We start from the raw sequence: 144179 nt of genomic DNA, 5'->3' as shown, positions 1-144179 counted from the left end.
ATAAAAATTTGTGAAATTAATGAATAAATGAAAATTCATTATCTAACTTCAAACTTATCTGTTACAATCATTGTACAGTAACAAATATGACTATGTTTATCTGAGATTCCAGAATGATTATAGTCTATTACTGAAAACATAATATTTAATAATTTGTATAAAATTAGCCTGCTGAATCAGAAGCCTTGGGCGATATATTTTATTACAGTTTCCAAATATGTAGTAAATATATATAAATATATATCTATGTGTGTGTGTATATATACATATATATATATATAGAGAGAGAGAGAGATATTTTAATGTGTCATTTAGGTCAGTTGACTTTTCAGGATTCTGATGTTAGTGAGAAAAGCCAATAATATACATTCTATAAAGAACATACGCCCAAGGTATTGGGAAATCTAGAACATCATGAGAGCAACATAAGTACTCTCTCTCATGCAGATCATTTTAGTTCTTTCATAAGTGCAAGTGTGTACCTGCACACACATGAACCAACTTTGGGGCTGCAATGTTACTATGCAGTTACCAGAGGCAATGAGTTGGAATAGCTAATAATAAGAGCTGAAAATGATGCAAAGAATAGGAAAGTCAAGAAAAAACTTCTGGTATGAATTATAATGGGTCTCCTATAATCTTCACCAAAAGGGAGGGTTAAAATCATCTGAATTTCTCTCTGCCCAAACATTTTCAGTTTAGTCTAAGTTCATTGGAGCATTTGTTTTCTCATTTATACCTATGTCCACTTTCAAGTTAACATCAAAACAGAATTGTTTTAAAGCTAATGTTGCCAGACTACATGCTTTATGTAAATAAGTAAGGACCTGCATTACATCTTTTCCACATGAAGCTGGCCACACTGTAAAATTGATGAATAGACACTCATCTGTACATGCAAAGTGATAGAGAGACAAAAGTATTCTCTGGATAATTCATGCCAAAACACTTATTTGCCACTGGAATCTGGCTTTTCAAGGTTAATATATTGAAAGGATTGAAATGCTTACAGATAAAAGTCACTTTAATCTTCTTCATTTCATTTTACACTTATAGGACAATCTTAATTATCTTACCTCAGAAGACTGAAAGCTTTAAATTTATAGACATCATCTTTCCAAAGCAATTCAAACCATTTTCAGTAAGTGTTTGAGATATTCTAAGCTCCAGAGGTGATTGGATTATGATGAATTGCTAGAGTGTGGGCAGAAAGGGAAAGGATGAATGAAACCAACAGCAGAGTTCAAAATACAGTTTTTAATTGCTTTGAAAAACACTGTAGTGTTTTACCTAATCATAAATAAAAGGAAAAATACCTTTTAACAGAAGTTTTATTTGGTGATTTAGGAAACCCTAGTATCTCTGGAGAAATACATTTCATTCTCTATTTATTTATGCAAATTTCACCTATGGGTATGTTTGCCTTTGTTATGCCAAATGGCATGGCATGTTTTTAGTGTCTTCTCTCTCTCTCCCTCTCTCTCTCTCTCTTTCTATTTTTAGTTAAGAATTACAAGTAAAAAACAGTCTATTATTCCGTGGCAAAAGATATACCTAAACAAAGATATACCTAAGCAAAGCAGGAAGTAGCATTTAGGCACTGTTGCTGTGGATGAAAACTTGAGGCCAGTAATATTGTCTATTTAGAAGTTTTCTCTGAGTTATACTTTTCAAGTCCACTTATTAAATACTGTTATTAAATACTAACATTAAATACTAAGCTGTGACTGGTTTTTCAAATATTGCTCTTGATAATGGCTGTTAGACAAAAATTTTGAACCTGAAATATTATATGAAACAGGATAGTAGAAGGAAACAAATAAATCTCTGCTGGGCATCTCTACCTGTTCACAGGCGACTCAAAATAAGCATAGTCTATATAGAATTCCATCATTCATACTACCAACATGCTTTTTGTGTTCCCTGTTCTGATTAATTGCTCCAAATTTTTTGCAGGTCCCAAATTATAAATTTTAAATCATTGGTTCTCCACCCATGGCAGGACACGAAAATAATTCAGACAATTTGTTTTTAATTAATAGACTTTATAAAGAGTAGTTTAGATTTATAGAAAAATTGATAGGAAAGTCCAGAATTTTTATATATCTTCACTCCTTCTGCACACAGTTTCTCTCATTATTTACATATTATTACACTAATTGCATAGTGTAATTACATAATTACATAATTAGCATAATTAATAAAGAGTATTCATATACCTATTAGAGTATAATGTATTAATATTACATATTAATACATTAGAGTATGTATTTGAGTTTACATACATATTAAAGTGGTACGTTTGTTATAATTGATAAACCAATATTGATATGTTATTATTGACTAAAGTCTATAGTCTACATTAGGACTCACCCTTTTGGTTTTACACTCTATAGATTTGGACAAATGTCAAAAACATATAATGACATGTATCCATCATTACTGTATCATACAGAATAGTTGCAGTGACCTAAAAATTCCCTGGCTTTACCCACTTATCCCTCTTTCCCCACAACCCCTGGCAACCACTGATCTTTTCACTATTTTCACAAGTTTGCCTTGTCCACATTTCATATAATTGAAATCATAAAGTATGTTTCTTTTTCAAGTTGGCATCTTTCATTTAACAATATGCTTTTAAGTTTCCTCCATGACTTTCTATTGCTTGATAGCTCATTTAATTATTTCTCTGAATAATGACCCATTGTATAGATGTACCACAGTTTATTGATTCAACTATTGAAGGACATTTTGATTGCTTCCACATTTCAGTTTGACAGTTATGAAAAAGCTCTTATAAACTTCTGCATGCAAGCTTTCGTGTAGACGTATGTTTTTTTTTTTTTTTTTTGAGACGGAGTCTCGCTCTGTCACCCAGGCTGGAGTGCAGTGGCCGGATCTCAGCTCACTGCAAGCTCCGCCTCCCGGGTTCCCGCCATTCTCCTGCCTCAGCCTCCCGAGTAGCTGGGACTACAGGCGCCCACAACCGCACCCGGCTAATTTTTTGTATTTTTAGTAGAGACGAGGTTTCACCGTGGTCTCGATCTCCTGACCTTGTGATCCGCCCGCCTCGGCCTCCCAAAGTGCTGGGATTACAGGCGTGAGCCACCGCGCCCGGCCGTAGACGTATGTTTTTAACTAACCAAGGAGGGAAGTTGCTGAACTGTATGGTAAGAGTACGTTTAGTTTGGTTAGAAACTGCCAAACTGTCTTCTTAAGTGGCTATAATATTTTGCATTCCCATCAGCAATGAATGAGAGTCTCTCCTGCTCCGTATCTACAACAGCATGTATTGTGGATGTTTTGAGGCTTAAATATTCTAATAGGTGTGTAGTGATATCTCATTGTCATTTTAATTTGCAATTTCTTAACGACATATGATATTAATTTTTTCACATGATTATTTGCCATCTACACTTCTTCTTTGGTGAAGTGTTTGTAAAGATCTTTTACGCATTTTAATTTGTTTATTTTCTTACTCTTGAAGTTTTACAAGCTTTTTGCATATTTTGGATACTAATTTTAATCAGATATTTGTTTTACAAATATTTTATCCCAGTTTGTGCTTGTCTATTTATTTTCATAAGTGTGCCCTTCACAGAATAGAAGTTTTTAATGTTCATGAAGTCTCACTTAGCAATTTTTTCTTTCATAGATCGTACTTTTGGTATTATATCTAAAAGCTTACCACTCTACTCAACGACCAGGTTTATTTTTAATGAGGATGCCCAGGTACCACATGAGATGAAATAAATCAGAATCTCTAGATGTGGTACATAGGCTATTTCAATGTTTTCTGTCTAAACAGGTTAATTTTTAATTTATTATTTATTATTAATTTTTGTGGGTATATAGTAAGTATATATATTTGTGGGACACGAGATATTTTGATGCAGGCATATAATGTGTAATAATTACATCAGAGTAAATGGGATATCTAGCACCTCAAGCATTTATCCTTTCTTTGTATTACAAATAATCCAACTATACTGCTTTACTTATTTTAAAATGTAAAATAAAATAATTTATTGCTGACTGTAGTCATCCTGTTGTGCTATCAAGTACTAGATCTTATTCATTCTATCTAACTATATATTTGTACCCATTAACCATCCCACTTACCTTTTTCCATGCCACTATGATTTTGAGCCTCTGGTAACCATCATTACACTCTCTATTAGTTCAATTGTTGTGATGTTTACCTCCCATAAATAAATGAGAAAATGTAAAATTTGTCTTTCTATGCCTGGCTTATTTCACTGAACATAATGTCCTCCAGGTCCATAATATTGTTGCAAATGACAGGATCTCATTCTCCTTTATGGCTGAATAGTGTTTCATTGTGTATATATACCACATTTTCTTTATCCATTCGTCTGTTCATGGATACTTAGGTTGCTTCCAAATCTTGGCTATTATGAATAGTGCTATAATAAACATGGAAGTGTGAATATCTCTTTGATATATTGATTTTCTTTCTTTTGGGTATATACCTAGAAGTAGGATTACTGGATCATAAGATAGTTCTATTTATAGTTTTTTGAATAATGTCCAAACTGTTCTCCATAGTAGTTGTATCAACTTACATTCCCATCAACAATATAGGAGGATTCTGTTTTCCCCACATCCTCACCAGGACTTGTTATTGATTTTCTTTTGCATAGAAACCATTTTAACTGTAGCAATATAACATATCATTGTACTTTTGATTTGCATTACTCTATTCACCAGTGATGCTGAGCACCTATCCATGTACATGTTGTCATTTGAATGTCACCTTTAGAGAAATGTCTATTCAAATCTTTTGCCCATTTTAAAATCATATTTGAGATTTTCCCATTGAGTTTTTTGAGCTCCATAAATATTCTGATTATTAACACCATGCCAGATAGATAGTTTGCAAATATGTTTCCCCATTCTGTGGGTTTTACATCACTTTGTTGATTACTTCATTTGCTGTGCAGAAGCTTTTCATTTTGAAGTGATCTCATTGGATCATTTTTACTTTGGTTGCCTGTATTTGGAGGCTATTACTCAAGAAATCTTTGCCCAGCCCAGTGTCCTGGAGAATTTCCTCACTCTTTTGTTTTAGCAGTTTTATTGTTTGAAGTCCTAGATTTAAGTCTTTAATCCATTTTGACTTCAGTTTTTTTATATGGCAAAATGTAGGGGTGTAGTTTCATTCTTCTGTATATGGATATTCAGTTTTCCCAGACAATTTATAATAGATTGTTCTTTCCCCAATCTATGTTTTTGGTACCTTTGTTGAAACTGAGTTCACTGTATGTGTGTGGATTTGTTTCTGGGTTCTCTATTCTGTCCCATTGGTGTATGAAGCTGTTTTTATGCCAGTATCATGCTGTTTTGTTTACTACAGCTCTGTAGTATAATTTTAAGTCAGGTAATTCCAGTTTTGTTTATTTTGCTTATGATAGCTTTGGCTATTTGGGGGTCTTTTGTGATTTCATATTAACTTCAGAATTTTTTGTCTACTTTTGTGAAGAATGTCATTGCTATTTTGATAGGGATCATATTGAATCTGTAGATTACTTTGAGTAGTATGGACATGTTAACAATATTGATTCTTTTAATACATGAACATTTAATATCTTTGAGTTTTTTTGGTGTCCTTCTCAAATTCTTACATCAATCTTTCACTTCTTTGATTGTTTATTCTTCAATTTTAATTTGATTTGTAGCTATTGTAAATGGAATTACTTATTGCCATTTTTTTCAGATTTTTCACCATTGGCATATATGAAGACTACTGCTTTCCTACACAAATTTTGTATTCTGCCAATTTACTGAATTTGTTATCACTTGTAACAGTTTTTTTTATTATTAGATTATTTTAAATATGATATGCCATTTGCAAAGAAGGATAACTTGATTTCTTCCTATCCAGTTTGGATGCCTTTTATTTCTTTCTGTTGTTTGATTGCTCTAGCTAGCACTTCCAGTATTATGTTGAATAGCAGTAGTAAAACTGGGCATCCTTGTCTTGTTTTAGACCTTAGAGAAAAGGTTTTCACTTTTATCCTGTTCAGTATAATACTAGCTGTGGATCTGTCACATATGGCTTTCATTATGTTGAGGTATGTTCCTTCTATACTCAGTTTTTTTAGGATTTTTCTAATGAAGGAATGTTCAATTTTTATTAAATGCATTTATTTTAGCATCAATTGAAATGATTGTATGGTTTTTGTCCTTCATTTTGTTGGTATAATTAATTTCCATATGTTGAACCATCCATGAATTCCTGGGATACATCCCATTTGGTCAAATTGAATGATAATTTTCATTTGTGGTTGAATTCAGTTTGCTAGTGTCTTGTTGAGGATGTTTGCTCCAAGGTTCATCAGGGATATTGGTCTCTAGTTTTTTATGTGTCTTTGTCCAGTTTTGATATCAGAGTAATACTGGTCTTGTAGAGTGAATTTGGAGGTATTATCTCCTCCTCTATTTTTCAGAATAGTTTCAGTAAGATTGGTATTAGTTCTTTAAATATTTGACAAAATTCAACAAGAAGCCATTGCTTCCTGGGCTTTTCTTTACTGGGAGATTTTATTACAGCTTTGTACTTGCCTCTTCAGGTTTTAAATTTATTCATGGTTCAATCTTGGTAGTTTTTATGTGTCTAGGATTTTATCCATTTTTTTAGCTTTTTTTTTTTGGCATAGCCTCTGATCATCCTTTGAATTTCTGCAGTATTGGTTTTAATGTCCCTTTTTCTTGGCTGATTTTATTTACTTGGGTCTTATCCTTTTTTTTCTTAGTCTGGCTAAAGGTTTGTTGATTTTATCTTTTCAAATGCTCAACTTTGTTGTGTTGATGTTTTGTGTTGTGTTTTTGCATTTCAATTTAATTTACTTCTTCTGACCTTTATGTGTTTTTCTCCCACTGATTTTGTGTTTTGCTTGCTGCTGCTTTTCTATTTCTTTAAAGATGTATCATTAGGTTGTTTATTTGAAATTATTCTATTCTTTTGATGTAGGTGCTTATTGCTATAAACTTTCCTCTTGATACTGCTTTCATTGTATCCCATATACTTTGGTATGTAGTGTTTTCATTATTATTTGTTTTAAGAAATTTTCAATTTTCTTTTTAACTTACTAATGGACCAACTGATAATTAAAGTACATGTAGTTCATTTCTATGTATTTGCAGATTTTGCAAAATTCCTCTTGTTATTGATTGCTAGATTGATTCCATTGTGGTCAAAGGAGTTTATATAATTTAAATTTTTAAGACTCATTTTGTGACCTAACCTATGAGCAATCCTTGAGAATTATCCATTTCTTGAGGGGAAATACGTATAATCTGTAGTCATTGGATGAAATATTCAGCAAATATCTATTAGATGCATTTGGTCTATAGCGCCGATTAAGTTCTATGTTTCTTTGTTAATTTTCTCACTGGATTATCTGTCCAATGCTGAAAATGTGGTGTTGAAGCCCCAGCTATTATTGCATTAGGGTGTAACTCTGTCTTTAGCTCTAATAATGTTTGCTTTATATATCTAGGTGCTCTAGTGTTGGGTGCATACATATTAACAACTGTTATATCCTCTTGCTGCATTGAACATTTTATCATTATATAATGACATTGTTTGTATCTTATAATTTTCATCTTGAAATCTATTTTGTCTCATACAAGTAGAGCTACCCTTATTCTTTTTTTTTGTTTGTTTCCTCTATTTGCACGGAGTATCTTTTTCTATCCCTTTATCTTTAGTCTATGTGTCTCCTTATGGGTGAATAGTGTTTTTAATAGGCAACAGATTGTTGGGTCAGTGCCATTCAGTCACTCTGTGTCTTTTTAATTGGACAGTTTAGTCCATTTACATTCAATGTTATTATTGATAAGTAATGACTTACTCTTGTCATTTTATTTGTTTTATTGTTGTTTTGTGGTCTTCTTTCTTCTTTCCTTCCTATCTTCCTTTTAGTAAAGGTGATTCTGGTGATATAACTTGGTTTCTTTCTTTTTATTTTTTTATGAATCCATTGTATGTTTTTTAGTTCAAAGTTACTATGAAGTTTGCAAAAAATATTTAATAATACCCATTTTTTAAATGACGACTTAAAACTGATTGTATAAAGAAGCAAATAAACTAATAAATAAGCAAAGACAAAACTATTAATATTTTATACTACAACTTCATCCCCTCGATTTTTAATGTATTATTGTTTCTATTAATATCTTATTATCCTGCTTATGTCTTGAAAAGTTTTATAGTAATTATTTTATAGTTTCATTTTTTCATTTTTCAACTGAAGATATGAGTAGTTTATACACCACAATACAGTGTTATACTATTCTATTATTCTATGTACTTACTATTACCAGTGAATTTTTGTATCTTCAAATGATTTCTTTTTATTGCTCATTAATATCCTTTTATTTCACATTGAAGAACTCTCTTTAGCATTTCTTACAGGACAGGTCTGGTGTTGATGAAATTCCCCAGCTTTTGTTTATCTGAGAAAGTCATTATTTCTCCTTTATGTTTGAAAGATATTTTTGCTGGATAAATTGTTCCAACAAATTGTTATAACAAAAATCCTTCAGCACTTTAAATATGTCATGCCGCTCTCTCCTGGCCAGTAAAGTTTCTACTGAGAAGCCTGCTGCAAGATGTGTTGGCACTCTTTGGATGCTATTGATTTCTTTTCCCTTGCTGCCTTTAGGATTCTTTCTTTCTCCTTGACCTTTGGGAATTTGACTACTAAATGCCTTGAGGTGATCTTTGGGTTAAATCTGCTTAGTCTTCTATAACCTTCTTGTACTTGAATATCAATGTCTTTTATTAGATTTGGGAAGCTTTCCCTCATTATCCCTTTGAACAAACTTTCTATACTGATCTCTGTCTACCTCCTCTTTAAGGCCAATACCTCTTAGATTTGCCCTTTTGAGGCTATTTTCTAGATATTGTAGGTGTGCTTTATTCTTTTTTCATTTTTCTTCTGTGACTGTATTTTAAAATAGCCTGTCTTCAAGCTCATTAATTCTTTCTTCTGCTTTATTATTTTTGCTGTTAGGAGACTCTGATGTATTATTTGGCATGTCAGTTTAATTTTTTAGCTCCAGAATTTCTGCTCGACTCTTTTTAATTATTTCAATGTCTTTGTTAGATCTATCTGATAGGATTCTGAATGTCTTCGTGTTATCTAGAATTTTGTTGAGCTCCCTTAAAACAGCTATTTTGATTTCTCCATCTTAAAAGTCACATATCTCTTTCTCTCTGGGATTATTACCCTGGTACTTTATTTAGTTCATTTGGTTAAGTCATGTTTTCCTGGATGGTCTTGATGCTTGTTGACATTAGTCAGTGTCTGGGTATTGAAGAGTTAAGTATTTATTTTAGTCTTCACAGTCTGGGCTTATTTGTATCCAACCTTCTTGGAAAGGCTTTCCAAATATTCAAATGGACTTGGGTGTCGTGATTTAAGTCTTTGATCACTACTGCTGTATCTGTGTTAGGTGGCACCCCAAGCCCAGTAATGCTGTGTCTCTTGCAGATGCATAGAGGGACCACCTAGGTGGTCTTGGGTAAGATCCAAAAGAATTACCTGGATTACTAGGTGGAGACTCTTGTTCTCTTCCCTTATTTCCTCGTGAACAAATGGAGTCTGTGTGTGCTGAGCTGCCTGGAACTATAGGAGGGGTGACACAAGAAGCCCTGTGGCCACCACCACTAGGACTGTACTGGCTCAGACCTGAAGCCAGCACAACACTGGGTCTTGCCCAAGAATTGTGGTGAGCTGCCTGGCTACTGCCTATTCCAAGACCCAAGGGCTCTACAATTAGCAGGTGGCAACTCTAGCCAGGCTTGTATCCTTCTCTTCAGGGCTGCATATTTCCTCAGTCCTGGCCTGGTCTATAGATGTTGTCTGGGGGGCAGGGCCTGAAGTCAGGAACCTTAGGAATCTACCTGGTGCTCTATTCTGCAGCGGCTAAGCTGGTACCCAAGTTGCAAGGCAAAGTCTTTCCTACTGTTCCCTTGTTTTTCCTTAAGCAAAGGAGTCTCTCTCCATGGGTACCACCACACCAAGCCCATGGTGAGTACCGCCTGTCTACTGCCAATATTTTCTCAAAGCCCAAGGGCTCTTCAGTCAGCTTGTGGTGAATGCTCTCAGGCCTGAGTCTCTCCCTTCCAGGTTGTAGTCTCCCCTGAGGCCCAAGGCAGTTCCAAAAATGCCATCCAGGAGCCAAGGCCAATAACTGGGGACTCTCGGAGCCTGCCAGGTGCTCTACTGTACTGTGACCAAGCTGGTATACAAGCTGCAAGACAAATTCCCTTCTACTCTTTTCTCTATCCCTCAAGTAGAAGGAGTTTCTCCCTGTAGCCACTACAGCTGAGAATATGCTGGGCCACACCTGAGTCCAGTTTGACTGACTCTCACCCAAGGCCCATGTCAAGTAGTGCCTAGATACCACTGTTGCTTATTCAGGGCCCAAGTGCTCTTTAGTCAGCAGGCAATGAATCCTGCCTGTACTGAGTCCTTTTCTTCAAGGCTCCAGGTTTCATTCTGGCCTACCATGTGTTTAAAAATGTCATCTAGGAGCTGGGGCCTGGCATGGGGTCCTCAGGACTCTGCTTTTTGCCCTATTCTCTTTATTCTTCCCTCTCTTCTCCTCAAGAAGGAGGAAGGAACTTCTCCTGGAGCTGCGATCTTCACTGCCTGGGGTTGAGGGTGGGGTAATGCAAGCACTCACTTGGCTATCCCAGATGGTGTCTCATTAGGTCACATGCACCCCTAGTCCACTTGCTCTGACCCCAGAACAGCACAAGGACTTGCCCAGAAACTGTGGTTCTCATGATCTAGGCTGTCTTTTAAGTTTCTTTAGGACGCCAGAGAAGTTTAGCTAATGGTGGTAGGGCTTGCTGGAACTCAGGCTCTGACAGCTGGGTACAGAATTTGCCTCTGACTAGGGCAAGTCTAAATGCTTCCTCCGTGGGTGCCAGCTAAATTCTGCCCCTTGTTGCTTAACACTGTGACAGGGCAGCACTGAGTTCCAATGCAAATCCCCACAATCACTACACTCTCTCTTCCCCAAGCACTCAATGCCATGCAACCCCTGCCAAGGGATCAGGTAGGGGTGGTATAGGCCATACAATTCTGTCTTTCATGACATTTTCAGTGCCTCTTTCCTTAATATGATGTTAAAACCAGATACTGTGATTGCTTACCTGATATTTTTGTTCTTATGAAGGTGCTTTTTTGTGTGGATAGTTGTTCAATTTGTTGTTCCTGCAGGAAGCTTCTGTTTGGTTCTCTAGCTCCTTTAAAGCCTGTCCCTGCCCATGTGATTCTCATGCACAGCTAGAGGGGGACACTACTACTAAGGCAGTAGCCTTAAAGTAATTTTAAGTTATTACGACCCTTAAAGCCCAAGAACTCCAGGTTATAGACATTTCTGAAACTGTCAGTGAAAACTGCCCGTTGTTCCTTTGTTCCAAAGTACTAAGTATGCCCAAGATACATACATAAATGACTCATAAAGTCTTTGATGAGACCTCAATGCAAGTATTTTTAATAGAACAAAGAACTATTTCAATGTAATAATTGTGTTGTCAAACTCTACATCTAAATTGTCCCCATAGCCATATGAAGGATATCATTATTAAAAGGGATTACACATTGACTTACTCCACTGAAATATTTAGGGTCATTGATACTTGTTTTCAAAAGCATTTCTATAGTTCCCTATTTGGTTTATTAAAAGCACCCTCTCATCACCATAGCTTATTACCACTATGCTCTATTTATTCTACCTTTCAATGATTTTCATATGTTTTTCTGTATCTTTAATGCTTTTACCATCACTGCCATGATTCAGACCCTCATAACTTGCACAAAATGTATTACCTACCTTCCTGAGACACTTTAGTTGGAGTCCCACTGCATGTTGAATAAAAGCCAATGTACTTCGCAAAACACGTGAAGCCTCTGTGAGTAGGTCACATCTTTATTAGTCTAGAAATAAACCAAGTATGTCTTAAAAGACTATTTATTCCACAGAATTTATGAGGTTTGTGAAATTTAAATTTACCATATCTTAGATCATTGTCCTATTTCTTTTATTCTCCATTCCTTTCTAAACTAAGAGACAACCTGCTTCAACAACCATCTTGGCTCATCTTTCAGTACTCTTCAACTTCAGTAATCTCTTCACTCCCTGAAATTGAATTGTACTAACAGCCATTTTACCATAAAGTTTACTATATTGGTTTAAGATAATTTCAAAAATATCAATTTATTCTCCTGAGCAGAACTTTATAGTACTTTAGAGCAGGAATCTTCTCATTTATTACTTGGCATCCATAAGATCACTTAGCATTAGTCTGGGTATAGAGCATGTACTCATAAATTTTACTAATTTGTTTATTAAATTAATACATTCCCATGTACCTACACAAATTAAAAATAAAATAATAATAATAATAATAATAATAAATTCCAGATCTCTAGTACTCATCAGTCCATCAATATAGGTCTTTTACCTATATGGTTGCATTAATATTTACACTTAAGTAAACACACATCGATTGTCCATGTGCCAGCAATTCTGTTATGTACCAAAGATCCAAGGGTTAGTAAGACAAGGTCCTCGCCATTATGTAAGACAGGATCTTACACTCTTGGTGAAATCATGCATGCAAACAAATTACATCACAGGTTGCTAAGTGCTCTCTTAGAAAGAAGTGCAGGCTTCTATGGCCACATAGAAAAAGATCAATTGTCCTCATTTGATTTGGGGACATATAAGCCTTCGTAGAGAAAATGATATCTAAATTGGATTGAGTCAAAAAAATAGGATTCACTCTTAGGTATTTACCGAACAGAAATTGGTGCACATATACATTATGAGACATATATAAGAGTGTTTTTAACAGCTTAATTTTTAATGACATCAAACTAGAAACTAGAAACTACCAAAATACCCATAAATAGTAAAAATTCATACAATATAATACTAAATAGTGATAATAATTTATGAACTACTGCTACAAGCAAACACATAGATAAATCTCACAAACATAATGTAGAGTCAATGAAACAACATATAAAACAATACATATATTCAAATAAAGTTCAACAATAGTAAAAATATCTTTAGTCATGTTGGTTAAGTGTGGGGAGAAGGAGATAGTTACTTTGAAGAATCATGTAGGATATTTTCCTGTCTCTGGAACTACATAAGCGCTTGTCTCCAATTCTCTCTGTGAGGCTGCTTTAGTATTCTCTCTCTCTCTCTAAAAACCCATTTTCTCATGTTATCTGTGCATGGTTGATCCAAAATGACAATCTCAGTTCCTAAATCTAGATCTTCTCAGTGTCCGTTACTGAGTGTTAGACACAAAAGAAATTAACTAGAATTGCAATGCCCCAGTTCCAAATTCCTAGCATGGAGAATATGAGTGGTTCTCTCTGCAACAGATGTATGCTCCTGGTTCAATCAACTGTGGCCAGAGGAGAAAGTCATCTAACCCACAGCTCCTTCAGTAGACTGTGTTAGTAGGCTCTATAGGAATTGAATATATGTCCTGTATTATATGACTATAGCAATGTAAGAGATTTCAGTCTTCTAAAGTACTACAAGCACACTATTCCAATCAGTAATCTTTGCCCTCACAGATTTTGGGTATTTTTATCAGCATATGTCTACTTGTTTGTGTCATTCTTTCATCTTTTTCATATACTTATCATCATATGTCTAATTCTTTGTTTAATTTGTTCCTCTTATTCATTTTCTGTCTTGTTTAGTTCTTTCTTCCTCTACTCTCACCACTCCTCTCTCTCCCTCCTATTGTGTTTTCAGAATCCAGTAATGCATTAATCCTTACAAAGTACAACTCTAACTATTATCAGGAATACTAATTTTATGGAATATGATGGTGAGAACAGATTGATATTGCCAAGGTTAATGGCCAAATCATCTATAACAAGATGCATTTAAAGTCAAATTGGCTGTGTTATTCATGCTGTTTGAAAATGTGAATAGCATCAAGTCCATTTGTCTGAAGTATTTCACTGTTTCATTTTGGATAGATAATTCCCACAATATAAAAGTTGGATGGGTGGCCCTTTGGAAATCTCAAGGTTTTTTAAAAATTAAATTTAATTTAATTTAAGTTCTGGGATACATGTGCAGGACATGCAGGTTTGTTACATAGGTAAATGTGTGCCATGGTGGTTTGCTGCACCTATCCACCCATCACCTAGGTATTAAGCCCCATATGCATTAGGAAATCTCAGTTTTTAAATTCATTCCAAGATTGCTTCTCCTCTGAATAGTGAAAGCAGCAGGGGAAAATGTCATATAAAGAAAGAAAGAGAATGAACAATTGTAATGCATGAATAATGATAAGTATCCTGGGATTTTCATCCATAAAAACTGGGTGAGGTCACACAAAAGGCAAAACCATTGGCAGTCCAGTAATACATTACCCCACTCATTGGGAAGGCATTCAGAGGCCATTAGACTACTTTGAAAATGCTAACTACAATGATTTCTTTTGAAAGACTGCTACCCACAGTGATGTACTTTGCCAACAGAATTTTGCAAAAGCCTGCACTTTGAATATTTCAGAACTTTCAGAACAGTCTTAACCCCAGTACCTTGTTACCTTTGTGAAACATCAGTTATTCAGTAATTCCTTATGGTAATAATCATCTGAAAGGATTTACTGTTGACACAATTGAGCAAAACAATAACTATTATTTGATGAGTTCACTCAAATAAGTAAAACAAAAGAGACAAATAAAATCTGAGTAAACCTGTAAACAAAACATAAAACTATTACATTTCATCTTATTATAGAAAATATACATTCCCCAATCAAACAATTTCTGATATATTTTCCTCCATATAAAACAAAGGCCAATTTGCTCAAAGCAATGAAATTCTTTACTATGAAAAATTTTCTGGGTTCAGTTTATCTAAGCAAATATGTATACAGTTCTACTCCACACAGGTGTAGAGGTAGGCACAACGGGGGAAAATATATGGTATGGCCCATACGATCTTAGAACTTAAAATCTCTCAGGAAAGAACATAAATGTGGATAAGCATATATTGGAGCTAGTTAGATGTCATAGCGTGTGTACAACCAAGGAAACAAGAGCAAAGAGAAAACAGCCTTCTACTAGGGTTTACTGAGGAGATGCATTTGAGTGGGTCCTTGAGGGAAGTTTAAAATATTTTTTAAAAAGCATATATATGGCCATTGCTGGGAATCGAATAGTTGAGAAAAAATGAGAACCAGTACTGGAATGATATAATTGGAACACGAAAGAGGAAATGGATAAAATATTGTTAAGGGAAAAATAGGCTGGACTTTGTGAATGATTGATCGTTTGAGGAAAGGAGAAAAGACGAAAAAATAATAATAAGGAGGGCTAAATTTGTAATGTGTGCTGACTGGGCAGATGGTGAAATCATAACAGAGAATAAGAGCATAAGAATACAGGTTTGGAGAAGCGGAGAGGGAAGTAATGATGTGTTTGATTTTATACATAGAATTTGAACTCTACAGATTTATTCATAAAAGTTGCAAAAATAAAATAAATATGAAGAAATGTTCAGAAATAAATAAAAGGGTAATATATAGAACTATATAGATATATAACTAAACCTTTAAGTAAATAAGAAATAAAACTATTAAATTTCAGTCATTGGAGTAGATATACATGAGAGTTATGAATTGAGGAGTGAGGAACACAAATGTTATGAAATATATGAAAAGTTGTCCTCAAAGAATATAAAAAGGAAAAATCAGAGCATTAAGAGAAGAATGTGTAGAATAATATACCAAACCAATATAAACGAGCTCTTAAAAGAAGAGAGTGGTTAACTGTCATCCCTATTTTCTCATAATTATTGGTAATAAAATACTTTCAAAATCCTGAACTTACATGCCATGAAAAGTTTGTTATCTGGCAGAGGATATATCAATCAATTAATCAACCTGATAATTTTACATCAGGCAGACAAATTAATTTCCCCTTTCACAATGGTTGTTACAATCTCATAATACTATTGTGTACATGGCAACTGAGTAGATGAGGAATATATCTATATATAAATATATTATAAAGTATATACTATATAAAGTAGTTCTGTCTACATTAATCTAGGAGTAAATTACTATAAGCATATATCCACTCAACCTCATTGTAGCTTTCTTACCTCTCAGGGTTAACATTGACTCTGCCTAATACCTGAGTATAATTATTTCCAACTGAGGTCCAGTCCTTCCTCTCTCTGTAAAATTCAGTGGCTAACAGCTTCACCAGAGGCAAAACAGCAACCTCCACATACTATTCTTATATCTTAGATTCTGTCTCACTACTTAATTTACCTTGGAAGGACAGATACACTATTGCCAGTTTTTAAACGTTCATATTGGATAGTTTTAGCACAATCATTTAAACCACTCTAAATGGTTCATTATAGGGCAGTCTGTGAATGGATTTTTCATTGAGGCACTTGGCAAGACACTTCATAGTAGATCCTGGAAAAGCTCCTTTCTTGAAAAGGTTTCTGTTCAAAAAATAGCTTGGAAAGAAATCCCAACCTAGATATATTTCAGAATGCCGTCATAGTTTATTTAAAGTATCACTAAAACATTGAAGACCTCCTTACCAGAAACTTTTTGAATGGCATGAAAAATGGATAACTATTACTGTCACAGCTTCTGTGTGGCATAGAAATCACAGCAGGAAAAAACAATTAGACAATGTTAAGTACCTTCTGCTTACCCCTTGAAATACACATATTTATTATCTAATCATTTAGCTTGCAGGTTGTTCCTTTTTAAAAAAGATATTAGGGCCTTTAAAACAATAAAAACATATTTGAATCAGACGAGCAGGTTTAAATTTCAAAACCACATTCAGAGTTAACCCCAAGGAGCTAAGCTAGCTGTTTTCATAGAAAAGTCTTCCGATTAGGTTCAAAGGGTGATTTAAATTAATGTTGCTTTTGAAATTGAATTGTATATGAGAAATATTTGGACTTTCTACATGTTATTCCTTACTTCCAAAAATGATACCACATCCACCTTTAACAAATATAATTAGAAAGACATATGAGATAAACTAAGTACATTTCATAACAAAGTTGATATAAAAACAAGGTTTATCTAAATCCACTTTTGAAACATATATGTACCTGGTTAAAGGGACTCTTGCTGCCAAAGACATTTGAAAAGTTGGGTTTTTTCCTCCTAATATCACAAACTATAGCTCTTTTTCACTATATTCTAACTCAGCATTTCTATAGCCCTTATCACAAAGCAATGAAATTATAGCCAAGATTTTAAAATATGCGAAGACCTTTATCTGCAACAAGGCTAAGAGGAATAGTTTGGAAGAATGGTTGAGGGCATATATCCATGGAATGGTTTCAAACATTTATGTATTCACAGTACAACAACCCTTGTTTGAGTCCCGTGGTTGAAAGTAAGCAGTAAAATGACACCAATGTATTTTAGACTTTTGTCTTTCCTTGGCATAATCATTAGCAGACTAGTCTAGCTTTTGACTCAAAAAAGTTTTTGACTTTTTATTCACTTATTAGAATGAAGTAAAAAAATCAAAATATTAAGAACTTGTAAAATTTATGAGAAACTATACTGAAAATACATTCATGTATCTGAAAGGTTATTTCTACTTTGAGTAGGTTAAGGCAACTGAATTGCTTTTTGAATAGAAATAACACTCTGGTGGAACTTCAAAACAGTTTTATTTATGGAACATACCTCTTAAGGCTGTAAGAGTTGTAACTTGTATGTCAACCAAGTTGGTACCTTCTCAAGTTAGGCTTACCCCACTCATATCATTCCTTTGCTTTTTGTGTACACACACTTAGTTTTAATGCTATATTCATTTGCATTTACTTGATAGGTAGGGACTATGCCTTCTGTTTATTCACAGACATTCCACTTATTCTATAATACCTGGATAAATATTCCCTGTAGCTTACAGTGTAATCTGCACAGAGGAGACATTCAAATGTTTCTGCTTAATAACATAATCAACGTAAAGTGAGTATTCAATAAATACTGTTGACTGACTGGTGGTGTTATTCCAAACACTTTTCTAATATCATTTAGGAGAGTTATTTTCCAAATCAAAGTCATTTATTTAGTGTCATTCATCATGTTTAAGTAATGGAAAGAAAAATGGCATAATAATTTACTTTTGAAATAAGCTTCCCAGTTTATCACATTCAAGCATCTCTCCCAAATGATTGTTGCTGATATTAATATCAGCTGGCAAAATTTTTAGTGAAATCCTCCTTGTCTAAATTTCCTGAATACTCTCCTTTCAAACTTTATCATCTTGTAAGTTTTCCTATGAGTCGAATCCATTTAACTTCACCTGTGTATGGACAATAGATGAAAAGGAATTGTGCACAAAAGTATTTCATGTCCTGCATGACACAAGTTTAATATGATAAATGAGTTTCTGTGGAGAAGATTAAATTTCTATGTGATAAAGGCCAATTTTAATTTAAAGGGAATATATTTTTAAATTAGTTAAGTCAAGGAGTGTTGCCTGAGATAAATAATTTGCTATTGCTACATACAGCTATCAGTAGTTGACTGTAATATTTTGAGTGAATAACTTAATGGAAAGTGTAACTGAAATGAATAAGTCATGCCTAATAGTATACATTTTACAAAATTTTAATAAAATACCATCTACTTACTTCTGAGATAGTCTCTTCTTAGAAATTGGTATCATCAATTTCTGACACCAACCTCAGCTATCACTATCCCATCAGAATATGGAATAGCTAAGTGTTTGTTGTGCACACAAACACCAAAGTAGTTCTCGCGGTTGATGCCGCTTTGATTTATTTTAATGTATACTCTCTCTAAATTAAGGTTAGCCTATCTTACCCAGGAATATTCTATTTCTCACAGAAACTCTCATTTCTCTTACAAAGCCACTGTCAATCTTTTAATTGTTTCCACAGCCTCCCTTAGATTGCCCCCTGTAGCTCACAAAATGGGTAAGCATGATAAAATGTTAAGACCATCCAAGGATTTTACTCATATTTTTCTTATCCTCATTTAAAAACAGCATAAAATAATGTATTCCAAAAACACATTAAAAATTCATAAGATATTGAACAAATGTGGGTTCTGGAAACCATCCTTTATCACCAAGGTATTTATAGAATATAAATCCCAAGATCTTCAAAAGCCTCCTTTAAAACTAGATTTACATTCTGAGGTAACTATGCTTCCAGTAAGCCTCATTCCAAGACAGAATTCAGATGGCATGTAATCTATCAATCGTAGGTCCACTAAAAAGCACCTGGTAATCAGTCTGCTCTAGGATAAGGTTCAGCAACCATACATGAATCTTTCCTTAGGCATTTAAATTGCACTTCTAAAAATGTCATCCTTTTGTGCCTCCAAATTTCCCTAATTATTTTAATTGCCTGAGCAATTATCAATTGTCAGTTCAGAAATTAAAAGAAAACAATGATAAATATCAGACTTCGGGTATTTATTCTTGGCACTAATAACTTTTTGCTTATTACTCCAATTTTCATAGCAATATTACACTTTGAGTAAGAGTTATTTTTAATTCAACAAGTTGCTGAAGATCTTTCATGCTTTTCCTAAAATGATGCCTCTGAGGTGAGGTGACCTACATGTGGAAAATACCACATTGAAAGTTTTATTTTCATAGAAAAGCAGAAAGTCATAGAAGTACATTTCTTTTCAGAGTTTAAATTGTGGTGGGTGGGAGTGGAGGAAAAATACGTGAAGTAAAAAACAAAATATTTAATGGTAGACTTATACTTTTAGTTGATTTAGAAAATCACAAGAGAATAACTTCTTCACCCTGAATATGAGAACAAGTTGTATAAGCTACAATAAGAATATTTTGACATATTAGGGAGACGATGATACAAGGAACCTGAAATGATCTGAATTATATAAAGCTATGAGCCCTTCTTAGGAAAAATAAAACACACATACCTGCTTTCTCTCTTGAGCAAGGTAGGAAGAACAGCAAACTTGTCATAGACTGGTGAAAGGATAATCCAGACCAATATGTAAACTAACTTTTATTCACCACATGTGGACTAGAATGTTGGAGTACAGTCCAACAAAGCCCTAGTCACACAGCAAGTCTGCACTGTCTTGCTGATCCTTTCCCATGGAACTTTCCCTAAGTACAAAGTGACAGTATACCAAAAGGTTGGTGACAGGATAGGAGAGCTAAGAGACACTTCAAAGGTGAACAAGGCCCTTGCTGACTACATGATATCAAAGTTTGGGAAATTAAACCAAATATGAGATCCTGAAATATACCAGGCTTCACTAAGGTATATGGCTCACCAAAAAATCTTGGGGCACAGTAGCAGAGTGGAGATACATAAACCTTGGCTTAGAAAACCAGAGGTAAAGCTATTGAGCAGTGATAATTCCCCAGTGATCTAAGATGTTGGTTTCTGAAACATACAACAGAAAGCTTCTTCGATTAATAAATCTGACAGGTAAATTCTAAGGCATACAGAGATCACCAGATTTTCAAATGTGCACTAGAAATAAACTCTGAATATCAAAATATTTGATACTAGTGATGAACTAATGAACTGCTACTAACTAAATCTGTAAAATGTCCAGGTCTATAAAGTCTTGCCTGAGATGAGGACAATGAGATCCAAATTCAGGGAGACCGAGACATCCAAAAATTCGGGGGAGAATATCAGCTTGGAAGTAGAGCCCAGTAGAAACACTCTAGAAATCTGCATTGGAGTTCTCTTGCATCACTGGGCAAATGCTGAGTTTCAGGTTCATAGGACGAGACTTCACTAGACCATGCAAAGAGCAAATACCAGGTAAGGACAACAGCCAGAGGAAAACAGTCAGCTGAACAACTACCAGAGCTCACACAAGATTGAGGATGTTTGATTTAGCAGCAACTAGAGTTGAGAGACATCAATGAACGCTCAAGGAATACAATATGAACACCATGAAGGTCACAACACAGAAGAGAAACTAGAAGAGAAACTAAAAGAAAAACTAAATTGACACTAGTAAAGACAAATCTAGACCTACACTAAGAAAGCTTTAAATAGAGATTTAAAGGATACAAGTGATTCCGAATATCTTCACTCTTTATAGAGAGCAATGTATAGCCAGGCACACAACAAAGTAACATTCATAATGTCCAGGACAGAATAAAACTGAATAGGCATATAAAGGAGCAAGAAATTCTGTTTCATAAAAAAGAAAAATCAGTAAATAGAAACATATTTAAAAAATGACAGAGATAATGCAATAATGGCCAAAAACTTCAAATTTGCAAAAAATATTCATCACCACATTGAAGAAGTTCAATTAATGAAAGTAGAATCAATGCAAAGAGATACACAGCCAGACGCAATATAGTCAAAATGGTGAAAGACAAAGAGAAAATACTGAAAGTAGAAGAAAAATGATTAATCACAAGTGAAATCCAATTAGATTTAACAGCTGATCTCTAATAAAAAACAATTGAGGTAAGAAGGCAGAAAAATGACATATTCAAACTCCTGATAGAAAACCAACACCATCAACCAGGAACCTTCTATTAATCAAACTACCTTTAAAAAATGAAGGCAAAATAAATAATTTTCCATTGTTTTCATCATAAATCTACTTTATTGAGAAATAGACACTGTGTCTATCTCTAATTTTAGGATAGTCCATCAAATGTAGGAATAAGGATACCAATTTTTCTGTGTACATATCCCTAAGTTTTTAAAAGAATTTTTACATGAACTTCATACTTTTTTTTTTTTTTTACTTTTAAGTTTGGGGTATTTGTGCAGGTTTGTTACATAGGTAAACTCGTGTCACAGGGGTTTGGTGTGCAGATTATTTCATCACCCAGATATTAACCTAGTAACCAATAGTTACTTTTTTTCTTCTCCTCTCCCTTCTCCCACTCTCCACTCTCAAGTAGACCCCAGTGTCTGCTGTTTCTTCTTTGTGTTCATAAGTTCACATAATTCAGCTCACACCTATAAGTGAGAACATGTGGTATTTTGTTTTCTGCTTCTGCAATAATTTGCTAAGGATAATAGCCTCCAGTTCCATCCATGTTCCTGCCAAAGACATGCTCTTATGCTTTTTTTTTTTTTTTTTTTTTTTTGAGACGGAGTCTTGTTCTTTCACCCAGGCTGGAGTGCAGTGGCACGATCTCAGCTCACTGCAAGCTCCGCCTCCCAGGTTCACGCCATTCTCCTGCCTCAGCCTCCTGAGTAGCTGGGACTACAGGCGCTCGCCACCGCGCCCGGCTATTTTTTTTGTATTTTTAGTAGAGACGGGGTTTCACTGTGGTCTCGATTTCCTGACCTCGTGATCCGCCCACCTCGGCCTCCCAAAGTGCTGGGATTACAAGCTCTTATTTGTTTTTATAGCTGCATAGTATTACATGGTGTATATGTACCACATATATTTTATCCAATTTGTCATTAATGGGCATTTAGGTTGATTCCATGTCTTTGCTATTGCGAATAGTGCAGCAATGAACATTCACACGTGTGTGTCTTTATAGAGGAATGCTTTATATTCCACTGGGTATATAGACAATAATGAGATTGCTGGGCCAAATAGTAGTTCTGTTTTTAGCTCTTTGAGGAATCGCCATACTGCTTTCCACAATGGTTGAACTAATTTACACTCCCACCATCAGTCTATAAGTGTTCCCTTTTCTCCACAACCTCGCTAGCATCTGTTATTTTTTGGCTTTTTAAAAATAGCCATTCTGATTGGTGTGAGATATATCAATGTGGTTTTTATTTGCATTTCTCTAATGCTCCATGATATTGAGCTTTTTTTCATATGCTTGTATGCTGCATTTATGTCTTCTTTTGAAAAGTGACTGTTCACGTCCTTTGGCCACTTTTTAATGAAATTTTTTTTTTCTCTTGTAAATTTAAGTTCCTTAGAGATGCTGGATATTAGATCTTTGTTGAATGCGTAGTTTGCAAATATTTTCTCCCATTCTATCGATTGTCAGTTTACTCTGCTGATGGTTTCTTTTGTTGTGCTCTTGTTTAATTAGATCCCATTTGTCAATTTTTGCTTTTTGTGTCTTTCTCATGAAATTTTTGCCCATTCCCACCTCCAGGATGGTATTGCCTAGGTTGTCTTCTAGGTTTTTATCATTTTGGGTTTTACATTTAAGTCTTTAATCCATCTCGAGTTGATTTTTGTATATGGTGTAAGGAAGGAGTCCAGCTTCAATTGTCTGCATATGCCTAGCCAGTTGTCTCACCACTGTTTATTGAATAGGGAGTCTTTTCCCCATTGCTTGTTTTCGTCAGCTTTGTCAACGATCAGATGCTCATAGGTGTGTGGCCTTATTTCTGGACTCTCTATTCTGTTTCGTTTGTCTATATACCTGTTTCTGTACCAGTTCCATGCTGTTTGGTTACTGTAGCCCTGTAGTATAGTTTGAAGTTCGGTAGCATGATGTCGGGTAACATGATGCCTCCAGCTTTGTTCTTTTTGCTTAGGACTGCTTTGGCTATTCAGGGTCACTTTGGTTCCATTTGAATTAAAAAGAAATCTAGTTCTGTGAAGATTGTCATTGGTAGTTTGATAAGAATAACATTGAATCTGTAAATTCTTTTGGGCAGTATGGTCATTTTAATGACATTGATTCTTCCTATCAACGAGCATGGGATTTGTTTTCCATTTGTTTGGGTCTTCTCTGATTTCTATGAGCAGTGTTTTGTAATTCTCATTGTAGAGATCGTTCACCTCCCTGGTTAGCTGTATTCCTAGGTATTTAATTCTTTTTGTGGCAGTTGTGAATAGTATTGCCTTCTCGATTTGGCTCTTGGCTTGGCTGTTGGTATATAGAAATGCTAATCATTTTTGTACATTGATTTTATATCCTAAAACTTTGCTGAAGTTACAAACTGAAGGAACTTTTGGGTCAAGACTATTGGGCTTTCTAGATATAGAATCATGTTGTCTGTAAACAGGGATAGTTTGATTTCCTTTCTTCCTCTTTGGATGCTATTTATTTCTTTCTCTTGCCTGATTGCTCTGCCTAGGACTTCCAATACTATCTTGAATGGGAGTGTTGTGAGACAGCATACTTGTCTTGTGCTACTTTTAAAGGGAAATTCTTCCAGCTTTTGCCCATTCAGTATAATGTTGGCTGTGGGTTTGTCATAGATGAGGCATGTATATTCTCCAAAATTTCTCTTGTAATTAATTTCTAGATTTATTCCATTGTGCTCAGAGAAGATGCTTCACATTATTTCAGTTTATTGGATGTTTTAAGACTTGTTTTGTAAAATCTAATATACAGTCTATCCTTGACAATGATCAATGCACTGAGAAAAAGAACGTGAATTCTACAGCCATTGGAGGAAATATTCCATAAATATCTGTTAGGTTCACTTCGTCTATAGTGCAGACTAAGTGCAATGTTTCTTTGTTAATTTTATTTCTAAAAGATCTGCTCAATGCTGAAAGTGGAGTATTGAAGTCTCCAGCGATTATTATTCTATCAGGGCCTATCTCTCCCTTGAGGTTTAAGCTTTATATGTCAGGGTGCTTCAAAGTTGGGTGCATATATATTTGTAATAATTATATCCTCTTGCTGAACTGACCCATTTATCATTATATACTGACCCATTTATCATTATGTACTAAATTTCTTCTCATGTATAACACAAATCCCCCCTTTGCAGCCCACAATAGTAATTTTCTCACATCTCTATTACCCTTCAGTGAGTTTCCTTACCACTCTTCCAGTTACTCAGTTCAAAAACAATGACATATATTTTAAGTTTTTGTTGCAGACACACCCCACTTCTAGATGCCAATTCTGTTTCAGTTATCTATTACTCTCTAACAGACATTACAAAAGCTGGTAACTTAAAATAACAATGATTTATTTCATACAGTTCTACAGACTGACTCAGCAGGTGTTCTGCACCAAATGGCATCAGTTGGAATTATTCATATAATTTTACTGAACTGAGAGTTCAGTTGGGTCACCTTAGTTCTCCCTGTAGTATATTTTTTACCAGAAGGCTTCTCATCCCCTGGGGTTTTTCTACATGTTCTCCCTAGTAGAAGAATGAGACAGATTCTCTTACAAAACAGCAGGTGGTTTCCAAGAGCAAAAGAGGAACTACACAGGTTTTGATGATTCCCGGAAGTGGCAGCAGCACTACTTCCACTGTATAATATTGATTAAAAACTCACAAAGATGGGGGGTGGAGCAAGATGGCCGAATAGGAACAGCTCCAGTCTCCAACTCCCCAGCCAGCCACACAGAAGACCGGGTGATTTCTGCATTTTCAACTGAGGTACTGGGTTCATCTCACTAGGAGTGCCGGAAAATCAGTGCTGGTCAGCTGCTGCAGCCCTCACTCAGCAAGAGCGGAAGGCTATAAGTGAGGCATCGCCTCACCTGGGAAGCGCAAGGGGGAAGGGAATCCTTTTCCCAGCCAGGTTCACACACAACACCTGAAAAATCAGGTAAATTCCCCACCCCAATACCGGGCGCTTTGGCAATGGGCACACCAGGAGCATTGTATCCCACACCTGGCTGGGAGGGTCCCACGCCCATGGAGCCTCCTCATTAAGCAGCAAGGCACAGCAGTCTGAAACATCTACTGGCAAGGCAGCAGCGCAGGTTGGGAGGGGCAACGCCATTGCTGGGAGGCTTAAGTAGGTAAACAAAGCTGCTGGGAAGTTCGAACCGGGTGGAGCCTACAGCAGCTCAAGGAAACCTGCCTGTCTCTGTAGACTCCACCTCTGGGGACAGGCACAACTAAACAACAACAAAGCAGCAGAAACCTCTGGAGGATGCAAAATGACTCTGTCTGACAGCTGAAGAGAGAGCAGGATCTCCCAACGGGAGGCTGGAGGATCTGAGAAGGGACAGACAGCCTGTTCAAGTGGGGTCCCCTGACCCGAGTAGCCTAACTGGGGAGACATTCCCACTAGGGGCAGTTCGATTCTTACACCTCACAGGGGTGGAGTACACCCCTGAGAGGAAGCTTCCAAAGCAAGAATCAGACAGGTGGTACACTCGCTGTTCAGCAATATTCTATCTTCTGCAGCCTCTGCTGCTGACACCCAGGCAAACAGGGTCTGGAGGACCTCAAGCAATCCTTCCAACAGACTCCACAGCTGAGGGTCCTGGACTGTTAGAAGGAAAACTATCAAACAGGGAAGGACACTCTACACCAAAACCCCATCAGTACATCACCATCATCAAAGACCAGAGGCAGATAAAACCACAAAGATGGGAAAAGCATAGGGCAGAAAAAGCTGGAAATTCAAAAAATAAGAGCCAAAGATCTCCCCCGCAAAGGAGTGCCCACGCCAGCAACGGATCAAAGTTGGACGGAGAATGACTTTGACGATGAGAGAAGAAGGCTTCAGTCCATCAAATTCTCTCAGACCTAAAGGAGGGAATTCATGACACCCGAAAGAAAGAAACTACTAAAAATCTTGGAAAAAAAAAAGTGGAAGAATTGATAGGCCAGGAGTAATTAATGCAGAGATGGTCATAAATGAAAAATGAAAGAGATAAAACCATGACAAGAAATACGTGGACAAATGCACAAGCTTCAGTAACTGACCCGACCAACTGAAAGAAAGAGCATCAGCTACTGAGGATCAAAATGAATGAAACAGCCGCAGAAGAGAAAACCAAAGAAAAAGAAGAAAAAGAAATGAACAAAAGCCTGCAAGAAGTATGGATTATGTAAAAAGGCCAAATCTACGTCTTGACGGTGTCTGAAAGTGGGAGAGGGGGAAAAATGGAACCAAGCTGGAAAACACTCTTCAGGATATCATCCAGGAGAACTTCCCCGTCCTAGTAGGGCAGGCCAACATTCAAATCCAGGAAAAACAGAGAATGCCACAAAGATACTCCTCGAGAAGAGCAACCCAAGACACATAATTGCCAGGATTCACCAAAGTTGAAATGAAGGAAAACCTTAAGGGCAGTCAGGAGAGAAAGGTCGAGTTACTCACAAAGGGAAGCCCATCAGACTAACAGCAGATCTCGCAGAAACTCTACAAGCCAGAAGAGAGTGGGGCCAATATTCAACATTCTCAAGAAAAAAGAATTTTTAAAACCCAGAATTTTATATCCAGCCAAACTAAGTTTCATAAGTGAAGAGAGAAATAAAACCTTTACAGATGAGCAAATGCTTAGAGATTTTGTCACCACCAGGCCTGCCTTTTACAAAGAGACCCTGAAGGAAGCACTAAACATGGAAAAGGAACAACCAGTACCAGCCATGGCAAAACATGCCAAAAATGTGTAAAGACCATCGAGGCTAGGGAAGAAACTGCATCAATTACTGAGTTAAAATAACCAGTTAATATCATAATGGCAGGATCAAGTTCACACATAACAATATTAACCTTTAAATGCAAATGGACTAAAATGCCCAATTAAAAGACACAGAGACTGGCAAACTGATAAAGAGTCAAGACTCCATCAGTCTGCTGTATTCAGGAGACCCATCTCACACGCAGAGACATATATAGGCTCAAAATAAAGGGATCGGTGAAGATTTACTACAAAATGGAGAACAAAAAAGCTGGTTGCAATACTGCCCCTGATAAAATAGGACTTTAAACCATCAAAGATCAAAAGAGACAAAGAAGGCCATTACATAATGGTAAAGGGATCAATTCAACAGGAAGAGCTAACTATCCTAAATATATATGCACCCAACAAGTTAGGAGCAATCTAGATTCATAAAGCAGTCCTTAGAGACTTACAAAGACACTTAGACTCCCCATACAATAATAATGGGGAGACTTCAACACTCCACCGTCAACATTAGATCAACGAGACAGAAAGTTAACAAGGATATCCAGGAATTGAACTCATCTCTGCAGCAAGCAGACCTAATAGACATCTATAGAACTCTGACCCCAAATCAACAGAATATACATTCTTCAGCACTACGGCACGACTTACTCCAAAATTGACCAGATAATTGGAAGTAAAGCACTCCCTCAAATGTGCCAAGAACAGAAATTATAACAAACTGGGTTCTCTCTGCTAGACCACAGTGCAATCAAACTAGAACTCAGGACTAAGAAACTCAATCAAACCGCACAACCACATGGAAACTGAACAACTCTGCTCCTGAATGACTACCGGGTACATCACGAATGAAGGTAGAAATAAAGATGTTCTTTGGAAACCAATGAGAACAAAGATACAACATACCAGAATCTCTGGGACACATTTAAAGCAGTGTGTAGAGGGAAATTATAGCACTAAATGCCCACAAGAGAAAGCAGGAAAGATCTTAAAATTGACACTCTAACATCGCAATTAAAAAGAACTAGGAGAAGGAGGGGGGAGGGATTGCATTGAGTTATACCCGATAAATGATGAGTTGATGGCAGACTAACATATAATAAGTATACATATGTAATAAACTGCATGTTATGCACATGTACCCTACAAATCCTTAAAGTATACAATAATAAATAAATTAAAAAAAAAAAAAAAAAAAAAAAGAACTAGAGAAGCAAGAGCAAACATTACTTGGAAAGCTTGAAGTAGAAGGCAAGAAATAACTAAGATCAGAGCAGAATCGGAAGGAGATAGAAACACAAAAAACCTCCAAAAATCAATGAATCCAGGAGTTATTTTGAAAAGATCAACAAAATTGACAGACCGGCCAGCAAGACTAATAAAGAAGAAAGAGAGAAGAATCAAATTGATGCAATAAAAATGATAAAGGGAATATCACGACCGACCCCACAGAAATACAAACCACCATAGGAGAATACTATAAACACCTCTATGCAAATAAAACTAGGAAAATCTAGGAAGAAATGGATAATTTCCTCGGACACTTACACTTTCCAAGACTAAACCAGGAAGAAGCTGGAATCCTGAATAGACCAATAGCAGGCTCTGAAATTGAGGCACACCAACAGCCTACCAACCAAAAAGTCCAGGACCAGATGGATTCACAGCCGATTCTACCAGAAGTACAAGGAGGAGCTGGTACCATTCCTTCTGGAAACTATTCCAATCAATAGAAAAAAGAGGGAATCCTCCCTAACCCATTTTATGAGGCCAACATCATCCTGGATAAATACCAAAGCCCGGCAGAGACATTAATAAACAAAAAGAGAATTTTAGACCAATATCCTGATGAACATCGATGCAAAAATCCTCACAAAATACTGGCAAACCGGATTCATAAACACATCAAAAAGCTTATAAACCATGATCATGGGCTTCATCCCCTGGGGATGCAAGTTGGTTCAACATTTGCAAATCAATAAACATAATCCAGCATATACACAGAACCAAAGACAAGAACCACATGATTATCTCAATAGATGCAGAAAAGGCTTTTGACAAAATTCAACAGTTTCCTTTCATAAAACGCCAATAAATTCGTATTGACGGAACGTGACTCCTCAAAAATAATAAGGAGCCATTTATGACAAACCCACAGCCAATATCATACTGAATGGGCAAACTGGAAAAATTCCCTTTGAAAACTGACACAAGATAGGATGCCCCTCTCTCACCACTCCTATTCAACATAGTGTTAGCGCTGCCTAGGCAATCAGGAAGAGAGAAATCAAGGGTATTCAGTTAGGAAAAGAAGAGGTCAAATTGTCCTTCCTTTGCAGATGACATGATTGTATATTTAGGCAACCCATTGTTCCAGCCCAAAATCTCCTAAGCTGATAAGCAACTCTGTGCAAAGTCTCAGGATACAAAATCAATGTGCAAAATCACAAGCATTCTTATACACCATAACAGACAAACAGAGAGCCAAATCAGGAATGAACTTCCATTCACAATTGCTTCAAAGAGAATAAAATACCTAGGAATCCAACTTAAGGGATGTAAAGGACCTCTTCAAGGAGAACTACAAAACCACCAACAGTGAAATGAAAGAGGACACAAACAAATGGAAGAACATACCATGCCTCATGGATAGGAAGAATCAATATCGTGAAAATGGCCATACTGCCCAAGGTAATTTATAGATTCACGCCATCCCCATCAAGCTACCAATGAGTTTTCACAGAATTAAAAACTGCTTTAAAGTTCATATATGGAACCTAAAAAGAGCCCACAAGATCTCCAAGACAATCCTAGTCAAAGAACAAAGCTGGAGGCATCACGCTACCTGACTTCAAACTATACTACAAGGCTACAGTAACCAAAAACAAAGCATGGTACTGGTACCAAACAGAGATATAGACCAATGGAACAGAACAGAGTCCTCAGAAATAATACCACACATCTACAGCCATCTGATCTTTGACAAACCTGAGAGAAACAAGAAATGGGGAAAGGATTCCCATTTAATAAATGGCGCTGGGAAAACTGGCTAGCCATAGAAAGCTGAAACTGGATCCTCTCATCTTCATAATGAAAATCAATTCAAGACAGATTAGAGACTTAAATGTTAGACCTAATACCATAAAACCCTAGAGGAAAAACCTTGTGGGTAGTACCATTCAGGACATAGGGCATGGGCAAAGACTTGTTTAAAACACCAAAAGCAACAGCAGCAAAAAGCCAAAAATTGACAAATGGGATCTCATTAAATCCAAGGAGCTTCTGCACAGCAAAAAGAAACTACCATCAGAGTGAACAGGCAACCTACAGAATGGGAGAGAATTTTTTGCAATCTACTCTCATCTGACAAAGGGCTAATATCCAGAACCTACAAAGAACTCAAAACACCATAAGAAAACAAACAACCCCATCAAAAGTGGGCAAAGGATATGAACAGACATTTCTCAAAAAGAGACATTCATACAGCCAACAGACACATGAAAAAAATGCCATCATCACTGGCCATCAGAGAAATGCAAATCAAAACCACAATGAGATACCATCTCACACCAGTTAGAATGGCGACTGCGAAGCTCACTGTAATCCCAGCACTTTGAGGCTGAGACGGGCGGATCACGAGGTCAGGAGATCGAGACTATCCTGGCTAACCCGTGAAACCCCGCCTCACCAAAAATACAAAACTAGCCGGGCGAGGTGGCGGCTTCAGTCCCAGCTACTGGGAGGCTGAGTAGCAGGAGAATGGCAGGAACCCGAGGCGGAGCTTGCAGTGAGCTGGAGATCCGCCACTGCACTCCAGCCTGGCGACAGAGCTTGTGACCCGCCTCAAAAAAAAAAAAAAAAAAAAAAAAAGAATGGCAAGAATGGCGATCATTAAAAAGTCAGGAAACAACAGGTGCTGGAGAGGATGGAGAAATAGGAACACTTTTACACTGTTGGTGGGATTGTAAACTAGTTCAACCATTATGAAAACAGTATGGCACTCCTCAAAGATCTAGAACTAGATGTTCAAATGACCCAGCTTCATCCCAATACTGGGTATATACCCAAAGGATTATAAATCATGCTGCTATAAAGCATACACAGCACACGGTGTTTATTAAGGCACTATTCACAATAGCAAAGATCTGGAATCAACCCAAATGTCCATCAAAGTGACAGACTGGATTAAGAAAACAGCACATATACAATTCATGGAATACTATGCAGCCATAAAAAGGATGAGTTTGTGTCCTTGTAGGACATGGATGCAGCTGGAACCATCATTCTTGAAAACTTTCACAGAACAGAAAACCAAACACCGCATGTCTCACCATAGGTGGGAACTGAACAATGAGATCAGTTGACTCAGGAAGGGGAACATCACACACCGGGCCTATAATGGGGAGGGCGAAGGGAGGAGGGATTGCATTGGGAGTTATACCTGATGTAAATGACGAGTTGATGGGTGCTGACAAGTTGATGGGTGCAGCACAGCAACATGGCAGAAGTATACATATGTAACAAACCTGCACGTTATGCACATGTACCCTAGAACTTAAAGTATAAGAATAATAATAAATAAATAAATAAAGAAATAAAAATAGAAAAAAAAAACTCAGAAAGACCATTAAGATTCAAAGAAGGTGATAATAGACTCTTACCTGTTTATGAGAAGAGTACCATACCATGTTGGGATGGGGAGGGAAATTTTTGACAACCAATATTTCGAACATAGCAACCTACAGAAACAAGGACCTCAACAACCCCTGATTAAGATCCATACAAGAAAACCCCAGCTGAGTTCTTATAGTCAAATGGCTGCTAACTAATGAAAATGATAATCTTAAACGCTTCCAGAGAAAAACTAAATGCTACATAGATGGAAACAACAATAAGAATGGCAGCTGAATTATTATAAAAAGTAAGTTGGTGTAGAAGACCATGGAATTACATATATAAAGTGCTGAAAAAACATATTAAATTATAATTCTATACACTGAAAATATATTTTCCATCAGATAGAGTAAATGAGGTCATTTGCAGACACACAAGTCAAAGAAGTTGTTTCCAATAGGAGTATACCTCAGGAAATGCAAAAGAATGTTCTTCAGGAAAAAAAGTAATCATACTAGATAGAATTGTAAATTGTCAGGAACAAAATGAAGAGCAGCAGAAAGGGTAAGTACATGGTTAAATATTTTAAAATATATTAATAAAAATCAAAGATTACATATATGTTTACAACAATAAATTGTGGGTTTCATAATGTATGTGTTAGTAAACTATATTACACCAGATTATATATATTGGAAGGGAGATATGGAATTATACAAATGTAAGGTTCTTATATTGTATATAAACTCATGAGATATGTGAAATTAGACTGTAATTAGTTCAGGATTTATACTATCATATTTTAGAAAAAGCACTGAAAATAACACAAAATATAGTTGAAATTCAATAAGGCAATAACATTAAATGCCAAAATAACCTTAATTAACACAAAAGAGAGAAGAAAAGAAGAAATGGAAAAACAAAGAGACTACACAAATACAAAACAAATAGCAAGATGGTAAACTAAACCAAACCATAGGAAAAATTATACCAAATATAAATGGGCAAAACACAACCATTGAAAAACAGATTATTAGATAAAAAAATAAAGCAAAGCCCAACTCTGTGTTTTGCAAGAAATACACTGTTAATATAGGAACATAAATGAAATTGAAAGAATGGAGAAAGACATACCATGGCAGTACTAATATTAATATCAGAAAATGCAGACTGTATGGAAAAGGGTAATGCCAGAGAGAGTGACAGAGTCTTTTCATATTAACAAAATGGTTACTTTATCAAGAAGACAAAATGTGTATTCACCTAAGAAGAAAGCTTCAGAATATCAAAATAAAAAACTGGAAAAAATTTAAAAAGAAATATATAAAGGCACAATCATAAACATATAGTTTAATTCTTCTCATTAAGATATGACAAATAGATAAGCCAGTAAAATATAGATTTGAACGATATTACTCATCTTGATCTAATGTACATAAGCAACTTCAGAAAAACACAATCTATTCAAATTTACATAGAATATTCACCAACGCAGAACAAATTCTGAGCTATAAAACAAGCTTCAGTAAATTTCAAAGGACTGAAATCATATAGAGTATGCTCAGTGGTTACATGGAATTACATTACAAATCAATAATAATCAATTATCTATAATATCCAGAAATACTTGATAGTTGATGTATCTATGATTCAAAGAAATTACATGAAAAATTAGAAACTACTTTGAACTAAATTATAAAGAATGCAGAGCACATCAAAAGTTGTGGGATGCCTGGGCAACAGGAAGAAACCCCATCTCTATGAAAAACACAAAAATTAGCTGGTTATGGTGGCACATGCCTGTAGTCCCAGTTATTTGGGAGGCTGAGGTTGGGGAATTGCTTAAACCCAGGAGGTGGAGGTTGCAATGAGCCATGATCACAACACTGCACTTCAGCCTGGGTGACAGAGCAAGCCTTGTCTCAAAAAAAAAAAAAAAAAAAAAAAAAAAAATTGTGAATGTAGCTAACATAGTGCTAAAAAGTAAACATATAGCTTGAAATGTTTAAATGAAAAAAAAAGTTTTTTTGAATTTCATACATAAGTGAGAATATACAGTATTTGTCTTTCTCTCTCTGGCTTACTTCATTTAGTGGAATGCTTTCCAGTTTCATCAATGTTGTTGCAAATGGCAAGATTTTCTTCTTCTTATGACTTGACAATATTCCAATTATTATTATTACATAATACACAAAGAGAGACACACAATTTTTTTATCCATCCATTCATTGATAAATACTTGGATTGTTTTCATGTCTTGGCTATTGTGACTAATGATATGATGAGGAGATGTTGGTCAAAGGGTACTAACTTTCAATAATAAGATGAATAAGTTTGGAGATTTTAATATATATAGCATGGTTACTACAGTTAACAGTACTGTATTTTATATACAAAGAGAGTAGATCTTAAATGTTCTTGCCACACACACACACACACACACACAAACACACAAACAATAACTATATATTGCGATAAATAGGTTCATTAGCTCGTTTGTGATAACTATTTTACAATGTATACATATATCAAAATGTGATGTTGTACACAGTAAATAGCTTCAATGTTTATTTATCATTTATACCCTGGTAAATCTGGAAATAAGAAGAAACGTTTAAAACTAGTGACCTCAGCTTTAATCTTAAGAACCCAGAAAAGGAAGAGCAAATTCAGCTCAAAATAAGTAGAAAAGATAAATTTAATGCTAACTAAAGTCACAACACTGCACTTTAGCCTGGGTGACAGAGTCAATGAAATAGGAATTGAATAAATGACACACAAAGTCAACACAGCCAAACATTTTCATTTAAAATTGAATAAAAATAATAAATTACTAGTAATACTGATAGAGAAAAGGAATAACATTATGATATGGTTTGCCTGAGTTCCCACTGAAATCTCATCTTGAATTCCCATGTGTTGTGGGAGGGACCTGATGGAATACTGTGGTGGAACACACAGGGAATACTGTGACATTCTCATGATAGTGGATAAGTCTCATGAGATCTGATGGTTTTATAAGGGGGCATTTCCCTACACAAGTGCTCTCTTTTTGCCTGCTGACATCCATGGAAGACGTGACTTTCTCCTCCTCACCTTCTGCTATGACTGTGAAGCCTCCCTAGCCATGTGGAACTGTAAGTCCATTAAACCCTTTTTCCTGTGTAAATTTCCCAATCTTGGGTATGTATTTATCAGCAGTGTAAAAACGGACTAATACAGTAAGTTGGTACTAGTAGAGTGGGGCACTGTTGAAAAGATACCCAAAAATGTGGAAGCGACTTTGGAACTGGGTAACAGGCAGGGATTGAAACAGTTTGGAGGGCTCAGAAAGACAGGAAAATGTGGGAAAGTGTGGAATTCCCTAGATACCTGTTGAATGGCTTTGACCAAAATTCAGATAATGATTTGGACAGTGATATCCAGGCGGTCTCCGATGGAGATGAGGAACTTGTCAGGAACTTAAGCAAAGATGACTCTTGTGATGACTTAGCAAAGAGACTGGCAGCATTTTACCCCTCCCCTAGAGTTCTGTGGAACTTTGAACTTGAGAGAGATGATGTAGGGTCTCTGCAGAAGAAATTTCTAAGCAGCAAGGCATTCAAGATGTGACTTGTGAGCTGTTAAAGGCACTCAGTTTTAAAAGGGAAACAGCATAAAAGTTTGGAAAACTTGCAGCCTGACAATGTGATAGAAAAGAAAATCCCATTTTCTGAGGAGAAATTGAAGCTAGCTGCAGAGATTTGCATAAGTAACAGGAAGCCCAATGTTAATTGCCAAGATGATGGACAAAATGTCTCCAGGGCATGTCAGGGGTCTTCACAGCAGCCCCTCCTATAACAGGTCTGAAGGTCTAAAATGAAAAAATAGATTCCTGGGCCAGGCCCAGTGCCCCCCTGCTGTGTGCAGCCTAGGGACTTGGCACCCTGTGTCTCAGCTGCTCCAACCATGGCTAAAAGGGGCCAGGATACAGCTCGGGCCATGGTTTCAGAAGGTGGAAGCCCCAAGCCTTGGCAGCTTCCACGTGGTGTTGAGTCTGCGGGTGCACAGAAGTCAACAATTGATGTTTTGGAACCTCCGCCTAGATTTCAGAGGATGTATGGAAATGCCTGGACGTCCAGGAAGAAGGGTGATGCAGAGGCAGAGCACTCATGGAGAAGCTCTGCTAGGGCAGTACAGAAGAAAAGATAGGGTTGAAGCCCCACACAGGACCCCAATGGGGCACTGCCTGGTGGAGCTGTGAGAAGAGGGCCATCATCCTCCAAACCACAGAATGGTAGATTCACCTACAGTCTGCACCAATGTGTGCCTGGAAACCCACAGACACTCAACACCAGGCCATGAAAGCAGCTGGGAGGGAGGCTGTACCCTGCAAAGCCACAGGGGCAGAGATGCCCAAGACCATGGGAACCCACGTGTTGCATCAGCCTGACCTGGATGTGAGACATAAAGTCAAAGGAGATTATTTGGGAGCTTTAAGATTTGACTGTCCCATTGGATTTTAGACTTGCGTGGGGCCTTTAGATCCTTTGTTTTGGCCACTTTCCCCCATTTGGAATCAGTGTATTTACCCAATGCCTGTATACCCATTGTATCTAGGAAGTAATTAACTTGCTTTCGATTTTATAGGCTCATAGGTAGAAGGGACTTGCTTTGTCTCAGATGAGAAGTTGGACTGTGGACTTTTGAGTTAATGCTGAAATGAGTTAAAATTTGGGGGACTATTGAGAAGGCATGATTGGTTTCACAATGTGTCAACATGAGATGTGGGAGGGGCTAGGGCAAAATGATATGGTTTGGCTGTGTCCCCACCAAAATCTCATCTTGAATTCCCATATCTTGTGTGAGGGACCCAGTGGGAGGCAATTGAATAGTGGGGGCAGGTCTTTCCCATGCAGTTCTCATGATAGTGAATAAGTCTCATGAGATCTGATGGTTTTATAAGGGGGAGTTTCCCTGTACAAGCTTTCTGTTTTGGCCTGCTGCCATCCATTTAAGATGTTACTTGCTCCTCCTTGCCTTACACCGTGATTGTGAGGCCTCCCCAGCCACGTGGAACTGTAAGTCCATTAAACCCTTTTTCCTGTGTGAATTACCCAGTCTCAGGTATGTCTTTCTCAGCAGTATGAAAATAGACTGATACACAGTGCAAATTACTTGCATGAAAAATGAGTGAGAGGATATCATTATAGTTTCTGCAGACATTAAAAATATAAAATCGTGGGGAGAGGCCAAGATGGCCAGTTGAAAGCAGCTGTGGTCTGTTGTCCTTACACAGAGAGATAAAAGGAGTGAGTGAATTCAGCACCTTTAACAGATACCCAGTTCTCACATTGAAACTGACTAGGCAAACAGCTCGACCCACAGAGAGTGAAGAGAAGCAGAGTGGGGTGACAGCCCATCTGGGAGCATCAGGGAGCCTAAGGAACTCCCACCCCCAGCCAGGAGAAGAGGTGAGTGATTGTGTCACCCCACCTGGGAAATCATACTCCTCCCACAGATCTTTGCAACCCACAGATCACAAGATCCCCTTGTGAGCACACACTCCAGGGCCTTGAATGCAATACATGGAGCTGTGTTGAATGTTGGCAGAGCAGCCACTCGGCACACACGAAGACACAGAAGTTTTGCATACTCCCACCCTGGGACCTGCAGCAAGGTGGGAAATCCATCTGTGCATGTCACTAGGAAGGGGGCTGAGTTCAGGGAGCCAAGTGGCATCATTCACTGGGACCATTTCCATGATGCCTCTTGGGTTGAGACCCACTGGCTTGGAATTCAAGCCATCCAGCAGCAGCAGGCTGGAGTCTGTCTGAGTCATGACTGAGTTCCCAAGAGGAGGGGCTGCTGCCATCTCTGAGATTTGGTAGACTCGGTTGTTTCAGCATGTGAGCTTTGAAGAATACTGGTGATCTAGACAAGGAGGAGTCCTCCATAGCACAGCACAGCTGCCTTTCCAGATAGTGCCCAGACTGCTTCTTTAAGCAAAACTCCAAACCATTCCTCCTCCCTGGGTGACAACTCTCTGCATGGGCTTCAGCCACTCAAGCAAGGGTTCTACAGACAGAGCTCTTTTCTCTCCCTGGGATGAAGTTCCCAGTGGGAGTGGGGGCTGTCATCTCTGAAATTTGGTAGACTCAGCTATTCCAGCCTGCTGCTTTTGGAGAATACAAACAGTCTGGATGAGGAAGGGTGCCCCCAATGCGGTGCACCTGCTCTACTAAAGGGCAGCCAGGCTGCTTCTTTGGGTGGGTTCCTGATCATGTTTATCTTGACTGGGTGAGCCCTCCCTGCAGGGGTCTCCAGGCACCTCCTACAGGCATGTTCAGGATGGCAACAGGTCAGTGTCCCCTGGGACAGAGCTTCCAGAGGAAGGAGCAGGCTGCCATCTTTTCAGTTTTGTAGGCTTCACTGGTTATACTTTCAGGTACAGGAAAAACAGAGGCAACTAGGGTCTGGAGCCAGCTCCCAGCAAACTGCAGCAGCCCTATGGAAGAATGGCCTGACTGTTAAAAGAAAAACAAACAAACAGAAAACATTAGCAACAACATCACCAAAAAAACACTCCACAAAAAAACCTCATTTAAAGGTCAGTAGCTTCAAATACTGAAGGTAGATAATCCCATAAAGATGAGAAAGAATCAACACAAAAATGCTGAAAACTAAAAAAACTAGAATACCTTTTCTCCTCCAACTGACTGCAAGACCTCTCCATCAAGGGCACAGAACTGGGCTGAGGCTCAGATGACTGAATTGACAGAAGTAGGTTTCAGAAGGTGTGTAATAACCAACTTTGCTGAGCTAAAGGAGCATGTTGTAACCCATGCAAATAAACCAAGAATCCTGATAAAACAGTACAGGAGCTGATAGCCAGAATAGCCAGTTTGGAGAGGAACATAACTGACCAGATAGAGCTGAAAAACACAACACGAGAACTTCACAGTGCAATCACAAGTATCAATAGAAGAATAGAGCAAGTGGAGGAAAGAATCTCAGAGCTTGAAGACTATCTTTCTGAAATTAAGCAGTCAGAGATGAATATAAAACAAACAATGAACAGTAACAAACAAAAACTCCACAAACCTAGCAAGAGAGGCAAACAGTTAAATTCAGAAAATGCAGAAAATTCGAGTAAGAAACTCCACAAAAAGATCAACCCCAAGACACATAATCATCATATTCTCCAAGGTCAAATGAAATAAAAAATGTAAAGGGCAGCCATAGAAAAAGGCCAGAACACCTACCAACGGAAGCCCATCAAACTAACAGTGGACCTCTCAGTGGAAACCCTACAAGCCACAAGAGATTGAGGGCCAACATTCAACATTCTTAAAGAAAAGAATTTCCAACCCAGAATTTGATATCTGGCTCAACTAAGCTTCATAAGTGAAGGAGAAATATGATCCTTTTTAGACAAGCAAATGCTAAGGAAATTTGTCACCATGAGGCTTGCCTTGCAAGAGCTCCTGAAGGAGACACTAAACATGGAAAGTAAAAACCATTACCAGCCACTACAAAAACACACTGAAGTACACAGACCAGTGAAACAATGCAACAAACACATAAACAAGTCTACAAAATAACCTGCTAGCATCATGATGCCAGGATCAAATTCACACACAACAATACTAACCATAAATGTAAATGGGCTAAATTCCCCAATTAAAAGGCACAGAATGGCAAGCTGGATAAAAAGCCAAGATCCACTAGTATGCTATCGTCAAGAGACCCATCTCATATGCAAAGACACATAGGCTCAAAATAAAGGGATGGAGGAAAATTTGCCAAACAAATGGAAAACAGAAAAAGGCAGAGATTGCAATCCTAGTTTCTGACAAAACAGACTAAATCAACAAAGATCATCAAAGACAAAGAAGGGCATTACATAATAGTAGAGGGTTCAATTCATCAAGAAGAACTATCATAAAAATATATCACCCAATACAGGGCCATCCATATTCATAAAGCAAGTTATTAGACACATACAAATAGACTTAGACTCCCACACAATAATACTGGGAGACTTCAACATCCCACTGTCAATATTAGACAGATCATCAAGACAGAAAATTAACAAAGATATTCAGTATCTGAACTCAGCTCTGGATCAAGGGGACCTGATAGATATCTATAGTACTCTCCACCCCAAAACAACAGAACATACATTCTTCTCATTGCCACATGGCACTAATTCTAAAATTGGTCACATAATTGGAAGTAAAACACCCCTCAGCAAATGCAAAAGAACTGAAATTATAACAAACAGTCTCTCAAACCACAGCACATCAAATTAGAACTAAAGATTAAGACATTCACTCAAAACCACAAAACTACATGGAAATTGAACAACCTGCTCCTGAATGACTCTTGGGTAAATAATGAAATTAAGGCAGAAATCAAGAAGTTCTTTGAAACTAATGAGAACAAAGAGACAATGTACCAAAATCTCTGGGATGCAGCTAAAGCAGTGTTAAGAGGAAAATTTATAGCACTAAATATCCATATCAAAAAGCTAGAAAGGTCTCAAGTTAACAACCTAACATCTCAATGAAAAGAACTAGAGAAATGAGAGCAAATACACTCCAAACCTAGCAGAAGACAAGAAAAAAACAAGATCAGAGCTTAACTAAAGGAGCTAAAGACACAAAATACCCTTCAAAAACATCAGATTCCAACCTCTTCAAGGAGAACTACAAACCACCGCTCAACGAAATAAAAGAGGACACAAACAAATGGAAGAACATTCCATGCTCATGGAAAGGAAGAATCAATATCATTAAAATGGACACACTGCCCAATGTAATTTATAGATTCAATGCCATCCCCATTAAGCTACCAATGACTTTCTTCACAGAATTGGAAAAAGCTACTTTAAAGTTCATATGGAACAAAAAAGAGCCCGCATTGCCAAGACAATCCTAAGCCAAAAGAACAAAACTGAAGGCATCACGTTACCTGACTTCAAATTATACTACAAGGCTACAGTAACCAAAACAGCATGGTGCTGGTAGCAAAACAGAGATATAGACCAATGGAACAGAACAGAGGCCTCAGAAATAGCACCACACATCTACAACCATCTGATCTTTGACAAACCTGACAAAAACAAGAAATGGGGAAAGGATTCCCTATTTAATAAATGGTGCTGAGAAAACTGGCTAGCCATATGTAGAAAGTTGAAACTGGATCCCTTCCTTACACCTTATACAAAAATTAATTCAAGATGGATTAAAGACTTAAATGTTACAACTGAAACCATATAAACCCTAGAAGAAAACCTAGGCAATACCATTCAGGGCATAGGCATGAGCAAGGACTTCATGACTAAAACACCAAAAGCAATGGCAACAAAAGCCACAAAAGACAAATGGGATCTAATTAAACTAAGGAGCTTCTGCACAGCAAAAGAAACTACCACTAGAGTGAACAGGCAACCTACAGAATGGGAGAAAATTTTTGCAATCTACTCATCTGACAAAGGGCTAATGTCCAGAATCCACAAAGAACTTAAACAAATTTACAAGAAAAAAACCAAAACAACCCCATCAAAAAATGAGCAAAGGATATGAACAGACACTTCTCAAAAGAAGGTATTTATGCAGCCAACAGACACATGAAAAAATGCTCATCATCACTGGTCATCAGAGAAATGCAAATCAAAACCACAATAAGATACCATCTCACACTAGTTAGAATGGCAATCATTAAAAAGTCAGGAAACAACAGGTTTTGGAGAGGATGTGGAGAAATAGGAATTCTTTTACACTGTTGGTGGGAGTGTAAATTAGTTCAACCGTTGTGGAAGACAGTGTGGCGATTCCTCAAGGATCTAGAACTAGAAATACCATTTGACCCAGCCATCCCATTACTGGGGAAATACCCAAAGGATTATAAATCATGCTGCTATAAAGACACATGCACACATATGTTTATTGTGGCACTATTCACAATAGCAAAGACTTGGAACCAATCCAAATGTCCATCAATGATAGACTGGATTAAGAAAATGTGGCACATATACACCATGGAATACTATGCAGCCACAAAAAAAGGATGAGTTCATGTCCTTTGCAAGGACATGGATGAAGCTTGAAACCATCATTCTGAGCAAACTATCACAAGGACAGAAAACCAAATACTGCATGTTCTCACTCATAGGTGGGAATTGAACAATGAGAACACTTGGACACAGGGAGGGGAACATCACACACTGGGGCCTATCATGGGGTGTGGGGATGGGGGAGGGATAGCATTAGGAGAAATTCCCAATGTAAATGATGAGTTAATGAGTGCAGCAAACCAACATGGAACATGTATACCTATGTAACAAACCTGTACATTGTGCACATGTACCCTTAAAAAAAAATAAAAGAACTTAAAGTATAACAATAATAAAAAAATCAATGATACCAAGAGCTGGTTTTTGAAAGAATTATTAAAATAAATAGACTGCTGCCTAGACTAATAATGAACAAAAGAGAGAAGAATCAAATCAACACAATTAGAAATGATAAGGGGGTTATCACCACTGACCCCCAGAAATACAAACAACCATCAGAAAAAACTATAAACATTTATATGCACATAAACTAGAAAAGCTAAAAGAAATGGATAAATTCTTGGATGCATACGTCCTCCAAACACTGAATCAGGAAGAAATGTAATTCCTGAATAGATAAATAATGAGTTCTGAAATTGAGACAGTAATAAATAGCCTACCAACCCCCACCTCCCAAAAAAAAAGAAAAAAAAAACCTCAGGACCAGATAGATTTACAACAGAGTTCTACCAGAGGGACAAAGAAGAGCTGGTACCATTCCTACTGAAACTATTCCAAAAAACTGAAAAGGAGAGACTCCTCCCCAAGTCATTCTACGAGGGAAGCATCATCCTGATACCAAAACCTGGCAGAGATACAACAAAAAAGAAAACTTCAGACCAGTATCATTGATAAATATCCATGTAAAAATCCTCAATGTAACACTGGCAGATCAAATCCAGCAGCACATCGAAAAGATTATCCGCCACAATCAAGTAGGATTTATCCCCAGGATATAAGGTTTGTTCAACATTCACAAATCGATAAATGTGATTTATCACACAAATAGAACTAAAGATAGAAGCCACATGATTATCTCAATAGATGCAGAAAAGACCTTTGATAAAATTTAACATCGATTCATATTAACAATTTTCAATAAACTATGTACTGAAGGAACATACTTCAAAATAAGAGCCATGTATGACAAACCCACAGCCAATATCACAGTAAATGGCCAAGAGTCAGAAATATTCCCCTTGAAAAGTGGTACAAGACAAGGATTCCCTCTCTCACCACTCCTATTCAACATAGTATTGGAAGTGCTGGCCAGTGCAATCAGGCAAGAGAAGGAAATAAAAGGTATTCAAATAGGAAGAAAGGAAGTCTAATTATCTTTTTTTGAAGATGACATGATCCTATGTCTAGAAAACCCCATTGTCTCAGCTCAAAAGCTTCCTAAGCTATTAAGCAACTTCAGCAAAGTCTCAGAATACCAAATCAATGTGCAAAAATCGATAGCCTTTCTATACAATAACAACAGGCAAGCAGAGAGCCAAATCGTCAATGAAGTCACATTCAAAATTGCTACAAAAAGAATAAAATACCTAGGAATATAGCTAACAAGGTAAGTGAAGGACCTCTTCAAGGAGAACTACAAACCACTGCTCAAAGAAATCAGAGAGGACACATACCAATGGAAAAAACCATTCCAAGCTCATGGATAGGAAGAATCAACATTATGAAAATCGCAATGCTGCTAAAAGTAATTTATAGATTCATTCCTATTTCCATTAAATTACCACTGACATTCTTCACAGAATTAGAAAAATCTATTTTAAAATTCATATGGAACCAAAAAGGAGTCCAAATAGCCAAGACAATCTTAAGCAAAAGAATAAAGCTGCAGGCATCACATTACCTCACTTCAAACTATATTACAAGGCTACAGTAACCAAAACAGCATGGCACTGGTACAAAAACAGACACATAGACCAATAGAACAGAGTAGAGAACTCAGAAATAAGACCACACACCTGAAATCATCTGATCTTTGACAAACCTGACAAGAAACAAGCAAATGGGGAAAGGATTCCCTATTTAATAAATTGTGCGAGGGTAACAGGCTAGCCATATGCAGAAACTAGAAACTGTATCCCTTCCTTACACCATAAAAAAAAAATTAACTCAAGATGGATTAAAGATTTAAATGTAAAACCCAAAACTATAAAAACTCTAGAAGAAAATCTAGGCAATACCATTTAGCACATAAGCACGGGCAAAGATTTCATGATGAAAACATTGAAAGCAATTGCAACAAAAAGAAAAGTGGCAAATGGGATATAAATAAACTAAAGAGCTTCTGTGCTTCTGAGCTTTCTGTGCAGTAAAAGAAACTGGTATCTGAGTGCACAGATAACCTACAGAATGGGAGAACATTTTTGCAATCTATCCATCTGGATATTAGACAAAGGTCTAATATCCAGAATCTACAAGGAACTTAAACAAATTTACAAGGAAAAAAAGCAAATGATCTCATTAAAAGATGAGCAAAGAACATGAACAGACACATTTAGAAAAAAAAAACAGACACATTTCAAAAAAAAGCATGCATGCAGCCAACAATCATATGAAGAAAAGCTCAACATCACTAAGCATTAGAGAAAAGCAAATCAAAACCACAAAGAGATACCATCTCACATGAGTGAGAATGGCTATTATTAAAAAGACAGAAAACAACAGATGCTGGCAAGATTGCAGAGAAAAAGGAATGCTCTCACACTGTTGGTGGGAGTGTAAATTAATTCAACCATTGTAGAAGACAATGTGGCAATTCCTCAAAGACCTAGTAGCAGAAATGCCATTTGACCCAGCAATCTTATCCCTAGTTATATACACAGAGGCAAATAAGTCATTTTATTATAAAAATGCATGCATGTGTATGTTTATTGCAGCACTATTTATAATAGCAAATACATGGAATTAACCTAAATGCCCATCAGTGATAGACTGGGTAAAGAAAATGTGGTAAATATACACCATGGAATACTATGCAGCCATAAAAAGAAATAAGATCGTACCCTTTGCAGGGATATGGATGGAGTTCAAAGCCCTTATTCTCAGAAAACTGAGGAACAGAAAAACTAAACACCACACGTTATCACTTATAAGTGGGTACTGAATGATGACTCATGGAGGGGAACAACACACACTGGGGCCTGTTGGAAGGGTTGTTGGAGGAGGTAGAGTATCAGGAAGAATATCTAGTGGATGCTGGGTTTAATAAGTAGGTGATGGGATGATCTTTGCAGCAAAACATGATGGCACACATTTATCTATTTAACAAACCTGCACATCTGGCACATGTATCACTGAACTTAAAAGTTTAAGGAAAAAAATAAATTAAATAAAGAACAAAAAACTGAAGTGGAAATGTTATGAACAGCTGCATGCTGAAAGATGCGACAACTCGGAGGTAATGATAAGTACTTGGAAGACAAAAATTAACAAAATTTATCCAAGAAAAAATATAAAATGTAAATATCCTTCTATCTATTGAAGAAAATAAATCCAAAATCAAAATCCTTCACACAAATAAATATCTAGGATCATATGGTTTCCCCAGCGAATTATATTAAACATTTAAGGAAGAAATACCATCAATACTACACAAACTCTTTCAAAAATTAGAAGAAGAGAGAACACTTCCCATCTCATTTTGTGGGGCTAGCATAACACTATCACCAAAATCTGACACAAAATTACAAGGAAAGAAAATTAGGGATGGATATTACTCATGAACATAGAAGCAAAATTTCTTAATACAGCAGTAGCAAAGAAATACCACCAATGTATTAAAATGGTATTGCATCATTACCAGGTAGAGTCTATTCCAGCAATACAAGTTTGATTTATCACTATGAACTAAATTTATGAAATTCACCATAATAACAGTCAAACTAAAACCATATGATTATCTTGATAAATGCAGAACAAATATTTAATGTACTTCAACAGTGACTTAATTAATATTAAAACTTTCAGCATATTAAGAATAGAAGAAAACTTACTGAACCTGATAAAGGGTGTCTATGAAAAATTTACCATCTTGATTAGTCTAGATTTTTCAGGTAGAGATGTTTGGCTGGACCTGACTGGAACTGAAAGTAAAGTCAAAAAGAAAAAATAAAAACAAAAACAAAATAGTTATATAGCACAAACTAATTTCCCACTTGGATTTAAGCCCTAGTCAGAACCTTATACAAGAAGTGTGTACACATAAACACACACACACAACACACACACATACACACACAACAGATATATGTTTACAGATATTAAATAAAGATAGTTACTGGAAATTTTTAATTCTGCTTTTCAAAATGTTGTAACTCTGATGCTGATGGAGACAGCAAGTCAAGTGTGCCATATATGGTTGAGCAGCTTGTGCACTGCACAACTAATGGGTCACCATTCACAAACAAAATGACATCTCCTGGAACAGTAAAATGTTGCAGCCCTTTACTATGATATTTGCCTCTGGTAAAAACATAAAGGGAATATGAATTACACCTACCACATTTCTTCTTACCAAACTTACACTCCAATACTAGATAAAGAAACCCAGCTACCACTTAAAAATAAAGAAGACTTTCATATATATTTCCAAATTTTTTTTCATTGTTCTGCAAACCTAGTTTTGCATTTGCATCCAAGGTACAAAAGGAAGCACCACCCTTGCCCTTCCAAAGTAGTTTTCTGATGCAATATACGTATCACATTTTCCTCCCTCAAAATAAAGTGTGTCTCGAGCTATATGTTCTCAAAAGGGAATCTGAAGAATTATTGTCAAGGGCTAATATTTGATAATTTTATATTCTCTTCTATTATTTACAGAAATTAACAGAGTTCACAGTATCTTCCAGAGTGTTTTTGTTGTTGTTGTTGTTGTTGTTAGAAAAAATAGAAAAGGTATATCAAACATCTGTTTCTCATACTGGCCCTTCATAAAACTCAAGGTCAAATCACTATGTTATAACTCAAGTGAAAGTATTTTCAATGGGTACTCAGTTAATAGAGCCAAGGTCTATTACACTCTGTAGATCTAACTTGATATAGAGATAGAACTACAACAATTTAGAAAAATTGGTAGATAATATAGCACAGGCATTGTCTCCCAGATAAGTTGTCTCGATTGCACTTTTGGCAGGATCTGTATAGCAGTCACTTGAAGGTTAAGCTCTCAAAAGTGTCTAGAATTCTGATGCCCCTAGCTATTGATTAAAGTGAAGCCCATATGCTTTAGATATCTGATAGGCTAAAGATGAATCTGACATTACGTTATATAACAATTTAAAGACCTAACTTGTATTCTTGCTGAGGCAGAGAACCAGCCCACCCATACATAGAACTGACTGCAGGGGTGCCTTCAGGCATGGCCAAATGTTTTCTTAAAAAAGAAATTTTGAAGCCACATGGCAGAATAGGAGGCTCATGACTAGCTCTCATTTCACAGTCACACTGACTAAGCACCTACAAATGGATCAATTCTCTCCAGAGAAAACCAGAATGCAATGGAAAGACTCCTACACACAGGATGACTAAAAAAAAATCCACATCAAAACGGGTACAAAAAGTGGAGATTCACTTACATACTAACACCACCCTGAGCACTGCATCTTAAATATGGGAAGGAAATCTCAACTCCTAGCTTCTTTCCAAGAGGTTAGGGGCTGGTACTACACATATAGTGTCCAATTTTTATTGCCCCTGCAGGAGGGATCTTAAATAGCCATACTTGAGGAATGGCAGCAACAGTTAATCACAGGATTTCCCTCAAGCACAAAGAACAAAGGAAGGGTTTGACCATACAAGCACTCCCAACAGTCGTAGTCTGAAGGATGAGTCCAGTTTTCAATTTCCTTCTGGAAAGGGTTTGGCTGCATGCTTCCCCAGCAACTCCCTGCGATTCTGGCCTCTAGCAAACCAGTATATGGGAGTCTACATAGGAAATAATAAATATCTTCTAGACTAAAGAGGATGGAGGGAACTCCCCATGCCTTCTTTCCAGGATTGCTCCAGTGACAATTTTACCCTTACAATCTCTCCTTGGAAAGAGGTTGGAGGCCTTGACCAGCAAGGAAAGGGGGCCAGCACTTTCCACACTTTCTTTCATGACTTGCTCCTGAGATAAATGTCTTCAGTCTCTCATTAGAGGGAGGCTAGGGTACCTCCCTGTGCCTGAAAGGGAAAAGAGGACCTCCCTGTGCCTTTTTCCCTGGAATGCATCAGCAATAATTCTAGACCAGAAGGCTCTCCTCCCAAAGATGGTATGAAACTGCTCGCTTGAACAGAGAAGGGGCATTCCCTGCATCTTCTTCCTTGACTTACTGATATCATAATTCCAGGCCTACAATCTCTCTGTGTAAATACAATGGAGGCCTCTGCCAGCAAGAACAGGAAAGTGGTACTCTCCACACATTCTTCCCTGGTGTGCTCCTGAGATAAATTTCTGTGGTCTCTTATTAGAGGAATGCTAAGGGACTTCACAGTGCCTGAAAGGAAAAGAGTGTACTCCCTGCACTTTCTTCACTGGTGTACTTCAGATTTAACCCCAGATCAGAAGGTTCTTTCTGCAAAGAGGGTGTGAAAATACTGCTTGTTTGATCAGGATAATAGGTGTTTCCTTTACCTCTCACTCTGCCTTGCCTTTGTATGAAGAGCCCTAAAATCTCTTCATACAAAGGGTGTGGAGGCTTCTGCCAGGAAAATGGGAGAAATGGCACTCCCTGCACCCTCTTCCTTGGCTTGCTCTAGAGATAAGCATCACTAGTCTCTCTTTGAAAGCAGCCCAGGAAACCTCTATGTCTGAAAAAGAAAATGGGCACTCCCTGCGACTTCTGCTCTAGCTTGTTTTAGTGACAAGTTCCAACTAGAAATCCATCCCTGCTAGAAAAGCGTGAGACTTCTGCTTGCTCAAATAGAAGAGTAGGCACTCACCTCCCATACCTTCTTCACTGGCTTGCTCCAGCAATAAATCCATATTGGCAGGCTCTCCCTAGAAGTAGTTTTTGCATGAATTGAGTGTCCCTACTTTTACAGCTTTTACCTGAGTAACTGGATCCTAAATCATCTAGCAATGAGAGTTTATGGAGCTGTGCTCTGCTGAGTCTCCTAGACCATAGAAAACAAAAGATGACTTTTAAACTTGCAAATATTCAGCAGATATTTCCCCAGGTTCAAAGTAAGCAGTCTGATCAAGAGTATGGTAAACTGCTACAGACCCTCCCATTGGTGTAGGGCAGAACAAGTGGATTATAATCACTGGCTCTGAGATTCTTTGCAAGGAAAGAGAGAATTAGAGTACATATCTAAGATTCCAACCCCTCCAACTGCATCTCCAAAAAACTGAGTTCTATTCCAAAGCATCCATTTGACAAGGAACTAATAACTAGAATATATATAAGGAGCTCAAACAACTAAATAGGAGAAAGCAAATAATCTGATTTTAAAATGGGCAAAATATTTGAATAGAAATTTCCTGAAAGAAGACATACAAACAGCTAACAAGTATATGCAAAATGCTCAACATCATAACCATCAGAGAAATGCAATTAAAACTACAATGAGTTACCATGTCACCCCAGGTAAAATGACTTTTATCCAAAAGACAGCCAATAATGAATGCTGGTGAGGATCTGGTAAAGGGAAAATTCTTGTATGCTGCTGGTGGGAATGTAAATTAGTACAATCAGTATTAGAAATAATATAGAAGTTCCTTAGGAATATAAAAATAGAACTACCATATGATTCAACAATACCACTTCTGAGTATATGTCCACAGAAAAGGAAATCATAACTTCAAAGAGACATCTGCACTCATGTTTATTGTAGCACTGTTCGCAATAGCCAAAATAAGGAATCAACATAAGTGTCTATTAGTGGATGAACAGACAAAGAAAATGTGGTACATATACACAAAAAATATTATTTGGCCATAAAAATGAATGCAATCCTGTCATTTGCAACAACATATGGTATTAGGGGACATTTTGTTAAGTAAAATAAGCCAGGCACAGAAATAAAAATATTGCACGTTCTCACTAATATGTGCGTGCCAAAAAAAAAAAAAAAAAGAAAAAAAAAAAGGAACTTACGGAGATAGGGAGAAGAATGATGGCTACTAGAATTTGGGAATAGTAATGGGGATGGGGGCCGGATAAAGAGGGGATGACTTATGGGTACAAAAATACAGTTAGGTAGAAGGAATAAAATTCAGTGTTTGGTAGCACAATAGCACAACTATGGTTAACAATAGTTTATTTCAGAATAACTAAAAAATAGAATTGTAACGTTTCTAGCACAGGTAATGATAAATGCTTCAGATATTGGATACCCCAATTAGCTTAATTTGATATTTACAAATTGCATGCTTGTATCAAAATATCACGTATACCCCATATATATGTACAACTATTTTATTTCTAAAATTAACTAAATAGAAATGGTTTACAAGAAGAAAAATAGAGATATTCAAATAAGCAACAATAGAAATGAAAGAGGAGACATCACAACTGATACAACAGAAATACAACAAATCATAAGAGACTACTACAAACAACTATAGCCAGCAAATTGAGTAACATAGAAGAAACGAATGAATTCCTAGGAACATACAACCTGCCAAAACCGAATCAGGAAGAAATAGAAAATCTGAACAGACCAATAATGAGTAAGGAGATTAATCAGTAATAAAAAGTCTCCCGTCAGAGAAAAGCCTGGGTTTCCTGAACCACATGATGGCTTCCCTGATGAATTCTACCAAACATTTAAAGAAGAGCTAATATCAATCCTTCTCACACTCTAGAAGAGGGACTACTTCAACACTCATGTTATGAGGCCTACATTATTCTGATCCCAATGCGAGACAAGGACTCTATAATATAAGAAAAGAAAACTAGAGTCCAATATTCCTGATGAACATAGACACAAAAATCATTTACATCATACTAGCAAACAGAATTTAACAGCAAATTAGAAAGATAATACACAATGATGAAGTAAGATTTTTCCCAGAGATGCAAGAATGGTTCAATGTACATAAAACAATAAATGTGATATACCACATTAACAAAATGAAGGAAAAATCATATGAACATCTCAAAGCATTTAACAACATTGAACATCATTTTGTGATAAAAACTCAACAAATTAGTTATGGAAGAAATATACCTCAACACTATAAAGGCCATATATGGAAAACACATTGCTAATATAATACTCAGTGGTGAAAAGTAAATATCTTCCTTTAATATCAGGAAGAAGACAAGAATGCTTACTCTCACCAGCTCTATTCAACATAGTAGTTGGAAGTCCTAGCCAGAGCAATTAGACAAAAGAAAAAATTAAAGGTATCCAAATTGCAAAGGAAAAAGTAAAGTTGTCCCTGTTTGCAGATGACATGATCTCATATATAGAGAAGCCTAAGGCTCCACCAAACAACTGTTAGAACTAATACAAGAACTTAGTAAAGTTGGAGGATACAAAAATCAACATACAAAAATGAGTAGTATTTTTACACTGTAACATCTAACTATGTGAAAAACAAATTTTAAAAATCCCATCATAGCAGCTACCAAAACATAAAATACTTAGGAATAAATTTAACCACGTGAAGAACCTATACACTGAAAAATATAAATCATAGATGAAATAAATCAATGAAATAAATCATTGATGGAAGATGATGCAAATAAATAGAAAGATATCCATATTCATGGATTGAAAGAATGACTGTTGTTAAAATATCCTCACCACTCAAAGCAATCTACAAATTCAATAGAATTTCTATAAAAATTCCAATGACAATTTTTCACACACAAAAAATGTAAGTCTAAAATTCATAGGGAAGCACAAAATACCACTAATGACCAAGGCAATCTTGAGAAAAAAAAAAAAGCTAGAGGCATCTCACTACCAAATTTCAAAATCTACTAAAATGCTATAGTAATTGAAACAGCATGGTCCTGGAACAATCATCACCACATAGACCAATGGAATGGAACAGAAAGGCCAGAAATAAATCCACATATTTATGGTCAATTCATTTTCTACAAAAGTGCCAAGAGCACATGATAGGAAAAGAACAGTTTCTTCAATAAATGATATTGGAAAAACTGGATATCCATATGCAGAATGAAATTAGATCCTTATTTTAGACCAAAATCATACCAACATAGATTAAATATTAAAAGGTAAAAACTGAAAAATGTAAAACTACTAGAAGAAAACATGAGGTAAATGTTCCCTGACATTGTTCTGGGTAATCATTTTTTTTAATATGACCCCCAAATCACTGGCAATATAAGCATTTTTTAAAATGGAATTATATAAAACCAAAAAGCTTCTGCACAACAAAGGAAAAATCAACAGTAAAAGAGACAACCTAGATGGAAGAAAACATTTACAAACTATGTATCTGATGAGAAGTTAGTACCCCTAAATATGAGGAACTCAAACAACTCAATACCTAGAAAACAACACAATTAAAAAATGAGCAATTATCTGAATAGACATTTTTCAAAAAACGACAGATAGATGGCCAACAGGTATATGAAAAAATGATTTTTTGGCTTGCAATACCTTTCTTATTTCCTACATCATTAAAAGATAAATTCACTCAACAATAATTACAAATCAATGTCGGTGGGCATACAATATATACAACAGATGTAATACATGATAATATCAACATAAAAGAAAGGCAACGGCACTGTATAAGAGCAGAATTTGTTATTACCATTGAAGCTAAGTTGATTAATTCAAACATTTCTTTTTTTAAATTTAAAATATCAGTTGTGGTCCTTATAGTAACTGCTAAGAATACAACTAAAATATATAGAAAAGAAAATGAGAAGTAAATAAAAAATGGCACACTAATAAAAATCAATCAAACACACAAAAACCAGTAAATAGAGGCATCAAGGCACAAAAATATATGGTATAGAAATATAAATAGAAAATGGCAGGAGTTAATTATTTCTTATCAGTGATTATTTTAAGAGAAAATGGCTTAAACTTGTCAATCAAAAGACAGAGTGACAGAATGAATTAAAAATAATCCAACTATATGTGACATACAACAAATGCAATTTGGATCTAAAGACACAAATACGCTGAAGTGAAAAATAAAAAATATATTCCATGAAAACAGTAACAAAAAGAGAGCTAAGGTAGCTATACTAATATCAAATAAAAAATCACTTTAAGCAAAAATTATTACATAAGATAATAAAGATATTATATATTGATAAAAGTGTTAATTCATGATGAAGATATAACAATTATAAACATATAGTACCTAATAACTGAGCTCCAAAATATATAGAGGTGAAGAAAGGAGAAACAGATGGTTCTACAGTATTAGTTTGAGCTTTCAATGCACCACATTCACTAATGGAACAACTAAATGAGGGTCAATAAAGAAGGAAACAGGAGACTTGAACATTATAAACCCAGAAGACCTGAAAGATATGCAGAAAAATCCACCCAACAACAGATAAGTATGCATTCTTCTACAATGGAAATAAAACATTCTCCAGAACAGACCATATGTTAGGTGACAAAACAAGCCTCAATAATTTTATTGAGATTAATTAAATACTGAAACCACCTAAAATATTTTTTTTTACCACAATGGAGTGAAACCAGAAATTCATAATAGAAAGGAAATTGAAAATTTACAAATATGTGGAAATGAAACAATGCAGCCTTAAGTAACGAAAGGATGAAAGAAGAAATTTTAAGGGGAATTAGAAAATACATAAAGATGAATGAAAATGAAAATATAATATACTAAAACATATGTGAAACACCAAAAGTAGTATTCAAAGGGTTACTCATAGTGAAAAGTGCCTCACTGAAAAATAAGTAAGATTTAAAATATTAACCCAAGTTCTCACCTTAATGAAAGTAGAAAAAGGAGAGCAAATGAAACTCAAAGGTATCAGAGGAAAGGAAATAACTTATAGTAGAGAGAAATCAAGTAGATTATAGAAAAATAATACAGTGAATGAAACCAAATACAGATATTTTGAAAAGATCAATAAAATTGACAAAACTTAACTAGATGGACTTAGAAAAAGAGAGAAGCACAATTTACTAACAGCAGGAATGAAAGAGGGGACATTCTCATTGACATTACATAAATGGAAAGGATTACAAGAGAATACTATGAATAATTGTATGCCAACAATTAGATAAACTAGATGAAATGAGCACATTTCTAGAAACACACAAACTGTCAAAACTGATTTAAGAAATAGAAAACCTAAATAGTTCTGTAACAAGTATAGAGATTAAATCAGTAATCGAAAACTTCCCCCAAATTAAAAATCTCAGGACCAAGTGGCCTCATCAGTGTCACTGAATTCTGTCAAATATTTAAAGAAGAAATAATCCAAATTCTTCTAAAACTTTTCCAAAAAACAGAATAGGAGAGAACCCTTGCTAACACATAACATGAGGTCATCATTACCCTGATACTGAAGCAAAACAAAGATATAATACAAAAACTATACACCAATAGTCTTTAAGAAGATAGATTCAAAAACTCTCAACAAAATATTAGCATGCTGAATCAAGCAGCATATTAAAATGATTATAAACCATAAGAAAATTGACTTTATCCCAGAAATTAAAGGGCTATTCAATTAATGAAAATGTAATACACCAGATTAACAGAATAAAGGGGAAAAAAAGAACTTGATCATTTTTATTGATTCATAAAAAGCATTTGCCAAAACCTAACAGCCTTTTATGATAAAACACTCCAAAGCCTAGGAATAAAAGGAAGTATCCTCAACCCAATAAAAGTCATTTATAAAAAACTGACACCCAACATCATACTCAATGGTGAAAGACTGAAACCTTTCTCCAACGATCAGGAACAAGACAATGATATCTTCTTTTACTACTTCTGCACAACATTGTACTGAAAGTTCTACAAAGAGCTATTATGAAAAAAAGAAAGAAAAACTATCCAAATTAGAAAAGAAGAAGATAGCTTTAATCTCTATTTTCAGAGAACATGAGCTAGATAGCCATAGATATATACCTTCATAAGAAGCAATATAAAACAAATAGATTGAAATTAGGATCTCAAAGAGATTTTTGCACTCCCAAGTTCACTGCAGCATTATTCACAACACCTAAGATATGAAAATAACTTAAATGTTCATTGACAGATGAATGGATAAAGAAAATGTGGTCTACGCATACAATGGAATAGTATTCAACCACTGAAAGAAGGAAATTCTGCCATATGCAACAACATGGATGAATTGTGCGGATATTATGTTAAATGAAATAAGCCAGCCACAGGAAAATTTAACATGATTCTACATACATAAGATAACTAAAGTAGTCAAACACATGAAAGCAGAAAGTACAATGGTGTTTGTAAAGAGCTGGGGAGAGGAGGAAATGGTGAGTAGCTGTTCAATGGATATAAAGTTTCAGCCATGTAAGATAAAAATGTTCCAGAGATCTGCTGTAAAATTTGCTGTAAAAAATTGTCCTTATAGTTAACAATATTATACTGTACACTTTAAAACTTGTTAATAGACCTTATTAACAAAGTAAGAAAAGTTTCAGGATACAAACTCTACATGCAAAAGTAAGTTGTATTTTGACATACTAGCAATTCTTAAATCTGAACAAGAATTTTTTAAAATTCCTTTTACAACAGCTTAAATGGGAAAAACTTTAACCAAAGAAGTATAAGATTTGTACAGTGAAAACTACCAAACACTGGTGTAATAAATTACAGAAGACCTGAATAAATGGAAGAACATAATATATTCATGGATTTAAAGAATTTATATTATTGAATTGTCAATACTCTCCAAAGCATCTACAGACTCAATGCAATCCTTAAAAAAACTCAGTGACCTTTTCTCAGAAATACAAAACACAATTCTAAAATTCATACAGAATCTCAAGGGAACTTGAACAACCACTTCCCAATTTCAACTTACTCCAAAGCTCTGTAATCAAAATACAATGGTAATGCATAAAAACAGACATATTAATCAAATGGATAAAATTGAAATAAACTACAAATAGAACTACCATATGATCCAGCAATCTCACTACTGGGTATACATCAAAAGAAAGGGAAATCAGTACATGAAAAAGTCATCTTTCTTCCCGTATTCATTACAGCTCTCTTAATGATAGCCAAGATATAGAAAAAACCTAAGTGTTCATCAACAAATAAATGTATAAAGAAAATGTGGTATATGTACATAACAAAATATTATTCAGCCATATTGTTTCTTAGCCTTTTAGCTAAGATGGATTTGAAGACCATTCAGCCATAAAAAAGAATAAACTATCATTTTTGGCAACATGAATGAACCTGGAGGACATTATGTTAAGCAAAATAAACCAGAAATATAAGAATAAACACCAAACGTTCTCACTGATATGTGGAAGATTTAAAAAGGAGCACTCTCATAGGAGTAGTGCATAAAATAGTGGTTATTAGAGGTTGGGAAGGGTAGGGAAAAGGTGTAAGATATATATATATATATCTTACACTAAAAACAAACGTCATACAGTTCAATTAATAAAGCGGGAAAATGACTTGACACTTCTGCAAAGAAGATAAAAAAATTGCCAACAAGCACATTAAAAGATATTCAACATCCTTAGACGTTAGGCATCATTAGACATGCAAACCAACACAACAATGAGGCATCACTTCATGCTTGCTAGGATGGCTATATGAATTTAAAAATGAAAACAGGAAATAACAAGTGTTGTTAGGATATTTAAAAATTCTTACTCTCATAGATTGCTGGTCGAAATGTTCAATGGTGCAGCTTCTGTGAGAATCACTTAGGTGGTTCCATAATAAGTTAAATATAGAATCATGTAAGAGCCATCACTTCTACTCAGGAGCGAACAGCCAAAATAATAGGTTTTCAAAAAGAGTTCAAACAAAAACTTGCACACAGATAATCCATAGTACCACTGTTTATGACAGCCAAAAAGTGGAACCAACTTAAAAGTTCATCAATTAATGAATGGATAAACAAAATATGATATATCCGCAAAATTGAATATTATCCAGCCATAAAAATAAATGAAACCCTAATGATGGCTACATAATTGATGAACTTTGAAAGCAGTATGTAAGTGAAAGAAGCCAGACACAGAAAAAGTTGCATATTGTATGATTCTATTTATAAGAAATGTCCAGAAAAAGCAAATCCAAAAGGATAAAAATAATATAGATTAGTAGTTATGGGAGGATGTGAGAAAAGGGACAACAGGGAATGATTTCTGAGTAGATACAGGGTTTCCTTTCAGGGTGATGAAATTGTTCTGGAACTAGATAGTGGTGATTGTTTCACAACATTGGGAATGTACTAAATGCCACTGAATTGTACAGTTTAAAATAGTTAAGATGGTAAATTTATGTCATGTGTATTTTACCACAATATAAATGGGCAAAGTTTCTGAATAAATATTTCTCCAAAAAAGATATACAAATGGCCAATAAGCACATGAAAAGATGCTCAAACAACATTAGTCATTAGGGAAATGCAAATCAAAACCATGTGATACCACTTTACACCCACTAGGATGGCAATAACCAAAAAGACAGATGTCTTTTGGAGCCCTCATATGTAGCTGGTGGGAATACAAAATGTTGCAGCCACTTTTAAAAAGAGTTTGGCAGTTCCTCAAAAAGTTAAACATAGAGTTCCCATATGACCCAACAATTTGCTTTAAAATCAAAAGACATAAAAACATGTATCCACACAAAAATCTGTACATGGATATTCATAGCAGCATTATTCATAATAGCAAAAAAGTAGAAACCATCCAAACGTCCATCAACTGATGACTGGATAAAAATGGCATATATCTATATGGCAGAATATTATTCAAACATAGAAAGGAATGAATTACTAATGCATGCTACAATATGGATGAACCTTGAAAGCATGATGCTATGTAAAAGCAGACAGACACAAAAGGCCACATGTGATTCCCTTTGTATGAAATGTCCGGAATAGTCAAATCGATGGAAATAGAAAGTAGATTAATCATTGGCAGGAACTTGGAGTACGGGTAGTTGTTGTAGGGCGGGGGATGGTATGAATGAGTAGTAACTGCTATAACTGCTACTGCATGTTGAGTTTCTTTTTGGATGATGAAAATATTTTGAATTTAGATAGTGATGACAGTTGATAACCTTGTGATTCTACTAAAACTCCACTGAATTGTAGAATTCAACAGAGTGAAGTGTATGGTATGTAAATTATATCTCAATAAAGTTGATTTTTAAATGTTATTTGATTCTTTGAGAAGAATGGTTTTATATAAGCTGAGCTTCTAAAATACGATGACTTGCAATGCACAGATCTAAACATTATCTTTTAATGATTCTGCCTACTGTGAAGTGGACACCATGCTCTATGTGCATTTTCTCATTTAGTCCTTACCAAAAAAAAAAAAAAAAAAAAGGTACACTGAAAGCCCCATTTGATAAATAAACTTAAGTTCAGTCTGCTGAAATAGCTTGCCCCAAATCACAGAAGAAAGCAGACAAGTTTCGGTTAAAACCCATGGTGTTTTAAGTACATAGGTAAAACTTCTGACTACTGTGCAATCCTGCCTTAATTTATTCAGTGAATGAATTGTCCCTTAGAACGTCCTAATAAACTGCTGGCAGCTACTTCTCCCATAATCCTGATTTTTAAGTCAATTATATGCAGTTATTTACATTAATGTGTGGTATGACATGGAGAAAAAATGGTTATAACAGATGCTGCACTGCTTAACCCATATATTCCTTCATGATTGAGGGAGTTATTTTTCAAGTGGCCAGGATGTTGGCTGTTGACTTAGCTTTTAGTTCTATCCAGGAATTGACCTGTACTGTAAAGATGCACCATACCTAAAATCACATCTCCTTCCTTGGGCAGCCCATATCCAGTCGTTGGTGAACTCCAGAGAACAAAGGGCCAGTGTCCCTTGTAGAACTTGGGACGATTATCAAGGGCCAGACCAGTTTACGATTTCCCCACAGAATCAATTGAGGCCATCTTGTGTCTGCACTTCAGACAAATTTCTTCCTCTGCCCAACCCTGTTCTTTTCCATTCTCTTCCCCACAAGTGTTGATCCCAGTAAACTTTTTGAATTCTCACCTCTATCTCAGAGTCTGCTATTTTGGGGAATGTAATTCGCAGAAATAGGGATACAACATTTTCTGTCCCTATGAAATTTAATGTTCTTTAAATTCTCAACAATGTATAAGATAAAGCAGTGTGAACTTCATAATTCCAAATAACAGTTATATTACAATTTCTAGAACATAGAAAACAAAGTAGATTGTGGTGACTGTCACATTCAGCTTCCTTGCACATTTCATAACAATTCCCTTGAAAAAAAAAATAATAATCTGTCCTGTCATGATCTGCTTAAGCCACTGTTAGGCAGCGGATTACTCACAAAAAATGAACAAGAGCATGAATTTATAATAAAAAGGTGGATTTATACTAACGTTTGAAATAACAATAGACACCTGAGAAGTGAAATACTTAAATTTTCTAGGTCATTTATTTGGGGAAACCCAAAGTGCAAGGAAGAATAACATTTTTATCCCCACATAGTCTAAGTGACAATGAGAATCAATAATCCTGGGGTAGTTCTATCTCAAATTTCCTGTCTACCAATGAGAATAATGATACAAATGTCAAAGACTGGCATTTATGAAGTTCCATGAAAATGAATGATGTAAAATAGTATGTATACTATATTACAGTTATGTAAAAATTATGTGTAAGTATGTTGTACATTCCTATGGCATTATATGCTTCTCTTTAATGTTTTTCTCACTTATTTCTAATTATTTATTTAAAGTCAATATTTTCCCTTACTTGAATATAAATTCCATTAAGGCAGTATTCATGTTTGTCATATTCATTGTATCCCCAAAGTGTCTGGCACTTAGTAGGCATCAATAAATATTTGTTGTATAAATGAATAATGCATTAGGAAACAAGTGAGTGAATTAATTTAAGAAGGAAGAAACAAAAGAAGGAAGGAGGGAGGAAGGGAGTTATGGAGAAAGGAAGGAAGAAAATGTATAGTCATACTTAAAAAGCATAAACACGGGAGTCTTAAAGCTGAATATATATCAGAATCAGAATCTGGATAAAATTATATTCCTAGGATACATCCCCAGATACCTTGATTCAGTGGATGTAGAGTGAGGTCCATGAATCTATACTTAATAATGGTTTGCCAACCACTAATATACTGAGCTATACAAATATAAGGGCTTGCTTATTATTACTCAGCAATAATGATAAAGTAATGGGGTTCCTAGTTGAGTCTGAATCTTCCACTTATTCTGTCTGGAAAACTGCCATTTTAGTGGCAGTTTTAGTGGCATTTTAGAGCTGATGGCTCTGAGATGTGATATATAAATGGAAATTTATCCTTGAAATAAACTGTCTCTTTAATTTGGGGAAAAACATCTGAGTGCCTCCTTTTAGCACATAGAAGTAAGTTTCATATCTAATACTCATGGACGCTAAGGACATAGTTGAACATTATAGGCTTTGCAAGGGCCCTGAGTTGCAATTTTTTGGTGACTGAAGCCAGACCCCTATCACAAATACCTGTGTTTTTATTTACAGGTTTTCATAGGCCTTAGGAAGCTCCTAGGAGAAGAATTGGTAAATACCCAACTTTTTCCCAGGTAATATCCAGGTTAGTAAACCATGTCTGATAGACTGAAATGACCCCAGCTAATACAACTTGGCAGAAAATATTTTGAGCCTGGAAGACAAGAAGCCTTAATTGATATACCAAACTTAATATATGGGGTTAAATCATTGAAAGGAAGATCTGATTCTGGACATAGTGCATGACTATTTTAGACTTGTTCCTGACACTGCTATGCTGGCGCCACAAACACTGCCTCATAAATGGTTGTATGCATTCTTTAGAAAATATAATTAAAATATTTTCTAATATAGAGTGAGCAATTTTACAGATGGGTTATCTCTGACTAAGCACAATAGTTTAAAAAAAGATCTTTCTCCCTTCAAATTTAAAGAGAGAAATGGTGAATGGGGCATTTAGATTTCTTAGATTTTGAGGTGATGATATTTATAGCTAGTGGTGAGCAGGGGCTTTATTTTAATTCTGCCAGGATTTTCCAGGCTTTAGGGACGACCTCCATACTCTCCAACTAGAAGCGAGGTAACACTCAAGACAACTATGACAAGCAGAATGAGTTGTAGAGACGTCAGCATTGGTGAAGGTTGGGCTCCAACAATTTTGGAAGATGGATAGTGTTAAGAAAACCAATGTATAGACTAGGATAAGTGAATCTAGGAGGTCTTTGAGAACATCCATGGAGAAGAATAATCGAAAATTTCCTCCTAATGTGGACCATTGGTTTCTGTGAGTTATGGTATTTTGGTTAAATCAAATTATTCACTTCTTCAGTGCCTGTAACCATGGAGCTGAACATGCCTGAAGAAGAACACATATCCACAAATACAAGGCCACAAATTTTGAGTAGGCCTTTAATGCTGCCCTACAATTTTATCTTGTTTTTCTAGTTCATTCACTCAGACATCTTCCTAAATTATTATTTCATGTTTTTTTCTTCTCACACTTTTAGCACCTCATTCTACATCCTCACTCTCAGCTGATGCTGTTTTTTGCTACTTCACTGAAAAGACTTAAGAAATCAGAAGTTTTCAAAACATCCACCACCTCCTCCTGCTTATCTGCATCTAAAATCATATACTCTTCTTTCTCTTCTAGTATAAGTGACTTCCCTGTGTTCATAACTAATGTCAATCCATTCCCTTATGCATTAGATCCCATCCCATCTTACCCACTCAAAGACTATTTTAGCAGTGTCCTCTTTCTACTGTATCACCCATTTTTTCTGTCTACTGAATCATTCATAATTTTTCTTTTATAGGAGAAAAAAAAAAAACCCTTCTTTGGACCCCACTACCCCCGCCAGCTACTGCCTCATTTCTCTGCTTCCCTCTAATAGTAATACTCCTTAAAAGAATTGTCTATACCAACTGTCACCAACTCCTCTTTAGTCATTCCCTCCTGAATTTACTCCAAGCTAACCTTTAGATGTAAGATTATTAACTATGGTAATTCCCACAGTAAATTCTCAGTCCTAATGTTTCTTGAACATATCAGTAACATTTTGCACTCTATATAACTACTTTCCCCCTGGAAACACTTATTTTCAGGATACCATACTGTCTTGATTTTCCTCTTACATTATTAACTTTTCAAGTTACTTTTTCTAGTTTTTTCTCTTCTCTACATTTATTTACTATGGACTATTCCAGGGCTCACTCCTTGAACTGCTTCTTTCGCTACAATCACTTCATAGGTGATCTCATCTATTTTATGTTTTTACATCCAATCTGTACATTGTTGACTCAAATTTTTATCCTCTTCTTAGACATCTCCACTGAGATACAGACTCCCATATCCAGCGTCTTCATCTGTATGTCTAATAGGCAACTCAAGCTTTACATGTTCAACATGTAGTTCATGAACTTTGCTTCTACAAATTTGTTTCCTTTCTTAATTAGTAGTCTATTGCTGCATAAAAAATTACAAGACATTTAGTTGCTTAGCACAACACAAACGTATTATTTTATAGTTTCTGTGGATCAGGAAAGAGCTTTGCTGAGTTTTCTGCTTTCAGTGCCTTTCACAAGGCTGCAATCAGGGTATCAGCAAGGCTTGTGGTCTAATCTAAAAAGTTAACATGAGAAGGATCCACTTCCAAGCTCACATTGTTTTCGATAGGATTCAGAGCCTTGCTGGCTACCTGCCAGAAGTGACTCTGCTTTTTTTTCTTTTTTTGTCACATGGACCTCTCTAATACATCTACTTGTATCATCAAAGCCAGCAAGGTAGAGAGTCTGTTAGCAGGATGGAAGTGACTATCATATCTGTAATGTAATCCTAAAAGTTAGTATCATCATTTTTTTTCATATTCTATTGGTTAGGAGGAAGTCACTAGTTCCTCTCACACTCAAGAGAAGGCAATTATAAGAAGATGTAAAGACCCATAGGCCTGAATCACATGGTGCCATCTTAAAGTCTGTCCACTACACTCAGTTAATGGCAATTCCATTTAAGCCAAAAATCCTTGACATTGTTCACAGTTTCCCTTTCTTGTATACTCCATATAGATGATCAGTAAGTAAAATCTGTCAGTTCTACTTTCAAACTATCCAAAATCCAACCAGATCTCACCACTTCCATTTGTACCACTCTAGCGCAAGTGTACATCATTTCTTTTGGATTATTTTAATAGCTCTCTTACTGGTTACCATGCTTCCATGCTCATCATCCCTTCATGGTCTATGTTCCATATAGCAGCCGTAGTGATCTATTTGAAAGATTAAATCAACTCACATCTCTTCTTTGCTCAAATCCCTCCAACAGCTTCTGGTCTCACTCAAAGTAAAAGCCAAATTTCATACATTGATGTACAGGCCATATACAATCTGTGCACCTGAACTTCTTTCACAGCATCTCCTACATTCCTTTTCCATAATTCCAATTTAAGCATACTAAAAATTTGTCAGTTTAACATACTAGATTTACTATTACATCAGGTTTTTCCTGGATGTTACCGCTACCAGGAACACTTTTTCTAGGTAGTTACATGCCTCTCTTCCTCTACTCTTTAAAATTTTTGCTCAAATGATATTTTTTCAGAGAGGCTTACCCTCATTGCATAATGAATTTTGTAACCACTTATTCCTTTTTATTCTAGCACACCCAATCTCTTACCCTACTCACTTTTTATCCCACAGGACTTAATGTCTTCTAATATACTACATAATGTACTTATTTATTGGGTTTAGCATTTTTGCCTCAAAAAATAAAAGTACAAAAAGATTAGTAATATTCAGTTTTATTTGTTGATGTATCTATGGTCAGAATAGTGTCTGGTACAAAGTAGGTGCTTAATAAATGATAATAAAATAAATGAAAATCTCTATTTTGAAACCACAGGATAGTGATTTCTGGGGTCAAGTGAATAATGGAAATAACCACTAACATTTTTTCAGCAATTACTATAGTACCAGAATGTTAAAACTGAAATTTCACCTACATTGTATTATTTAATTTTAAAACTGTACATGGTAGGGGCTATCCCTATGCATATTTGATATTCAAGAAAACTGAGATACAGAGATTTTCACTGATGTTTTTCAGGACTGCACAGGTATATAGGTGATGAAACCAGTTTTAACCACTTCTTATGTGATGAAAAATATGTAGTATGTTAATTCTATGTATCTAGCCTGCTTATAATGACAGTAACAGTGACAGCTATCATTTAATAAATGCTTCCTATAAGCCAAGCACTGTATGATGCACTTTACTTGCATTTTTAAATTTACCCCTTACTATAACCCTGTGGAATACTACTAGTATTAGTACACCCATTTCACAAATAAAGAGCAGAGACATAGCCAGGGAAACATAGGTAATGTAGCAGAATAAGTTATCACACTCAAATCTGCCCAACTTCAAACTTTATCTTCAATTTTTTTTGGTTGCTACAAATATTTGTTTATTTATTTAATATATACAATTATTATTTGTGAATTAAAATTTTTTTTGATTTGCATGTCCCTGATGATTAGGGACATTGAGCATTTTTCATATATTTGTTGGCCATTTTCTTGTCTTCTTTTGAGAAATGTCTGTTCAGATCATTTGCCCATTTTTAAAATGGGATTGTTCAGGTTTTTGTGCTGAAATGTTTGAGTTTCTTGTATATTCTGGATATCAATCCCCTGTCTTATTAGTAGTTTTTAAATATTTTCTCCAATTCTATACATTATCTTTTTACTCTGTTGTTTCCTTTGCTGTGCAGAAGCTCTGTAGTTTGATATAATCCCATTTTTAAAAAATGGTTTTGTTGCTTGTGCTTTTGAGGTCTTACCCATAAAATACTTTCCCAGACCAATGTCTTGAAGCATGTTTTTTTCTATTAGTTTCATAATTTCGGGTCTTACATTTAGATCTTTAATACATTTTAAGTTAATTTTTGTAAAGGGACATAAGAGGGGGCTTGTTTCATTCTTCTGCAAACCACGATGAAATATCATCTGAAGCCAGTTATGATGTCTGTTATCAAAAAGACAAAAAATAAATGCCAGCAAAGATGCAGAAAAAAGGAAATTCTTATGCACTGTTGGTGGGAGTGTAAAATGTCTCAGGCACTATGGAAAACAAAATGGAAGTTCCTTAAAAAACTATAAACAGAACTACCACATGATCCAGCAATCCCACTACTGGGTATATATTTTAAAAAGTATATCGAAAAGACATCTACAGCCCCATGTTCTTTGCAGCACTATCCACAATATCCAAGATATGGAACCAACCTAAGAGTCTATCCATGGTTGACTGAATAAAGAAAATGTAGCATATACACACAATGGAATACTGGTTAGCCATAAAAAAGAATAAAATCCTGTCATTCACAGCAACATGAATTGAACAAGAAGACGTTATGTTAAGTGAAATAAGCCAGGAACATAAAATTAAATACTACATGTTCTCATTCATATGTGGGAGCTAAAAAAAAGTTGATTTTATAGAAGTAAAAAGTAGAACAGAGGATATTAGAGGCTGGGAGGGTTAAGGAGAAGAGAAGCATAAGGAGAAATTTGTTAAGGAACAACAAATTACAACCTGATAGGGAGCACAAGTTCTAGTATTTTATGACACTTTTGAATTACTATAGTTAACAGTAATATATAGTTTCAAATAGCTAGAAAGAAGATATTAAATGTCAATGCAAAAAAAATGATAAATGTTTGAGATCGATATGTTAATTACCCTGATCCAACCACTACATATTATATGTATCAAAAATCACTATGTACTCATAAATATGTACAATTATTAGTTGTCAATTTAAAAAGAAAAAAGAAAAAATTAAAAATCTATCTTCTGAATTATTAGGTTTAAGTTCTTGAGAAGTTTTATTTCTAATACGTGAAATCTTAGCAAGGACAAACTTCTTTAAAGTAATCTGGTCTAACCTTTCTCATTTCCCTCCTTCTTTTCTCTCCCAGTACTTATTGTTCTGTTCCTCAAGTGTTGACTCTAAAAATTAATGTGTAAGTTTTACAAACTCTACCCTCTCCTTGGTTTATATATTATAATCCATTCAGATGCATGGTATATTTCCCCCCATTTTCCTTCAAAGAAATCAGAGACCGGATAACATGATGAGCTGAAGTAGACAGAAATATGAAAGTCTTTCTAACAATTATACCAGATAAACAGAAAGCACATAATTAGAAACATATTTGAAATTGATTCCCATGGAAAGCTAGTCTCATTTCAAAGTAAGACTAGCAGATACAGGGAAAATTAATACTTTAGTCAACATTCTCTGCATTTATGATCTTTGCAAAAATCAAAGGAAAGAAACAACTCAAACTCCTCATTTATCATGGAGAGCATTTGTATCAGAGACCTCTTGGGGTTCTAGAGAAGCTGCTTAAGCAAGAACTACTTGAAGCAATAATTTACACAGGAAGCCTGGAGAAACCTATTAGCTAAAAGAAGGATCTGTGCAGAAAATTGGGCCTGTTTAATTTATGAAGGCTACAAACTCCTGGAAAAAGAGAAGTATTTTTTTTAATGACTGAACTCATAGAGGAGAAGTATGGGGTATCTGAACACCTACAAACACCAAGAGCTGAGAAACAGCAACAGCAGAAACAACTCCAGGTTAATTAAATAGCATCACGTAGCCTCTCAATACGTGGCAGAGGTGGTGGTAGGGCTGGAAGACTGAAATTTGCTGCAATGTGTTTGGGGGCACTGGGTTACTGGAACTAAGGTGAGCTCCACCATTGTAAAATAAATTTACATCTCTTTCTTTTTTATTTTTTATTTTTTTCAATTTCCACATAGATAAGCAATAAGCCTCTCTGTGTTTTCTGGATTCTAATAAGAGAGATACATCTGACAGAGATTTTTTAAAAACCTGCTGATTCAAGCCATACATTTGAAGAACACAAATGGAAGACATCCTAGTGGATATTTTTTTTAAATTTCATGGAGTAGTGAAGAGGTAAGCATGTAGAATTCATCAATTTGTCAACCTCAGGCACAGACAGTCTCCAGGCAAATACATTAATTTATTTCCTCAAAGGAGTTTGGTTCACAGCCTGTGTTCCCACTCTGAACACGTGTTCCTTTAAACTGTCAACCTTTTGTTTTCAGAGTCCTACAGATCCCATTTACTAACCTAAAAAAAATGCACTGCTTAATTTCCTTACTATAGCTAGAATAAGTGATGGTGTTAACAGTTTCAGTATTTTGAAAGAATTATAAGCCCACAAGCAGGATATTTCCACACTATAGTATTTACATCACACAGGACTTGAAGCAGGTAAGAAGAAAAGAAATCAAGGCGACCTGTTTATGTTTTCTAAACTCCGAGTCTTTTTAAAAGATTCTCCCCCTACCCAGGTCACATTTGCATCTGAGGAGAAATGAGAAGGGAAAAATGAGTTCTAGTGGAGGAAGGAAAATAAAAAGAGTAGAAGAGGTAGCATAAGTGGCACATTAAAACGGTCTGTAGCTATGTTGCTTTTGGGAAATAGAACGTTTTTTTTAAAAAAAAGAAAGTTAAATCTCACTCCCCCATTACCCTCAAAACTCCATAAAATGCTACTGTACTGTCTATTGCATAATGACCACAAATGAGGGGGCATCATGCTAAAAGATATAGACATTAAACTAGTTAATCAATAAATAAAATTATAATTACAAATCGTGATAAGTAATGTAAAAATAAACAGAATAATACTATAAAACATAATGAAAATGGTCTAGTTTGGACTGTTTAGGGAAATGTTTTCTGGAGAAATGACATGAAGGAAAAATAGGAATAAGCCATGGTGGTGGTAGGAGTAGTGCTGGAGTAGCTATGTGGTGTAGGTGAAATTAACCATGCATTACATTCATCTTTCCTTGCAATATAATGATATAATTTTCCACTATCTTATTGCCTGACTAACTACAACCCTACCAGGCAGTAAGGGATGGTTCAATACCATTTTATGAATGAGATGAATGCTTACTCAGAGAGGCTGTTTACTCAGTAACACAGCTAGAAGGGGATATATAGGCCATTAGTCCAGGGTACATTCTAGAACACCATTATACCTGAATGAAGTGGAAAGGGAAAACAGAGATAAAGGGAAGGTGTGTCATTTCTACTGGGTCAAACCATTTCTTGTTACACCGTATACTGAATTCATGACAGAAGCTTTGTGCTTTCAATATAAATCAGTGATATAGTTGTATACAGAAATTAGTTTGTTTGCACACATTGACCCAATAAAGAAGAGATTCTTAATCGTAAATACTACAAGAGGAGAGCTGGCCATAGTAGGGCAGTTCATAATGCCAATCCACAAGGGGCCTCAGGATGGAAGTGCTTAAGTATCCTTTCTTTAAAAATTTTCAATATTGATAATAGCTAATGCATATTTATTATATGCCAGGCACATTTACAGGTGCTTTACGTATAACTCATTTAATCCTTCCAATTATATGAGGTAGATATTATTAGGACCCCTATTTTACAGATGGCATAGAAAAGTTATTTAACCTACCCAAGGTTATACAGCCAGTACATAGAAAAGTACAGATTTGAACACAACTGAATTTTCTCTGGAATCCCTACCCTTAAAATTATGGTTTGTTCCTTCTATTACTAAATTGGAGACTGGTTCAAATGCCCTCTTAGTGTATGAGGATGAAAACACAATTAGTGATGTTACTTGAGGTTATTCTACTGTAAAATAAAAAGTAACCCTTCCACCACAACTGCTCCCCTCTAGCCGCAAGAACAACTCTTTAATTGATTGATCTAGGGGAGAAAATATAGAGGTTTCACATACCGATGGGCCAATGTCCACGGTTCTCTAGAGAACTCCTACAAGGGGTTGGATTGATGTCTAATTTGAGGTATAGAGTGGCGTCAAACCCTGGAAGAACAAGATATAGGAATTACCCTTAATTATTAATAATCTTAATCTCATGAGTGAAAGAGACTTCTTCATAGATGGTATTAAGGCCCAGAGCAGAGCAAAGATCTAATCTGGTATCTCCTTCAGTGGCAAACCCCTCAATCTACACCTAGGAGGACTTTTGGAATGATATAACTCTCTGGTTCAAATGTTAGAGAATTCACTTTAATTAGGCTAAATAAGTGTTAAATCATCCCCACCCCCAGGACTCACAGGTAAACATATAACAGTTTTAGCTTCTCTGTCTCTGTTTCAGTCTGGGGTTGGTGTCAATTGTAGACCAATAATCACCCTATGGATACAAATAACATTAGTGGTATTCATAACAGCTAAGAATATTCAAGAGACTGAAATAGTAAGCTACAGCCTTTCCTCCCCTCACAGGGACAATGGGTTAACAAAAACATATGTGCCAGAATACCTCTGTGAAAACTGTAGAGACCTGGTGAGAAGCTGAAGTACTCAGGCAACTGTAAAAACAAGAATGGATTCCAACAAAAGGGATAGGCAAATTTATAACATTTGGCACAACCTTTTGTGTCTCTCTTCCATATAGCACAATGTGGAGCAACTGGGAAGAAATTTGCCATAATTAGGTTTCTCCCTTAGGACAAAAACAAAAGAGTGGACCATAGACCCAACAATGTACTGGCTTCTGTGGCTGCTACCTGAGGGAGGGATTGTTTTCTGTTTCACCTGACATGGACTGCTGATAGGACTGATACCAATTTGGAAACTGCTGAGAACAGGGCAAGGAGCACATTAGAGCTGCAGCTCCAGGGGCAGATGCAAGGGGAAGTAAGACAAGAGAGAATGTCTGAGAGGTCCTAGAATTTCCAGTAGAGAAGATTGGTGAAGGTCTTCCCCTGTACAACGACTGGGAGTGACGATTGTTATTTCAAATGCTGAAATTGCGGCAAAAATTAATAAGCCATACAAAGGAACAAGCAACATGGCCCAATTAAAGGGATAAGAAAATTCCAGAAATCAAACCTAAATAAATGCAAATCTATGAGCTGCTCAAAGAAGAACTTGAAATAACTGTTATAAAAATGATCAATAACTTAAAAGAAAACAGATAGACAAAAAAATCAGGAAAACAATGAATGAACAAAATAAGAATATCAATAAAGAGATAATTACTTAGAAAGAATCAAAATAAATTTTGGAGTTGGAAAATAGCTGAACTAAAAAATTCATTAGAGAGGTTCAACAGTAGATTTTACTAGTAAAAGGAATCAGCAAACTTGTAGACAGATTATTTGAAATCATTGAGTCAAAGGAGAAAAAAACAAGAATGACTGAAGTCAACATCAATAGATGAATGGATAAAGAAAACAGGGCATATATGCACAATGGATTACCCTTTGGCTATAAAAAAGAATGAGATTCTGTCATTAGCAACAACATGGATGGAACTGGAGGAAATTATGTTAAGTAAAACAACTCAGGCACAGAAAGACAAACTCCACATGTTCTCACTAATCTGTGGGAAGTAAGTATTAAAACAATTAAACTCATGGAGATAGACAGTAGAATGATGGTTACCAGAGGCTGCAAGGTAGTGGGGATGCAGGTGGGGAAAGTGGGATGGTTAATTGGTACAAAAGTATTGTTAGATAGAATGAACAATATCTAGTATTGGATAGCACAACAGGGCAACTACAGTCAACAATAATCCATTATACATTTTTAAATAACTAAAGAGTATAATTAGAGTGTTGGTAACAAAAAGAAATGATAAATGCTTCAGGTAATGAATATCTCATATACCCTGATGTGATTATTACACATTGTATGCCTGTGTCAAAATATCTAATATATTCCATATATATGTATATATATACACCTACTATGTACCCACAAAACTTAAAAATAAAAATACTTTTTTTATATAAAATAAGAATAAACTAAAGCAAAGACAGCCTAAGGGACTTATGGTGAACTTCAAAGGAGACTAATATTTGCATTATGGGAATCAGAGAAGGATAAAAAGCAGAGAAAGAAGCAGAGATCTTATATAAAGAAATAATGGCTGAATAAAAAAGGAAAAAAGGAAAATAAATAATAATAAAATGGTTAGTTTTTTAAAAGAAAACTTATAAAATCTGACAAAACTAAACTCACATCTCTGCACAGAAGTTATTTTATTTCTGAGTTTTTATTACCTCATCTGCAAAAGGAAGACAATGATATCTAATCCATATAATTGTTATCATGATTAAATGAGATAATATACCAAGAGGGCCTTGTACATATTAAGCATTTGATAAATAATAATAATCATCTGTCATTGATCAGGCACTGCCCTCTGTAGACAGGGCATGTACACTCTGATTTGGTACCAATCTTTTCACACCAGATTTTTCTCCCAATACTGACAATGAACATTAGTTACCACTTTATCAATACACTTGCACTGCCATGTTCTTTATAATAACAATACTTCTATTTTTCCAAACAAATTATAAACGGAAAGGGATTTTTATTTCAAGAAAAATAGGGAATAAAAAACACTAAAACACAAAATGATCTATGGGTATTTCAAACACTGATTTCTAAGCAAGGTGGATCTTAGTCACTCTGAAAAATGCTACTTTAGTTCTTCTACCCATTCGGAAGAATGGCTGTCTTCACATTGTGTGTTTCAAACTGGTTGTTCTCAGTCTCTAAGTTTTAGGATTTCAAAGATCCCAAGATACCTGACTAGTGCATTAAAATAGAAGCTGGCATTATTTGCTTTCAAAAATTGGTTTGAAACCCAGCTGTGTTCAAGAAAAAAGATGTTTCACCTTCTGAAGCTGTGATACTTATTCCCTGTTTGTCCCTGTCTTCTCTTCCGCAGATCCATTCTCTACCCTTTCTTGATCTGCTCTGTGCTCTCGGAAGGCTCATCTTTTCTAAAATCATTACTGGAACTCTTTTCTGGGCTTTTAATTAGGTTCTCACTTCTAGTTAGGTGGCACCAGCAGGAGATTGGAAGGCTGGAAGAGAGGTAGAGAAAGAAGTCTGAGAAGAGAGGATCCTACATTTAGCCCCACCCACACTCCCTCCCTGTGTTTCACTGTGGTTCCTCCACAGTCACAGTTCTTACAGAGTGACCCCTCTTCCACAGCTCCAAATTCTCTCTAAACTTCAATAATACCATTCTCTCACCTTGTATCTTCAAGCTTAAGGGAGGAAATAGCTTCTTATTATAGTTCATTACTGGTAACTTTCACATCCCTTATTAGTTCCCTTAATCTCTAAGCAATCTCTTGAAACAGTGAGTTAGATCCTGTCTCCTGGTAATACTTTGACTGCTGTTAAAAACTTGTACATATCCTTTTTTTTGGAACTATCCTTGTCAAAGCAATTTTTTAAAGACTGTGTGAATAGAATACAAAGATTATTCTTTTTTTTTTTTTTTTTTTTTTTGAGACAAAGTCTTGCTTTGTCACCAGGCTGGAGTGCAGTGGTGTGATCTCGGCTCACTGCAACCTCTGCCTCCTGGATTCAAATGATTCTCCTGTCTCAGCCTCCCAAGTAGCGAGGACTACACGTGCACACCACCATGCCCAGCTAATTTTTGTATTTTTAGTAGAGACGAGGTTTCACCATGTTGGCCAGGATGGTCTCAATCTCTTGACCTTGTGATCTGCCCGCCTCGGCCTCCCAAAGTGCTGGGATTACAAGCATGATTTAAAGCATACAATATTTATCATTGAGTAGATAATGACTATTTAAGTGTTTCCTTTTGAAAAGATAAGCTTGCATAAATGTGTGCCATTTTAATGTTATTTATTTTGGCATGGAAGAAAACATTGACTAAAGTAATTCTGGTAACAATACTATTATTCTGTCTGATACAGTGTCAGCTCTCGTAGCAAACTCTTGAATCAATTGAGGTTGGGTGTTAAGCATTACAGTATCCCATGTTTTGGAAATACTTATTATTTAATAAAACACCTTTTAAGTCTTGGGATTGAATATGTCTTGAAACTCAAAAGGCCAAGACATATTTGCTTGTATTAAAGTCAAACCATTAGGACATTCAAATAAGTGTAATTTCAGCACCTTGGCAACTATGAAAGTCAAGTAGTAACTAAGCAGAATGATGACAATAATTTACTAAAAAGTTAATCCTCCTGGGCTTGTCTTGTGCCAAGGAAAGACATACTTAACACTTGTTCATTTCTAACCAAAATACACATCAATAATCATTGATGTTAACTATCATGACCCTAAACTCTTAAAATATTCTAAAGTACCTACTGAATTATAAAAGTAATCATGATAGGCTGTGGTCTAGTTATGGTTTATATACACTTAATCAATTATATTATTTTATATGTTTGGTAACTGCTAATGCACATCTCATATGCTTATTTAATAAAGTTTTTAATGACAACTTTGTGCAAGAATTGCTGAAAACTATAGATGAAATTATAGTCAATAATAATGTTGTCTGTATATTCTGGTTAATCGAGAAAAATTTTGAAGGCCATTATCTATTTTACTCCATCTCCCTACCATACTGGATACAATAAATTTTGCTCTTCACAGCCTACTGTGGTAAATGAAAATGTAAAATTACTGCATTACATTTTATATTATGACTTTTACTTTCTTACTTATTTCTAAACTCTCTTACCCCAGATGCTACATTTTATATTGATCAACAGAATGCTATATATGGCTACTTTGGATAAATATTTGTATTTCTCATTGTTTATTTGTTAATGTATTCTGCTTTGGGCTCTCTGTAGGCATCTGTGACCGTAACAACAAAATTCATGTCTCTCAAAGATGATGTATTTAAATCAGTTTGGGTTTTAAGGGTGAACTGCTCTGAAATGTACTGCCAAGTAGGATCCATTTACTTGTGGTCTTTAGAGTAAAAGAAAATTTGAACATGAGACCTTATCTCATATTGCTCAAGAAAATGTGTGTGTGGGCCCATTCTACTGCCAGATATCATTTATGTTTCATATAACATGAGTAACCTGGGGGACAAGCCAACATGAGTTCAACGTTTTAAAAACAGGATTCTCAAGCATGGGAATTTGGAAAGAATGGGCCTGTGGGCACTATAATTTCTCCCTCTGCCTCATCCTCCTCATCTAAACAACACCAGTTGAATTGTACTTCCTAAATATCCCTGGAATACACTATTATTCTCCATTTTTACATCACTTCCCTAGAAGGAGTTACCCTTCCCTCTTACCTAGACCATTGCATAGTCCTCTCAACAAGTCTCCTGGCATTCAGTCTTTTTCCATTCCAAACTACTATTCTTTTTTTTTTTTTTTCCTTTTTCTCTTTCTTTGGAGACAGAGTCTCACTCTATCACTCAGGCTAGAGTGCAGTGGTGCAATCTCAGCTCACTGCAACCTCTGCCTCCCAGGTTCAACTGATTCTTGTGCCTCAGCCTCCCAAGTAGCTGGGATTACAAGTGTGCACCACCACCCCTGGCTAATTTTTGTGCTGTTAGTAAAGACAGGGTTTAGCCATATTGGCCAGGCTAGTCTCAAACTCCTGGCCCCGAGTGATCCTCCCCCATCAGCCTACGGGAGTGAGCCACCTGGTCCCACCCCAAACTACTTTTTATACTGGAGACATTCATTGACTTTTCTAAAGCAGAAATCTGATCATGTCATCTCCTGCCTTGCCTTTAGTCTTCCCATTTCCTTTTAAGTTCAGTTAAAATGTCTTAATAAGGTGCACAAGTACTAGTCTTATCTCTTGTCACTAACCACTTCTGTATTAAATACATGTAGTGTTATTTCACCCTATAATCATACTAAACTTCACACAGCTCTACACATATTCATTTCTTCTTTCATATCCAGAGTGTTCTAATTCTTATTCATTCTTTTATGTTTTTTAATTTTTGATTTTTGTGGATACTTAGTAGGTGTGTATATTTATGGGATACATGAGATGTGTGGATACAGGCATGCAATGCATAGTAATCACATCATGGAGAATTGGGTATCCATCCTCTCAAGTATTTATCCTTTGTGTTACAAACAATACAATTATATTCTTTCAGTTATTTTTAAATGTACAATTAAATTATTATTGACTAAAGTCACCCCGTTGTGCTAGCAAATACTAGGTCTTATTTATTATTTCTATTTTTTTTTTTTACCCATTAGCCATCCTGCCTTCTCCCACCCCCCACTACCCTTCACAGCCTCTGGTAACCATTCTTCTACTCTCTATCTCCATGAATTCCATTGTTCTAATTTTTAGTTCTTTAGGTCTCAGCTAAGATAGCCTTCCTCCATGAAGCCTCATCTGGCTCTCAAAGACTGTGTTAAATACCCCTCTTTAATTTGATCATAACACTATTATTCCTTAAACACACCACTTAATCCCACTATTTAATTATTTAATTACCTGTTTATTTGTCTAGCTTTTTCCACCAGATTATAAACTCCTGGAGAATAGTGCTCTTTTATTGCCAGTGTTGAGAAAATTGAAGACATGCTGTTGAGGCAGAGAATCATCCGGAAAAGAGTACAAAGGAAAGAAAACCACTTTATTATTGAATTAGCCCTAAACCAGATTGCAATATGCATCATAGGCAATCAGCTAGGAGATTACAAAAACAAAAAGAAATTCCACCCTATGTATCACCTACTGGCTACAATCTGTTACATATATGTTCTCAAAATTAAAGGTAACTTGTGTTTCCATAAAAGGACATTACAACACCATTTGTTATGTATTCTTTTGCAGTTCATCCCAAACTGACCTAGCAATTAAGGTAGTCATTTGTGTTCACTAATTGCCTTCATATGAAGGAATAATATAACTTCTATCACTAAGACAAACATTTGGTTACAACTCAGAGCAAGGCACTCCTATAGCATCGGGGGATAGAGACACTATATTCCTTGATGTTTACATCTTAAAGAGATGGCTTCCAGGCCCTTAAGAAAACTCCTCAGTTGTGAAGCTGGAAAGAAGCTTACCTAGACTTTTAAAATACCTACAGAGCCATCAAAGGGACAGAGAAAGAATCCACAAACAATAGGTATCTCACAGAAATGTGCTGAGAAAGGGAGGGAGAAAGATTACTTTTCTTTTTAGCAATGAGAAAAGATCCAATTTAAAACTACACTAGTCAGCTCAAATAGATAGAGCTTTGTCCCTCCTTGATATGCAAGCCTCCCTAGTAGAATATATTCTCTCTATCACAATCCATGTGCCCCTTAGCAAGGAGGTAGGATTATTTGTTCCTTACTCTCCATTAAAGAGTAAATGTATTGAAAAAGTTAGACCCATGGCTTAAAAATACATATACATGTTGATGGATTGCTCAGATTATAGAGTTGGCTGAGATGATTTCCTTGAACTCATATACAAGACTCATATACAGAGAATATATTAAAATATTTAAGGATCAGTATTGCATGAAAATTGGCCAATCAGAAGAGATACAGCCTATATCCTATAAGGGTGTATTTCCACTGAATAACTAAAAGCCATCTTAAATGTAATGTGTCCAAAATACCTATCGTTAAGCTACAATTACCATAGTCTTTTCCCTATCAGTAAAAGGCCACTCCCTTGTTTTAGCTGCTTGGGCCAAAAAAAGTGGGAGTCATCACTGACTCTCTCTTATGCTCCACATTGACTTTATCAGGAAATCCTGTTGTCTCAAACTTAAAAATGTATTCTTAAATCTAAGCATTTCTTATTACCTCCACTGTTAATGCTTTAGTCAAAACTATAATAATTTTTTTTGCCTGGATTATTGCAAAAGCAATAATCCTAATAATCCTAAGTAGTCTCCCTGTTTCACATCTTGCATTTCTACATTCTCTTCTCTATACAAAATTCAGAATAATCCTTTAAAAATCCCAAATCAGATCGTGTTTCTCCTCTACTCAAATCTTCAATGACTTCCAATTTCACTAGAGTTTAAGTCAAAGTCTTTGCACTGGCTGTTTCTTCTGTCTTGAACTCTTGTCTTCTTGAGCTATTTAAATGACTCTCTCCTTCACTTCATTCACCATTTTTGGAAGTATTTTTTAAATACATCTTGTTGAGGTAATTTACATACTATCGTATGCACCATTTTAAGGTATACAATTCAGTGGTTTTTAGTATATCCACAAAGTTCCACAGCCATCACCACTGCCTAATTCAAGAAACTTTTCATCACTTCATGAGTGTTATCAACTTTAGACAAATTAAATTTAACAGAGCTTAATTGACCAAAGAAAGGTCTGCGTAACAGCCCACAGAATCACAGAGGATTCCCAGAGACTCTAGTGCAGTCACATGGTGGAAAATTTATGGACAGAAAAAGGGAAGTGGCATTCAGAAAACAGAAGAAGTAAGGTACAGAAACAATTGGATTGGTTACCGCTTGGCGTTTGCCTTATTTGAGCCAGGCTTAAACAGTTGGTTGCCTTTGAGTGGCCAAAACTCAGTGATTTGCACAAGCCTAGGTTAGAGTCTGTTCACACATCTGGTTAGGCTGCAGTTCACTATGTATGGAGAAATCTTTAGGTCAAACTTAAAATATGTAAGGGGGTAACTTTAGGCTAAACTTAATTTAACAAAAGGAAACCCCGTACTTATTAAGGAGTTACTTCCCCATTTCTCCCCTGTCCGCACACACTGGTACACACACTTTCTGTCTCTATAGAGTTGCCTATTCTTGTCATTCATACAAATGGAACTATGTAATATGTGGACTTCTGTATCTGTCTTCTTTCACTTAAGCATAATATTTTCCAGGTTAATTCTTTTTGTAGCATATATCAGTACTTCATTCCTATTTGTCTGTTAAAATATTCCATTGTATGGATATTTTATAACTTTTTCATTCATCAATTGATGGACAGAAACATTAACTTTTAAATGTTAAAGAATAAGTTTGACATTAGTGTATCCATAATTATATTAGATAATGTCAATATTATACATAGTATAAATGGGATGTTATATAGAAGTGACATAAATTATTTGCCAGTGAGTGTTTTTCAACAAGGTCTTTTCTGGCTTTTATCAAATATGTGAATATAGTATATTCATCAATCTCTTACCTCTGAAAACTTGGTGTATGGGGTGGAGTTAGTCGGATCTCTGGAGCAACAGTGGAGTTTTCAGTCCATGCTTGTAAGAGCAACACACTGTTGTTATGACTATGAGTCTGAACATCAAGGCATTGTCATAAAATTTTAAAAAATAACCACACAGCCATCTGGGAATGACTTTGCCACAGTGTTTTTTTTTTTTTTTTTAATCTATGTAAAGTACTATTCAATGAGGCACTCAACGCTGTGACAGACTTGTGTGCTGTGCCCAAAAATGGCTAGACTGTTCTAAGAAATCTTTGCGACACCATGACTCTCAGTGATCCACTGAGAGTCCTGGGACTTACCTGCACCATATTCAGGAGCTGTGGCCTTTATAGTTGGAAAATAGGCCTCAGCCTGGAAAAATCTCTGGGTTCCTACCACCTCCTTTTACTTCCAAGGGAAGCCTGCTTGCTTTTAGAAAGATTTCACTCAGCCACACTTGCTCAGACCTTGCCCAAATCTGACTTTGTCTTGAGGGGCTTTTTCAGTTGATAAAATTCACTTACTATCAAGTTCACTATTTAAAAGTATATCACTTAGTAGTTTTTAGTATATTTACAATGTTTTACAACCATCACCACTGTCTAAATTGAGAATGCTTTCATCACCACCAAAAAAACTCCATACACAGTAGCAGTCACCCTCTACTCCCTGTCCTCAGACCTTGGCAGGCACTAATCTACTTTATGTCTCTATGATTTTGCTTCTGGACATTTCATACAAATAGAATTGTATGACATGTGTCCTTTTGTGTCTAGCTTCCTTCACTTAGAATGTCTTTGAGGTTCATTCATGATGTGGCATACATCAAACTTCGTTCCCTTTTATGGCTAAAAATCCCATTTTATGAATGTAGCATACTTTGTGCCTTTCCATTCATCAGGTGATGGACATTTGGCTTGTTTCAACATCTTTAATATTATAAATAATACTGCTATGAACTTTCATGTACAAGTTTTTGTGTGAACATATCTTTAATCTTTTAAATTAAATATCCACTTCTCAGTGAGCCCTGACCTAACAATCTTATCTAAAATAATAGCATCTCCTTCCATTTCCTGATATTCTCTATTCCTATTCTCTGGGCTACTTTTTTGCATGACACTGGTGGCATTTTGCTTATTGTTCATCTTTCTTCACTATAATGCAAACTATATGAGAGCAAGGAATCTTTTTTTTTTTTAATTATACTTTAAGTTCTAGGATACATGTGCATAACGTGCAGGTTTGTTACATATGTATACATGTGTCATGTTGGTGTGCTGCACCCATTAACTCGTCATTTACATAAGGTATATCTCTTAATGTTATCCCTTCCCTATACCCCCTCCCCACAATAGGACCCGGTATGTGATGTTTCCCTTCCTGTGTCCAAGTGATCTCATTGTTCAATTCCCACCTATGAGTGAGAACATGTAGTATGTGGTTTTCTGTTCTTGCGATAGTTTGCTGAGAATGATGGTATCCAGCTGCATCCATGTCCCTACAAAGGACACGAACTCATCCTTTTTTATGGCTGCATAGTATTCCATGGTGTATATGTGCCACGTTTTCTTAATCCAGTCTGTCACTGATGGACATTTGGGTGGATTCCAAGTCTTTGCTATTGTGAATAGTGCTGCAATAAACATACGTGTGCATGTGTCTTTATAGCAGCATGACTTACAATCCTTTGGGTATATACCCAGTAATGGGATGGCTGGGTCAAATGGTATTTCTAGTTCTAGATCCTTGAGGAATCGCCACACTGTTTTCCACAATGGTTGAACTAGTTTACAGTCCCACCAACAGTGTAAAAGTGTTCCTATTTCTCCACATCCTCTCCAGCACCTGTTGTTTCCTGACTTTTTAATGATTGCCATTCTAACTGGTGCGAGATGGTATCTCATTGTGGTTTTGATTTGCATTTCTCTGATGGCAAATGATGATGAGCATTTTTTCATGTGTTGACTGTATGAATGTCTTCTTTTGAGAAATGTCTGTTCATATCCTTTGCCCACTTTTTGATGGGGTTGTTTTTTTCTTGTAAATTTGATTGAGTTCTTTGTAGGTTCTGGATATTAGCCCTTTGTCAGATGAGTAGATTGCAAAAATTTTCTCCCATTCTGTAGGTTGCCTGTTCACTCTGATGGTAGTTTCTTTTGCTGTGCAGAAGCTCTTTAGTTTAATTAGATCCCGTTTGTCAATTTTGGCTTTTGTTGCCATTGCTTTTGGTGTTTTAGACATGAAGTCCTTGCCCACGCCTATGTCCTGAATGGTATTACCTAGGTTTTCTTCTAGGGTTTTTATGGTTTTAGCTCTAACATTTAAGTCTCTAATCGATCTTGAATTAATTTTTGTATAAGGAGTAAGGAAAGGATCCAATTTCAGCTTTCTACTTATGGCTAGCCAATTTTCTCAGCACCATTTATTAAATAGGAATCCTTTCCCCGTTTCTTGTTTCTGTCAGGTTTCTCAAAGATCAGACGGTTTTAGATGTGTGATGTTATTTCTGAGGCCTCTGTTCTGTTCCATTGGTCTACATCTCTGTTTTGGTACCAGCACCACGCTGTTTTGGTTACTGTAGCCTTGTAGTATAGTTTGAAGTCAGGTAACGTGATGCCTCCATCTTTGTTCTTTTGACTTAGGATTGTCTTGGCAATGTGGTTTTTATTTTTATGGAGTCTCGCTCGGTCACCCAGGCTGGAGTGCAGTGGTGCAGTCTCGACTAACTGCAACCTCTGCCTCCCAGGTTCAAACAATTCTCCTGCTTCAGCCTCCCGAGTAAGGAATCTTATCTGTCTTGTTTAATGCTATAGCCTCAATGCTAAACAGGGCCTAACACAAAGCATATGTGTTTGTTGACACTTTGTATGTCCTTCATTCAGAGATAGTACTGTCCCCACTGCCCCACATACACCCATGACATGAAAGACCAATCCCAAAGAGAAGATTTTGTTCATATACCTTCTATACCAAATGAACTGAAAGAGATATATGTGTGGATATACTCTAGACACTCGATCTCCTAGATGCCACTATGCTATCCTAAGCTGAATGGAGGAACTAGGAGTAACTTTGCAAGGGGATATGGGAGGAGGGCACATACTCCTCCCTCCCTTAAGAGAAAAATAATGTGATAGAACTATCTAAATTTCATGAAATGTGTACTGTGGAGGGTGCACATATGGGCTTTGGAAGCAAAAGGTCTGGGTTTGAATCCTTACTTTGTTGCTTTTTAGCTGTATAACCTGGAGTAAGTTAGTTTCTTTCCTTGAGTTTTCTAATGTGTAATACAGGGATAATAATTGTACCTATCTCATGTGGTTGTTGTGTGAATCTATGTGTTAAGAAATGTGAAGCATTTTTAACAGTGCCTGGCACACAGTAATTATTATCATTATCGCTGTCATCATCATCACCGTCTTATAAAATGTAAAACAGCTTATAATATTCTTTATTTCATAGTAGCATTGAAATTACAAAATTTCTATCAATGTGGAAAACAAAGAAAACTCACACTTTGATATCAACCAACTAACAATGGCACTTCAAGCAAAGAATTTCAGATAATAATCAAAATAATTATATCAACTAAAATTTAAAGAGATTCAGTGCCGTATGGTAATTAAGAACACAGTCTCTGGAGCCACACTGCCTGGGCTCAAATCCTCACTATACTGTTTACTAGCTATGTGACCATGGGCAGTTATTTAACCTCTTTTTGCCTCAGTTTTGATTAAATGAGGATAGTAAGAGTACCTAGTTTATTGGGTTGTTGTAAGAATTAAGAAAGTTTGTACATGTGATGAGCTTATAGTAAGCACTCAATATATTTTAGCTGTTACCACTGGGTAGTATGTGCTAAGCACTATGTATGAAGACCACGACAACTACATCTAAGTAACCTAAATCACTCACAAATATTTTATCCATGCTGTGCCTATAATAAAACGCTTTAAGTAACAATGAATTTCTGTCTATCTTTTTTACATAACTGCATCTCCTTAAAGGCCTATATAATTTATCTTTGTATCTCAATTATCTAGATTACTTAGACTATAGAATGTGACAGTCCCTAGAATATGGTAAGTTAATTGATAAATGCTTGACAGTAGAAGGACAAGGGGACAAAAGCATAGAGGCCCCAGTCAAGCTAACTGTTGCTACTGTTGCTACCCCTCTGCTCTGGAGTCTACTTCTCCATTTATTTTATACACAAGCTTTCTGACTCATGGTTCTCGACGTTCTGCTCTCTTGAGCTACTAGGCAAAAGGGCTAACATAGGTAGCAGAGAAATCTTAGAGGTTCCTACCTTATTAGCCAATTAGCCATACATGTATCTAGAATACTTAAGCCCCAATATGTAAGTTTCCAAGCAATAATTTGACACTTCTAACACTATTTGTACGAATGATCTAAATATGTACAGCTTCAGTTTTCAGTAAACTCAAAAATAACTACACTGATTCCAATAAACTTCTTCACAAGGAAACAGGAGACTCTGTCTAAGAAATTTTAAGATAGATTTTAAATTGCCAGGATAAGGCCTAGAAATAATGAAGTAAAACAGGTCATTTTATAGTAAGCTTGGTCAACATCTGTCACAGTAATTGCAAAACAGCATGATAGGGCAGGTCTAATTTTTACATGATGAAATCAAAACTGACAGACAGTTGTATTTGATTCTACATTTGAAATGAGCTGTCAGTATCAAAATTGAGTAGCTGACAATCCCACAGCAAACTGAAAATCACAAGCCAAATATAATAGTCATCATCTTCTGAAGTTTCTCAAATTTGATTTAATATACCAATATACCATCTAAGCTTTTAGTTAATACTAAAATAGATCATACAGAGAATTAAGTTACTCATTTCTCAGTAAAAAAAAAAAAAAAAAAAAAAAATGCTATGGCGAAATAGCAATGATCAGGGAAGTGTTTAAATCCAAAGCCTCCAAACAAAATTTCATTATTTTGAGTGGGTAAGGGGACCAAAATAAAAATTCTTCTAGCTTTATCCCTAGAAATGACATCCGCTTCTCCCCAAGCAATGCCAGAGGAACTATACTTTATATAACAGAAACGACCAAAAAACACAAACAGAAACATGTATTTTCCTGTGTTTGATCATCATTTCTTTTGTTATTCCCCAACCTTCAATGGTGTATGAAGAATTGTCTAGAAGTTCCAGGGTAACAAAGAGCATAACTTCTTATCTAGAAGTGACAAACTACAAATAGGAAATGATGTATGTATAGTACTCACTGGATGCTCCTAGAAATGCTGAGGATTTACTCTTTCCAGGCTCTCTTGAACTTGTGAATTCAGCATTGTTACCTTTGATTTGGATATCCATCTACTATCCTCTTTGCCTGATTGAACTCTTATTTTTTTAATATATTTTATTGAAGTAAAATATACTTGTATAACTATCTTTATCATTTTTAAGTGTACAGTTCACTAGTAATAAATCTATTTATACTCTTTTTTTCCTCTTTTCTCCTCCTCCATCCTCCCCTTCCTGGCCTCTGGTAACAACCAATCTACTCTTTATCTTCATGAGATCAACATTTTTAGCTCTCACATGAGTATTTGTTTTTCTGTGCTCATGTCATTTAATGTAACATAATGGCCTTCAGTTTCATCCATGTTGCTGCAAATGATAGGATTTCGTTATTTTTATGACTGGATAATATTTCATTTTCTATATATGTACATTTTTATTATCCCTTATCTGTTGATGGGCACTTAAGTTGATGGGCAGTTAAGCTCCATATTTTGGCTGTTGTGAATAGTGCTGCAATAAACATGGGAGTGCAGGTATCTCTTCGATATGTTGATTTTCATTTTACTGAATATACACCCAGTAGTGGAACTGCTGAATCACATGGTTGTTCTACTTTTAGTTTGTTGAGAAACCTCCATACTTTTCTCCATAGTGGCTGTACTCATTTACATCCCACCAACAAGTGTAACAAGAGTTCCCCTTTCTCCACATCCTTGCCAGCATCGGTTATTGCCTGACTTTTTGATACAAGCCATTTTAACTGGGATGAGATGATATCTCATTGTCGTTTTCACTTGCATTTCTCTGATGATCAATTAGGTTGAACACCTTTTCATGTACCTCTTTGCCATTTTATGTCTTCTTTGGAGAATGTTCATATCTTTGCCCATTTTTAACTCAGATTATTTGTGGGTTATTATTATTATTTTGCAATTGACTTGTTTGTACTCCTTCTATATTCTGGTTATTAATCCCTTGTCAGATGGATAGGTTGCAATTTTTGTCTCCTATTCTATGGATTGTCTCTTTATTTTGATCATTTTCTTTGCTGTGCAGAAGCTTTTTAGCTTGATGTAATTTCAGTTGTCTACTTTTGCTTTGGTTGCCTATGCTTTCAGGGTCTTACACAAAACAGTCTTTCTGCAACAACGTCCCAGAGCATTTTCCAAATGTTTTCTGCTAACATTTTAATAATTTCAGGACTTACACTGAAGTCTTTAATCCATTTTGTCTTGATTTTTATGTATGGTGAGAGATAGGGGTGTAGTTTCATTTTTCTGCATATGAATATCCAGTTTTCCCAGCACAATTTATTGAAAACACTGTCCTCCCATTGTATTCTCTTGGCAACATTTTTGTTTTGTTTTGTTTTTAGTTTAACAGTTTTTTAAACTATTATTTTAAGTTCAGGGATACATGTGCAGGCTTGTTACTAGGTATACTTGTTTCATGGGGGTTTGTTGTACAGTTTATTTCATCACCCAGGTATTAAGCCTAGTACCCATCAGCTATTTTTCATGATTCTCTCCCTCCTCCCACCCTCTACCCTTCAAAAGGCCCCAGTGGGTGTTGTTCCCTCTATGTGTCTGTGTGTTCACATCATTTAACTCCTACTTATAAGTGAGAACATGCAGTTTTTGATTTCCTGTTCCTGTGTTAGTTTGCTAAAGATAATGGCCTCCAGCCCCATCCATGTCCTTCGTTGAAGATGAGTTGGTTTTAAATGCATGGATTTACAGCTGGGTTCTCTACTCTATTACATTGGTTTCTGTAAACTCTTTTTATTCTGTAAGGTCCTACTCAATTACCACTAATAGTTACAATATAAAGTAGAAAGTTGTAATACAAGGTAGAAAGTGGTACAGGCTGTGAAATGGTACAGTAAAAGTACTGTGGAATTCTAAATGTTTAAAAAAAGACAATTAGGTTAAGATAGTATCTGTCAGATCTCTCCACTAAGTTACTTGCCAAAGAGCTTTCTTTCATTTGTCTAGTCAAAGGGATATCTCCTGGTATCTTTATGTCTTAGAGTCCAGGGCTGGCCAGCAGATGGAGGATAAAGAACAAAAAACGAACTTGGTAACTCAGCTAAAGTATTGCTCCTGCTCTATTGGAGGAGGGGAATTGGCTACTTTATGCACATCCAAGTAAATGGGGTTTCTTAATTTGAACTACAGCCATGGTTATTCAATTCAATTCCTTTCAACCCAATGACTATTAACCAAGCACTTAGTAAGTGCTCAACTATGTGTTTGATGCTATTATGGGGAAAAGGAATATCGATATTGTTCCTGCCCTTCTGGAATTTATAACCTCATTGGATTAACAAGCATCCACTGAAGTTAAGTAATGATTAAGTGTCCAACTGTGACATACGGATTATCTATTCTGAAGTACTTCATAGGATGGGAAGCCCTGATAAGTTAGACTAGTCAAGGAAGACTTCTGAGAAGAGAGAATGTGAGGTGGGTCATTAAAATATAAAATAATTTGAATCATGTTCTGTTTGAAAGTATATCTATTAACTGGAATTAGCAGAATGGTTAAAATACTTATGAAAAAAATTATGATCTGTTATTTTAGAAACTCGCAATAAAGATCTTAGGCAAATTGCTTAACGTCTTTTGACCTCAGATTTTCCATATTTAAAATGAGGGAGTTTGGCTAGATGATTTCTAAGAACCCTGGGAGTAAGACCACATTCAAGCTATGATTCAACAATTAGTTTCAAGGAATGAGAAATTATGTGCTTGAAGAGAACAGGTACTTTTCTTTAAAAAGTATTGTAATTTTCATCTTTTACTAATTCAAACTTTGTTTTACCCAGATAGCAAGGCTTTTGGCAGTGTCAAACACAGTTGCCTACAGGGGCTGGCCTGTTGCATAAATATGTGAAGTGATTGGGTGTTTAAAACTTAGGATTTGTGGAAGTTGTGGTAAGTTTTAAAGTTCCTGCCATAGGTGCTTCTTAACTCTAGCCTACTATTGCCAGCATGAACATGAGACCAGTGTGGCAAGATCTTCCATGTTCAAAGGAAATCATAAATTTACATTTTTAGCTAAAATATCTAGACTTTTCTATTTTTTCAGCCATGTGGAGGTCTACACACTCTTGCTAAAGCAATGTATGTGTGTGCATGCCAAAATCAGCCCAAGGATTGCCAGTCTGTAACCTCTCTTATACTAATACTCTCTATTGTTCAAGATAAAATTAATTCTTAGGTGTCATGACTGCTATAGTGTTGTCATTTCACATAGGTCAGGATGAAAACTTTATTTCACACATAGATGACATATCTGAATGAGCATCAGGCAGGCAAGAAATGTGAGTCGGTTATCGGACAGAATTTATCCCAAGTCACCATACCTTCTCATAATAACTACCATGTGGCCAATAGCATATAGTTGTAATATGGCTGGCTAAGGCCAATATAGGAGAGTTTGTAAAGCCTTTTTGTCCCTGCATGGATAAGTTGTTCTATACCATGAGGTAGAAACCAACACATCATATGTCATTCTAAATTCTTGAGTAGAAAAAATTTTGGTTTTGACCTATGTTCATTTTAGAGATCAAGCATAATTCTCTTGCTGTTCTTTGCAGCTGTTACTAACAGGCAATTAATAGGGAGGGATCTTCCCATCCAGGAAAATTTTTAGCTTATTCCTAGAGAGATTTATATCTGAGACCTGATCCAAGCATCACTTCGAAACAATTTGAGGAGTAAACTGCTAATGTGTGTTAGAGACAGATAACAGATACCATGGAAAAAATATACAATTTGCCACAACATCAGTGAAATGTAGAGTGAGAATGTACTATCAAAAGTTACCTAGTATTGTCCAGTATTCCAAATCCTTGCAACGCTCTTCTCCATGACAACCTTAACATTTTAGACATGCTGTTCTCCCTGTGTGGATGCTTTCCTCCCTAATTGAAGTTAACTAATATCATTGAGCACACATTCAGTACATAGCAATGTAATAGTCACTGAGAATTCTGGAATAAATAGGGCATGACCGTTCTGTAACGTAGTCTCCAATCTCATGTTGCATAGTATATCTACCAAACTAAATATATCAATGAATTTAAGACTTGGCTTTAGACTCCTGTTACCCAATAAAAAGCTTTTCACGGTCAAGTGCAATGACATCATCATTATAATGGTGATAGTTATGAAAGTCATTAACTTTCTTTTGTTTATTTGCTACTTTGCTCTCATATTGCCTCAAATATGTATAGAGATCTAAGCAGCTGGATGTTAAGTTCTTCAAAGTGATTGACTAATCATTAAAGCCCTTGTGTATACACACACATACACACTCACATGCTTTAAAGACTAGACTATGTATATATATGTATGTGTATATATATATACAAATATATATTTACATATATATACAGAGTCCAGTATGTATCTAATATGTGTTTGTATATATATATATACACATACATATATACACATATATGTGTGTGTGTGTATAAAATATGTGTGAGTGTATGTGAAGGGCTGGGTGTGCAGCATAAAGTGGTTACTTCCACAAATATTATAGAATTAATAAATCTCATGTCATTTTGTTTCTAAACTGAAAGGCAAGTCCTCATATTGAGTAAAATGATAATTTATATCCACAGAATACATCTAGTTCAGAGAAAAGAGCATTACATATGATGAGGGAAGACAAGATCAAGAGCTGTCTCTGATTTACTGTGTGACTTGTGGTAAATCACTTCAAATGCCTGAGCTCCAATTCTCATCTCTGTAAAATGGGATAATGGCATTCTCCTCCTATTGAGAGTTGAGAGACTAAAGTTACCAACCATGAAGTTTATTCTAAATTGGTAGTTATTTTTCATTAAATACTGCCGCCGCTGTTCAATAATAGTTGTTATATTTCATTAACACCCTTCCTTGTAGTTTCTCTTCCTTCTACCAAATAACCTCCATTCTCTAAATATTTCTGCAGATTGCTTTACACTCCATCTGTATGATAAAACATTCCAAATAAATAAGGTGATAAGATACGTCTATATATGTTTTTGTAGTTAATCCAGGATCTCCCTGATTTCTATTGTCCTTTAATAATAAATCCACTCTTTAATAAAAAAAAAAAAATGAGGTACTCCATGTAATTATACTGTTTAATCACTGTTAATAAAGCTGCCGTGTGTGACACACCTCGGTTTAATTTTTTTTTTTTTTTTTTTCCGGAGACCGAGTCTCTGTCACCCAGGTTGGAATGCAGTGGTGGGATCCCGGCTCACTGCAACCTCTGCCTCCCCGGTTCAAGCGATTCTCCTGCCTCAGCCTCCCGAGTATCTGGGATTACAGGTGTGCTCCACCATGCCCAGTTAATTTTGTATATTTAGTAGAAATGGGATTTCACTGTGTTAGCCAGGCTGATCTCAAACTCCGGACCTCTGGTGATCTGCTCACCTCAGCCTCCCAAAGTGCTGGGATTACAGGCATGAGCCACTGCACCCAGCCAAGCTTTAATTTTTTAAAAAAATATAGACTATAATAAAGTATTCTGATAAAAATGTTTTATAGTTAAGAAGGCAATTAAGAATTGATAAGCTTATCTTAAAATACATATGGAAATGCAAGGTATCCAAAATAGATAAAATAATCTTAAAAAATAATAAATTTGGAGAACTCAAACTTTCTCATTTCAAAAGATATTACACAGCTGCAGCAAGCACAACAGTGTAGTAATAGCATAGGACTGACATATAGATCAATGGAATATAATTGAGAAACCATAAATAAATCTTTGTTGATTTTACCAAGGATGCTAAGACAATTCAATGAGGAAGAAATAGCCTCTTTAACAAACAGATCTGGGACAACCAGATATCCACATGCTGAGGAGTTTGGCTGCAGGCCAGACTTTTATGGGATCTTTCAGGACAGAACATAAGCAATTACAAAGTCTTTGTCTGGCAAGCTTCATAGGGGAAAGTTGCCTTCCCCACACCAGACTTGATACAAAACCAGTGCATTTCAAGCTCTGGAGGGAGTTGCAGTCCAGGACCCAGCTCCCACTCCCACTGCCACCTCCACCCACCACCCTCACTGTTCATGCTCTTACACATATCTTTATCTCCCAGGTGTCTCAACACAGATACTTCCTCATCAAGGACCCTGAAGGCAATTATCTCTAGTATGTAGTACTTTTTCAGGACAAGTCCTTGCCTTAGGTCCATAAAATAGCAGGAGCCCTTTTTTGGGGGGAGCTCCTCAGTAAAGAGATGATTTCTCACCTGTGCTGATATACTTAATCTTCACCCTATGCCCTTCTCTGGGAAACAAATGGAATACAGGGGGATCTGGCACCTGCTTTCATGCTACTGTATGTTAGCAAGTGAATTAAGGCTTGATTGTTACTTTCAGTTTGCCTTTTTGTCCTAATTGATTGCTTTGATATCTGACAACTCATGATACATACAACAGAATGAAGTTGAATCCCAACCTCACTCTATGCACAAACACAATCTCAACATGGGTCATAAACCTAAATGTAAGTACTAAAAATATAAAATTATTAGAACAAAACCATAGATATAAATCACCAAGACCTTGCCTTAGACAAAGCCTTCTTAGACACCAAGCACAAGCAACAAAAGAAAAAGAAAATGATAAATTTGGCTTCATTAAAATTAAAAACTTTTTTTTTAAAGAAAGCCACAAAGAAACTGAAAAAACAACCCACAGAATGAGATAAAACACTTCCCAATCATGCATCTTATAAGGGATTTGTATTCAGAATACATAAAGAACAGTTGCAACTCAACAATAAAAAGGACGAGACATAATGGCTCATGCCTGTAATCTCAGCACTTTGGGAGGCCAAGGTGGGTGGATTGCTTGAGTCCAGGAGTTCAAGACCAGACTGGGCAACATGGCAAAACTCCGTCTCTACAAAAAAAAAAAAAATTAGCTGAATGTGGCAGTGTGCACTTGTATTCCCAGTTACCTGGGAGGCTGAGGTGGGAAGATCACCTGTGTCCAGGAGGTCAAGGCTCTAGTGAGCCATGATTGCACCACTGCACTCCAGCCTGGGCGACAGAGTGAGACCCTGTCTCAAACAAACAAAACCAAAACTCCCCCCCCCAAAAAAAACAAAGAAAAAACAAAAACAAAAACAATAAAAAATGATCTGAATAGCTATTTCTCCAAAAAAAGATATACAAATGGCCAACAATCACATAAAAAACTGTTCAACATCAACATCATTATGCATCAAATAATGCAAATCAAAATCAATGAGACACCAGTTCATACTCACCAGACTGTCTTAAAAAGGTAATAAATTGTCTTAAAAAGGTAATAAATAATAAATAAGAAACAGAAAGAGGTTTTAAATATATATATATATTTTTTAATGTTAAGTATTGTATTAAGTATTGTAATGGAAGTAGGCATGTCAGAGTGACATATGGTCATTTATTAAGATGGCCTTATCCAAACCAGATCCATAATAATGTTAAAAAGCTTCTGCCAAAAGGAGGGAGGCTCAGTCTGACAGATAACTCACCAAGGCAGAAAAAGTAAGTCATGGAACAGGAGAATTTAGAGGGCTAAAGTGAGTACCATACATTGGTTCCAAAAATCACTGATTCTTTCCAATGGTGATTTTTTTACATCCCACTTCTGACACCACAAAAATCAACCTAAATAATAGGGAGAGATTTTCTAAAAGAAAATATATTCACTTGGGAATAAAGGATTATAATGCGAATACATATGTCATAGTAAACTATGTATGTACTCAGGGAGATAAAGGAAGACAAAGGCTTTTAAAGAAAAAAATGAGGAGGATGATAATTGTTTTGAAATAATCACCCTTGACTATAAAGATCAATAACAAGAGTGATGCCAGTCTGAGGGTGGATAGACAGTTGCTGGGAAGATGTTCTACCAGAAATATTTTTTTGCATAAGGTTGTAATAGTCTTTGTGTAGATTTCTACTTTTGCAGTATTTTTGTAATCAGGCTTATAAGCATGAAAATCCTATCTTCATAACCTTTTTCATCTATATTTGTCAAAGTTTTCTTAACAATGGTGACTATTTTGATTTTGACAACTTTTACAAAATATTGGCAAGGATGGGGAGAAATGTAAACCCTTGCACATTGCTGGTGATATTTTAACGGTTTAGCAGTTTGGAAAACAGTTTGGCAGTTTGCCTAAAGGTTGAATAAAATAGCTATAATAAGATCCAGTGCTTCAATTTTTAGCTAAATAACAAAGAGAAATGCAAATATATTTTTGCAGAAAAACTGTACATGGATGCTCATGTCAGTATTATTCATAATAGCCCAAAAGTGGAAACAACCTTACTGTCTACCAACTGATTAATGGATAAACAAATATAGTATATACATACAAGGGAACATTATTTAGTTGTAAAAATAAATGAAGTATTACATGCTATAACATGGACAATACTTAGAAACATTAGGCTAAGTGGAAAAAGCCAGCCATAAAAGATCATATATTGCATGATTCCCTTTACATGACACTACCAAAATAGGCAAACCCATAGAGATAGAAAGTAGACTAATCATTGCCAGGGGTTGTGTGGAAGGGGCAAAATGGGGAGTGACTATCATTAAGTACAGGCTTTCTTTTTGAGATGATAAAATGTTTTAAAGTTAGATGTAGTGATGGTTGGTCAACTCTATGAATGTACTAAACACCATTGAATTCTATATTTAACAGGGTTAATTATATTGTAGGGACACTTTGAGATCAGTATCAGGAAAGTCAATTATTATGACATTTAGCCAAACAATAAAATGCAAGTTAAGGGATTTGACAACTGATAGAATTCTTGGCAAATCCCTTTCATTGTTCCTTTATTCATGCACACATCAAGGCTGTTTTCCATTATTAAAAATTACAACTACTTATTTCTCTGTTTCCAAAATAATATTATCTTACATATCTGAGCAGCAGAATGATATAATAAATAATGGGCTATTACCGAAAAGTCCAGGATGCTAGTCCCAATTCTGTCTCTGTGTGACAATATGCAAGAAATAAGCCTCCCTTATTCCAACCTCCATCTGAGAAATTTGAACCCTTGTACATTGCTGGTGGGAATGTAACAGCCACTGTGGAGACAGTTTAGCAATTCCTCAAAAAATTAAACATAGGATTAACATATGAACCAGTAATTCCCCTCCTAGGTATATACCCAAAATAATTGAAAGCAGATACCCAAACAAATACAAGAAAGTTTACAGCAGCATTATTTATAAAATTCAAAATGTAGAAACAGCCCAAATGTCCATCAAAAAATGAAGGAATAAAACTGTAATATATATGTACAATGGAATATCATTCATTCATAAAATAGAATGAGGTACTGATAAATGTTACAACATGATTGTGGCTTAAAAAAACATTTTGCTAAGTAAAGGAATCCAGACCATAAAAAAAGTCACATATGAGAGAAGGGGTAACAATTGGATAATGGGTACAAAAATACAGTTAGATAGAAAGAATAAGTTCTAGTATTCGATAGTACAGTAGGGAAATTATAGTTACAAAAATTTATTGTACAATTTAAAATAGCTAAAAGAAAAAAATTGTAATTTAAAAATTGTCATACCCATCTTCTCTGCAAGAGTCTCCCAGTCATTGTAAGGAGTATTACTCAGAAATAACATGAAGCTCCTGTGGCATGTAACATTGTCAGTATTAAAAAGGGTGTTGGACTCCTAAATTTGAACTCCTCTCCACTACAAACAGCATGCTAACAACTTAGATTCAGTGAGCCTAACAAATTGAGTACCATTACATTTGATACTAGCCAGAATTCATGAATGCATATGCATGTTTTCATTTATATGTGCATCCATGCAATCCCCACTGCACAACCTTCTAGCTACATATTCCTTTTTAAAAGCATCTTTTCCCATGGACGAAAAGTGGACTACAATAGTTTCATCTCTGAGATTTATTACACAGAAAGACAGAAATAAAACTAGCAGAATGGCAAGATACATGCCAACTACTGGGTATGAGCCCGGTTACACAGCACTTCCTTCTACAAACTCCAGAGGCACAGTAGGCTTAGAGAAGCATTTCACTCTCTAAAAAGTGTTTTATCACCTACATACCAAGATTACAGGTTCCTTAGAAACACAATAATATGAAGATAATATCAATTCTAAATATGAACACTCCAAGTGTGCAATTATTCTATTAGCTCATAGAAAAATATCTAATCTAAATTGCCTCTTTTGTGAAAATATAGGGCAGATGTTGCTATTTGGCATTATATTTTTACTTCACTTATCTTGGTACTACACTTAGTGAAGAGAGAATATTTGGTTAAGTGTGAAATTATAGTTATCCAATTGAAGAAAAACCTGCTGCTTTCACATACTTCTAATTTCTGAAAAATATGAGAAATGCCCAACAATGTCCCCACTGTTATTTAGATAAAGGAAGCTATAAAATGCCAAAACAATTAATTACCCATTTATCTATATTTTTGCCTAAATGAGAAGAGGTCTTACTGAACTAACTAAAAGTGAAACTACACTCAGGAGAGCCCACATTACTCATTCTTCTCAACTGTCTTCTAGAGAAAATAGGAACTTGCTACAATGTGAAGTTTAGAGACACTTTCTCCAGTTCTCATTGCATTCTCTTCCACTGGTCAAATGGATGATGGTTTACTTTGTCCATCCCTGTTAATATTGTGATGTCAGAGAAAGCAGGAAAAGAGAGAAAGGGAAATTACGATAATACATATTGGATATACACATTTGAATGATTCATTTATGTCTTTTCTGGATGAATCTTCAGATAATTATAATGAAAAAAAAAAGCAATTCCTAAAATGCTATGTACTATATTTCATTGATATAACATTATTTTTAAAAAAACATAGAAAGCAAAATTTATTATAATTACAAGGTGAAATTAACAAGTCTACCATCATAAGGGCTTTTTAAAAAATCTCCATAGGTTTTGGGGGAACAGGTGGTGTTTGTTTACATGAGTAAGTACTTTAGTGGTGATTTGTGAGATTTTGGTGCACCTATCACCCAAGCAGTATACACTGTACCCAATGTGTAGTCTTTAAATGGCAATGTCATACAAAGTGTAACAGATAAGTTGCCACATGATAAGAAAGGGTGAAGGTAGGGAGGAATAATGAGAGTGGGTGGTGCTATATAAAAGAGCAATATGAAGGATCCTTGTGGTGATAGAAATGTTCTGTACCTTGACTCTGTCAATGTCACTATCCTGGTTGTGACGTACTATTACAACATCACAGCATGTAACCAATGAGACAAACAGGATAGAGTGGAAATACAATTTTTTGTATTAATTGGGGATTTACCTGGGAGAGTTCTTGGCTTCACTCAGGAAGGAATTCAAGTGCAAACCAAGAGTGAAACAAAGTACGTTTATTAGAGCAACAGTGTACAGCAAAATGGCTGCTCCATAGACAGAGCAGGGCTATCCCATAGGCAGAGTGGCCCAGAGTAGCACTCATGGATTGCTGGCTAGCTGTATTTATACCCATTCTTAATTATAGGCTAACCAAAGAGGTGGGTTATTCAAGAACTTTCTGCAAAGGGGCAGGGAGTTACCAGAATCATATAAGGTAGCTTCTGGGTCATTGCCATGGCATCATTCATAAACTGTCATGGCACTGAGTATCTTATGCAAATGCATTATAATTAGCGTGCAAGGAGCAATGAGAGAAACTAGAGGTCTCTTTTATCACCATCTTGGTCCTTGCTAGTTTTGGCCCATTTCTTTGCTGCATCCTGCTTTGATTAGCAGGGTCATAACATGCTCACAAATCAAGTCCTACTGATCTCCCACCTCAAAAGCATTCTTGCCAAAATCACAGACATCCTTATAGCTTAATCTAATGAATCCTTTCACAGTCCTTATCATAGAACCTTTAGATACCATTGACTACCAGCTCTTTTTCAAGGTATTTTTCTCCATAGCTGTCCACAAAACCACATTCTCCAGATTTCTCTCTTTTTAATCTGTTTTGATGGCTGCTTTTAATATGGCCATCCCTTAAATGAGGGCTTACTTCTCAGGGATCTGTTCTGAGCCCTTTTCCTGCTAGTCAATATATTCTCCCTGGGATCTTCCAACTCAAATGGCTTCAATCATCGCCCATATGTTAATGACTATCAGATCCATGGATTCCATACATACTTCCAATAGCTTCCTAAATAATTTCAGTGGAATGCTTTACTGGGAAAACTAAATTATTATCCCTCCCATTCCTTAATCTTTCTCCAACAGTGTTGCTTGTTTTAGGAAATGTTCAAACCAGAAACAGAATCTGTTACTGGGTCTTTGATCTCTCACCACATGCCCTGGCTGACACATCACCAAATCTTGCGAATTGTAACTCCAAAATCTCTTTAATCCACCTTTATTGACACAACCCTAATCCACGCTTCCATTTTTCACATCGATTGTTACAACGCCTTCCTTAACGACTGCACTGCCTTTGCTCTTGTCCTCCCACTCTGCCTTGCTATGCTGCACACAACAGTTAAGAGTGATCTTTTAAAACATAGCTGGTTGTGTCACTCCCCTGCTTAAATCTATTCAATGATTTCTTTTTGTAATGAATGTTAAGTCTAATACATGGCTTTATGGTTCTTATTGTTTAGCTTCTGCTTCCCCTCCAAGCCTTTTTTTGTTGTTGTTGAGACAGTCTCACTCTGTCGCCCAGGCTGGAGGGCAGTGGTGTGATCTCGGCTCAGTGCAACCTTGGCCTCATTGCAACCTCGGCCTCACAGGTGCATGCAATTCTCCTGCCTCAGCCTCCTAAGTAGCTGGGATTACAGGCACCTGCCACCATACCCATATAATTTTTGTATTTTCAGTAGAGACGGTTTCACCATGTTGGGCAGGCTAGTCTTGAACACCTGACCACAGGTGATCTGCCCGCATCGGCCTCCCAAAGTGCTGAAATTACAGGTGTGAGCCACCATGCCTGCCCGCCCTCCAAGTCTTACCTATTACCACTCTCATACTCAAGCTCTTTTCTCCAGCACTGGAGAGTCTGAGCTTGTTCTTACATCCAAATATTTTTATAATCTGTTTTCTCTATAAAACCACATCAATTCCTCCATTATTCTCTTAGCCAACTATTCTATTATTTAACATTTATATCTCATCTGTATGTTAATTTCCTCTAGAAAGCTGTCTCTGAAAGTTTGGCTGACTTAGATACTTTCACTCTATGTACGTATTACTCTGCACTTCGATCTTAGCATTTATCACACTGTATTATAATGTGTTTATATGTCTATATTCTATATTACACTGTAAACTCCAAGATGATATGGGCCATACTCTTGTTCACCATTAAATCACTAGAATTTAGCACAAACACCTGACACATAGTAGGTGCTTAATAACAATTTTCTGATGAAAGGAAAGGAGAGGAAATAAAAGACAGAAAAGAGAAAATTTGTAAAGAACCAGTCAAGAAGACTTACTTCCTAATCAACTGTTTATTAAGTATCACTAGCTCAGAAGACAATCTGGCAGTTGCTTGAAATAATAACTTTGTATGTTTATTTTTAACCTTTTCTATTGAAAGAAGAAATAATAGTCCCTCATCCCCAAATTCTTACCTGTACAGCTTTTAAACTTCTGATAAAAGATAATAAATTCTTCCAACACCATGGTATTTCACAAGTCTTCCCAAAAGAATATGCTGCAGCAATCCCAATATCAATTAAAAGTTGTGGTTTTCTAGAAAGACAGTCAAGACTTTATTACTAGCACTATAGTTTATCTCATATAATAGGTCAACTGCTTGGAGGCATGAGGAACATTACTAATTAATTCCTCAGACATCATATGTTACTTACGGAAACTTTTTTAAAGCACAATTCCAACTTTTTCCCCAACCAATTTATTATACTTTTCCATTTTGAGAACATATTTGCCTTATGTATACTGTATGAGTCTCACAGGTTAATTTTAATTTGTTTAAAATATTTCCTTTAATTCATTTTTTAAAAATTTAACATGATTAATTCCATTTCAAGGATTCTCATTAAAGTTACTGAGTGGAAAATACATTTATCAAAATCCAAACAAATAATGAAATTATCCATTCTCTCAAATCATTTCCCAGTGTGCTTTTTCATTGTATGAAGCTTTTTCATTGTAATTGATTCTATACAGTCTTTATTGAGATATTTAGTTCAGTTCAGATTATTAATGACCTTGACTGCATTCCCACTACTGCATTTCATTCCAGAGGTTTTTATTTTCTTGGGAATGTGTTGAGAGATTACTTTTCAGAGTCCAAGTTGGAGCAACACAGTAGGATATGAGTGTCTAAAAAGATTATAATTGCCTAGAAAATCTGTAGATTATAGCATAGCCCCCTGACTGACATTAGAAAACAGATACAATTCTGCTCCTTATTACATTATCTCAAAATCATACACAGCCTGTATTAAAGGTCTAAAAGAAGAATGAGTAAACCAACATCTGCTCTTCAGGCTCTTAAGATTAAAGGTGTGTCTACAGGAAGTCAACTCCAATGGCCTGAAAAGGAAAAATGTCCTGTTATACTACCACTTTGATGTATTAATTTGTCCACAGGACCCAAATAATCTGTTTCACTGAACTCTATCACTGGATTGACCAATTTCTTACAGAAAGTGTAAGCAATGAGAACACAATATTTTTTAACTACCATAATGAATTGTTTCTGAGTAATGAAATCCCCAGTAGTTGACGATTCAGTAGTTCAGACAATCCAAACATATCTGTTGTGAACACATTCTTTTGGACAGAATTGCGCAGGTAGGATTTATAAATCTTCTTGCATCCAATTAGCTAATACACATAAACGTTGGTGTTGTCTAGATTTTCCACCTTGATAAAAAGAGTCATTGATTATTTTTCTTTTTCCTACCCCCAAACTATCATAACCACTGCTTCTTTGTCTGATCTATCTTATTGCTTTTGTTTATATTTTGAAGTTTCCTCAAATAGCACAACATATTGACGGTCACGTCAACATATTTTGTTCCCTCTTGAGAAATAATAATTCTACGTATCCTATGACATTGTAAGAATTTATACATAGGTAGTAGTATGGTGACATAAAATGAAGACAAGCATGGATAGTTTTACCTAAACTCAAATCTAAGACTGATCACATACCAACTGTACAATTTTAAGCAAGTTATTTAGTTTTCTCAAAAATCATTTATAATCATTATAAGAATAATAATGATCTTATAAGGTTGTTATAATTAAATAAATTATATGGAATATGGAAAGTGATTATAACTCATGGTCCTTTCTCTTCCTGTTTCGTGAATTCATAGATACAGAGATTCTAAGCACTTTTTAAACTAATATAAGTCTGTCACTTTCTCCACACAGTAGAAATTGATATATTCTCACTGGGTATGACCCACACACTGTCCACATTTGATACAATGTCTTAAAATATTGAAGTATACACCAAATACAACTATATTATTTCTTGAAATTTTACTAGTTAATCATTTCTCTTGCTCCTTGTAGCTCTTGTCATTTCCTTTCACATTGAATGGTTCTGGCAGCATTGATGTTGTTCTGCAGTTCCAATCACCATGATGGGGCAATTTTGAAAGTTTAATAAAAAAACAACCATTCGAACATGATCCTTTACTTTTATTTTCTCTAAATTCAGACAGTAAAAGTTACTGAAATTTCCTAAATGCTAGGGCAAGGGAAAAAAAACAGAATCATTTTTGTGTCAATTTACTTAATTCTACAACTGTGTAGTCATGAGCAAAAATTTCTTGATATCACAGAAGACTGGTCTCTATATAAAGTCTTCGACTTTATTCAATGTTGTGAATATGTTAAGAAAATTATAAATCTTGGCTGGGAGCGGTGGCTCACGCCTGTAATCCCAGCACTTTGGGAGGCCAAGGCGGGAAGATCACGAGGTCAGGAGATCGAGACCATCCTGGCTAACATGGTGAAACCCTGTCTCTACTAAAAATACAAAAAATTAGCCAGGCGTGGTGGTGGGTGCCTGTAGTCACAGCTACTCGGGAGGCTGAGGCAGGAGAATGGCGTGAACCTGGGAGGTGGAGCTTGCAGTGAGCCGAAATCATGCCACTGTACTCCAGCCTGGGCAACAAAGCAAGACTCCATCTCAAAAAAAAAAAAAAAAAAGAAAAAGAAAATTATAAATCTTATGCAAGTACAAGAGTATAGGACAAGCATGGTATTTGGCATCAAAGTCTAAGGATTACTGATAAGAGACAATTCTCTATGAGTTTCTCATTTTCTGCACATCTGATTAGAAGCATTGAGAGATTTTTACCAGACTATCTTTTCACAGATGTTTGCATAGCAAACAACTTTGGAAGATGGAAATAGTGTATTCTTCTAGGAGAGAAAGCAGGTCTATTTGCTGTCATCTGGGATAATAAAGACAATATCTTCCTCCAAGTGCAAACGCTGGGGAGGTTAAAACATTGAGGTTTCTTAAGCTCAAGGTTCCTCATCTGTCAAGTACATTACTGAATGTACAGCAGCCACCTAAGCCACATCAGATTACTCCAGTGATACTTGAAGGGCAACGAGAAAAAACAAATTTTTAAGCTTACAACAAGCAGAATAAAATCTGATATTTCACAGTTCTTTACAATAATGATATTGAATGTCATTCAATAATGATATTGAATAATGATATTGAATGATATTGAATGAATTCCTACAAGCTTCAGTTCATTTATTTGTTCAAAGCAAATGATAATCATAATTAATACATCTACTTTGTAAAGCCATTAAGAAGACTAAATTAGATAATGGCTTGGAAAGTTATTTGTAAACTGTAGAGCATTGTACCTATAAGATAATAATTATAGTAGCCATCTCATTTTAACTATTAGATTCATGTGCTTTTCCTGCTTAAACCTTAAATGGTTTTCCATTACCCTTAGAATAAGGCTCAAACTCAAACCCTGGCTTGTAAGATCCTTCATGATCTGGCCCCTGCTTCTCTCTCCAGACTCACATATCCTGTTCACACTAGTGTATTATATGCACCTACTATGTTGAATTCTTTCTGTTTCCTTAAAAGTACCACATTTTTTTAAATGTCTGGGATTTGTTATATGCTGTTCTATCTGCCCAGGACTCATTCCCATCCTCCCAGCCCTTGTTCACTTATCTACCTCCTGCTATTTCTTTAGGATTCAATCTAGAAGGAGAAAACAGAACTGAAGAGTCTACCCTTAAATAAATCACACACATTCACACACAAATACACACAAACATTCACACACACACACACACAAACACACACATAAACACTCCTTAAGAAATGAGTTGCTCTGGATACATGCTATTTGTTTCTTTCTCTGTGTTAGCAGGACTTCAATCATTACCAAGAAAAAGGTTTTTTTTTTTTTTTTTTTTTTTTTCTGATAATGATTACATCCAAGCAAAACTTATATCAAGGGATGTTTAGCTTGAGATCACGAGTTATACCTTCATTCAAGAGTGTTAGTTGCTTTTGGAGAATCAAAGTACAGCAATTCTCTGAGAAAACTAATATTTTGAAAAGTAAATCAATAAGCTCATGAGAGTAAGAGTTTTCCACAACAGGATTTGCTCTTTGCTGACACTTTCCTAATATCATAATGTTGTCCTAAAGTACAGAACCTATGACTTCAGCACTTTCAGGAAACCTTAAAAAATAAGATTATGCCTCCAGAAATCTTGCTTAAAACAATTCTTATGAAACTTCTGTCCCAACAGATAGACTTTATTTTCTTTCCTGTGAGCATTATACTCAGCCTCTAGCTGTTGAAAAAAGACAGAGTAACACTGTTCAAAATCAGACTTCAGTTTCTGCCAACTTCTGGCTACCTAAGTTCTCATTAAGAGACATCCTATAAGTAGGTTCCACTACATAAGATGACCAACATTTCTTCACCTTGAATCCTGGGCTGTGGTTACGAATTAAACAAATTTTAATGAGCCTGAGAATTTGGCATACAGCATTGAGAAAGGTTTGGCTGGTAGACACTAGAATTTCTTACTAAGCAGAAGAAAAATATGACCTCCTTTTCCTGATGAGCATGTTCTCAAATCTTAGAACTACATTTTACTACAGATCTAGAGGGAGTAAAGAATTTATATAAATTCCAAGAACGACCACATCTTCTTTCAATTCTGTTAAAGCTCTAAATAAAAACAATGTCAAGGAAGAGGAAGAATAAAATTGCTGGTCATTCAAGGTACTGATTTTTTGCACTAATAATGGGGAGCACTAATGCAGAAAATAAAAAAAAAACAGGTAATATAATAAATGTCTTTGTTATTCCATATCTATGGTAAGCTAAAAGTAAAAACTTAGGTTAATATAAAATAACCTCTGTAACTGTTGTGGAAAGTCAGGGACCCTGAATGGAGGGACCAGCTGAAGCTGTGGCAGAAGAACATAAATTGTGAAGATTTCATGGGCATTTATCACTTCCCCAAATTAATACTTTTATAATTTCTTATGCCTGTCTTTACTGCAATCTCTGAACATAAACTGGGAAGATTTCATGGACATTTATCACTTCCCCAGTCAATACTCTTATAATTTCCTATGCCTGTCTTTAATCTCTTAATCCCCTCATCTTTGTAAGCTGAGGATGTATGTTGCCTCAGGACCCTGTGATGATTGCATTATCTGTACAAATTGTTTGTAAAACATATATGTTTGAACAATATGAAATCTGGGCATCTTAAAAAATAACAGGATAACAGCGATTTTCAGGGAACAAGGGAGATAACCATAAGGTCTGACTGCCTGCGGGGCCGGGCAGAACAGAGTCATATTTCTCTTCTTGCAGAAAGTGAATAGGAGAGATATCACTGAATTCTTTTCCCAGCAAGGAATAACCCTGGGAAAGGAATGCATTCCCAGGGGGGAGGTCTCTAAAATGGCCACTCTGGGAGTGTCTGTCTTACGTGGTTGAAGATAAGGGATGAAATACACCCTGGTCTCTTGCAGTGCCCTAAGGCTTGCTAGGATTAGGAAATTCCAACCTGGTGAATTCTACTCAGACCGGTTGCCTGCTCTTGAACCCTGTTTCCTGTTAAGATGTTTATCTATGACAATGTGTGCCCAGTGGGACATGGAACCGCATCAGTAATTCTAATTTTGCCCTGGCCTTGTGATCTTCTCTGCCATTTGCCTTGTGATCTCTCATTGCCTTTTGAAGCATGTGATCTCTGTGACCCACTCCGTATTTGTACACTCCCTTGCCTTCTAAAATCCCTAATAAAACTTGCTGGTTTTGCAGCTCAAGGTCACCATCACGGTCCTACCACTGTGTGATGGCACCCCCGGAGGCCCAGCTGTAAAATTTCTCTCTTTGTACTCTTTATTTCTCAGACTGGCTGACACTTAGGGCAAATAGAAAAGAACCTACATTGAAATATTGGGGGCTGGTTCCCCCATATTCAACATTTATTCATCATCATGTAGGGTTTTGTTTTCCTTACCAAATGGTCACTGAGTAGATAAACTAAATAAATTATGAGGCAGAAAACTGTAGCAAATTAATGATGGGCAAAAATAAACTCCTGGAAAATCAGAATGTAATGGAGCTCATCTGTTCATCAGCAAATGTAACAAATGCATCCCTGACTGTAGTGGGGGATGACCTTGCTTTCACTTCAAACTTTTTGAGCCTCAGTCCAAATGCCATGAATTCAGTTTGATATGCCATCCTTAAACTTACAATGTTCTAGTTGAAATATTTAGAATCCTCCCTGTGTCTCAAAGTGAAAGGAAGTTCAGACCAATATGTTTCTGATTAATTTACATTGACTCATCAAAACATACTTTTTCCTCTTGTGGCACTTTATACACAGACTTCTTGGATTACTGTGATGTACCATGTTAGCATTGTTCTCCTTTTATAAACAGGAAATCCCATTTTACATGAACAAACAAACCATAGATGATCTCATTGAGAGATGGTATCAGCTTTAAGTGATATAAGTCATTAAAGGTGTGATTTAGATGTATATTACAAGTCTCCCCACCTCAATCTATTGTATACCCAGCACCCTCTAGTCACACCACAATACTGCTTACTTTTCTCACTGAGTCAAAAAGTCTTATCATAAATTAATACATTGTTTTACTAGTTAAACCACAAATGTCCATAGTTATATTCCAAAGGCCACTATTTAAATGGATGACAGAGAGTACTATATCAAATTAGTATGTGTTTTCTCTTGAAAGGTAAAGAAATTGGTGCCCTTAGGCACTGGGCAACAGAAGGCAATTTTAATTTTTGGCAAGAAGTGTGAATTAGTAAAAGAGGAACAAGTAAAATAACAACTATGAAAAGCAGGTCAAGATACTGTGAAGATCAAGGTTTCATACAAGAAGGTAGATGGCTATGGTGCCAATCAATTTTCCAGTTTCCCCTTTTTTATATATAGCTGGCCCTGTGAATTTCAAAGGAAATTTGCTTGTGTACAACTGTTACAGACTCAAACCTTATTCTGATTATACATATATTTAATTCTGAAGTTATCGTGGTTTTTCTAATCTCTATTTTTATAAAGTTGAATGTGTGCATGGTGTTCATTTAATATAAAATACGGAGCCAAAGGAAAACTAATTTTGTTACCTCTCAAGGAAATCTTAGCAAGTCTGTCATAATCTACATGATATTATACTATCTAACGGATTCCCTGCTATATTAGTTCTACTCAGGTCAGAAGTAACTTGACACTGTCTTTTTTAAATTGCTTTTTATCCTTTATTCTGATTGCAAAAGTAAAATAGAATTTAGTAAAATACTCAAATAACACAAATGCAAATGAATAGAAATGGAAAGTTTCTTGAAATTCCACCCTATCTCAACCTCAAAATATAAATATTTCCTTCAATTTGATAGAGTTCAACTTGACCACTCGTGACCATTTACAAAGTAGCAGACTTCTAGAAGTGCACTCTGTCATACATGTAATTTCCCTAAAAGCATTCAAGCAGGAGCTGTGCACTAATGATGTATATTAAATGAAGAAGTGAATATTCAGCATTTTTATCGCTTGAGTACACAAGAAACATGTCTATTATACAGAGCAAGTAAGCATATAAATAATAAACAGAAATGTTTTTATGTGTACACACACACATTTATATACACACATGCACCTGTTTGATATAAATAAGCATTTAAATGAATTCAGTTCCTCAGATGATCATTCTCCCAAACTGCTTCTCTCAGAAGTATCATGCCTCTATACTACATAAATATTCCAACAAGACGAAAGTATGACAAGTCTCGATGTTATTTATATGGGGTATTTAAATAGATTGAGTCAAAATTCAACAACAATTTAAAATCAAACAATTAATTTAAACCATGTTTTATTCAACCAAATTAAATTACTTTCTGGGATCTAGCTTTTTCTTTGACAGGAATAGTATAAGTGTGTGTCTGTGTGTTTATATGTGTGTGTGTGCATACAAGGCCAACTGGTATGACTCAGACTAAAATATAGTATGCTCTTCCCTCTGAAAATAGTTATGCTTGAAGAAATATCACTATTCATGTGAACTAAAAATACATAACCACTGGCACTATTTAATAACTGGTAAAAATCTCTCCCCTAGTCCCTTGCAATATCCATTTGAATACATTCATTTATAAATGTCCTTTGCATACACTCATTTCCAGCCTCAGGCCTTAGAAATTCTGATCTCTCTTGTCAGTCTCCATATTTGTTAGATAAATGTTCCTAATTTAATTGTCAACTGCTCACTTTTTGCTATTTAAGTACTGGGTACACAGAAATGAATAAGGGACATTCCCTGCCCTAGAGAAACATACAGACTATTGGGAAAATAGACAAGTAAATAGACCATATAACCTAATAAGTACTCGAATAGAAGAAAATACAGAGTGCCACATGATCACAATGGTGATGCATTAACTCAGACTTGGAACGTAAGGATTCAGTGAAGACTTACCAAAGGAGTTGATGATTGAACTAATTCTTGAATACCAATAAAGAATTACAGACAGATGATTTTGTGAAAAAGTACAGAAATAAAGAAAATATGATACACTATAATTGTACATTGCTACGGTTATAAGAAGATCATGGCAGAGGCCAGATCATGTGGAGTCTTGTATCATGCTAAAGTGATTTTATTTTATTCTGAAGACTTCTGCCCCAAATTATTACTACAACATATAATGCCTTTATACTGCATATAGTCATTTCAGCTCCATCCTATGCTTACCTAAAATAGATATTTGGATGAAGCAAATTTTTAATGAAGGAACATAGCATATCAGAAAGATCTACAAATGCATCTTAGTCACTTGGTAACATGGAAAATATAACTTGATATAGTTACTTGTGAATCAGAGAAATCTTCCTTTGTAAAATTCTACAGTCTTTTACTATAAAACAAGGAAATAGTGAGGAATCAAGCATCAAAATTTCATTTTGGATTACACAAAAACCTGGAAAGTCCTGAAGAAGAACCCAAAGGGAGAATTTGTGATAGCAGGAGAGAGGAATCTGGGGAAGCATATGTTTTACTGGGAAAATAAAGGAGGAGAAAATAAAAGAGGGAAGGAGGAGAGTGTTCTGAGCACACAATGTAGCATCAAGAAGAAGAGCTGATTCAAAGTCTCTGATCTGAAACTACACCTGAGACACTACTCAGACTGTACCTGAAGCAACAATGGGGCAAGAATCCAAAGCCACACTAGCCATGAAAATAACCTTTGGATTGGAATGTTTGAAATGGTCATAAAGAAGAACAAATTGAGGCTGGGCGTGGTGGCTCACGCCTGTAATCCCAGAACTTTGGGAGGCCGAGGCGGGTGGATCACGAGGTCAGGAGATCGAGACCATCCTGGCTAACGCGGTGAAACTCCGTCTCTACTAAAAATACAAAAAATTAGCCGGGCGTGGTGGCAAGCACCTGTAGTCCCAGCTACTCGGGAGGCTGAGGCAGGAGAATGGCGTGAACCTGGGAGGTGGAGCTTGCAGTGAGCCGAGATCGTGCCACTGCACTCCAGTCTGGGAGACACAACGAGACTCCGTCTCAAAAAAAAAAAAAAAAAAAAAAAAAAAAAAAAAAAAAAAAAACCAAAAGAACAAATTGGAATTCCAATCAAGAGAGTAAGATTTATATCTTTAATGAAGTCAAGCTACTAGACATAAATAAAGTATATTTCAAATAAATAATAATAACAGAATTTCTAAGTATGTACCATGAACTAGGAGTTAAATATAGCATTTCTAAGTTTTATTACTTTTCTTTCCAAGTAGATAGCACTATTTACATTTTACAAAGAAAAAATTAAGGCTAAGAGATATTAAGCAATCTTCTATACAACAAGTAAATTATGGAGTCAAATGTTGAACATAAATCTGATTCTATGGCTATTCTTTTTCTACTGTTCACCAAGCTACAAACTATCCCTGTTTGTATATAAGAGTAGTGATATTGGAAGAATCCTGGGAAGAGCACAGGAAAACTGGAGACATATCAATGTTATTCTCTTTTTTTTTTAAGGGGCAGGAGTTCATTTTATCATTGAAAAGATGATTTTATGATCACTTTTATGGGATTCCACATGGATTCATGGAGAACAAGCTATACCAAAGTAATCTCATTTCTTCTTTTGGTAGGTTTTAAGTGACTGGTAGATCAGGGAAAATGTACGTGTACTATATCTGGCCTTTAACAGTGCATCAGACAAAGCCTGTCTCAATACCCTTAATGCAAAAAGATAGCAAAATATGAACTGAGTTTTGGTAGACTTAGACTGATTTGTGTTTGAGATATCTCACAAGAATGTGGTAATAGGTGAAGTAGTGTCAACTTAAAGCTTCAGTGGCATTTTATGGTAATTCTTGTCAAAAATTATTATTAGTTGAAAAAATGTTGCAGTTTGGCTGACGATTTTGTCAATGATGTGGAACTGGAATCAGCGTGAACACTTTGGATGGCAGAAGCAGAGACCAAAAAAATTAACAAGAAGAATAATGCCCAGGATTGCTATAGAATCTTGCCCCTGGGTCTAAATAATGGTGTTCAGGTAAAGACTGAAAAAATCATGAATCTGCAAGCACATATATCAACAAACTAAGAGTTGAGTAGACTGATTACACAATTAATATGAGTCAGCTGTCTAATATAGTTGTTTAAAAATTAATGTGATCCTGGGATACTGTTGTAGTTTTAATGTGTCATCACTAAAATTCATGCATTGTGCATGTGATAGTATTAAGAGGTGGGGTCTTTAAGAGGTGATAAGATAATGAGAGCTCCTCCCTCATGAATAGGATTAAACACCTTATAAAAGAGGCTTGAAATAGTCTTCATCTTTCTTTTTCTTACACCATATGAGGGTGCAGCAGGAAGGTCTTAACCAGAAGCCAGCACCTTGATCTTGGATTTCTCAGCCCCTAGAAAATACATTTCTGTTCTTTATAAATTACCCAGTCTGTATTATTATGTTACATAGCACAAAATAAATAAGACAGATGTAATCCAAGAACTATGATTAGTAAAACAAGTGAGATGATAGACTGTTATACTCTAGAATGGCCAGATGAACTACTGTATTCTTTGGGACTAGGTCATTTCTGAAATCTCTACTGGCAAATAACATATTCAGAGGAGAATGAGCACAATGGTGAGGTGGAATGAAACCATACCATCCAAAGAAGAGCTTAAAGAACTAGCGGTATTGAGCCTAGAAAAAAATAGGATTGTGAGTGGCTTCAAATATCTAATGGACTGTTACATAAAAGAGAAAATCAGATTTGTTCCAATTTCCTTCTATGATCAATGTACAGAAGTTATTGGAATGCAGATTTTGGCTCTACATAAGAAAACTATTTTCCAATGAATAGAGATATATACAATTGAAATTAAGTAATTCTACAGATAATGAGTTTCTTGTCACTAGAAATGTTCAAGTGGAAACTGATTAACAACTTAGAATTTTAGAGTTCTAGAATCTTGAGAGTTAGAAGGGATCTTAAAGATAAACTTCTAGCCCAACATTTTTATTTTACATTTACACAGACTAACCTAGAAAGGAGAAGTGACTTCTCCATGGTGTCACAGGCAGTACTTAAATCCATGCTCTCTGATTCTAAGTCAAGTACCCTTTACTCCATAAATGGCAAATCATGCAAATGCAACAACTTAGCCTTCAACTTAGAAGGAATATTTTGATATCCTTTATATCAACAGCTCCCTATAAATTTCACTGAGATAGAGGACTCCTGAAGTTTTGTTAGATTTATTTTCTTTTTTTTTTTTTTTTCCTTTTTTTTGGGAGGGGGATGGAGTCTCACTCTGTCGCCAGGCTGGAGTGCAGTGGTGCGATCTTGGCTCACTGCAACCTCTGCCTCCCAGGTTCAAGCCACTCTCCTGTCTCAGCCTCCTGAGTAGCTGGGACTACAGGCGCGTGCCACCACGCCCAGTTAATTATTGTATTTAGTAGAGACGGGTTTCACCATGTTGGCCAGGATGATCTGAATCTCTTAACCTCATGATCCACCCACCTCAGCCTCCCAAAGTTGCTGGGATTACAGGTATGAGTCACCGTGCACAGCCTTTTTTTTTTTTTTTTCTTCTGAGATGGAGTCTCACTCTGTTGCCCAGGCTGGAGTCCAGTGGTGCAATCTCGACTCACTGCAGCCTCCACCTCCCTGGTTCAAGAAATTCTCCTGCCTCAGCCTCCCGAGTAGCTGGGATTACAGGTGCATGCCACCATGTCTGGCTAATTTTTTTGTATTTTTAGTAGAGACAGGGTTTCACCGTGTTGGCCAGACTGGTCTCAAACTTCTGACCTCAGGCAATCTGCCTGCCTCAAGCCTCCCAAAGTGCTGGGATTACAGGCGTGAGCCACTGCACTTGGCCTGTCAGTTTTATTTTCTATTGTCTGATATGCAAAGATCTTATCAGTAAGTCTAGCTACTACTTCTTGCTCAGTAGGCCAAATCAGTACAAAGTAATAAGTGAAAAAGAGCAGGGTAATATCTTGTAGAAATGAAAGATAATCAAAATCCCAGGAAACTAAATTATGACATAGGGCTAGAAGTCAGACAGTTATGGTATGTTAATGGCCTTTCCAGTTGAAAGCAAACTGGATTTGGTGGGCCTTTTTAACATGTAAGGAAAAAAAAAGTATTTGTCATTTCAGTACCTGCATACCAGGAACCAGGGGATGTGTTAATTTATTCAAGCAACAAAGTCATATTTAGTATAGCAGCGCAGTCAGAAGCACCACCTGGTTAAACTTAAGATAATCCACTGTCATTCTCCAAGATCCATTCTTCTTATGCACAGGCCAAACAGGTGGGTTGAATTGGGAAGTAAGTGTGTCTTTCAAGTCCTTAGTGGTGGCACTAATCTTTGCAATCCCTCTACGAAAACATTGCTTATGTTTTGCTATTTTCCTTGGTAAAGACAGTTCTAGGGGCTTCCCCTTTGCCTTTCCCGGCATCGTAGCTCTCACTCCACAGGCCAGGGAATTAATGCAGAGATATGACTAGCTGCTGAGTATATCTATATCTGTTTCAATTATGCATTCCAAAACTGGATAACTGACCACAGGACAGGTTTGCAGTCTATTTTTTCCACTTGAGATAAAGCTGGCCTAAAACTCGATTGAACACCTAACCTCCATGCCCCTACTCTGACTGCTAGACCAAATTGGCATTCTTGGTCTCCTGGAGGCAATGTCAGTTCAGAGACATTGTCCAGTAGTCTTCAAGAGATCTAACTATTTCCTTTCCCCAATGTACCCCAATGTAGAATTACCCTAACAAAAGGCCATAGGTCCCTTTGAGGGATGCTGGAAGAAAGATTAAGATGGGTGGGTCAATGGGGCATAAACACCTAGAAGGCAAAAAATTGACTACAATATGGATGTCTGAAAAAAATTCATGGAAATACATTCATGTTTTCCTTTCAACCAATTACTTTGGCAACTCATCTACTTTATATAAAATTGGGTTGAGCTTTCTAATCGTAGCCAAGGCGGAGTAAGTCAGCTACCCCTTATCCTTCCCACTGATTACAAGTACAATTCTTGATCAAAATATACAAGTTTCTACCTGAAGGCTCTGAAAATTAAATAGGAGACAAGCTGGGATGACAGTTACAGCTTAAATAATAGTAAGCTTCATATATTGTTTTCTTCTTTGTATCCTGAATATGATCTAAGATGAGATATAAACGCAGAACTGTGTAGTGAACACTACATACCCAAATATTCAGGATAAGCTGCCTATTTACAGCCAGAGAACATTTAAGAGAGTCCCTTGAAAGCTGAAGAATTAGCATAATCCTCATTCTTTCTTTTAGTTTTTTTAATTTAATATAGAGCAGTTTTAGATTACAGAATTACTGTAAAGATAGTATAGAGAATTCCCAAATACCTAATAACAGTCCCATTATTAACCTCTTAGATTATAAGGTACATTTTCCACAATAATGAACCAATGTTTATACATTAAAGTTCATACTTTATTAAGAGTTCATGTTCCCTTAGGTACTTATTAACTGTTTCTTAGACTTTCCTCATTGCTGATGATAATAACAGATTTGAAAAATTACTGGTCAGATATTTTGTAGAATGTCTCTCGATTGGGATTTGTCTGATTCTTTTCTCATGATTAGACTGACATAATAGGTTTTTGAGAGAAAGATTATAAAGTGCCATTCTCATATCATCATATCAAGGGAACATAGTATCAATATAACTTCACACTCTTGATGTTAACCTTGATCACATGGTTTGAGGCAGTGTTTATCAGATTTCTTCACTGGAAATTTATTTTTCCCCTCTTTTTTCATAATGTAATCTTTGAAAGAAAGTCAGACACTATGTGCAAACCAAACTTACCGAATTGGGGAGACTTTTTCTACCTCCTTAAGGGCAGAACATCTACATAAATTATTTATGATCCTTCTGCCTGTGTAATTTGTCTCTTCTCCATACATTTATTTGTTCAATCATTTATTTATATCTGTTTGTACTTATGAATATCTTATACTTTAGGTTATAGTAAAATACTACTTTATTTATTTTGTTTTACAAATCGTTCTATCTTTGGCAATTTTAAGCTCGATTACTTGATGATATGGTTGGACTCCGTGTCCCCATCCAAATCTCATCTTGAATTGTAATCCCCGTAATCCCCATGTGTCATGGGAGGGACCCAGTGGGAGGTGATTGGATCATGGGGACCCTTCCTCCATGCCATTCTCATGCGAGTGAGTGAGTTACCACGAGATCTGATGACTTTATAAGCATCTGGCATTTCCCCTGCTTGTACTTCTTTCTCCTGCCACCATGTGAAGAAGGTCCTTTCTTCCCCTTCTGCTATGATTGTAAGTTTCCTGAGGTCTCCCCAAACAGGCAGAACTGTGAGTCAATTAAACCTCCTTTGTTTATAAATTATTCAGCCTCAGGAAGTTCTTTATAGCACTGTAAAAATGGACTAATACACTAAATTAGTACCACAGAGAGTGTGGCACTACTATAATGATACTTCAAAATGTGGAAGCAAGTTTGGAACTGCAGAATGAGCAAAGGTTGGAACAGTCTGAAAATCTCAAAAGATGACAGGAAGATGTGGGAAACTTTGGAATTTCCTAGAAACTTGTTGAATGGCTTTGACCAAAATGCTGATAGTGATATGGACAATAAAATCTAGGGTAAGGTGGTCTCGGATGGAGATGAGAAACTTGTTGGGAACTGAGACAAAGGTCACTCTTGCTATGCTTTAGCAAAGGGACTGGTGGCATTTTGCCCCACCCTAGAGATATGTGGAACTTTGAACTTGAGAGAGATGATTTAGGGTATCTGGCAGGGGAAATTTGTAAGCAGTAAAATATTCAAGAGGTGAAAGGGTGTAAAAGTTTGGAAAATTTGCAGCCTGATAATGCAATAGAAAAGAAAAACCCATTTTCTGGGAAGAAATTCAAGCCAGATGCAGAAATTTGCAGTAGTTACAATGAACCAAATATTATTCGCCAAGACAATGGGGAAAATGTCTCCAAGGCACATCAGAGACCTTCATGGCAGCCCCACCTATCACAGGCCTGAAGGCCTAGAGTGAAAAATGGCTTTGTGGGCCAGGACCAGAGCCCCCTTGATGTATCCAGCCTCAAGACTAGGTGCCCTGCATTCCAGCTGCTTCAGCTCCAGCCATGGCTAAAAGGGGCCAAGGTACAGCTTAGCCATTGCTTCAGAGGGTACAAGCCCCAACTCTTGGCAGCTTTCACATGGTTTGGGGCCCGCAGGTGCACAGAAGTCAAGAATTGAGGTTGGGAGCATCCACATAGATTTCATATGATGTATGGAAATGCCTGGATGTCTAGGCAGAGGTCTGTCGCAAGGGCAGAGCCCTCATGGAGAAACTCTGCTAGGAAAGTGTGGAAGAAAAATGGGTTGGAGCCCCAACACGGAGTCCCCACTGGGGCAGTGCCTAGTGGAGCTGTGAGAAGAGGGCCACCATCCATCAGACCCCAAAATGGTAGATGCACCAACAACTTGCACCATGTGCCTGGAAAATCCACAGACATTCAATGCCAGCCTGTGAATGCAGCCAAGAGTGGGGCTCTAGCCTGCAAAGTCACAGGGGTGGAGCTGCCCAATACCATGGGAGCCCACCTCTTCCATTAGCATGACCTGGATGTGAGTCACGGAGTTAAAGGAGATTATTTCAGAGCTTTAAGATTTAATGACTGCCTCTCTGGATTTTGGACTTGCATGGGGCCTGTAGTCCCTTCGTTTTGCCCAATTTCTCCCATTTGGAATGGGATCATTTATCCAATGCCTGTACCCCCATTGTATATTGGAAATAACTAACTTGCTTTTGATCATACAGGCTCAGAGGCAAAAGGGACTTGTCTTGTCTCAGATGAGAGTATGGACTTGGACATTTGGGTGAATGCTGGAATGAGTTAAGACTTTGGGGGACTGTTGGGAATGCATCATTGTGTTTTGAAATGTGAAGACATAAGATTTTGGAGGGGCCAGGAGCAGAATGATATGGTTTGACTCTGTGTTCCCACCCAAATCTCATCTTAAATTGTAATCCTCATAATCCCCACATGTCAGGGGAGACACCCAGTGGAAGGTGATTGGATCATGGGGGTGGTTTCCCCCATGCTGTTGTCATGATAGTGAGTTATCATGAGATCTGATGGTTTTATAAGCATCTGGCATTTCCCCTGCTTGTACTTCTCTCTCCTCCCACCATGTGATTAAGGTCGTTGCTACACCCTTCGTCATGATTGTAAGCTTCCTGAGGCCTCCCCAGCCAGGCAAAACAGTGAGCCAATTAAACCTCTTTTGTCTATAAATTACCCAGTCACGAGTAATATATTTATAATACTGTGAGAATAGACTAATACAGTATGCTCCTGGTATCCTTTAATGTATATAATCCTTGTTTTGTTTTGTTTTGTTTTGTTTTGGAGTGTGGGGCATGGGTAGTACTTTCTCACTTTCAGGCACTATAAGATGCTTAAAGTTCATCTTATGTATGTCCTGCCACACCTGTAGAATCGGTCATTTCTCCAAGGGTCTCTAGTTCCTTTTGTTGGAGAATGGCATTACACACCAAGATCTGGGTGATAGGTGTACTCATTGGTACAGGATTGTTATTGCTTCTAGGCCTTATAAACTGACAGAGCAAAAAATGTTATGGGTATATGCTAATCCATATATATACATATATCTATAAATATTTCTGTATATATCCATTTGAACCTGAATTAAGCTAAACCTAAATTCACACTAATATCTCCAACTCTAATTCATGAACACACTGATTATTCTATCCTATTCTCTTGCTTTTTTGTGATCTCTCGATCCAACAGTAAGAAATCTGGCTTCCACCACCTACTACCCATTTACTTAATTCTTCCTGTCCAGTTTACATGTATAGTAATTTCAGAATTGTCAACCAATGTCCCAACAGAAAACAACATTATCAATTAGAGTGTAATGTTTATATATGCTTACCAGTTGATTTAGTCTTATAGACTCCACCAATTTTCAAACTTACCTATGCCCGCACATTATTCCTTCACTCTTTTTAGGTATTTTATATATTCATATTCTTTTAGAATATAAATAACTTACATTTAGATTCTTTTAACACATCCTGCATTCAATCATGGGTTCCCCTAATCTCCTAAATAATTTATAAAATATGTGTGCATTGAGAGTCACTTTTTCCTGTAAAGTTTTATGGGGTCTGAGAAATTCATAATTTAAATAGTCACCATACCAGATACAAGAATATATAATATAAAAAAGTTAACCACTGAAAAATAATTTTAGGTGCTTCACTTATTCAACCTCTCCCTTCCCATAATCCGGTGCAACCACTAGTGGTTTTTTTTTATTTCTGTGGGTACACAGTAGGTGTATATGCTGATGAAGTACACAAAATATTTTGATATAGGCATACAATTCACATTAATCACATTAGGGTAAATGAGGTTTTTATCACCTCAAGCATTTATTATTTATCTGTTACAAACAATGTAATTATATGCTTTGAATTACTTTTAAATGTGCACTAAATTATTGTTGACTATAGTCACCCTTTTGTGCTATGAAATACTAAATCTTGTTCATTCTCCATAAGTGTATTTTTGTACCCATTGGCCAACTCCAATTCTCCTGAAATACTATCCTTCTGAGCCTCTACTCTCTATCTCCATGAGTTCAATTATTTTGATTTTTAGCTCTGAGAAAAAGGTGAGAACATGTGAAGTTTGTATTTCTGTACCTGGCTTATTTCACTTAACATAATGACCCCAGTTCCATCCATGTTGTCGCAAATGACAGAATCTCAGATTTTAATAGCTGAATAGTACTCTACTGTGTTTAGGTACCACATTTTCTTTATCCACATATCTGCTGGTTGGCACTTAGGTGGCTTCCAAATCTTAGCTAAGGTGAATAGCACTGCAACAAACATGGGAGTGCAGATATTTCTTCATATGCTGATGTCCTTTCCTTTGGGTGTACACCTAGAAATGGGATTGCTACATCACACGATAGTCCTATTTTTAGTACTTTTAAAGAACCTCCAAACTGTTCTCCATTGTGGTTTTAATAAATGACGTTGCCACTAACAGTATACAAGAATGTCCTTTTCTCCACATTCTTGCAAGCGTTCATTATTGCCTGTTTTTTGGATAAAAGTTATTTTATTTTTTTTTATTATTATACTTTAAGTTTTTTTTTAAAAAACTTTTTATTATACTTTAAGTTCCACAGTACATGTGCATAACATGCAGGTTTGTTACATATGTATACTTGTGCCATGTTGGTGTGCTGCACTCATCAACTCGTCAGCACCCATCAACTCGTCATTTGCATCAGGCATAACTCCCAATGCAATCCCTCCCCCATACCCCCTTCCCAAAATAGGCCCGGTGTGTGATGTTCCCCTTCCCAAGTCCAAGTGATCTAATTGTTCAGTTCCCACCTATGAGAACAGAACATGCAGTGTTTGGTTTTCTGTTCTTGCGATAGTTTGCTGAGAATGATGGTTTCCAGCTGCATCCATGTCCTAGGGACACAAACTTCATCCTTTTTTTATGGCTGCATACTATTCCATGGTGTATATGTGCCCACATTTTCTTAATCCAGTCTGTCACTGATGGACATTTGGGTTTGATTCAAGTCTTTGCTATTGTAAATAGTGCGTAATGAACTACTGCACGTGTGTGCATGTGTCTTTATATCAGCATGATTTATAATCCTTTGGGTATAGCCAGTAATAGGATGGTTGGGTCATGGTACATCAGTTCTAGATCCTTGAGGAATGCATGTACTGTTTTTCCATAATATGGTTGAACTAGTTTAATCCCACCAACAGTGTAAAAGTGTTCCTATTTCTCACATCCTCTCAAGCACCTGTTGTTTCCTGACTTTTAATGATTTGCCATTCTAACTCAGTTGTGAGATGGTATCTCATTGTGGTTTTGATTTGCATTTCTCTGATGGCCAGTGATGACAAGCATTTTTTCATGTGTCTGTTGGCTATATGCATGTCTTCTTTTGAGAAATATCTGGTCATATCCTTTCCCCACTTTTTGATGGGGTTGTTTATTTCTTGTAAATTTGTTTCGATTCTTTGTAGGTTCTGGATATTAGCCCTTTGTCAGATGGTAGATTGCAAGAATTTTCTCCCATTCTGTGGGTTTCCTACTCACTCTGATGGTAGTTTCTTTTTGCTGTCAAGAAGCTCTTTAGTTTAATAAGATCCAATTTGTCAATTTTGGCTTTTGTTGCCATTGCTTTTGGTGTTTTTAGACGTAAGTCCTTGCCCATGCCTATATGGCCACAGATGGTATTACTAGGTTTCTGCTAGGGTTTTATGGCACTAGGTCTAACATTTAAGTCTCTAATCCATCTTGAATTAATTTTCGTATAAGAGGGAGTAAGGAAAGGATCAGTTCAGCTTTCTACTTATGGCTAGCCAATTTTCCCAGCACCATTTATTAAATGGGGAATCCTTTCCCCATTTCTTGTTTTCTGGTTTGTCCAAGGTCCAGATGGCTGTAGATGTGTGTAGTATTATTTCTGAGGACTCTGTTCAGTTCTATTGGTCTATATCTCTGTTTGGTACCAGTACCATGCTGTTTTGGATTGCATAGCCTTATGGTATAGTTTGAAGTCAGGTAGCGTGATGCCTCAGCTTTGTTCTTTGACTTAGGATTGTCTTGGAGATCACGGGCTCTTTTTGGTTCCATATGAACTTTAAAGCAGTTTTTTCCAATTCTGTGAAGAAACTCATTGGTAGCTTGATGGGATGGCATTGAATTTCTATAAATTACCTTGGGCGAGTATGGCCATTTTCACGATATTGATTCTTCCTATCCATGAGCAGCCAAGACATGTTCTTCCATTTGTTTGTGTCCTCTTTGATTTCACTGAGCAATGGTTTTGTAGTTCTTCTAAGGAAGAGGTCCTTTACATCCCTTGTAAGTTGGATTCCTAGGTATTTTATTCTCTTTGAAGCAATTGTGAATGAGTTCATTCATGGTTGGCTCTCTGTTGTCTGTTACTGGTATATAAGAATGCTTGTGATTTTTTTGCACATTGATTTTGTATCCTGAGACTTTGCGCAGTTGTATCAGCTTAAGGAGATTTTTTGGGCTGAGATGATGGGGGTTTTCTAAATATATATACAATCATGCCACCTGCAAAACAGGGACAATTTGACTTCTTCTTTTTCTAACTGAATACCCTTGATTTCTTTCTCTTGCCTGATTGCCCTAGCAGAACTGCCACTATGTTGAATAGAGGTGGTGAGAGGGCATCCCTGTCTTGTGCCAGTTTTTCAAAGGAATGCTTCCGTTTTGCCATTCAGTATGATATTGGCTGTGGGTTTGTCATAAATAGCTCTTATTATTTTGAGGGTCACATTCCATCAATACGAATTTATTGAGAGTTTTTAGTAAGGGCTGTTGAATTTGTTGAAGGCCTTTTCATCTATTGAGATAATCATGTGGTTTTGTCTTTGGTTCTGTTTATATGCTGTATTACGTTTATTGATTTGAGAGAATGTTGAACCAGCCTTGCATCCCAGGGATGAAGCCACATGATCATGGTGGAGTAAGCTTTTTGATGTGCTGCTGGATTCTGTTTGCCGGTATTTTATTGAGGATTTTTGCATCAATGTTCATCAGGGATATTGGTCCTAAAATTCTCTAAAATTCGTCTTTCCAGCTTTTCTCTTGTGGGCATTTAGTGCTATAAATTTCCCTCACACTGCTTTAAATGTGTCCAAGTTCTGGTATGTTGTATCTTTGTTCTCATTGGTTTCAAAGAACATCTTTATTTCTGCCTTCATTTCGTTATGTACCCAGTAGTCTTTCCAAGGGCATGTTGTTCGGTTTCCATGTAGTTGGCGGTTTTGATTGAGTTTCTTAATCCTGAGTTCTAGTTTGACTGCACTGTGGTCTGAGAGACAGTTTGTTTAATTTCTGTTCTTGTACATTTTGCTGAGGAGTGCTTTATTTCCAATTATGTGGTCAATTTTTGGAATAAGTGCGATGTGGTGCTGAAGAATGTATATTCTGTTGATTTGGGGTGGAGAGTTCTGTAGATGTCATTAGGTCTGCTTGCTGCAGAGATGAGTTCAATTCCTGGATATCCTTATTGGCTTTCTGTCTCATTGATCTGTCTAATGTTGACAGTGGAGTGTGAAGTCTCCCATTATTATTGTATGGGAGTCTAAGTGTCTTTGTAAGTCTCTGAGACTTGCTTTATGAATCTGAATTGCTCCTGTTGGGTGCATATATATTTAGGATAGTTAGCTCTTCCTGTTGAATTGATCCCTTTACCATTATGTGGCCTTCTTTGTCTCTTTGATCTTTGATGGTTCAAAGTCTGGAAACATCAGAGACTAATGTGCAACACATGCTGTTTTTGTTCCATTTTGTTTGGTAGATCTTCCTCCATCCCTTTATTTTGAGCCTATGTGTGTCTCTGAATGTGAGATGGGTCTCCTGAATATAGCAAACTGATGGGTCTTGACTCTTTATCCAGTTTGCCAGTCTGTGTCTTTTAATTGGACAATTTAGTCCATTTACATTTAAGGTTAATATTGTTACATGTGAACTTGATCCTGTCATTATGATATTAACTGGTTATTTTGCTCATTAGTTGATGTCGTTTCTTCCTAGCATCGATGGTCTTTACATTTTGGCATGTTTTTGCAATGGCTGGTACCGGTTGTTCCTTTCCATGTTTAGTACTTCCTTTAAGGTCTCTTGTAAGGCAGGCCTAGTGGTGACAAAATCTCTAAGCATTTGCTTACCTGTAAAGAATTTTATTTCTCCTTCACTTATGAAACTTAATTTGACTGGATGTGAAATTCTGGGTTGAAAATTCTTTTCTTTAAGAATGTTGAATATTGGCCCCTACTCTCTTCTGGCTTGTAGAGTTTCTGCTGAGACATCTGCTGTTATTCTGATGGGCTTCCCTTTGTAGGTAACCCGACCTTTCTCTCTAGCTGCCCTTAACAGTTTTTCCTTCATTTCAACTTTGGTGAATCTGACAATTATGTGTCTTGGAGTTGCTCTTCTCGAGGAGTATCTTTGTGGCGTTCTCTGTATTTCCTGAATTTGAATGTTGGCCTGCCTTACTAGGTTGGGGAAGTTCTCCTGGATGATATCCTGCAGAGTGTTTTCCAACTTGGTTCCATTTTCCTCCTCACTTTCAGGCACCCCAATCAGAGGTAGATTTGGTCTTTTCACATAATCCCATACTTCTTGAAGGCTTTGTTCATTTCTTTTTCCTCTGTTTTCTTTAGACTTCTCTTCTCGCTTCATTTCATTCATTTGATCCTCAATCGCTGATACTCTTTCTTCCAGTTGATCGAGTCGGTTACTGAAGCTTGTGCATTTGTCACGTATTTCTCATGTCATGGTTTTTATCTCTGTCAGTTTATGGCCTTCTCTGCATTGATTATTCTAGTTATCCATTCTTCCATTCTTTTTTCAAGATTTTTAGTTTCTGTGTGCTGGGTACATAATTCCTCCTTTAGCTCTGAGAAGTTTGATGGACTGAAGCCTTCTTCTCTCAACTCGTCAAAGTCATTCTCCGTCCAGCTTTGATCCGTTGCTGGCGATGAGCTGCGTTCCTTTGGAGGGGGAGATGCGCTCTTATTTTTTGACTTTCCAGCTTTTCTGCCCTGCTTTTTCCCCATCTTTGTGATTTTATCTGCCTTTGGTCTTTGATGCTGGTGACGTACTAATGGGGTTTTGATGTGGGTGTCCTTCCTGTTTGTTCATTTTCCTTCTAACAGTCAGGACCCTCAGCCGTCAGCTGTAGGTCTGTTGGAGATTGCTTGATGTCCACTCCAGACCCTGTTTGCCTGGGTATCAACAGCAGAGGCTGCAGAAGATAGAATATTGCTGAACAGTGAGTGTACCTGTCTGATTCTTGCTTTGGATGCTTCGTCTCAGGGGTGTACCCAGCCGTGTGAGTTGTGGGGTGTCGTTCTGCCCCTAGTGGGGGATGTCTCCCCGTTAGGCTCCTCGGGGTCACGGACCCACTTGAGCAGGCAGTCTGTCCGTTCTCAGATCTCAACCTCCATGTTGGGAGATCCACCACTCTCTTCAAAGCTGTCAGACAGGGTCGTTTGCATCTGCAGAGGTTTCTGCTGCTTTTTTGTTGTTGTTGTTTAGCTGTGTCCTGTCCCCAGAGGTGGAGTCTACAGAGACAGGTAGGCCTCCTTGAGCTACTGTGGGCTCCACCCAGTTTGAGCTTCCCAGCGGCTTTGTTTACCTACTTAAGCCTCAGCAATTGTGGGCACCCCTCCCCTAGCCTCGCTGCTGCATTGCCTTTAGATAGCAGACTGCTGTGCTAGCAATGAGAGAGGCTCCGTGGGCATGGGACCCTCCTGGCCAGGTGTGGGATATAATCTCCTGGTGTGCCCTTTGCTAAGACCCTTGGTAAAGTGCAGTATTGGGGTGGGAGTTACCCGATTTTCCAGGTGTTGTGTGTCTCAGTTCCCCTGGCTAGGAAAAAGGATTCCCTTCCCCCTTGCGCTTCCCAGGTGAGGTGATGCCTCGCCCTGCTTCAGCTCTCACTGATTGGGCTGCAGCAGCTGACCGGCACCGATTGTCTGGCACTCCCTAGTGAGATGAATCTGTTATCTCAGTTGAAAATGCAGAAATCAGCCGCCTTCTGTGTCACTCACGCTGGGAGCTGGAGACTGGAGCTGTTCCTATTCAGCCATCTTCTAAAAGTTATTTTTAACTGGGGTGAGATAGTATCTCATTGTAGTTTTGGTTTGCAGTTCTCTGATGATCAATAATGTTGAGCACCTTTTTATATACCTGTTTCCCATTTGTATGTCTCTTGGGAGAAATGTGTATTCAGATCTTTTGCTCATTTTTTTTTTTTTTTTTTGAGACAGAGTCTCGCTCTGTCGCCCAAGCTGGAATGCAGTGGCCGGATCTCAGCTCGCTGCAAGCTCCGCCTCCTGGGTTTACGCCATTCTCCTGCCTCAGCCTCCCGAGTAGCTGGGACTACAGGCGCCTGCCACCTCACCCGGCTAGTTTTTTGTATTTTTTAGTAGAGACGGGGTTTCACCGTGTTAGCCAGGATGGTGTCGATCTCCTGGCCTTGTGATCTGCCTGTCTCGGCCTCCCAAAGTGCTGGGATTACAGGCTTGAGCCACTGCGCCCGGCCCTTGCTCATTTTTAAATTGGATTATAGTTTGTTTCTATTGAGTTCTTTGAGCTCCTTTTATATTCTGGTTATTAATCCCTTGTCAGATGAATAGGATGCAGATCTTTTCCCATTCTTTAGGTTGTCTCTTAACTTTGTTGATTGTTTACTTTGCTATGCAGAAGCTTTTTAACTTGATGTGATCCATTTTGTCCATTTTTGCTTTGATTGCCTGTGCATGGGGTATTACTCAAGAAATATTTCGTCAGACCAATGTTCATCAGTGTTTCTGTAACGTTTTCTTTTAGTAGTTTCATAGTGTGAGGTCTTAGATTTGAATATTTTGATTTTTCTACATGGTACAATGTAGGCATCTAGTTTCATTGTTCTGCAAGTGGATATTTATTTAATATCCATTTATTAAAGAGAATGCCTTTCCCTAGCAATTATTTTTGGCATCTTTGTTAACAATGAGTTCACTAAAGATGTATAGATTTATTTCTGGATACTCTATTCTGTTGCATTGGTCTATGTGTCTGTTTCTATGCCACTATCATGCTCTTTTTTGAAAAAAAAAAAATCTGTAGTGTAATTTGGATTCAGGTATTGTGATTCCTCCAGTTTTGTTCTTTTTGCTCAGGATAGCTTTGCTATTATGAAACTATTGTAGTACCATATAAATTTTAGGATTATTTTTCTATTTGTTGAAAGAATATCATTGGTATTTTCATAGGAATTGCACTGAATCTGTAGGTTGCTTTGGGTAGTATGGACATTTTAACAAAATTGATTCTTCTAATCCATGAACATAGAATATTTTTCCATTTTTTGTGTATGTTTTCTCCGAAATTTCTTGCTTCAGTGTTTCCTAGTTTTCATTTTAATGATATACTGCTACTTTGGTTAAGATTATCCTTTGGAATTTAATTTTATTTGTAGCTATAATAAATGCTATTACTTTCTTGATTTCTTTTCAGATGTTCACTCTTGGCATATAGAAATGCTACTGATTTTTGTATGATGATTTGTATCTTGCAGCTTTACTGAATTTGCTTATCATTTCTAATAGTATTTTGATAGAGTAGATTTTTTTCAAATATAAGATCATATCATCTTCAGACAAAAATTATTTAACTTATTTCTTTCCAATTTGGTTGCCCTTTGTTTTTGTTTTTTCTTGTCTGATTGCTGTAGCTAGGATTTCTAGTACTATGCTGAATAACAGTGGTGAAACTGATCATCCTTGTCCTGTCATAGATCTTAGAGGAAGATCCACCTTCATTATGATACTAGCTGTGGGTCTGTCATACGTGGCTTTTATTGCATTGAGGTATGTTTATAATAGCCTTATTATGAAAAGATATTGAATTTTATCAAATGCTTTTTCAGCATCAAATTAAATAATCATATGGTTTTTGTCCTTTGTTCTGTTGATATAGTGTATCACATTTATTGATTTACATATGTTAGACAATCCTTGCATGCCTGGGATAAATCCCACTTGGTAATAATTAATAAACTTCTAAAATGTGTTGTGGAATTCAGTTTACTAATAGTTTGTGGAGAATTTCTGCATCAATGTTCATCAGTTATATTGGCCTGTAGTATTATTTTTTTTTAATGTGTCCTTGTCTGGTTTCAGTATCAGGGCAATACTAGCCTCAAAGAATAAGTAAGGAAGTATTCCCTCCTCCTCTATTTTTTGGAATAGTTTAAGTAGAATTGGTAGTTCCTTATTTTCAAAACACAAATGAAGTCTCTCTCACTTGACTGAGCTATCTGGTGTGGGTTGGTGGGTGACACAAGCACCTCTGCAGCCACCACAGTTGGAACCGTGCTGGGTCAGACCCAAAGTCAGCACAGCACTGGATCTCACCCAAGGCCCACAGTGACCACTGACTGGCTACTGCCTATGTTCACTCAAGGTCTCAAGACTCTAAAATCAGTAGGTCACTAATCCAAATGCTTCTGTCCTTTCCACCAAAACAGCAAGTTTACCCCAGCCTTAGGTGGGTCCAGAGATTCTGCCCGGGAGCCAGGGCCTGGATTCAGGAACCGTAGGAATCTACCTGGTGCTCTATTCTCCTGTAGCTTAGCTGGCACTCAAGCTACAAGAAAAAGTCCTCCCCACTCTTCCCTCCCTTTTCCTCAAGCAGAGGAATCTCTCCCCATGGCCACTGCCAAAGTGAGTGCTGCCTGGCTACTGCTGATGTTTACTCAAGGCCCAAGGGCTCTTCCCTCAGCTTATGATGAATGCTGCCTGTCCCGATTCTCTTCCTTTAGGGAAATAGACTCCCTTCTGGCCCAGGACAGGTCCAGAAATGCTGTCCAGGAGCCAAGGCCTGGAACTGGGAATCCCAGGGAATCCCAACCTGATGCTGTATCCCCACTGTGGCCAAGCTGGTACCCAAGCTGAAAGACAATGTCCCCTTTTACTCGTTCATATTCCTGGGTGAGATTTAGAGCTGGCTACCACTGGTGAGTATTCAGGGATCAAGAGCGCTTTAATCAGCAGGTGATAGGTATGGCTGGGACTGGGACTTTCCCTTCAATGAAGCAAGTTGTTTTCTGGCTCAGGGTATGTCTAGAAATGTCATACAGGTGGTATGGCCTGGAATTATGCCCTCTGGACTCTGCCTGGTCCTCTATTCTATTGTAGCTTACTTGGTATCCACTTGCAAGACAAAGTCCTTTTTACTCTCACTTCTGTCTTCAAGCAGAGGAATGGTGCCTGTCCCATAGCTTTGAGCTGCTCTGCCTGTGGTTGAGCAGCACTCCCTTAGCACTCCCTTAGCTACTGTAGCTGGTGTCCTACTAGCTCATGTGCACCCCAAATTGGCTGTCTTTGAGCCCAGCACAGTACCAGAATGTGCCCAGAATTTGTAGTCTTTGTGGCCTAGATGGCTTTCAAGTTCATTTAGGACTCTAGAGAACTTTAGCCTTGGTGGTAAGGCTTGTTGGAACTCAGGTTCCAACAGCCAGCATGGGCAATTTATCTCTGCTTAGGGCTTATCTAAATTATGCCTTCATGGGTCCTGGCTGACTTCTGCCTGATGTTGCTTTCCACTGTGACAGGACACCACTGAGTTTCAATGCAAAGTTTCACAACCACTGCAGTATCCATTCCCTAAACATACAGATTCTTTGTGCTACACAGCTGCTGGTAGGGGATGGGGGAGGTGAGGTGTAGACAGTTCAAAACTATCTTATGCTTTTCAGTGCCACTTTATTTAATATGATGTTAAAAACTGGTAAGGTAATTGCTCACCTGATTTTCATTTTTTATGAACGTGCCCTATTTTGTATGTATAGTTATTAAATTTGCTGTTCCTTGGAGCAGGGAATGATTGTTGGATGCTTCTATTTAGCCATATTGCTCCACCTCCAACATCTACTAATCTTTTGTACTGTCTATAGTTTTGCTTTTTCTAGAATGTCATGTAATTAGAATCATAGAATATGTAACCTTTTCAGACTAAATAGTTTCACTTAGCAGTGTGCATTTAATGTTCATCTATGATTTTGTGGTTTGAGAGTTCACTTTCTTTAAAACATCACTACATTTTAATGTATGAATGTACCAAACTCTGTTTATCCATTCACCTATTTAAGAACATATTAGTTGCTTTCACATTTTGGCAATTATAAATAAGGCTGCTATAAACATTCATGTGAAGGTTTTTGTGGGGATGTAAGTTCATATCATTTAGATAAATACCAAGAAGTATAATTGCTGGACCATATTACCAGACTATATTTATCTTTGTAAGACACTACCCAACTATCTTTCAAAGTGATTGCACCATTTTGCACTCCCACAGTTCGTTGATGACAGTTTTTCTTGTTCTGTATTCTCACTAGCAGTTGATATTGTCAAATATATATATATATATATTATTTTAGCCATCCTAATAGGTATGTAGTGGTATTTCCTTGTTTTTAATCCCATATTTTGTTTTACATTTTTATAACTCCCTAAGTTGCATTGCTGTGGTGGCAGCAGCCTCACCATCTAAAACTCCAAGGAAAGAGCTCTCTTGATAGAGGAATAAAGACAAAGTATCACATTGTTCAAAGTGTTTATGAACAATGTGACACTTTGTCCTGATTCATTCTCTTAAGAGAAACAACTCAGAAACAGAAAGACAAATACCGCATGTCTTCACTGATAAATGCACTCTAAATAATGTGTACACATAGACTTGGAATGTAGAATAATGGACATTGAAGACTCAGAAGGGTGGTAGGGCATGCAAGATGAGAAATTACTCAGTGGTTACAATATACATTATTTGGGTGATGGTTACACTAAAAGTCCAGACTTTACCACTAGACAATATTTCATGTAACAAAACTTTACTTATAACCCTTAAATTTATGCAAATAAGAGTGTGTGAAGTATCCTTTTTTATTTATTTTCTCTTTCTTTTTTATTGCCACTTTACTCCAAATGCAGCCAAGTTGAAAAGACTGCACAACAGCGCAGGATGCTAAACTGCCCCCAAAAAAACCTTTCTAGCCAGATAAACTGGTGTAAGTGGCTCTTGGGAGCTGGAGAATATTGTAGGAAGGCCTCTGAAAAGAGAACAGGAATAAGAGACCACCTAATTCTGTGTAGTAACTGACTTAAGTCCCAAACTCACCCAAATCTGTGCATGAAAAGAACAGACATAGAGTAACACTGTAGAAGTTTTGAGAAGAGGAATACAATATCAGTCTGACAACCTGAATCCCAGAGTAACTGGTGAGTGGTACATGTGATGGTCAGACTCAAACAGCATAGCAAAGGCTAGAGAAAATGAAATGACATTGAAGTCACCATTCACATAAAGCAAGACAGAGCTGGCAGTCTGAACACAATTGTGGTAAGCTAATAAGCTAACGGAATTAACTGTCTCCAGTAGACTTTAGGAAGATCTGTACTCTTGCAAAATAACATTCAGGATTCCAAGGATACAATCCCAAAGTACATACCAAAACAAACAAACAAACAAACAAAAAACAACAAAAACGAACAAACAAACAAAACTACAAGGACATCTGGCCAATTCTGAAGGGTAAAGACAATCAAAAGATGCCACTCCCAAGATAAACCACATATTGGAGTTATCAAATAAAGAAATTATAATCATCCATCACAAGGTAACACATACACTTTTGAAATTAAAGAAATAATAAAAGTTTTAATCAAATGATCAGATATTATAACAAAATAAAAAAAATTTTTTGAAACTGAAAAATCTGATATTTAAAATAAAAACTTCATTGCAATGGGCAAAATAAGAAAATGGAGAAGACAAAGAAACTATTAAGCATTTCGAAGATGATTAAATATTATATAATCTGAATAACAGAGAAAAATAAATTCAACAAAATGAACAGAGCTTCAGGGATCTTTTGGACAATATCAAAAACCCTAACATTGTGTTCACGAAGTCTCTGAAAAAAAAGAGGAAAAAGATTAGTACATAAAGCATGGTTGAGGAAAATAATAGTTGAAAACTTTTCAAATTTGATTAAAAACATAAATTCACATATTGGCCAGGCGCAGTGCCTTACACCTGTAATCCTAGCACTTTGGGAGGCCAAGGGGAGGGGATCACTTGAGGTCAGGAGTTCAAAATCAGCTTGACCATCATGGTGAAACCCCGACTGTACTAAAAATACAAAAAATTAGCTGAGCATGGTGATGACAGCTGTAATACCAGCTACTTGGGAGGCTGAGGCAGGAGAATCACTTGAACCTGGGAGGCGGAGGTTACAGTGAGCCAAGATTGTGCCACCACACTCCAGCCTGGGTGACAGAGCAAGACTCTGTCTCAAAATAAATAAATAAATAAATTAATTAATTCACATATTCAAGAAGTACAGGATACCTCCGACAGAATAAACTCAAAGAAAACCATGATAAAATACATCATAATCAAACTGATTGAAATCAAAGATTAAAATATTTTTAAAGCATCCAGAGAAAAATATGATATTACATATAAGAAAACATTCATTTATATAATTGTGGATTTCTTATCAGAAACCACAGAAGCAAAAATAAAGTTTAAAAAAAGCATTGAAAGCCTAAAAGAAAATAAATATCAACCTTAAATTCTATATCCAGCAAAGTTACAGGCATTTTTCAAATAACATAAACTAAGAGAACTTGTCATCAGTGAATTTGAGTTTATGGAAATGCTAAAAGAAGTCTTTCAGGCTAGAAAGAAATAATACCAGAGGGAAATTTAGAACATCAAGAATGACAGAGAATTGACAGAAATGATAAATATTTAGGCAAACTGTAATAAAGTATTTTTTCCACTTAAATTCTTTAAAATATGTGTGACTCTTGAAAGCAATAACTTTGCCTGTGGGAGGGTATCAATACATGTAAATAAAATGCATATGACAACTAGAACATCAGGGCAAAGAATAAAGAGCATTCTGTTGCTGAAAATCATCTACATTTTACTTAAAGAGGTACAATATTTATGTGAATACAATTTGAAAACATAAATATACATATTTTAGTAATTTGAGAAACCACTAAAAATATGAATGTATATGCCTAAAAGAAAATAGATGAAATGCTAAATGCTATGCAAATAATCAAAAAGAAGACAGGAAATGAAGATCAGAGAAACAAAAAAAACAAAAAGAAAGAATAAAATAATAGTCCGAATCCAAATAAAGAATAATTAAATTAAATTTAAATGGCATGAGAACACAAACTAAAACACAGAGATGACCAGATTCATTTAAAAAACCAAGACCTAATTATATGCTTTCTATAAGAAACCCACTTTAAATAAGAAGACATTGATAGGTTAAAAATAAAAGGCTAAAAAAAAAAATCAGGCAAACACAAGTATAAAAAAGAGGTGTAGTAACTATATTGATATGAGACAAAGTAGACTCATATATAAGGAACATTAGCAGAAATAAAGAAGGACATTACATAAGAGTAACAGGGTCACTCCATCAAGAAGAAATAACAATTCTAATTTTGCATTCACCTAACAGTAGAACTTTTCAGTAAATGGTTCTGGAACAACTAAATATCCTTATCCAAAATATGAATTTCTATGACTCACATCTTATATAAACATTAACACAAAAAGAATTAGAAACTTAAATCTAAAATGAGAAAGTATAAAACTTTTTGCAGAAAATAGGAGCAAAATATTTGTGGGGGCGAATCTGTCAGATAATTCTTAGATTCAACACCAAAACACAATGAATTTAAAATAGTAAATTAACAATTTAGATTTCATCAAAATTAAAATATTTATCTCTGGAAGCAACTCTACTAAGAGGATGAAAATACAAGCCATACACTGAGAAAAAATAATTAGATAACACATATATGACAAAGGATTTATATCCAGAATATTAATAAAAGAACACTCAAAATAAAAAATCATGTAATAAAAACCTAATTGTTAAAATGGGAAAAACACACTGTGGAAAGTAGTTTGGAAATTTCTCAAAGAACTTACAACAGAACTACCATTCAACCCAGCAATCCCATTACTGGTTATATACTCACACGAAAATAAATTATTCTATAAAAACAAAAACAACTACAACAACAACAACAACAAAAAAAACATGTGCACTTTATGTTCATTGCATCAGTATTCACAATAGCAAAGACATGGAATCAACCTAGATGCCTATCAGTATTGGGCTGGATGGAAAAAAAAAAGCAGTACATATACACCATGGAATATTACACAGCCATAAAAAGGAACAAACTTATGTCCTTTGCAGCAACATAGATGCAGCTGGAGGTCATTATCCTAAGCGAATTAACACAGGAACAGAAAATGAAATACCATACGTTCTCACTTATAACTGAGAGCCAAGCCTTGGGTACATATGGGCACAAACATGGGAACAATGGGCACTGGTGACTATGAGAAGCGAGAGAGAAGGAGGGAGGCAAGAGCTGAAAAACGACCTATTGGGTACTATGCTCACTATCTTGGTGACAGGATCATTCATAACGCAAACCTCAGTGTCACACAATACACTCATGTAGCAAACCTGCACATGTACCCCCTTATCAGGGGAAACCAGCCCCTGATAATTCATGTAGGTTTTTTTTCTATTTCCCTAAGTGTTGGCCACTCTGAGAAATAAAGGGGAAGAGTACAAAAGAGATAAATTTTAAAACTGGGTGTCTGGGGGAGATATCACATGTTGGCAGGTTCTGTGATGCCCCCTGAGCCGCAAAGTCAGCAAGTTTTTATTACTGATTTTCAAAAGGGAGGGAGTGCACGAATAGGGTGTGGGTCAGAGATCACATGCTTCAAGGGTGACAAAAGATAACCAGGCAGAAGGTCAGGGTGAAACTAGAATCATTAACAAACTTCCACGTTCTGCTGTGCATGCATCGTCAGGGTTCAAGAGCAGAGAAATGGTCTGACTAGAATTCACCAGGCTGGAATTTCCTAATCCTAGCAAGCCTGGGGGAGCAGCAGGAGACTAGGGCATGTTTCATCCCTATCTACATCTGCATAAATGCAGACACTCCCAGGGCGGTCATTTTAGAGGCCCCACCCTGGGAATGCATTCTTTTCCCAGGGCTGTTAATTATTAATAATTCCGTACTGGGGAATGAATTCAGTGATATTTCTCTTACCCGTTTTTGGTAATAAGAGAAATATGGCTCTGTCCTGCCCAGCCCACAGGCAGCCAGACTTTAAGGTTATTTCCCTTGTTCCCTGAAAATCACTGTTATCCTGTTCTTAAGGTGCCCAGATTTCATATTGTTCAAACACACATGCTCTACAAACAATTTGTGCAGTTAACACAATCATCACAGGGTCCTGAGGTGACATGCATCCTCAGCTTACAGATGTAAGATGACAGGATTAAGAGATTAAAATAAGAACAGGAATAGGAAATCACAAGAGTATTGATTGGGGAAGTGATAAATGTCCATGAAATCTTCACAATTTATGTTCAGAGACTGCAGTAAAGACAGGCATAAGAAATTATAAAAGTATTAATTTGGGGAACTAACAAATGTCCATGAAATCTTCACAATTTATGTTCTTCTGCCATGGCTTTGGCTGGTCCCTCCGTTCAGGATCCCTGACTTCCCACAACACCCCCTGAATCCAAATAAATGCTGAAATTATACAAAAGTAAATAAATTAATAAAATAAAATAAAAGCTGGCAAAATACATGGAGAGACTGCTCACCAAATAAGATATATAGATGGTAAATAAGTATTCAAATAGGTGCTTAGTATTATTAGTCATTTGGAAAATGCATATTAAGATCATGAAGAGATCAAAATAATTATAGAAGCATGAAGCAAAATGGCAGAATAGGACTCTCCAGTGATCATATCCCTGCAGAAACATCAATCTGTACAACCATCTGGGAACAAAAACACCATCACAAGAGTTAAGGAAACTAGATGTGAGATCACAGTAACTGGTTATAACTTATTAATAAGAAAATACACATTGAAAGGGATAAAGAAAGTTGTATATTACCCACATCACCACTCCCTCAACCCCAATCAGCACAGCCCAGACAGTAATACTGTCTACTTGCAGGAAAAAGAAGAAAGTTTAGGATGCTGCCTTAATCCTCAACACTGGGCCTGCCTCAGAAAAACCCAGTACCAGGCAGACACTCATGGCCTCTGTCTACAGGCTGGTAGAGTTGGACTGATACTCCAGGTCAAGTGGTCTTGATCTGCAGTCTGTATTGCAACTATCTGACTACAGTGGCCTTGGGATCTAAACAAAACTCAGTGGAAAGCAGGCCTCAATGGTCATGGGTTTCAGGTGTCTCTCAATGCTGTGGCAGCCTAGGAGGCCATGGGATTCCAGAATAACATCATGCCAGCTGTGGTAGTCACAGGTTTAGTGCACCCACTAGTACTAGAATGAACACAGCAATCCCTAGCATAGAAACTATACCAATCAACCTTCCCAGAATCTCTGGACAGGAACATTAAAGAAAATTCCCAGACAATGCCAGAATGTGTCGCTTGAAAAAAACACCAACTTCTTCAATGTGCAGACATCAACACATGACCAGAATAATCAAGAACAACCAGGGAAATACGATATCACCAAATGGGTAAACTAAGGTACCAGTGATTGACCATAAAGAGATGAAGATGGGTTAAAGGTCTGACCAAAAAAAATTCAAAATAACTATTTTAAGTAAGTTCAGTAAACTTCTAGAAAATGTAGAGAAACAATTTAACCAAATAAAGAAACAAAAAGTGACCAGGATGAGACATGAAAAAAAAAAAAAAAATCAAACAGAAATCCTAGAGATGAAAAATACAATGAACAAAATGCAAAATGCAGTAGGAAGTACCAACAGCAAAACTGATTGAGCAGAAGAAAAATTATATAAACTGAAGCCAGGTTACACCAGCTAGAGGAGAGAAAGAAACAACAGAGGAATTTTAAAAGCTTATAGGATTTATGGAACAACATTAAAATGGAAAATATTTGAGTCATTGGCATTCAAAAGAGGTTTTAAAAAGATGAATGGTTAGAAAGTGTATTTAAAGAAATAATAGCAGAAAACATCCAAACCTGAAGAAAATATAAAAATCCGGGTATAGGAAAGTCAATAATCTCCAATCACACTCAATCTAAATAAAACTACACCGAAATATATTATAATGAAATAATTAAAAGTCAAAGACAAAGACAGAATTCTGAAAAAATCAAGAGAAAATAAGCAAATAATGTATACAAGAATTCCAGTACACCAGGCAGCAGACTTCTTGGCACAAAAACTTACAGGCCAGGAGAGTGTGGAATAATATATTCCAAGTGCTAACAGGGAAAAAATGCCAACCAAGAATACTGTTATCCTTCAAAAAGAAAAAAAAAATGATATGATTTGGCTGTATCCCCAACAAAATCTTATCTTGAATTGTAGTTCCCATAATCCCCATGTATGGTGAAAGGGACTCAGTGAGAGGGAACTGAATCATGGGGGTGGTTTCCTCCATGCTATTCTCGTGATAGCAAGTAAGTTCTCACAAAATCTGATAGTTTAAAAGGGGCTTCCCCCTTCACTCAGCTCTCATTCTTCTCTCTCCTACAACCTACTTAAGAAGAATGTGTGCTTCCCCTTCTGCCATAATTGTAAGTTTCCTGAGGCCTTCCCAGTTCTGCAGAACTGTGAGTCCATAAAACCTCTTTCCTTTATAAATTATCCATTGTCACGTATTTTTAATGGGAACATGAGAAGGAACCAATACAACAAATTGATACCAAGGGAATGGGGGGCTGCTCTAAAGATACCTGAAAACGTGGAAGTGACTTTGGAACTGAGTAACAGGCAGAGGTTAGAACCATTTGGAGGGCTCATAAGAAGACTGAAAAATGTGGGAAAGTTTGGAACTTCCTAGAGACTTGTTAAATGGCTTTGACCAAAATGCTGATAGTAATACACACAATGAAGTCCAGGCTGAGGTAGTCTCAGATGGAGATAAGAAACTTGTTGGGAGCTGAAGCAAAGGTCACTCTTGCTATGCAAAGAGACTGGCAGCACCTTGCCCCTGCCCTAGAGACCTGTGGAGCTTTGAACTTGAGAGAGATAATTTGAGATACTTGGCAGAAGAAATTTCTAATTGGCAAAGCATTCAAGATGAAGCAGAGCATAAAAGTCTGAAAAATTTACAGCCTGATGATGCAGTAGAAAAACCTGTTTTGTGGGGAGAAATTCAAGCCTGCTGCAGAAATTTCCATAAGTTATGAGGAGCCAAATGTTATTCACAAAGACCAAGTGGAAAATGTCTTCAGGGCATGTCAGAGACTTCATGGTAGCTCCTCCCATCACAGGCCTGGAGGCCTAGGAGAGAAAAATGGTTTTGTGGGCCAGGCTCAGGCCCCCTAGCCCTGTGCAGCCTCAAGACATGGTGCCCTGTGTCCCAGCTGCTTTAGTTCCAGCTGTGGCTAATAGGGGCCAAGGTAGAGCTCAGGCCATTACTTCAGAGTGTGCAAGCCCCAAGCCCTGGCAGCTTACATGTGTTGTGCCTGTGGGTGCAGAGAAATAAAGAATTGAGGTTTAGGAACTTCCACCTGGATTTCAGAGGATGTATGGGAATGCCTGAGTGTTCAGGCAGGAGTCTACTGCAGAAATGGAGCCCTCATGGAGAACCTCTTCTAGGGCAGTGTATTAGTCAGGGTTCTGTGTAGAAACAGAACTAATTACATATATATAAAGATGTAATATAAATTATATTATATGTAATATATATATTCTAATATAATATGTAATATATAATATATTATATAATATTATATATATAATATGAACTAATTATATATATGGATGTTTATTAAGTATTAACTCTCATAATCACAAGGTCCCACAATAGGCCATCTGCAAGTTGAGGAGCAAGGAGAGCCAGTAGGAGTCCCAAAACTGAAGAACTTGGAGTTCAGTGTTTAAGGGCAGGATGCATCCGGCACAAGAGTAAGATGTAAACTAGGAGGTTAGGACAGTCTACTCTTTTCACATTAGTCTGCCTGCTTTGTATTCTAGCTGTGCTGGCAGCTGATTAGATGGTGCCCACCAACATTAAGGGTGGGTCTGCCTTTCCCAGCTCACTGACTCAAATGTTAATCTCCTTTGGCAACACCCTCACAGACACACCAAGGATCGACAATCAGCCAAGTTGACACTCAGTATTAACCATCACAAGTCTACCCCTTGTCGACTTAAACCAGTGCACATCTCCTGACATTATACATAATCTTCAAATAAAGACAATAATAAGGTCAATATTATGCCTAACATAATACAACTATTCTTTACACAACTGGAAATGCACCAATCTCCAACCAAAATACTATTACATAAAGTTAACAATACTTAAATGCTAATATGAAGTTAATAAATCTTATGTCACATGACAAAAAAAATAAAATGAAGATATTTTGTTAGTACAAGTGTATACATGCACAAACATGTTTTTAACAAAAGGAGGAGGAAATACGACAATTACAGTCCTCATTTCTGCAGCTGGTTAAGTGGTCATGGCTGGTACTGATGACTACCTTCTTCTACTACCCATTCCGTATTCTTTTTGTCTTCAGCAAGCACCACAGCAGGTCGTGGTTCTTTTTCTGGTGGAGTGACACAAACCTTCATTCCTGAAGGGTCTGGGCCATTTGTAGTCCTGCCTGGATTGGGCTGCTGTAGTTTCCCATTGACCTTAATCACAGGGCATGGTACTACTAAGAGACACCCTAATGGATATCCTGTATTCCATGTATACTCTTCCTTGCCTCCTATATGGAGTAGCAGACCGATTTCATCTTGATAGTCTGGGTCAATCACCTTAGCCAACACTGTAACTCCCTTCTTAGCCTGTTAACTTAAAGGTAAGAGGAGCCCAAAGTGTCCAGGTGGCATTCTTAAGTTCCAGTTTAATAGAATCATTGTTGTGTCTCCTGGTGGCAGCATTCCTTACTCTGGAACTAAGACCTCTAGGCAGGTAGAACGTAATGCCGTGGGAACAGGAAGCAAAAATTTTGCTAGTGGGTCACTAGGGGAGATGGTGAGTGGTGCCACTTCCACTTGCACCTCTTGATTCTTGGATCCATGAATCCTGGCTATGGGAGAAACAGTACCATATATTGGATGCTGATTCAGAGGATACTGAGACTTCTGGAGAGCTTTTCCCCAGCCCTGCCAAGTATTGTCACCTAGTTGGCTTTGCAATCATCACTTCAAAAGGCCACTCCACCATTCTATCAATCTGCTGAGGTCACCTGTTGGTGACAGCTCACATGGGATACAAATATCTTCAGTTTTTGACCACTCAGAGAGGTCCATCCACATACCTCTTCCCCAAATTTGTCACCAATTTTTCCAATCATGCTTCTCCCAAGTCCCTGACCATCCAGCCAAACCACTGACTACAGCCCATGAATCAGTGTATAATCGCACATCTGACTATTTCTCTTGCATGTGAAGTTAACAACTAGGTACACTGCTTGAAGTTCTGCCAACTGGAAAGAGTTTCCTTCACCTCTGTCCTTCAGGGTTGTCCTAGAAAGGGGCTCTAGTGCTACTGCTGTCCACTTTTGAGTGGTGCCTGCATATTTTGCAGAACCATCTGTGAACCAGGCCCTAGTCTTCTCTTCTTCTGTCAACTGACCATAGGGAATTCCCTGTGCAGCCATCAGTGCAGGCTGGGCAATAGAAGGCAGAGTGGTAGGAGTGTAGACCATGGGCATTTGAACCACTTCCTCATGTAACTTACTTGTGCCTTGAGGATCTGCTGGAACCTGGTCACATATATACCGTTTCCATTTGATGATGGAATGCTGCTGTGCACGACCCACTTTAAGGCTAGATGGGTCAGAAAGCACCCAGTTTATGATAGGCAGTTCATGTATGTGGTAACTTGATGATCCATTGTCAAACGTTCAGTTTCTACCAAAGCTCAGTAACAGGCCAAGAGCTGTCTCTCAAAAAGAGAGTAGTTATCTGCAAAAGATTACAGGGCCTTGCTTCAAAATCCTAGATGTCTCTGATGTGATTCACCCATGGGGGCCTGCCAAAGGCTCCAAACAGCAACTGTGTCTCCCACTGACACCTCATGCATCATTGGATCTGCTGGCTCATATGGCCCAAGTTGCAGGGCAGCTTGCAAAGCTGCCTGGACCTATGGCAAAGCCTTCTCCTGATCTGGACCCCACTCAAAACCGGCAGCCTTTTGGATCACTCAACAAATGGGCTGGAGTAACACACCCAAATGAGAAATGTGTTGCCTCCAAAATCCAAATAGTCCCAATAGACATTGTGCCACTTTCTTGGTTGTAGGAGGGGCCAAACACAGCAACTTATCCTTCACCTTAGAAGGAATATCTCGGAAGTTCCCACACCACTGGACCTGTAGAAATTTTACTGAGGTAGAGGGTCCCTGAATTTTAGTCAGATTTACATCCCATCCTCTGGCATGCAAATGTCTCACCAATGAATCCAGTGTGTTTGCTACCTTTTACTCACAGGATCCAATCAGCATAATGTCATCAATGAAATGGATCAGTTTGATATCTTGCAGAAGCAAAAAGCAATCAAGGTCTTTCCTAATAAGGTTATGATATAAAGATAGAAAGTTGATATATCCCTGAGGTAGGACAGTAAAGGTATATTGCTGGACTTGCCAGCTGAAGGCAAATTGTTTCTGCTGGGCCTTATGGACAGGAATGGAAAAAAAGGCATTTCCCAAGTCAATGGCTGCATACCAGGTATGCACATGGTCCCACAATAGGGGATCTGCAAGCTGAGGAGCAAGGAGAGCCAATCCAAGTTCCAAAACTGAAGAACTTGATGTCTGATCTATCCAGCACAAGAGAAAGATGTAGACTGAAAGTGTAGGCCAGTCTAATCTTTTCACATTTTCTGCCTGTTTTGTATTTTAGCGATGCTGGCAGCTGATTAGATGGTATCCACCCAGATTAAGGGTGGGTCTGCCTTTCCCAGTTCACTGACTCAAATGTTAATCTCCTTTGGCAACACCCTCACAGATACACCCAGGATCAATACTTTGCATTCTTCAATCCTATCAAGTTGACACTCCGTATTAACCATCACAGGCAGTGCAGAAGGGAAATGTGTATTTGGATCCCTCACACAGAGTATCCACTGGGGCACTGCCTAGTGGAGCTATGAGAAGAGAGACACAATCCTCCAGACTCCAGAATAATAGTTCCACTGACAGCTTGTACCATGTGCCTGGAAAAGCCTCAGACATGCAACACCAGCCAGTGAAAGCAGCCCAGAGGAAGGCCGTACTCTGCAAAGCCATGGGAGTAGAGCTGCCCACGACAATGGGTGTCCACCTCTTTAATCAGCATGACTTGGATGTAAGACATAGAGTCAAAGAAGATTATTTTGGGGCTTTAAGATTTCATTACTGCCTCGTTGGATTTCAGACTTGCAAGGGGCCCGTAACCCCTTTGTTTTGGCCAATTTCTCCCATTTGCAATGGGTGTATTTACCCAATGCCTGTACATCGCTTGTATCTAGGAAGTAACTAACTTGCTTTTGATCTTACAACCTCATAGGTGGAAGGGACTTGCCTTGTCTCAGATGAGATTTTGGGCTTGGAAAATTGTGTTAATGATGGAATGAGCTAAGACTTCGGGTGACTGTTGGAAAGGTATGATTGTGTTTTGAAATGTGAGAACATGAGATTTTGGAGGGGTCAGGCATGGGATGATATGGTTTGGCTGTGTCCGTACCCAAATCTCACCTTGAATTGTAGTTTCCATAATCCCCATGTGTGGTGGGAGGGGCCAGGTGGGACATAATTGAATCAAAGGGGCAGTTCCCCCCATACTATTCTCATGACAGTAAGTTTTCATGAGATCTGATGATTTTATATGAGTCTTTCCCTTTGCTCAGTTCTCATTCTTCTACCTCCTGCTGCCTTGTGAAGAAGGAAGTGTTTTCTTCCCCTTCTGCCATGATTGTAAGTTTTCTGAGGCCCTCTCAGCCATGCAGAACTGTGAGTCAATTAAACCTCTTTCCGGTATGAATTTCCCAGTTTTGAGTATTTCTTCACAGCAGCATGAGAAAAAACTAATACAATATTCCTTTGGGTATATTTCTTATTTATTTCTGAAGGATAGCTTTATAAAGATATGTGCAGATGTATGTTCATCGGCACTATTCATAATAGCAAAGACATGGAATCAACCCAAATGCCTATCAATGATAGACTGGATAAAGAACATGTGGTACATATACACCATGGAATACTATGCAACCATACAAAAGAACGAGATCATGTCATTTGCAGGGACATAGATGGAGCTGGAAGCTGTTATCCTCAGCAAACTAATGCAGGAACAGAAAAACAAATATTGCATGTTTTCGCTTATAAGTGGGAGCTGAACAAAGAGAACATATGGACACATCACCAGGAACAACACACACTGGGGCCTACTGGCTAGGGGTGTTGGGGGAGAGAGAGCATCAGGAAGAACAACTAATGGATGTTGGGCTTAATACCTATGTGATGGGTTGATCAGTGCAGCAAACCACCACGGCACATGTTTACCTATGTAACAAACCTGCACATCCTGCATATGTACACCAAAACTTAAAATAAAAGTGATAAAAGTTGAAGAAAAAAAAGAAGAAACAAAAACTTTACTAGACAAACAAAAGTTGAGAGTTCATCATGACTAGATGTACCTTATGATACATGCTAAAACTATTTAAGAAGGATTACAATGAGTAACATGAAAACATCTGAAAGTATAAAACTCACTGGTAAAAGTAAATAAACAGGCAAATTCAAAGCTCTCTAATACTGCTATGACAGTGTGTAAATTATTTTTAATATGAAAGATAAAAGATAATATATTACAAATAATGAGTATAAAAATAAAATATGCAATATAAAAACATGTAAATCATGGCATCAAAAATTTCAAATGTGTAGGAGGTGGAAATACAGTAAAAGTGTCATGTTTTTACATTTTGAATCAAAGCTAAATTATTATTAGCTTAATATAAACTGTCATAGCTATACAATGTTTTATGTAAGCTTCATGGTAATCACAAAAAAACCTATGAGAGATTCTCTGAAAATAAAAAGCAAAGAATTTTAACATATAATTAGAGAAAAATCACTTATTTATAAAGCAAGACATTATGTGAGAAAAGAAAGAACAAGAATCTACAAAACAACCAGTAAACGATTAATTAAATAGCAATAATGACTTCTTACCTATCTATAATTACCTTGAATATAAATAGATTAAATTCTTCAATCAACCTGTAGAGTGACTGATTGGATTAAAAATGACAGGCCAAACTATGTATTGCCTTTAAGAGAATTACTTCACTTATAAGGACAGAGATAGAGTAAAACTGAAGGGATGGAAATAGATATTCTATTGAAAATCAAAACTGAAAGGGAGCAGGAGTAGATATAACAGATAAAAGAGACTGTAAGTCAAAAACTGTGAAAAGACAAAAAATGGTCATTATATAATCATAAAGGATTCAATTTAGTAAAAAGACATAATAATTATAAATATATATACATCCAGCATTAGAGCACTGGAATATATCAAACACATTTTAATGGATGTGAAGGAAAGAGAAACTGAAATACAATAATAGTAGGGGACTTAAATATCCCACTTTCAGCAATGGACAGGTTATCCAGACAGAAAATCAACAAGGAAACATTGGACTTAAATAACCCTTTAGACCAAATGGACCTAGTAGGCATATCCAGAACATTCCATTGGACAGCTGTAAGAATACACATGCTTCTCAACTGTACGTTCTCCAATATAAATAATATGTTATGCTATGAATTTTTTTTTTACAAATTAAGAGAAACTGAAATCATACTAAGTATCTTTTCTGACCACAATAGTATCACTAGAAATCAATCAGAAGAGGAATTTTGGAAAATTCACAATACATAAACAACTTGCTTCTGAACAAACAATAGGTCAAAGAAGAAATTGAAAGGGACATTAAAAAATTTCTGGAGAAAAATGACAATGGGAACACCTTCCACCAAAATCTATGTAATACAATAAAATCAGTTTTAAGAGGGAAGTTTATAGCGATAAAGGCCTACATCAAAAATAAGAAAGATCTAAAAAAACAATTTGATGCTGCTCCTTAAGAAATTAGAAAACTATATACAAGCTAAGCCCAAAGTTAGCAGAAGCAAGGAAATAATAAAGATCATAGTGACAATAAATAAAATAAAGGTAAAAGCAATTTTAAAATTCAAGAAAAGAGTAAGTTTTTTTAAAAGATAAAATTAACACTTTCAGTTATAGTACCTGATTAGAAAATAGAGATTAAAATATTAAGTTAGTACAAAAGTAATTGCAGTTTTTGAGTTTTGGGAATTTGCCTTTTGATATTGAAATACATTATTAAATAATTGTGGTTATGTTAAACATCATTTTAATGGGCATTTCTCACTTTATGTTGCTTTTTGCTAATGATTTATTACTTGCTGTTTATTTTATGTTTATTTTAGACTCTGGGAATAATGTTAGAAAAAAAGCAAATTCTAACAATTTTCTTATTCAAGTTCAAAATGGGTCGTACAGCAGCAGAGACAACTTGCAACATCAACAACGCATTTGATCCAGGAACTGCTAACGAACGTACAGTGCAGAGGTGGTTCAATAAGTTTTGCAAAGGAGACGAGAAACATGAAGATGAGGAACATAGTGGCTGGACATCAGAAGTTGACAACAACCAATTGAGAGCAATCATCAAAGCTGATTTTCTTACAACTACACAAGAAGTTGCCAAAGAACTCAATGTCAACTCTCTCCAGTAATTTGGCATTTAAAGCAAACTGGGAAGGTGAAAAAAGCTCGATAAGTGGGTGCCTCATGAGCTGACCGAAAATTTTAAAAAATCATTATTAAGTGTCATCTTCTCTTATTCTATGCAACAACAACAAACCATTTCTCAATTGGATTGTGACGTGCGATGAAAAGTGGATTTTATACGACAACTCGCAACAACCAGCTCAGTTGTTGGACTGATAAGAAGTCCCAAAGCACTTCCCAAAGCCAAACTTGCACCAAAAAAGAAGTCACTGTTTGGTGGTCACTTTGGTGGCCTGCTGCTGGTCTGATCCACTACAGCTTACTGAATCCCAGTGAAACCATTACATCTGAGATGTATGCTCAGCAAATCGATGAGATGCACCAAAAATTGCACTACCTGCAGCCGGCATTGGTCAACAGAAAGGGCCCAATTCTTCTTCATTACAACATGTGACTGCACATTGCACAACCAATGCTTTGAAAGTTGAATGAATTGGGCTATGAAGTTTTGCCTCATCTGCTATATTCACCTGACCTCTCACCAACTGACCACCACTTCTTCAAGAATATCAGCTACTTTTGGCAGGGAAAAAGCTTCCAAAACCAGCAGGATATAGAAAATGCTTTCCAAGAGTTCGTGGAATTCCAAAGCACAAATTTTTTACTACAGAAATAAACAAACTTATTTTTTGTTGGCAAAAATGTGTTAATTGTAATGGTTGCTATTTTGATTACTAAAGATGTGTTTGAGCCTAGTTATAATGATTTAAAATTAATGGTACAAAACTGCAATTACTTTTGCACCAAGCTAACAAATAAAATCAAAGCTGAAAAGGGAGACATTACAACTGATACCACACAAATACACAGGATTATAAGAGGCAATTAGGAACTATTATGCACCAACAAATTTGATACCCTAGAAGAAATGGAAAAATTCCTGGACACATAAAACCTGTGAAGATTAAATTATAAAGAAATAGAAAACCTGAACATGCCAGTAATTAGTAAGGAGATTCAATCAGTAATAAAGTGTCTTCTATCAAAGAAAAGCCCTGTACCTAATGCCTTCACCGCTGAGTTCTATCAAACACTTAAAGAGGAACTGGCCTTTCTCAAAATAAAACATACATATTGCCAAGAGGTAGATGAAAAAGTGCTCAGCATCACTAATCATCAAAGAAATGCAAATCAAAACCACCATCAGATATTAACTCACTTTTGTTAGAATGGATGTTATCATCATGACAAAAGATAAAAAGTGTTATTGAGGATGTGGAGAAAAATAATCCCTTGCTCATTGTTGGTGGGAATGTAAGTTAATAAAGTCATTATGGAAAAACAGTATGGAGGTTCTTCAAAAAAAATAAAATTAGAAGTACTACATAATCCAGCAATCCTGGTGGTGAGAGTATATATCCTAAGGAAATGAAATCATCATGCCAAATAGATATCTGTACTCCTATGTTTATTGCAACACTGTTCACAATAGAAAAGATATGTAATCAACCTAAGTGTCCATCAACAGATGAATGGACAAAGAAAATACGGCATCTATGTTCAATGGAATATTATTCAGCTTTAAAAGAGAAGGAAATCCTTTCATCTGTGAAAATGTGGAAGATCCTGAAAGATATTCTGTTAAGTGAAATAAATCAGGCACAGAAAGACAAATACAACATAACCTCACTCATATGTGGAATCTAAAAAAGTTGATGTTATAGAAGTAGAGAGTGGAATGGTAGTTACTAGAGACTAGGATGGTTAGGAGAAAGGTGGATATTGAGATGTTGGTCTAATGACGCACAATTGCATTTAGATAGGAAGAATACATTCAAGTGGTCTATTATGCAGCATGATGACCATAGTTTAATTACAACATATTCTTGAAAAATGTTAAGAGAGTGGGTGTTAGATGGTCTCACCTCAAAAATGATAACTATGTAAAGTGATACATTCATTACTTAGCTGAATTTAACAATTTAACAATGTATATATACTTTATAATGTTATGTTATACACAATAGGTTAATACATTTTTATATGGCAATTTAAATAAATAAATTAGAAAAAAGATCATGATGAGATGGCACTACCCACATATTATAATGACAATACCAAATTTTTGGAGAGGAGTAGAGCAACTGAAACTGTCTAGCATTGCTGATGGGAATGGAAAATGATACAGCTACTTTAGAAAACACTTTGGTAGTTCCTGATAACAATAAATACAGACTTCCCATTTGACCTAGCGATCCTACTCCTATGCATTTATCCAAGAGAAATGCAAACTTATGTTTACATAAAAGTCAGTAGGAGAATGTTTATAGCAGTTTTATTCATGATCAGCAAAAACTGGAAATAGCCAAATGTCCATCTGCAGATGAATGTATAAACAAACTGTGGTGCACTCACTCTGTGGGACACTACTGAGCAATAAAAAAAATACTGAAAAATCTCAAATACATATATTCTGAGTAAAGAAAAAAACAAGTATCAAAAAGCTACATACAAGGTATGATTAGATGTATACGTCATCCTGGAAAAGACAAAATTGTAAGGACGCAAAATGGATTGCCTGGGGTTAAATGTGGGAGGAAGAAGTGTTTGCTTACAAAGGCATAGCACAAGGAGTCTTCTGGAATGTAGAAATTATTCTGTTTGTTTATCTTGGTGATGGTTATATGACTCTATGGATTTGTAAAGAGTATGTAAACTTATTGTGTATTAATTTTTAAAAGTCAAGATGAGACAAACAAGGGAATCACCAGCATTTTATAAACATTTGTGTTCCAGAAGAACATCTGTTGTCTTCTTTGGGTTAGATAAAAGTCCACTTTTTGATTTTGTTGCTTTTGTTTTTATTCTCAATATACTGCTATGCTTTCCATGGTGCAAAATCTTAGTGGTGGAGATCATTAACTGGAAATCACAAACTAGCTCTCTGGCCTTTATTTCTGTCCTCATGCATTGAGTAGATAATGCATTTCCATATCTTATACAGTACAAAGGCTTTAACTTCAACCTACTAGACAAAACACCTTTTATAAAGAGGGCAC

This window comes from Papio anubis, chromosome X (genome assembly GCF_008728515.1).
Source record: "Papio anubis isolate 15944 chromosome X, Panubis1.0, whole genome shotgun sequence".
Taxonomy (NCBI): domain Eukaryota; kingdom Metazoa; phylum Chordata; class Mammalia; order Primates; family Cercopithecidae; genus Papio; species Papio anubis.
Note: the sequence above shows the minus strand (reverse complement) of the source record.